A 139801-nucleotide genomic window follows, 5' to 3' on the forward strand; every position below is an offset into this window, starting at 1 on the left:
TTCCAAGTATGGCAACCATTATGCCTGCAGGGCAAAATTGCCCTGGGCGGTGAGCCACTATGCTCTCTCTCTTTTTTTCCTTGTGGGACCTCACTATGGTATCCTGTCTCTTTGTGTTGTGTGATTCGTTTTTACTAAGCTCATGTTTTCTTAGAGCCATGCCTGTGGAGATTCTCCGATGCCTGGGGTCGAAGGTGTTTTTCTCCAGGACTGTTTTTCATTTACTACGGGCTCTAGGCTTACAAGTTTATGCTGGGGGTGCAGGCTCCTGTTGGACTCCTCACCGTTGACCAGCCCTCCCATGCCTTGCGAGGTTTGTGAAAATGGAAGCTTTTGTAAATGCTGACGTCAGTGGGAGGCTTCTCTCTGGGCTCCTGCCTTCACAACTTTAGGCTTCCAAATTCACCTTTCGCTCTTTTCCAGTCAGACTGATGCATTTTAAAAGAGGGTTTTTGGGGTGCCTGGGTGGCTCAGTTGGTTAAGCGTCCGACTTCAGCTCAAGTTGTGGTCTTGTGGTTCTTGAGTTTGAGCCCCGCGTGGGGTTCTCTGCTGTCAGCACAGAGCCCACTTCAGATCCTCTGTCTCCCTCTATCTGCCCCTTGTGTGTGTGCTTTCTCTCTCCAAAAGGACTAAATATTAAAAAAAAATTTTTAAGAAGTATTTGTGTGTGTGTGTGTGTGTGTGTGTGTGTGTGTGTGTGTGTTCTGGCTTAAGGAAAATCCCCAAATCCATACAGCTTTTATTCCATCTTTAAAATTTCACAAATAAGTCTGAAAAATCATTTGGCATCTTGCTCTTTCTGTCGCGGGACAACTTAGATCTTATCCATCAGCCTGCTGAGCCGCTCCTTTTTCAGAAATGTAGCTACCCTCCCCAAATTTTCTGATATCCTTGTTTTTTAACTGTCGTGCCTTGCCGAATCAAAGCAGCTAGTTTGATACAAGTTCAATGTCATTTCCTGCAAGAGTTAACCCATCCTCCTGGGGTTGAGATACTGAATAAGCAACGCTTGGCCTCATCTGAACCCTGCGGATAAATTTTTCACCCACAAAACTTCGGATTTCGACAAGGGAACCATTCTCCTGAACAATGACATTGATGGGAAAGTGAGCATTCCCAGACCCCATTTTGTAACGGAAACCCAGCGTAATGCCCTTCGTCATGCTCCGTACGTGACGACAGATAGTGTGAACGGTAGCGGTTCTTTTCCATTTCCCCACCTTTTGTCAGCTCGGAGCCTCTTCATTTTCCTTCCGAAGAGACTGAGTTTTGCAGTGATGTGATTGAAGTCCCTTTGCAGGGGTCCTCTGGGGCCTCTCACAGTAACGGCACGTCCCTTCAGAGTGATGTCGATGTTTTCTGGAACGTCAACAGTCTGATTGCTGAGAATGGCCTTCATTCTCACAGTAGATGCAGCAAAAGAGTACAGAGAAGTGTTTAAGATTGTTTTGGCCGGGAGTTTTAGTTGTCTTTAGTGACAGGATCAGTCGGCAAATTCCTCTGGTATACTTTAGAACCTGAAGCCCACCACTTTTAAAAATTAAGAATAGTGAAGCAAGCTGATCAAATGCACGGATCTTTAACAGCAACACAAGCGCAGTCCAAATCGAATTAACACAGTTTCTACAGAAACACACTCCCAAGGGCCGGAGCTAGATGTGGGTTTGAGAATATCGGTGAAGTCCCAGAGGACAGGTGTTTAACAAAGGGAGCAGTGGAGCGTCCTTCGGTCAGGCACGTGTCGACACAGGCTCCAGATATACATCACCAGTGACAGTTCTCAGTGTTTGTCCCAGTTGTTTTATGAAAAGAAAGAAATGGACCCAAACACTGCCCGAGTGAGACCACACAACAGGTGCGTTATCCAGTGTGATCTGAAATTCTAGGAAAAGTGAATCCACTTGGTGAGTGTAATTCACGTTCGTCGTAAAAGTTCCGTGGAGACGAAGCCCCATTGGCAGGGCTGAGGCTCCATGATTTGGATCTATCCTCAAGTTTACAAAAAGCGGTCAAGAGCACTGACATCAGACTCCCGGGGTCAGAGTCCAAGGTCTCCCACTTAAAAGTTTGCTTCTTAACCTGTCTGTGTCTCCTTTTTGTTATTGTGCAATGAGAAGAAACTACTCCACAGATTTATTGTGAGGCCAAGGATAGTGCCTGGAACGTATAAACACTCAGCGGATGTTAACTTTAACAAGGTAAAAGATACAGAAACTTAAAGCGAAATTCCTACTTGTCAAAACCTGAGAATTTCTCCTAAAAGGTGATTTCATGCCCATGAGATAGCACTGCCTTTCTTTACCACCAGTGACTTCATTGTGCTCAGAGTAGTCAAGCAATAAGAAACAAGAGCAGATTCCAGTGGTCAGTCACTGTGTCTATGGGCCCAGCTTAAGTTCAACATGAGCATTTCCTCCATCCAATGCATCAGCAGTGTTTTACATTCAAGACGAAGAGTGTTTACAAGTCTTGTCACATCAGTAAGACGCGAGCCGCCTGAGGTCTGATGAGTTGGGTCCTTCAAAGCCTTTTAATTCCACGTGGTGGGAAAGCAGTTCAGTAAATCTTTCCGACACGTTTCCATGATGTCATCACCCAACAGCATCAACATAAACAGCGTCTCCACACCCTGCTTCATCTTCTTCCAAACTTCGAACGAAAGCCCAGGAAGAAAGAAAATTCACAATTTTGGTGACTTACTCCATGGTATCAGGCAATGAATGTGATTTGCAAAGTGCGTGGTCCGTAGTCGTAAAATGATGGATGCCGTTCAAACTCCTTTCAATGGGACTAAACTGCTGAGACCCTTCTGCCCCCATCTTTGCTTTTCTTTGCAGGAGCCAGACCAGCAGTGAACTCTGTTTTTGCGTGTTTCTAGCCACTCTCTCTCTCTCTCTCTTTTTAAGTTTATTTATTTTGAGAGAGAGAGAGGGAGAGAGGGAGAGAGAGAGGAGGGGCAGAGAGAATAAGGAGAGAGAGAATCCCAAGCGGGCTCCGTGCTCAGTGCAGAGCCCCACGGGGAACTCGATCTCATGACCATGAGATCATGACCTGAGTCAGAATCAAGAGTCGGACGCTTAACCGACTGAGCCACCCAGGCGCCCCTAGCCACACTCTCTTTTTAACAACCTCTTCTTGGGAGGTTGAGGTCTAGTTTGGCCAAAAGTCTCTGGTGGACTGCCTTTCTGGGCCACAGGGCTACGAGTCTGTCCCCTGGTCTCATGGAGAGAGAGGCAGCCTGTTAAGTGTGAATCTTGCTTTAAGTTTCTGCACGTTTTACTTGTTTCCTTTAAGTTAGCATTTGTTGGGCACTTACTCTGTGCCAGGAACTATTCTAGGTGCTTTCCATGTGATTCATTCAACTGGGATGGCAACAGACAGCCTAAGCCACATTTGGCTCTTCTCAGTGGGGTAGGAGCAAAGTGAGAGTGAGAGGCCCAGGTCACGATCGTCATCTGCCCGCAGACACGCCTTTGTCCTGAACTCCCTGACCCAGTCAATGGGCTCCACTGTCCATATAACATCTGAGGCAGGGACCTAGAAGCACCTCCCTGCCTTCCCACATCCCATCTGCCCCTGACCCCCTCTCCGGTCCCCTCTCACCGGCTTATCCCTATTGTGGCACTTTTCACAGCTATCTAGAACCATCTGTCTCCCTGTCCATCATCCCCTCTTAGGACAGAGACTGTCTTCTGTCTCTGAATGCTCAGTGCTATAGCAGACCCTCAAAGATGTTCGCTGCATGAAAGAATAATGTTCTGTCATTTCTACATAAGAATTTCTTGGGGCGCCTGGGTGGCGCAGTCGGTTAAGCGTCCGACTTCAGCCAGGTCACGATCTCGCGGTCCGTGAGTTCGAGCCCCGCGTCAGGCTCTGGGCTGATGGCTCAGAGCCTGGAGCCTGTTTCTGATTCTGTGTCTCCCTCTCTCTCTGCCCCTCCCCCGTTCATGCTCTGTCTCTCTCTGTCCCAAAAAAAACAAACAAAAAAAAACAACAACAACAAAAAAAAGAATTTCTTGAGTTAGTTCCTCTGCCCCCATCCCATTAACTGCCCCAGTTTAGGGTCCTGTTCCTTCCCACCAGAACTCTTAAAATAGCCTCATAAACGATGTTCCTTTTCTCCACTTTGGCTTACTCCCACCCACCCTCCTCATTGTCTCAAGGGTCATCTCTCCAAGGCACAACTTAGAGTGCAGTACTGCTCTGATCAGACGCCTCAGTGCTTCTCTTTGCTCTCGGATAAATTCAAGACCTCATCACACACGTCTGTTCTTCCTGAGCCCTCTGTTTAGCCATGCTACATGGTGGTGTATGTGTGCTGTGTGTATGTGTTTAGGTCCCAGTGCCTTTGCACGTGTGCCTTCTACCTAGGATAGATGCTACCCCCTTTTCTCTACCTGCCAATCTCCTGCCTCTCTTTGAGACCCAGCTCGTGAAGCCTTCTGGGACCCTATAGCCTCCAGCTTCATAGGATGAGACCTCTGGTTGAGCATTGGTTGATGATCTGTCATTGCTTACGTAGCTATGTCCTCACGTCTCCCTACCCGCTAGACCGAGTCCCTTAAAATCCTGAACGTGGTATCCCTAACTCCTTGGGAGGCTTTAAAAAATTCTGGAGGGCAACAGGAGCGGGAGTGTACATCTTCTGTGTACGGTGCAAAGTGTTTTCAGACCGAAGACCCTGGAGGAGCAGCCTGAGTCAACCCTGGGGCCAACGTGATGGCTAAAGATGGTCCAACCCCCAGAACACAGGCTTTTACTCCAACCTCCCTTCCTCAGCTCTTCATCCATGACCTCCTCCCTCCCTCTCTTCTTCTTTTCTTTCATTCATTTTCCTTCCCTGCCTTCTTCCAATTGCTACGTAGCCTCAGTCATATATTACCCAAAACAACATTATGGCAATGGTAATGGAAGTAAGTGATGACACGATAGTGCACCCCAATTCTGCTGCCACAACAAAGCCGGCTGTGTTCGTTTGTCTAGTTCCCTTTCCGTCTTTCTATGCGCCCATCATGTTGCAGGGTTGTAATCATGAGGCCGTTTTAATTTTGTAGTTTACTTTTTAACTTAATATCAGAGGCATTTTCCGTGCTCCTACATGGTCTTCGTAATTATCATTTCAATGGCTGCATGATATTCCATAGAATGGATGTGCCAAGTTTCACTTAACTGTTTCCTTTCTGCCAGACAATTCCGGGTTTTCCCTGTTGCAGAGAGGGCTGTAATACGCAGGTTCTTTTACTTCTCTTTCTTGTTCCTCCCTGTTCACTTGCTCCTCTCTTTGCTCTCTCTTGTGTCTCCTTCTGCCTCCTTGACCACAGCTCTCTTTCCCAGAACAGTAATTTGCCCCCAAGTGGATATAGAAATCATCTTAGTGGTGTGGTTTATATATACAATTGGAATACCACTTGGCAATGAGAAAGAATGAAATCTTGCCATTTGCAACAACGTGGATGGACCTGGGGGGTATTATGCTAAGTGAAATATGTCGGTCAGAGAAAGACAGATACGTGTTTTTACTCATATGTGGAATCTGAGAAACTTAACGGAGGACCATGGGGGAAGGGAAGGGGAAAACAACAGTCAAACAGAGAAGGAGGCAAACCATAAAAGACTCTTAATTACAGAGAACAAACTGAGGGTTGATGGGGGAGGCGGGGGGAGGGGAAAATGGGTGATGGACATCGAAGAGGGCGCCTGTTTGGATGAACACTGGGTGTTGTCTGTAAGCGATGAATCATGGGAATCTACTCCCAAAGCCAAGAGCGCACTGTATATACACTGTATGTCAGCTAAATCAACAATAAGTTATATTAAAAAAAAAAAGAAAAAAAGAAAAAAGAAATCATCTTAGTGGGACCCAGGATTTTGAAAAGAATTACAACAAATTGGTATGAAAATGCTCTTAAAGTCACTTTTGTTATTTGTGTATCCTGAAAACAGTGTAAATGATAAACTCTCTTGCCCACAAGGGGTGGGAACATAGGATCAGGCAGGACTATGACAGAAAGCTCAAGCCTATGACAGGGACACAATGTTTGTCATGGAAGAAAAAGAGAGACAACCTGAATGTCTATCAATAGGGAAATAGCTAAGTATACCATTATGTGTCCATACTCAGAATATTATGTAGGGTTTAAAGAGATTGTTGTGGATCTATATGTACCGACTCAGATAAAATCTTTTTTTAAAAGTGAATTTAGTTGCAGAATATTTGTAGTTATAATTTATGTAAAAATTAACAGCAAAACCCAAACCCACAGGATAGTACGCTAGATTTTCTGAGGATATATTATGTCAATATATGGCCAGGCTGATAACAGTGGTCCCCCTTTGTTTAGGAAAAGGGGTCCGGATGTGGGGGACCGGTCAAAGGGAATTTGAGCCTGAACTGCAATGGTTTCATTTTTGTTTTTAATCAAGGAAAATGTATTCACATATTGCTTGTATAACAAAAAATTAATTAAACGAATGTTGCCACTGTTGTGTCTTTCTGTTTACGTCGTGCATTGACCAGCCCAGATTCCGGCGCTGGCCATGAAGGAATAAAACGTAATAAGAGAATGTTACTAAATATCAAATGTCCTTTTGGGAAGAGTGGATTTTTTGCAACCCCCCCTCCCCCCCACGGATATGTAGGTTGTTTCAGACAGTACCGGTGGGCCTGGGGTGGGGGGAAAAAAGGCCTGCTCTTCTAGGAGACAAGGATGCCCCTGATCCAGACCCTTGCCTCTCAGCCAGTCCTCCCCACCCCCATCCTGGCAGGTGGAAGCTGGGGGTTTTGAAGTTTAGTCTCTTGCATTGAATCCTGGATGGAGGACAACAGATGGGGCCACACAGCCCTGCTGCTCAGACCGAGGGGAACAGGTGGAGGCTCTGGGGCCAGAGTGTGAATGCTGGCGATTCATGAGTGGTGCAGGCAGGCGGAGTGCCCAGCTCAGCGCCGGTGACAGCTGGGCAGCACGTGGGTGGGAGAGGGAGTCGGGGCATGGGGGGGTGGGCTGCAGTGGGTGGGTTCGGCCATAGAGAGGAGGCATGAGAGGGCAGAGGATAAAGGAGGGAAAGAGGGAGAATGCCTCCCACCCACCCAACCCCCCGGCCCACCCCCAGGATTAAGGCAGTAGGGAAGTCAGAGGTTCCAGGCTGACCCGAAAGGCTTAGGAGGCAGGAGGGTAGGTGGACATAGAGAGGAGAGTGTTCCTTTTCTGCCCCTTCACCCTCCTCCCCCATCCCCAGCTGTCCTCTACCTAGTCCTAAACCCGAGGCATTTGGGCCAATTCCAGTGGCTGTGCCAGGCCCTTGGCTGGGTCAGGGCCCGGGCAGGGGAGGGAAGCAGCTGCCGCCCCTCCCCTTGCAGATAAGGGTAGGAGTACAAGGAGGTGACAGGACGGGACAGTCCGCGCCTTTTTGCCCAGAACTACCTGGTGCCGCACCCCTCACCCTGTTTCTCTTTAGTTAAGTGCAAGAGTAAGAACTATGAAAACAGTGCTAATTATTAGTAGCGCTTACAGAACCCTCGTGATATACACAGCGCTATTGATTTTATAATTTATCACTGAATTCTTCCAACAGCCCTTCCTGAAAGTATAGCTTCCATTTTACAGGTGAGAAAACGGAGTCTTCTTGGTTAAGTAATGTGCTCAAAGCCGGACACTAAGTATCGTTTGACTGCACAGACCAAACCCGGAACCTTCCAGGTGGATGGAATTAACAAAACGCTGGGCTGAGAGCCAGCAGTCCTCCATTTCCCAAAGGAGCAAGAGGTGGATGGGCCTAAATTAGCCTTTTTCATTGGCAAAATTGAGAGCAGCTAGATGAGGTTAGGGTGGAAAGTAAAGGAAGCTAGAAAACTCTTTTCTCCGGAGATTTGTCCAAATAGGAACGATCCCATCGCTTTGGGCTGGTTTAGGAGACTTGGCCTGGAAAAAAAGGGAACCAAGCACTTTGGTTTGGGCGTCAGGAGACAGGCGCCTCTGCATGCCCTCCGAGGGGGCAGATTTGCTGGCATTCCTAGGCCCCCAGCCCTCTTAGTGCTACAGCTTTCCAGATGAAGAAGACGAAGCCTGGGGACGGTGGGGGGGGGGGGGGGCGGGGGCAGGGGGCGCTGTCCGTCTCCCACTGGTCTGGTGCACTCTGTTGGTGGAGCATCTAACCTGACACTTGGCGCAGTGCACCTGCGAGTCGCCCATTCCATGAGCCCAGATATGGCTCCTCCTCCCAGCCTCAGGAACCCAGCCCTGAGTGGGTTGGGGAAGGAGAGGGAGCTCCGGGGAGTGGGGGGCCGGCCCCAGCCAACTATTCACCCCACGCCCAGACTTCCGTCCGGCCAGCAGGGGGAGCCCGAGGCCCAGGCAACGGCCGTGACCGGGGAGGCTGCCACTGGTTCCGGATGCTCCCGCTTCGCCCACCCAGGCACCTCCCTGAGCCTCAGTTTCCTGGCCTGCGAAATGGGAAAATAATTACACTAAGTAATGCACAGCATTGCTGTGAGAGTTAAATGCATTCTAAACAATAAGGCGTTGCTAGACTTCCTTCTTGTTCTCTTGTACGATGCTATTCTGAACATTCAGTATTCAATAAATACTTCCTGAGCTCTATTAAGCACTAGAACCCTATTTTCGGCCCTGGATGAAGCCTGTCCAACTTGTGGGCCACGGAAAGCGGTTAAAATAGAAAAGCCTGGCAACTGGATGGTTCGTCTGTGCCTCCCACGCACCTGACCAGCCAGATAGAGTGGGTGGCTCTTTCGGTACAGGTCAACACTTCAGCAAACTCCTGTTTGTTCCTCTGGCCTGGAACTTGGGCCTTTGGGCTGGGCCTGCAGAGGCGACAGGGAGCCCAGGCCACAGCCCACCTGGCCACCCTGACTTCAGGAAAACGCACTTAGTGCAAAGACCTTTCACGCCCAGGGCTCTCTGGTGACAGGGCCTTGGGTTCAGGGTAGAGGGGTGAAGCGGATTTGAATGGAATAATCTCCAATTGGCATTTAGAGTTCTGCTTAAGATCAGCATACGACTGGAGCTGAGAGAAGGGGCTGAAGCCAGAATCCGTGGCCAAGCCTGAGATTGTCTGTTCTTTTCCCAAGAATGTGGACCAGTTTGGATTCCGCAGTGCGATGGGGTCAGTGCCTAGTCTCCTGGCTCCTGTCCCTGCTGGGTGGGGCTTCCGTCAGACAATCGCTGTGGAAGCCTGTGTGTGGTGGGGTCTGCGACAGACTCCCAGGGGTCCCAGCGGAGGAGAGGGGCCTTCCCACCCGTGAGTTTTTCGCCCCGCTCCTTCTTTCCCAGAAGCCTCGGCTTCCGTTTAAGCCCTCACCCCAGGACAGGGTCCCCAGAGCACCTAATGAGGAGTTCAGTGTGACGAGGTGACTATTCACATTGACTATGTTGCTTTTCAAATTCCAGATGTTTCGTTCCCTCGGGTGGGCGGCCGACTCTCTGAGGGGGGCTCATTGTGATGTGTTCCAAAGAACCCTGGACTGGGAATCGGAGGCCTGAGCTCATGTTTCAGTTCTAGGCTTTGGTGGCCCCAGGCCTCCCTCTGAGCCTCTGCGTTTTGACCCGTTAAAGGGGGTCATAATAGCTTCTGCACCGGGCAGGCTGCCAACACCTGGGGAAGACGTGACGAAGGCCCAGACACGTGGTTCTACCCCTTCCTCTGTCTGCGTCTACCCGAAACAAGTGAAAACGTATGTTCACGCAAAAACTCGTACACGAATTTCACAGCGGGATTATTTATAATAGTCTCAAAGTAGAAACGACCCATATGTCCGTCAACTGATGAATGGATAAACAAAATGTGGTGTAGACACGCGATGGAATATTATTCGGTCCTCAAAAAGAACGAAGTGCTGACACCTGCACAGTATAGATGGACTTTGAAAACATTATGCTAAGTGAAAGAAGCCAGTCACACAGGACCACGTAGGGTCCGGTTTCACTTACACGAGGGGGCCAGAACAGCAAGATCCACAGACACAGCAAGTATATTAGTAACTGCCTGGGTCTGTGTAGGAGTGGGTAGGGGTAGGGAAGTGACTGCTAATGGGTGCAAGGTTTTTTTGGAGGGCGATGAAAATGTTCTAAGATTAAATTATGGTGACGGTTGCACAATTCCGTAATTATACTGAAAAAAAAATCACTGAGCTGTACACTTCAAACGGGTGAACTTTATGGTATGTAAATTATATATCAACAGAGCTGTTAAGAAATTTTAACTGGGTGTCCTGAGTTTAATTTAGAAACTCTACTTCGGCCCTTTCTTTCCTCTTTCCCCCAATCTTCATGGCCTTGTTGTCCCTCTCAGAACATACAGAAGGTAGTGGGCATATTTCTCTTTCCTGCGGGGGCAAGGGCACTGTTTGACGCGTGGGAAGGAATAGGGAAGCATTAGGGAGTCCAGATGCCATCCTGCCCAACCTCTCACAGCAGCCACATGAACTCCCCTGCCTTGATTTCCCTTCCTGCCCGCTGTGGGGAGGGACAGTAGGGGATCCCTGCCCCTGCATCCCTGGGGGTGGTGTCTGGGGAGTCCAGGAAGACTGGACTGGGAAGGATGCATTGGCCAGGATGGGGTGGCCTGTGCGGGGAGCTCTAATGAGTCTGTTATGTGGCAGGGCCCACTTGGGGTCTTTCTTCTAAGTGCTGGTGGGGTGGCAGGTAGATTGCCCAGAGATACTTCTTTGGCTGCAGTCAAGGCCAGAGAAGCCAAGAAACCCACGGCTGGCGCCCTGTGGACTGGGGTCAGGGATGGAGCTGGGCCATGGGCTGCCAGACGAGGAGCTGCTGGTGCCTGGAGAAGGCTGATTCTTTAATTGGTGTGCTACACGGCAGGGCAAACTGCGGGCCATGTGTCTGGTGGGGGCGGGAGGGGGAGTGCAGGAGAGACAGGCTGGGGCAGAAGGCCTGCGGGTCTCCCCTCAAGACTCAGTGGGGGTGGGGCGAGAGGGGCTTGGAGCCGGCGGCGGAGAGCTCGTACTTCCAGCTCTGCGTGCACCCAGAGCTCTGTGCCCAGCCAGCTGTCATCAACCCCTTAGGATACTTGACAAGTGGGGTCTGTTCTCAGCTTCTCTTCCCTCTGATTCATCTTTCCTTGCCCCTGCTTCGCTGTCTCAGGCTGTGAGCATGCTCAGATTTCCCCACCTAAAACCAACCTCTTTTTGACCCTACTCTCCTGCAGCTAACAGTCCGTCGTTTCGTCTCTTCTCTGCCAAGTTCTTTCAAAGCCTTGTCTGCATCCACACCCCACCCCCGCTTTCCCTACCTGCTCCAGCATTCACCCCAGAGATGGTGCTCCCAACCCCACTCCTCCCCCTTCTTGTCACCAAATCCTACCACTTCCCCTCAGATCCTTCGCCACTGCTCTCCAGCCCTGAGCCGCTCAGCTCCCTTCTTCCTGAAATACCTGCTTGTTCCCTCCCCTGCCTGTTCTCCCTCCTGGTGCTGTAGGCACAGCCTACTTCTGTCCAGCTCCTCTCCTGCATCCTCCCTCTGAGTGATCTCAGCTCTCCCAGAGCTTTGGCCGCCACCTCAATTGAGATGACCCAGCTAGAGCTCTGACGGCCCCCTTGGCCATTTCCACAAGCCCGCTGGCCCTTGCTCCTGGATGTCCCCTTAGGTACATCCCACCCAGCCTGTCATCCTTCCCCCGGTCCCCGAAACCTGCCTCGCCTGCCTCACGTTCCACCTCAACAGCTGCCAACACTCTCCGGGAACCCAGGCTGGAAAGCTGAGTCGTTTCCTCTCCATTCTCCCCGGCTGCTCTGCGTGACTGGCCAAGGAGCCTGGGAGTCCCATGTGACATCTCTCTCGTCCATTTTCTCTGTTCCCCACTGCTTCTTCTTGTGTCTGGATTTTAATCTTCTTTGGCCGAGGCAGATCTTTCTGTTTTACCTCTCCTTCCTCCCATCCACGCTGCACAGGGTCACAGAATGGTCTTTCCAAAGCATCGTTCAGATCCTTCAGCCTCCTGCTCAAAAATGCTCAGAGGCCTCCCGTCACCAAGAGTAGACCATGATATATGTCTAGTGATTCACCACCTGAAAAGCACTTTCAAACAAATAGAACGGGTAATGTAATTATTCCTCTTTTACGGATAAAAGGTCGGAGGCTCAGAGACGGTGGTGAGTGGTTGGGGTTCGCCCAGCACTGCAAGGTGGAGCTGTGACTGGGGCCGAGGCCTCCTGGATTTAACTGGGTGCACCGCCCACCCAAGTCTTCTCAGCCTCCTCTGGGAGGCTGCCAGCAGCATGGCCCCCAGCTGTCACCCTGCTGCCCAGCCCGAGGCCGGTGCCCTAGCCAAACCCCTGGTCTTGCCCAGAAACACCTCCTCCTTGCTACCAGAACTTCTCCACAAACACAGAGCATCCTGTCCCTTCTCCAAGGCCCTTCCCAGCCCCGGGCCGGCCCAGTGAGCTCTCTGCCTTCTCTCTGGCACCTGGAACATACGCCCTGGAACTCTAGCTAATTCTAAGCAGGCATGACACTGGCCCTGCCTTCCAGGACCCACGTTCTGAGCTCTTGGAGGGCGCCTTACAAGAGTTCCCTCTTCCTAGTAGGGCCCTAATAAATACCAGCTGGGCAAGCAAATGAATGAGGCTTCTGGAGAATCTCTTCTCCAGGGACCTCTTCCAGACCAATGGGTTCAGTGATTCCAATCACCTCCGATCCCCACACACACCTCCATGAGTAAAACACGCCACATCTGGGTCAGTCTCCGCTCTGCCAGGTGGCTCTCTCTGTGTGGGTTAGCAGCCTACCTCCCACCCCTGTGACTTAGGGAGGCCGTGAAAGCCAAGACTGCTTTCACCAAGCTCTGGGTTTAAAGGGCTAGTGCTTGAGGGGGTTTCCCGAGGACAAGCAGGGCCAGGGCCCAGAGGAGGGCTCACTTCTGGAAGTCTCCTCCTGGCACCAGGCTCTTCCCCATCTCAAGGGTGGGTTTGACCAAGTTTACCACCTCTCTGGGTCTCAGTTTCCTTATCTATACAATAAACAGGTTGGGCCGAAGTTCAGATTTTCAAGCTTTTTAAAGCCACAGAGCTAATAAGATCTTACAGTCAAAGAAAAGCTCATAACAAGGAACCCACACAGGGGATAAGTCAGAGCAGAGTTGCTCTAGCTGAAGCAGGGGGTGGCTCTGTGGGCCTCCCAGACCCGACCCTCCATCCCAGCCTTGGACGTCCTGAGGCTCCCCTGCTGAGTCCTGAAGGGTCCTCAGCTCACAGTACCACCCCACCCACCCCCACTGGTAGGCTCCCAGTGTGGAGCCCAATGCGGGGCTTGATCTCAAGACCCTAAGATCAAGACCTGAGCTGAGATCAAGGGTCTGATGCTTAACCCACTGAACCACCCAGGTGCCCCAGGATAAAAGAAGGAAGGAAGGAAGGAGGGAAGGAAGGAAGGAAAGAAGGGAGGGGGGAGGGAAGGAAGGAAGGAAGGAAGGAAGGAAGGAAGGAAGGAGCAATGAGGCCAAGGAAGGGAAGTGCTATCCTCCTTCAGGAACAGTTCTGTGCTGTCTGGAGGGGCTTGGACTGGCTAGCCCTGACCTATCCCAGGCCTCCCCTGCCCTCAAGCACATGCACACGCAGGGGAATACTCAGCCCACGCCGAAGCTCCTTCCCCAACATCTCCCCCACAGGATCCTCTGACCTGGGAGAGGGGAGAAGGAGGCAGAGAGACCTAGATTCCAAATCTGAAGAGGGAGGGAACTGCTAGGAAATCACTGCAGGGGCTTGGAGGTGGGCTCCCGGGACAGGGGAAAGGCCAGGGGCTTTCCAACCATCCAGAAATCCTTCCCTTCCAACCTGCCTGCCCTCGCTCAGCCCTCCTCCCTGCTCTCCTTGGACACATACTGCCCAGAACAATGCTGAGAGACCACACGGGGACAGAAATAACCTCCTGCCTGCTGCAAGGGGCAAGAGGCAAATCTTAAAACCTTGTCCGCTCGCCCAGGCCTCTCTGGCCTCTCTGGGGGCCTAGCTGGCCTTGCTGCCCCCTCCCGGCTGGCAGCTTGAGGGAGGGGTGCTCAGGGATGGCTTCCCTCCTTGGCGAGGCCCCTCCCTGCCCAGTGTGGAGAACTCCAGGAAGGAGGGTATGCAAGGTTGCCCCTCAGGCGTGCTTCCACTTAAGCGCTTCCACTTAAGCGCTCCCTCTTCCCCCTACACCCCTGCCCCCAGCACGGAGGCTTCAGGTGTGAGGGGCCTGGAGAAACCCGGGATGGGGTCTTGGAAGGAGAGAAGTAGGAACAAGAGGCAAAGGGGAGAGGGGTTGAGGGCTAGGCCCTGGGGTTATTTAGACTCACCGTGACAGAGCCACCTGCCAGATAAAAGTTTTTCATTGTGTACCTGTAAGGGCCCCCAAATCTGGCACCTGTAGGGTGTAGCATGACTGGCTGCACAGAGAGGATTCCAGAATTTTGCACTCCCCTACTCTTTCCCCTGCCGACACTATGGCCTGGTGCTGCCTTCTTGCCTTGCTGAGAAAATTACCTGTGTTAGCCTCTCCGTAAGTCAGCTCGTTCAGCCCTCATGACTCTGCTGTGAGGTGATGTGTCTACACCCATTTTATGGATGAGGAGACCAAGACTCAGCTGTTCAAGGCAGGGGGAAGCATGGAGGGTCATGCGTCTGCAGAGCATGAGTGGACCCTGGTATGGGGAGGGTCATCTAGTCAGGGGGTCCTGTACATACCTCAAAAGCCAGAGCGTTTTGGGCTCGCTGTACATTCTGGATACCTTGTTCCACCTGTCCTGTCTACACCTTCCCACATTGTCTTCCTCCTACTATAGACCTGTGATGCCCCCCTTCCCCCACTACAAACCTCTCCTCCTCTCAGCCCTGGAATCTGCCCTAGACGGGGTAGCCAGGACTCAGAAGGTTTCTAGGTGGACAGGCCCAGCACCCATGGCCTCCATTTTGACCGTCTTTCCCACCTTGGAATGAACTTACCAGCTGTCGGAGCAGGACAGGATGAAAAATGTCAATTGTCTAAGTTGACTGATGGGTAAACTGACGCCAAGAGAGGAGAAGTGGCCTGCCCGGACCACCCACACAGTGTAAGGCCTGGAAACCAGCTTGCAGCTCTTCTGACTCTTAATCAAGTGCTCTCCTCACTGTACCCAATGGCTTTGCTGTCCGGGAGCACTGTGTTCACCACTGACACCCCCGCTGACGCCCCACTCCTCCCTGCCCAGGAGGCGCTGAGGAGATGGTTTTTCCAGAGCAGCTCCCTGGGATGGACCCTGACTGGGTCAGCTCTATTCTCAAATAGGCCCGGCTAATCCCCCAGGAGGCCTGGCCCTGGGAACAGGCAAAGGTTGAGGGAGGAAGGGAGGGAGGGAGGGAGGGAGGGAAGAAGGGAAAAGAGCTTGCGTTTATTTTACCCAGAACTGAGGAAAAAACAAATGATCTGCAGGTATTTTGCAAACGTGTCCACTACATGTCAAGCACCCACAGTAGGAGTTGGGGGTGGCTCAGGTGCCCTCCAGAGCTAAAGATGCCGGAAAGTTAGATAAGGTGACCCAATCACCCACCCCACTCCCTGCCTGGGTCTTCCCGGGTTTTTCTGTCAGCTGCATGAGTGAAAATCAGGGGCCTGAGTGAAAATCAAAAGAAAGCCTTGGTCCCCAAACAACCTGGGCCAAGGCAAGGGTTCAAGGCAGCGGGTGCACGCACAGGCTGGGGTGTTCATGGGCATGGGGAGTATGCGGAATGTCAGGCTGCCTGTTGGGAGGGTTGAGGAAGTCTGGGGTGGGTGTGTGGAGGGAAAGAGGGGAAAGGAGAGTGGGCACTTCTTAGTTTCTCTAGCTGGGCTCCAGGGCAGGACTGCAACTTTGCTGTCTGAGGCACAGATTCCTTGCTCCGCCCCCCCCCCCCCCCCCCAAAGCAGAAATGGAAGTGATCTTGCCCCAAGCTGGGTTTCTTCCTGCTCCCCCGAGGAAGGTTCAACCCCTTCCTCCCTCCCTCACCTTCAGGTCCCAGCCCACCCCCCCACTGTGCCTCTGCACAGACCCCCCCCCCTCCCCCCCCATAGAAGCTGTGTGCTCACCCTCCTCAGGGCAGAACCTTTCTCTGGATATCCTGGGATCCTACAGGGGGCAGTGCCCTCAGGGGCCAGATTCTCTGATTCTCTTTGCTTGCCGGCCTCTCTTTGCCCTCCCAGGCCCTTTTCCAATATCCGTGAACAAGGATTTTTCTCAGGTCAGGATGTCTGCGAGGCACATGTTCTGGCTGAGGGTCTGCCCCCCAGGTGGTCCTTGGTGGGGACCAGTGAGCCACCTCAACTGTAACTGCAGCAGGAGGCAGCCAAGGGAGGGATCAGGATGGGGCGAAGTGTGGAGGGCACTGTGTCAGGAGTCAGGGGCCTGGTTTCTTACTCTGGTCCTCTTAGGATTTTGCTGGGTGATCTTGTGGAAGTCCCCTCCTTCTTTATCTATCAGGGCATTTAATTTATCTATGAGGGGATTGGATAGGATACCTTATGGCTTAGGTACTTAGGTGCTGTGAAGAGGGAGAAGGAGGAAAGAAAAGGGGCACAGAAGGGGTGACACCGGCCAAGATAATCTTAGGAAAGTAGGTCACTCCTCTGAGCCCCAGTGCCCTCATTTGTAAAATGGACATTGCTAATAGACTAACAGGCCATTCTGAAAGAAAGAGGAGGAAGAAATATAATGACTCAGATAAGAGCCTGCAAAGTGATGTGCTCTGGAAGGATGTTAGTTCCTGAGACTATGCAGGGGCTGGCTTCATGGGAGAGCAGGGTTTCAGGATTGAAGGGTGGGACAGTGTGTAGAGCTTCCAGCTGACTGTGGGGGGAGGTGGGGGTGGGTGGGGGACATCCCGGAGCCCTGCAGGTGAGAGGTTGTGCGGTGTCGGGTGCAGGGGTGCCGCCGGAGGCCAGACCAGGGCTCCGGGCATCCCACATGGAGAAGGGAACCGGTGAACACACGGAGGCTGCACCTCTGTCCACTCCCGAGACTGGATTCACACACCAGACCCTGCGAAAATCTCACATTTTCCCAGCTTTTCTCACCCAGAATCACTTCCTTTGTTTAGAGGAGGGGGTGGGGGAGGAGACGGAGGGCGAGGAGGGAGGGGCCCGCGGGTGCCGCCGCCGCCCCCGCCCCCTCCCGGTGTGCGGAGCCCGGTTGTCACTCAGCTCCCGCGCCGGGGGCGACGGAGGCGGCGGCGCCCGAGTCGAGTCCCAGCCAGCTACCGTCCCCCTGGACCTCCCAGCTGGCCCCGGATCGCCCAGGCATCCCCGGAGCGAGCGGCTGCCGAAGGCGTCGAGCTGGGAGGGCGCAGAGACACGACCGTGCAGGTAGCTAGGAGCTCTGCCAGCTTTGGTGACCTTGGGTAAGTCTGTGCCTCGGTTCGCCGCTGTGGCTTCCCAATGGGGATGCAGGAGAGTGTTGAGAGGGGCGGCTAGACGTCCCTTGGGACTGGGGTGGGCGAGGGTCCGTGGCCCGGGAGGGTCCCTGGAGCGGAACCAGGGCACTGCTGGGAGGCGGGCGCCAGCAGCGGCTTGGGTGGGTGGCGCCGGGCACGTGTGTGCGCCAGCTGGGCAAAGGCGGGGCCCGCGCCCCGGTCTGCGGCTGGGCTCGGTCCCCCAGACCCACGCCTGCCAGCCCAGTCCCAGGTGCGACACCGGGGCGCTACCTCTTTAAAAGCGCCTGGGGCTGAGCCTCCGCCGCACCATGTGATTGCTGGAAAGGCCGGGCTGGGAGAGCTGCGGCGGGAGCCCCAGGACGATGAGCCGCCGCGCGGGTCCCGGAGCCCAGCCCTGCCCGGCGCGGCCCCGCGGCTCGGCGCGCCCCCAGGTGCCCGCAACTTTGGGCGCCGCCTCCGGGACCCCCTGGTGGCCAGCGGGCAGGATGGTGAGCTCCCTGCAGCCTGTTCTGTGGGCATGGGTGGGCAGAGCCAGGCAGAGGGACCCCTGTGGGGTGCGTGTGTGTGCGCCCCGGGAGCTGCCTCACACCTGATAAAGGAGCCAGTGGAGGAGTGAGCGCTGCTATTTTAAGTTGTCGAATGGACCCTCTGGGGAAGATAAGGGGAGGGGACAAAGATCAGGCAGAGAAAGGGCCAGGGTATCCCGCCAGCCTGGGCAGGCACTGGGTGTGCCAAGTGGGGCACAGCTCCAAAGGGCAGCGGGAGTTTCAGAGCTGCCCGGGCTCCCCCTGCACCTGCTGGCAGGCCTCCCCACCCCAGGCTTCCGTGACCACAGGTGCCTGCCTCGTGCCCCTTGGTGCCTGCCTGCTGATGTGCCTCGCCTGTGCCTGTCATGCCGCCCTCCATCTCGGCCTTCCAGGCCGCCTACATTGGCATCGAGGTGCTCATCGCCCTGGTCTCTGTGCCCGGGAACGTGCTGGTGATCTGGGCAGTGAAGGTGAACCAGGCGCTGCGGGATGCCACCTTCTGCTTCATCGTATCGCTGGCGGTGGCTGACGTGGCGGTGGGCGCTCTGGTCATCCCACTAGCCATCCTCATCAACATTGGCCCACGGACCTATTTCCACACCTGCCTCATGGTCGCCTGCCCTGTCCTCATCCTCACCCAGAGCTCCATCCTCGCCCTGCTGGCAATTGCCGTGGACCGCTACCTCCGCGTCAAGATCCCGCTCCGGTGAGTCCAGAGCAGCTGAAGGTACCCCCTGCGCCCCACGCTCGTGGCTCGAGGGCCATCTAGAGAGGATAAAAGGTAGAGCGTAAGGCCCCACAAAAGCCCGATATTCCGCGGGCCGTTGTGCCCCAGCCCTCACTCTGCCTTCCTGTCCTCTGCTCTACTGAGGGAGGCCGAGCTGCAGTGGAAGTCGTGAGAGCCTGGGCTGCTGGAGGAATGTGAACCTGGCAGTGCCCACGACCCCACAGCTGAAGCTGCGGCTGCTCTCCTGACGTGGCCAGGAATCCCAAGGCTGCCTGTGCAGCCTGGGGTGGGGGGTTTGGAGGGGCAGCCAAGACAGTCGCAGTGAGCTCAGGGTGGGAATAAACAGCTCCGCCCGTTCCGGGGAGGTGGAAGGGGCAGAACAGATTGCTGGAGTGGGGCGAGGATGGACTGAGGGGGACGTACCAGGGGCAGAGGAGTGCTGCTTCTCGAGCCAGACCCGGGCAGGCTTCCCGAAAGAACGCAATCTTCGGCTCTCCTGTTCTCTGGCATCTGTGGCCAGCTCCGCCCTCCAGGGCTGTCCTTTGAACCCAAGCAGTCTGATTACTTCTGCCCAGCTCCCACTCATGGGATCCCCGTTGCAGGCAGGAGGAGGGAGAAATTCAGGCACTTGCTTTTACTGTGCCTGTTCTGTCCCTAACCCACGTGTGTCTTTGCCAGTCACAGCGGAGGTGCTTATGCTGTGCCCAGGCAGCGCCGGGGTGGGTGGCCTGACAGTGGCAGCCCTCGTGCGGGTGTCCAGTCCACGACGGGGCCTGCCAGGCCATAATCTCGTCGCCAGGCAGTGCCTGGGCCACCCAGTGCCAGCGAATGCCTGGGCGCACTGCCAGGGCTGGCCCGGCTGGGATGCTCTTGTGAGGCGGGCTCGCCCCCTCTTTGAGTCTTGTCACCAATAGGTTCCCTTTCTACCAGGGAGCTCTGGCCATCTCTGGCACCTGCCATCCCCAGAGTCACTTCCATATCTGGGACATGGGGCCTCTGGCCTCACTTGGCAGCTTGCCCGGGGAAGGCCTCGGCGCCCACGCTTCTCCTGTTTGCCTTGCATTTGTGCACATTTACCTTTTCAAAGCTTTTCTTCATGCACCACCTTTTCCTATTCCCTCCGTGATCCCCTAAGGGAGGTGGAGTAGGAGCTGGGAAAGGAGAAACTTCAGAAAGACCCAGAGGGTCTCCCCAAGCTGGTGGGGAGCACAGCCTAGATTCCACCGCCCCCCTTCCTTCCTGATTCCCCCCCCCCCCCCACCATCCCAGACTCTGCGCCTTGCTTACGGCCCTCACACTTTCCCAGGGGAGGGGGGTGAAGATGGCTGCTCAGGGGACAGGGAGAGGCACAGGAGGTGGCCCTGGAGCCCCGCAGGCACAGCCGCAGAGGGGCCTTCATGCTGCCATTAGTCCCAGGTCGTGGCCGGGCTGTGCAGAGGAAGCTGGTCGCAGCCCATTAGAGTGGGCTGGGCCTCTGAGCGGGACCATTACAACAACGTATTGCCACATTAGAAAACTCACACAGATACGCAGATGTAGGAAGGCCTGCTCAAGAAATTCTGTCTGCTGAGCGGATGCCAAGGTGAACCAAAGGCCTGATCCTGCTGTGACAGAGGTCACAGGCCTGCTGAATGTGCCCTACTTGCCCTGTGGGGAGGGGGCTGGCTGTGCCGGCAGGGACTGCAGGCTCGTTCTTCCAGGAGGCAGCTGTGGTTGTTCCTTGCTCCAGCTTCCGGGAGCCAGGGGTCTTGAGGAGCCGCTGCCTTCCGAGGGCCGAGGCAGGCATGTGCACAGAGGCTAAGAATACAGGCTGGGTTCGAATCCTTGCTATGCATTCCTAGCCGTGTGACCTCGGGAAGGTCGCTTGTTAACCTCGTGAGGCTTCAATTTCCTCATCTATAAAAGGGGATATTAATAATAGTACCTTCTTCCAAAAATGATTGGAAGAATATAATAAACCCCTATATATAAAACACTTAGTGCTATGTAATGCACTCAGTATTATCTGCCAGCCATTCAGTGGTATGTTTATGTTTGTAGCTTTAGTATCATTATTCACGTATGGCTCAAAGTGGGTCTGAATGAGCAAAGCCCTCGCCCCCCACCCCACTGCGCCCTGGTGCTTTCAGACAGCAACACACACGCCCCCACACGCGTGCACATGCGCACGCGCACAAACCCCACGTTTCTAGGCAGATTTCAAAACACCGTTAAGTTATATTTGTACATGAACTTGTACTTTTCTTCCTCGGTGGATTGTCACTGTGTCGAGGGCAGTGATCTGAGCAGCAGCAATTGCATTTTGTCCATTTCTGCAAATTCTCCAGAATGCCTCGCCCAGTGTCTGGCACATGGAAGACACTCAGGAAATGTCGACTGAATTGGATGAGTTTTCAGAGCTCACAGGGTTGAGCCTCAGGCAGGCATTCCAGATGTCTAACCTCTAACCTTCTTGCGGGAGACTAGACCGCCCGTGCATTCTTTTTATTTATTTTTTATTTTTTTAATGTTTATTTAATTTTGAGAGAGAGACAGACAGACAGACAGACAGACAGAACACAAGTGGGGGAGGGGCAGAGAGAGAGAGGGAGACAGAATCCGAAGCGGGCTCCAGGCTCTGAGCTGTCAGCACAGAGCCCGAGGCAGGGCTCGAACTCATCATGACCTGAGCCTAAGTCAGACGCTTAACCAGCTGAGCCACCCAGGCACCCCATCTGCCCCCTGCATTCTGCTTCAGGGATCTGACCACGGCTGTCCCAGTAGCTCAGGCAGTTCCTTAAGAGCCGCAACCCCGCAGTAGCTTGGGAGGGCCCTGCCCCATGGAGAGGAGTCTCCTCCGTTAGAGAAAGGCTGCTGTGGTCTAGCTCCTAAAGCCAGGATCCTGGAGGCTGGGCTGACGTGATGGGCCACTCCAGGCCCTTGCCCATCACTGCCAGGTCCCCCTGCAGGAGGAACAGCATGATGCTCCCTGGGCAGTTACAGTCAGCAGGCTGCTGGGCCTGGGGGACTGTCTGTCAGCCAGAGGCCCCCATGCATTTGACTTGCTGCCCTGACAAGCCAGTCGGAGGTAGATGCCTTGGACGCTGGGGAGTAATACTGAGCAAGCGTTGGTGAGACATCTGTGGGGTAGCCAGGTGACAGAGTGAGCTTGGGCCCCTCCCCAAGCAAAGCATGGTTTGGTCAGTCAACCACAAATTTTATTTCATTCCATTTGGCAGAAAGCCAAGAAAGAAAAGAAGGTTCACATCCCATAGTGTGGTTGGTCCAGTGACAAAAAAAAAAAAAAAAAAAAAAAAAATTAAAAAGGAAGAAAGAAAAGAAAAAAAGATCTCAAATTGTTGATTCATCAATAACCTGTGGTTATTTACGTGTGTTTTGCATCCTATTTGCATAGCACCTCCACAGGCCTGGTAATCCACACCCCATTACCCCCTGAGCTCGTACTTCTAGGGAATCTGCAGTCTTTATCCACCACTCCCTCACCCTGAGTTTGCTTGGTGGCCCTCGGTGGCCTACTCCAGGGGGCTGGTTATGGGGAGGAGTGCCAACAGGGGGCTCCCCGGCCAAAGCCCTCTCTGTGGGGAGGAGACCTGAGCAAGGGTTACCTGTGGCCAGATAGGCTGGGGTGGGGTTGAAGGGGCGGTGGATGCTTGGGAGTCAGAAAAACTTGAGTCTGAACCTTGCTCTGTTACTTCCTAGCCCTGCATCCTTGGATGAATTATTCAAACTCTCTGAACTTCCCCTCCCCCCCCCCCCCCCCACGGACTAGATTTGAGGTCTCTGAGCTGCCTTTTAGCTCTAACTCTGTGGTTCTTCCTTATCACGACTCCTGAGAAGGTTGTGTTTTTTAGTTCCTAATGGGTAGGAGCTAGGCACAGTGCTATGTTTTTTTTTTTTTTTACATGCTTCATCTCATTTAATGCTCCTGGCTTCTCGCTAGGAGAGGGCATTGCTGTCCCCGCTCTGTTGACACTCCTGTAAACAGGTCTAAGGGGCAGGGAGGTTCAGTAAGTTGCCCTGACGAAAGTCTTGTCGCCAGCAGAGACAGGATTTGAATCTGGGCCTGTCTCACAGCCGTCTTTAAGCAGGGAGCCCCTGTGCCTCTTGAACCGGCCCCTGGAAACTATGGGGATTATGGAGGAGTTTCCTCAAGGCTGTCAGTGCGGTGATTTTGCTCCCCCGGTCTTTGCCAATGGCCCTCGTGCTGTGCCCGTGCTGGGCGCCTCCCTCTGAGTCCTCCTCACCTTCACTCCAGTGCCGCAGCTGAGCCCCAGGCAGCCCTGCCTCTGTCCACAGCTGGAGGCCTGCCCAACTGGGCTGCTGACCCGGGGAGGCACAGCGGGGAGTGTGGGAGGCCAGCATGCTGGGGCCGGGGAGGAATCTGGTAGATGAGGACATGTTTGCTGTTAGGCATAAAGTTAGCGGGCCTGGGTCTTTCCGGACACCCAGCGTGCCTCCTGTGCGCGTACCCCAGCAGGCGACCGTCTGTGTCCCCGGAGGCCCCGAACAGTTGTTCTCTATGGTGACACTGCTTTCACGGGGGGGTAGGCCATCTCCAGCTCCCCTGCGGGGTGGGGTGGTCAGAGGCTGAGAGTGGCTGGGGAGAGGAGAGCTGGCAAGCCCTGAAGCCTGACTTTCTCACACTTGCTGAAGGGGAAAGAGAGGCCCGGGACCCCTGTGTGTTCAAGGTCGGTCAGTCACGAGCTCTTTTCCTCCCCTCCGATCCTGACTCTCGCCCCCAGCGTCTGCTGTAAAAGGCTGGGGCAGGAGGAGCCCTTGGCAATCGCCGCTCCTGCAGGAACAGAACAGAGAACGCAGCCTCCCCAGGGTCAGTCAGCAGATCAGTGGTGGGCTGAGAGGGGGAAAGTGAAGAGAGACGTCCCTCTGAGATTAAAAAGGACATTTCTTTGTTTGACCGAGGGCCAGCCTTCAGGTGGCTTATGCTAAAGAGCGTGCTGAGTGAGGGGGGCATAGACTTCAGTTGAGAGAAATCTGGATTCGTTTCCAGGGCGAAAGAAACTTCTCCCAGCTGGCATCAGAACGGCTTCCAGGAGGCCTCTGAGTGCTTTAGGAGTAAGCTTCCCAGGTGTTCGTGCTGCTTAGAAGCAGGGGAATGGCCACGACGTCCTCCCGAGAAGCCCTCTACCAAGGGCCATGGGTGGAACCTTAGAGGCCATGTCCTGACATTTGATACTTATCTCCAAGCATGAGAGCCATCTCTGTTTCCTGTTCAAATGTTGAGACATATAGGAGGGAGTAAAGATGGTAAAGTCACCAGTAATTCTACCACCTACACGTAACTAGTGTTAACATTTTGCTGTTCCAGGGAATTTTTCCATGTGTGTCTATATATATCTGTACCTCTAAATATAGATAGATTATAAATATAACTTTCACACAGTTGAGAGCATGGATGGTTTTATGTCCCATCCCATTTTGTTTACTTAATGCATTATGAGCATTTCCCCATGTCAATAAAAATGATTCTGTGAGAATTTTATGAGGGTAAAAACCGGATTGTCTTTTCGTCCATCTTTTTAGGTCTCGGCTGAAACAGCCCCTCCTCCGGGTGGACTTTTCTGACCTCCTCTCCACCTGGACCAGGCCAATTTCCTCTGTTAGGTGCCTTGCGTCTACTTCTTGCCCATCGCTCGCGGTCCAGCTGGTTTTTCTGGGCTTGGTAAACACCGAAATGGCACGTGTCCCCGTGCCTGGCACGGAGGAGGCAGGCTGGAAGCACTTTCTGAATAAATGAGTTTCATATTTTATTTATTCATGCTTATATTTTGGGCCATTTGGATCCTAACTACAATGATACCCACAATTCACATTGTTGGCAGGGTCAGGGCCAAGCCTAGAACCCTAGGTGAGCACAGCTTCCAGCCGTCAGGGTTTTTTAATTTTTAATTTCTAAAATATTTCCCACCTCCCTTTACTCCACCTCTCCCCACTCCTCCTGCCCAATTTCATGGAAACTGCAGATCCCCAGACGTGCATCGGTTTTCCTCTGCCCATTTGCCTTTCTGGGCTCAGCAGGGCAGGACCGGCTGGGCTCCAGGCCTAGTCCTCGTTGCCTAGTCTCTATTCCCCGAGGCCTGGACATCCTGTTTCCTTGCCCCTTGGTGAGGACAGCTGTCCCCGAGTGGGAGAGGCTTGGAGTGTGGCACTTGCTAGTTGGCTCCACTTGGCAGGGTAGGCACAGAGCAGAGAGGAAGGAGGACAGATGGTTCCTTGGGCTGCGTGAATTACCCCGTCAGCCTCAGTCTCCTTAACTCAAGCCCAGAGGAGGCTGCCAACTGCTGCAGAACGAGAAAAGGCTGGTGGGTAGCCATGGGACGGGAGAGGAAGAGGAAGCAGGTGGGTGAGTGGACCTCGGTGTTCATGGCCCCTTGGAAATACTGGCGCGGGGGTGGGCAGGGAGGTGGAGACAAGGGCCTTCCCTGACCGCAAAGACAAGGAGATGAGGCACCTTTTCCTGCACTGCTCTTCACCCTGGGAGTTTTATCCCCAGCGGGATTAGGGGTATAATGTTAGGGACATGGTGACTTTCATAGATCTATTTCAATTTTTTTTAATGTTGTATTTTATTCTTGAGAGAGAGAGAGAGAGAGAGGGAGAGAGTGTGTGTGTGTGTGTGTGTGTGAGAGCAGAGAGACAGAGTGTGAGCGGGAGAGGGGCAGAGAGAGAGGGAGACACAGAATCTGAAGCAGGCTCCAGGCCCTGAACCGTCAGCACAGAGCCCAATGCGGGGCTTGAACGCACGGACCGTGAGATCATGACCTGAGTCGAAGTCGGACGCTTAATTGACTGAGCCTCCCAGGTGCCCCCCATAGACCTATTTCACAAACTGACTTGGAGCACCTGCCATGTCCCAGGCACTTTGCAGGGCTACCTGTAGATACAAAGATGGGTGGGCTGGGCTGGTCTCTACCTCCATCTGGGGGCTCTTAGCCGCTGTTGAACTTGTGGATTCCTACAGACCAAGGTGGCTGAGGACAAACTCCCAACCTGCCTATGGTGGAAGTGGGGGTGTCAGGAGACTGGCACTTGGCACCTTAAAGTGCTTGTGTGGGGCCGCTGGACCCTTCTCTACATTCAGTCTCTGCAGCCCAGGTCATGTGGCAGAGGCCCTTGAGGGATATCTTCCTGCCACCTGCCTCCAGAACTTCTCTGTCCTTTGAGAGAGTAGGGCAACTGGTTCCTTTTTCTTGTTCTCATGCAGAGCCCTGATCTACTCATTCGTTCATTCATTCATTCATTCATCCATTCAACAAATACTTATTGAGTGCCTCCTATGTGCCAGGTATTGTTATAGATATTCTGGATGCAGGATACGTTCATTAACAAAACAAAGATCCCCCTAGAGTCTGCATTCTAATGGGTTGGAGGACAGATGCTAAGTAATGAACACAGTGCCTAATATGCAGAGCGTTAGAAGGTAGAATGTGCCAATGGGGGAAGGAAAAGAGCAGTCTAAGTGGGATTGGGGATGCCAGGGTGGGGGTGGAGAGAGAGGGTTGCAGTTTTAAATGGGGCAAAACCTTAGGGGCGCCTGGGTGGCGCAGTCGGTTAAGCGTCCGACTTCAGCCAGGTCATGATCTCGCGGTGCGTGAGTTCGAGCCCCGCGTCAGGCTCTGGGCTGATGGCTCGGAGCCTGGAGCCTGTTTCCGATTCTGTGTTTCCCTCTCTCTCTGCCCCTCCCCCGTTCATGCTCTGTCTCTCTCTGTCCCAAAAATAAATAAAAAACGTTGAAAAAAAAAAATTAAAAAAAAAAAAATAATAAATGGGGCAAAACCTTAGAGGTGAGGGACTATGCTGTGCAGATATTGGGAGAACATTTCACACGGAGGAGATACTTGGAGCAAAGGTCCTAGGGAAGGAATGTACCTGACGTATTTGGGGACTGGCAAAGAGGTCTGTGCAGCAGGGGTGGAGTGATAAAGCTGGAGAGTGGTCAGAGATAGGGCTGGAAAGATGATAAGCTACTGGCTTAGAGGCTGCTGGAAGGACATGGGCTTTTATTCTGAGGGAAATGGGGAGCCACTGCAGGGTTTAGAGCAAAGAAGCAACATGGTTTGATTTAGGTTTTAAAGGTTCACTCTGCTGCTGTATTGAGACTGCACTGTAGGGGCGGGCAGGGGCCTAGTTAGGAGCTAATCGCATGAGAGCAGAGGTAGGTACCCTGAATCAGTGTGATGGAGAGATGACAGTGAGAAGTGGTTGATTCTGGATGTGCATGTTCAAAGTTTATTTTTTATTAAGGTAAAATGTTTATATAGGGAGGTGCATACGTCTTAAGCATACAGCTCAATACGTTTTTGCATGTTGATATACCTATGTGACCACCACTGTGATCAGTATTTGGAACATTTTCAGCACCCCAGAAGGTTCCCTTGTGTCCCTCCCATGCCCTCTGAAAGGTCACCACTATTCTGACCTTTATCCCCATGGACTGATTTTCCCTGTTCTTGAACTTTTATAAAGGGAAATCACATAGTGATTTGTGTCTGGCTTCTGAAGCTTAAAATTACGTCTGAGAGTCATCCCTATTATTGAGTGAAACAGTAGAATTTTTTTGTGGGTTGGCTGGTTTTTGTTTCTGTTTTTTTTTTCTCATTGCTAGAATTCCACTGTATGAATGTACGGTGACTTGTTAAAATTCTGGATGTATTTTGAAGAAAGGGCCAATGAATTTGCTTATGGATTGGGTGTGAACCCAATGAGAGAAACAAGATTCCAGCATGACCCAAGCTTTAGTCCGAAACCACTGGAAAGATGGAGTTGGCATTATCTAAGGCGGGAAAGGCTGTGGACGGTCCAGGTTTTGTGAGCAATAGAGTTCAGGTTTAGACACCTTGAGTCTGGACTGTTGAGCGGGTGGTTGGATGGATATGTAAGGATGGGGTTCAGGAGAAAGGTCTGGACTGGGGATATAAATGTGGGAGCCATTGGCACGTGGATGGTGTGTAAATCCCCAAGGGGCCGCCGTGAGGTCTCCAAGAGCGGACGAACAGATAAAGACGGGAACTGAGGACCAAGCACTGAGAGGCTGGGGAGAAGAGAAGGCTCAGACGTAGGAGGAAAACTCAGAGCCCCCAGCGCCCTGGGTGTGGTGTCCCAGAAGCGAAGCTTAGAAAGTATGTCAAGGAGAAGTGAGGGATTGGCTGTTTCAGATGCTGCCAGTGGATCGAGTGATGTGAGGACTGAGAATTACTGTTGGATTTAGCAAGAACAATGTCAGCGGAGGGGTGGGAGCAGAAAGCTTGACTGGAGAAAGCTCAAGAGAGAAGAGGAAGGAATTGAAGGCAGTTGGCGTAGATTTCTCTTTTGAAGAATTTTGTTACAAAAGGATCAAAGTAATGCGGCAGAAGCTTTCAGGCGAAGCGGGAACCAGGCATTTTGTTTTGTGTTGTTTTCTAAGATTGGAGGGGGACCTGGGCACACTCGTGTGCCCCTATCTCACGATCCAGGAGAGAGTGCAAAACCGGCGTTGGAGCCAAGGAGAGAATTTCTGGAGTGCAGGCTTCGTTTCGGCAGCCCGGGTGGGGACAGACACTGGTGGGCTGGCTTCGAGGCGCTTGGAGAGGGCCTATCAGGCAGGAAGGCAGGGCGTGTGGGCGCGGATGCTGCCAGGTGAAGTTCTCTTCTAGTGTTTCAGCTTTCTCGGTGAAGTGGGAAGCAAGGTCATCAGCTGAAAGGGAGGATGTGGGAGGAGGCAGCGGAGAGAGTAGCAAGCGGGAAATAATTCTCTGGAACTGGGGGAGGGAGTAGACTCGAGACTCTAGTCTAGACTAGACTCTCTATACTCGACTCTAGCGTAATTGGAGGCAGCATTCAGGGCCCACCCGAAGTTCATGGTGATGAATTTGAAGCGAGACTCTGGCGGCGTGGCCTTGTGCTTATCACAGGCCGCGTTCAGCAGCACTGGCTCAGGCATGGAGCGGAGGGAGAGTCCCTTCCCTCATTTAGAAGTGCCAGACTTTGGACCAGACGTTAGGTGTCTAATCGTGGTCAAGAAGTTGGCCCTGGTCCCTGGAGCTTAGGAACTGGTGTAGGGAGAGAGCTAGTCCACAGATAAACAAGCGGGTAGCTACAATGATAACTTCAGGGGAATTCAAGGAAGGAAGCCCTCTTTCTCCTCTCTGTGGCTGGCTCTGGCTTCTCCAAACCCTGAGTGTGTCCAAAGAGACCCACAGGTGTTCGAGGACTTAGGTGGGGGCCTTGTAGCCCTTGTGGTTCCTGGGCAAGGGTTTGGATTTTATTCTGAGTGCGCTATGAAGCCTCTGAGTGCTTTAAGCAGGGAATGACGTCATCTAAATTACATTTTTAAAAGGCCAGAATTAGCCAATGAAATATTAGGAAATCAAATCCGGTGATAGGTAAAAAGGATAATATATCATAACCAAATAGGATTTATTCCATGTGTGCGAGGGGGGTTTAACACCGAAAGAACTCAATCAGGGTTTAACACCGAAAGAAATCAATCAGAACTCATTGACGGAAAAAGGTCACCCTGCCTGCTGTGTGGAGGATGGGCCGGAGGGGGCAAGAGAAGACGATAGGAGGTCATGGCTCTGGGGGGGAGGGCGCGGGTGGGCAGGGAGTCCAGGAGGCAGTAGAGATGGAGAGAACTGGAAAGATTTAGGGTATGTGAGAGTCAGAACCCACTGGTAATGGATTAGGTGTGCAAAATGGGAGAAGGGGTCAAATATGAGTCCCAGATTTATGGTTGAAGCCATTGGGTAGATGGCGGTGCTGGGTCCGTAGAGAAGGAAGAAACCGGGGGTGGGGGTGGGGGTGGGGGCGGGGGCGAGATTCAGACCCTAGTAGATACTCAAGGGGAGGTGATATGATAACGGGTCCTCTGGTGGCCTTCTCTCTCACTCATTCCCCAGCTTCCTGTCCTTTCATGTGGCCCAGCAGGTGGGCCCCTTCTTGCCTCACACAGCCTCGTGGAAGGAGCCCCTTGAATACCCAGCAAGCTTCCTGGGTGCCTCCAGCTGCTCCCTCTTCTCACCTCACTTCTTGGGAGGCTATTGGCTTTCTTAGGCTGGAACCATAGCAATAAGGCTGTATGTCTTTGGGCCCCCTGAAGCTGCCAGAAGGAGACAGCAGACTTGGGGGTTCTTCCTTGCTGCCAGGCTCCATTCAGAATGAGACACAGTGGCTTCTGGGATCGCTAAGGCCCCCAAGTGTCTGTCTGTCCTCAGGCTCCCTTGGGTGCCACTGTCCCTGGAGTCTCTGTGTGCCTCCAGAGCCTCATGTCCCCCCCTCCCCACCCCCTGCATGGCTGGAACCCACCAGACCTAGCACCATGGATTGTGCTGGTCCCCTGCAGGGTGGTTGTACCTCCCCCTACCCCCCCACAACAGGCTCCTCTGATGGCCACTGTAGGGCACTGAGTGGTGCAGTTTCAGCTACGGCAGCAAAGAGCATGGTAGTCACTAAGCAGTTATCAAGAATCAGCTCTGACACTCCCCCCCCCCCCAACGATGGGCAGAGCGGGTGGGATGGGGGAGCCCCATCTGGGTCTTTCTTCCTGGCCTGCTCGGAGAAGCACGGTCTGTCCTTCCCCGAAGAAAGCGGCCACGGTGCAGCCTGATCTCGGAGGCCACTGGTTTCCGATTCTCCCCTCTCCACCCTGACTGAGGGCCCAGACTACCGCGTGGCAAGTGCTGGTTCTCAGTTCTTTTTTTTCTGTCCCGGCGGAACCAGGAGCTCTGATACGTACCCGCCCAGCTGGAACGGGATCTCACCAGGCAATGAACCTCTCGTGGGGGCACAAGAGGGGAAGGTCTGTTGGACAAAAGCCCCTCTACCCTACATATTTGTAATGATCCCCTTTTCGGAGAGGCTTCCTTCTTCCCCTGCTTTAACGGAGCTACATCAGTGGAACAAAGGGTAAAAGCAGTCTCCCCAGGCAGACGGTTCAGCACTTAGAGCTGTGCCATTTTGGAGTGCTTACTTAACCTTTCTGAGCTTCCATTTCCTCCTCTGCACAAGAGGCTGCTTAATACTTCCTTCTAAAGGTTGTTAGGAGGCCTAGTGATGAGATATGTTAAGAGACTGGCACACAGTAGGCACTCAGGAAGTGGGGGCTGTTACTATCGTCAAATAATCCTAACTCATTTTTCATTTACCGCTTGATGTCACGTGGCCCCTGGGGTCCCACCGGGCTCAGATCTGTGTCACATGGGTTGTGTGCCCTGTGAGGGCAGGGTGTAGATCTCTCCATCTGTCTTGCTCGTTGTATCCCAGTACCTAACACATGTCTGGCTGGCACCTAGTAGGTGGCCGAGTCAGTGTCTGTTGGGGGAAGGAATGCGAGAATGCTGTCACGGAGGAAGGAAGGCTTAGGGGGGCAGATGGAGTGGCCACCTGGGGAAGAAGTCGATTGGGTCTTTTGTATTCACTCACAGAGGTACTGGAGCATGAAGGGTTATTTCATTAAAACATTCCCAAGAGATCAGAGGGTGGGGGGCTGGGAGGCAGAGCGGTGAAAGGTCTCACCTGGGCTTACCAAGCAAGTTGGGGAGAGAATCCTGGTCTCTGGACCCCAGCTTGGCTCCCTCTGGTCTCCACGCTCCCGTTTCCATGAGGGGAGGGGATGTGAGCAGCCCCTCCCAAGCCCTCCTTGTCCTTCTGAGGGGCCGGCGTCTGAGAGAGCTGAAGCAAGGGCTCCCCTGGGGGCCGCTGGCTCTGTAAACGCTCCCTGGGGAGGAAAACATTCAGCGTGTTTGGGGACTCAGCAGACACACCTGCCAAGGTGGCTCTTCCCCTGCAGAGTAAACACAACCCTCCCCAACCCCCACATCATGGGCCTCCTGGGGCTGCCTTGATGACAGTGGCCCCGCGAGGGCTGGGGAGAGACACAGACACCATTCAGAGTGGCTGTGTCCGGCCCCAGGGACTGACAGTCTGGGAGTGAGCCAGGGAGCCAGCTAGGGGTGTGAAGGAAGGCCTGACGCCTCTGCCACCACCACCTGTAATCACGACAGGAGGCCACTGTGGCTTCAAGCTCTTAGTGGGGTATGTGTATTCATATATGCACACCAGGGTTTGTGTGTGCGCGTGTGTGCATGTGTGTGTGTGTGTGTGTGTAGGGGGTTGTAGCTTTTTATTTTTATCTTTACAAATAAAAAAAATAATAATATCCTGGGCTTCCAAACCTTTCATTCAACCCTGTTTGCTCCCCCCTGCCCCCCCACCCCCACCCCAGCTCACACTCTCTGAGGCCCAGACAAGAGTCCCAGCCAAGGCTCTTTCCTGTTTGTGCTCCCCAAGGCCCTCATGCCCCGCCCACCACCATGAATCCTCCCTGACAAAGGAACACAGTTTATGCGGTCAAGTCAACAAGCGTTTTCTGACGACACAGGTCCTGTCCTCAAGGGCACAGACCTATAGTCTGGTGGGTGAGACACGGTTTACCAGTGGCCACGCAGCAAGAAGCCTGAGTAGGCCTGGCCTGCACCCAGGCACACAGAGCCAAGGTCACTCCCCCAAGCCTGGGATGCTCAGCCCCACCCCTCCCTTTACCTGTGCTTAAAACTCACTTTCCCTGGCTCCGGGCCAGTTACTTCTTAACCTGTGCGTCCTTGGAGTCTTAACATCTAAGACCATATCTTAGACACACACCCATACACCCCGGAAAGCTGTTTTCTTTTCTCCTGTTGTCTAATTCCTCCTCATTCTTTAATACTCAGCTCAGATGAGACCTCCTCCAGGAAGCCCTCCTTGCCCTACCTTCATGTGCCCACAGTTCTTCTTCAAGGGCTTTAAACACAGCTCTTGCCAAACTGCACGGAGGTAATCTCCGTCACTTGCCTGCGAGCACTTTGCGGGGGTGGGGGTCCAGGTCTCTGCATCTCTGTCCCCATGGTGCCCAGCATGCTTTCTGCCCATTTTTTGTTCCCATGACTGGTCCAATGAATCAACGAATGAATGGTAACAGTAGCGAGTGATTCTTGAGCACCTAAAATGTGTGAGGCCCTACGCTGAATACTTTATACGGACTCCCTAATTTCCACATTTTCTGAGAAGCTGAGGCTCAGAGAGGCTGAACAACACACTGTCAGTCACATAGCTGCCAAATGTAACCAGAAGTGTTCAATGAACGGCTGAATGGATGAATGAAAAGATCCGTATTTGAGCCTTGACTCCAACGCCGAAGCTGGGTGATTCGGGATAAATCACTTCCCTCTTTGGGTCTCAGTTTTCACATCCATAAAATGGGCCGAATCCCCATCCCTACCACCAAGAGTTGCCTGCGAGACACCGTTCTTGCAATGGGAGGGGAGAATGGCTCCGTTGTTCAGGGGTATGTTGGCGCGGGGACGAATGGGGGGGAGGGAGGGTTACCCCACCCCACCCCACCCCACCCCACCCGCACCCCAAATCTGCTCTCTGGCCTGCAGTTCCAGGTGCTGCCCAAGGGCTGGCCTGACTGCCCGGCGCTGAGGTAGCAGAAGGAGCTGATGTCTCCTGCGGGGCTGGAGGTGCATGAGGGAAGCAGAGACCCAGGAGCCAGATGGAGAGCTGCCGCTAGGAGATGAGGAGGGTCAGGAAGTGGGTGCTGCCCGACGCTTGGCAGAGGAGCCAGGTCTGCCTTTGGAGCTGGTGTTGCAAGAGCAAGCCTCTCCCCTCTCGGGTGTCTACCACCTGCTGGAGCTGCCGACAGCTCCTGGCTCCTGCGAGATGGGCTGTGAGATGGGCCCCCGGGCGGTGGCTGGCTGCCGGCAGGCTGGAGGGTGTGCGCCACGAGAGACTCCCGGACCACACCAGGCGGGAGGCGCGCCTCGAGGTTGGCCGGGAAGGAACTAGCAGTGACTGGAGGTGCAGGCTGGCCCGGGCTTTAACTCCCCGGTGATGGGGCAGCCCCTGGCCCTCCAGGGGTCCGCAGAGATGTCTCCTCCCACTGCTGGAGTCAGTGAGGCTAGGAGGGGCCTAGAAAAGACCTGTCAGAACGTGGCCTGGGTCTGAGCTCCGCCTGCAGGCGAGGCTTGAAGGAAAAATGTTCAAGGAAGACACCTGTGAGGAGAATCAAGGACAGGGGGCCTTCTCCTGAACCGGGGTGGGGGGTGGGGAGAAGTGATTTCCCAGTCTGGCCAGTCCAGAGGGAGACCGGGGGCTGGGAACCAAGAGGCCGACGGGTCTGCCACTCGGACAAGCCACCCCACCTCGCCCCACCTTCACGGGTAGAAAGGACGCAGGCTTCTCGGGGGTGTTACCAGGATCCGCTGAGCGGTGTCCGTGCGGAGTCTGATGAAGGATAGGGGAGCCGAGGGGCACAGAGGCCCGAGTGCATCGAGAGTCAGGCTGGCCACACTGCCCTCCCAGCCTGGGCTCTGCTACTTACGTGTTCTGACCTTAGGCAAAGTCTCTGAGCCTCAGGTGCTACGTATGAAAATGGAAGTAATAATATTTGGCTCACGCGACTCTTGAGAGGGTGATACGTGAAAACCTAACGCCTCCCTCCAGGGTCATGGGGCTTGTTCTTCCCCTTCCTGCTGTTTGGTGGGAGGGGGGAGGATGGATGGATAATGGTGTGTGTGTGCGCGCGCGTGCGCGCGTCTTCCGTCTCTGGTGCGATTGGGGTGGACAGCTGACACTCCCATCCACCAGTGTGGCTTGAGGGGTTCCTTTACATGCATGCCAAGGCCTGCCGTCGTTGGGGAGCTCAGCCTTGGGGAAGTGGCAGGCCTGGGAGGTGCAGAAAGCCCTGTGCACAGGTAGGGGTGTGTTCCATCACTGCCCTGGAGAGAGTGTTTGGGCACCTCCCTTCCTGCTCCAGGCTCTTCCATGAGTGCAGGGATGAGGGGGTCCCGAGGAAGGAGAGGTGCGGGCTGGTGGGAAGGGAGTGCTCGCCCGGGGAGGATCTCCTCGGTGTCGGGAGCAGCACTGAGCACCTTCTTTGTCAGCATATTTGATTTTATGTAGTCCTGAAAGGCTGCGATCAGCATCATTTTACACATAGAGAAATAAGGAACCGGGGAGGTAGAGTCCCTTGAAAATTGTGACCCAGCTCCTAAGGAGCAACACTTGGATTGGAGCTTGGCGCCTGCCAGATACCAAAGTGGATGCCACTTGTGAAATACCCACTCCCCAGTGCCACTGTGCTCAGGGATTTCCAGACCGGGAACCGCAGCCCCTGTCCTCAGAGAGCTTCTGGGCAGTGGACACGGGACACAAGATTTTGCAGACAGTGAGACGGATCGGCACAGCCTGAGCTAAGATGGCTGAGACTTCTGGGGCAGAAATTGCCAGTGGGTGCAGGCCTGGCCTGCCGCCTGGTTTCCTTTAGGCCCTGCCTGCTTTCTCTCAGGCCCCGGGGCCCGCACGTGCTCGTTTGCCCGGCCGCAGGGAAGCTAAATCTGGAGGCGTTGTCAGCATCAGGGCAGCGGAAATGATCCCACGAGGTCCACAGAGGTGAGAGTGGTGGAGACGGGCTAGAGAGGCCTCCCAGCAGGCCCTGGGCTGGGTCCTGGCGGCAGGGGGGTGCTGTGAGGGGCTCAGGAGGACCTCTCTGCCACCCACAGGGAGAGTGCATCCTGCAAAGAGCACTGGGCCCAAGTCAGAGGAACCTGGATTCAGTTTCAACTCAGACACTAGCCAGCCAAGCTGTGGCCTTGGGCACGCACTGAACCTTCCTGGGTCTCAGTTTTCCAATCTGTAAAATGGCAACAGTCTGTTCTTTTTTAACCTGGCAAGCTGTTTGCAACAAGTAGGATCCCTGGCTGGGAAGCGCTTTGCGATGGTGCTGGGCTGTGTCATTATCATGTTGCCAAGGTGGCGAGTGTCTTTATCCTTTCTTCTCCCATGCTGGCTCTTTTCTGTCTGCACGGTGGGGGGGGAAGCTATCCATTAAGAGGAACAGGTCACACGGGTGGCTTTGCGATGAACCTGGCGGGGACTTGTGTTCCTGTTTCCTGTAGGATACAAGACAATGCCTTTCCTTTTTTTCTGGGCTCCTCAGTCAGCCTCTCCCCAAACAAGGGTGCGGGGGGGGGGGCTAGTCTTGTGCCAGATATTGTGCCGAGTGCCACTGGGTCCTGCCACCCACACATATTATAGTCTGAGAGGCTCAGACAAGAGACACCAAGGGATGAAAGGCTACGGTCCCTATCCTCCCTTCCCTCACAGCCTCACGGGAACACAGATGTGTGAAACACAAAACACCACCTTTGGAGGTGTTCCAAAGGTGTTCCAGTTCCGGTCAGCAGCGCTATGACCTTGGGCAAATCACTCCCGGGATGACTGAGAAAAGAGGGAAGGAGAGACTGTGTGCAAAACTCAATGCCAGACGGTGACAAGGGACACACCGGGAGCTGGGCCTGGCAGATCTCAGCTCCATTTTACAGATGCAGAAGCCAGGATTCTGTGAGGTGATACAATTTGCTGATGCGGCAAGTTTGAATCTGATTCAAAGGCAGGTCCTCTAATGCCTGTTAAGAGCCTGCTAGTGCTGGGTTAACCTGGAAATTCTTGCTCCCCGGCCAACCGATGTGGCTGTCAGGGATGTGAGTACCAGCCGAGGAGGTCTGAGGAAGGGGAGGGGTACGTGGTCGGGCCTCTGCAAGATTTAAATGTTGGGGGCCCGGGGCGCCTGGGTGGCTCAGTCGGTTAAGCGGCCGACTTCGGCTCAGGTCATGATCTCGCGGTCCGTGAGGTCCGTGTCGGGCTCTGTGCTGACAGCTCGGAGCCTGGAGCCTGTTTCAGATTCTGTGTCTCCCTCTCTCTGACCCTCCCCCGTTCATGCTCTGTCTCTCTCTGTCTCAAAAATAAATAAACGTTAAAAAAAATTTTTTAAAAATGTTGGGGGCCCCCGAAGGTGGACCTTCTAAGTAGCCCAGATCGTCAGCATTGGTATCAGGAAAGCCACTTCGGTGCCCCCAGCCCCACCTCCCTCACCCCTGTGGCGGCAGTGCGTGTCCTGCCTGATTCTTGCCTGGTTGAGTCCCCAAGGCCCATTACTGCCAGCCCTCTGCATCCTCTTTTTCCAGCTCTGAGCACGACGCTTTGAAGTTTTCGTGAATGGTAGATGGAAAAAAAAAAGGGCTTTGATTTAATAAGCTTCCTCCTCCCCCACACACATCGTAATGTGAGATTCCGCCATCCAGGGTCGTAGCAGATGTGAGTGATTTACAGGGCTTTGCAGAAGTGGGAGTGACTGAAAATGAGTTTATCGATCAGCCCTCAGAGAAGCTGCCTCGCCGGGCCCCTGCTCTGGGACGCTGCCAGCCGCTCTGGCTGCTCTGTGCAAAGGACAGGGGTGCAGGGCAGCTCCCTGCAGAGCAGAGAACAGGCTGGGCCCCACCTCCTCCCAGGGCTGGCAGTGAGGAGAAGGGCTGGCCTTGCAGCAGAAGGAAGTGTGGTTAGACTCTTGCTACAACTATCGAATTAAGCTGGCTAAATGTACTGGGCTGGGTGACAGAAGCAGGACCCAAGCATGAAATCCTGAGGATCCCATAGCAGGTGCCTGATCTGTGTGTGCTTGGTGCAGGGTCTTCTGTCTGCTGGGAGGGAGCAGGCTTCCTCTGACCCTCCCTCCGACTTTATCCACACTTCTTTTTTTTTTTTATTTTTTTCAATGTTTATTTATTTATTTTGAGAAAAAGAGAGAGGGAGAGAGAAAGAGAGAGAGAGAGGCGGAAACAGAATCCCAAGCAGGCTCTGTGCTGCCAGTGCAGAGACCAAAGCGGGGCTCAAACTCATGAACCGTGAGACCATGACCTGAGCCGCCCGGGCGCCCCTGACTTTATCCACATTAAAAGTGATTATTGACATGGTCGGATTAATATCTACTGTGTTTGTAATCGCTTTCTATTTCATTAGATTTGTTCCTTATTTCTTCCACCTGCCCCCTCTTTTTCAGCCTTCTCTGGTTTTAATTGAGCGTTTTATACGAATCCATTTTCCTTCCCCGAATATTGTTGGGTGCCTACCGTGTGCCAGGCATCGCGGCAGCTGCTAGGACACAACACTGAAGCAGACCTGGGTGCTGCTCTGGGGGTACTTGTGGTTTTATGCTCCAGAGGAGAACAAAGAGTTCAACTTATTGTCCCATGTGGGGAGGAGGGCGTCAGGCTCCAACTGTGACCCAGGAGAGCCAACATCCTACCTCCTGCCACGTGCTGTCCTGGAAAAGGGGATCTGTGCCCTCCCTGAGTCCACCCGGGGGAGTGTGGGTGCAGGTGTCCCCCCTTCCACTGCTTCTGGAGCCCCCCCCAGCTCATTTCTGTGGCTGGGGCAGAATAGAGGGGGGCCACCTGAGCCAATGCAGGGTGGGGGGCTGGCGGGGCTCAGGGCCAGCGGCTGTTGCCCCGTTCTCCCCCCGTGTGCTGCTGACAGGGAAGGACTGGAGTCTGGGCTGGGCCTGGCCGGGGACTTGGCCGTGTGGGGCTCGGTGAAAATGCACACGTGCAGTGAGATACACGGCAAACAAAGCATCAGGAGATGCCGACCAGCAACCGTGGGAAAGTGCTGGGGTTCTCACTGCTGTTATTTGGGCTCCAAACCCCACTGAGCTGGATGTCCGTGGGGAGAAAGGCCAGGACCTGGGGGGAACACACAGCTCCTTCCAGGTCCTAAGAGCAGTCCCGCTTTTGGATGGTGAGGCAGCAGAAGGGACTGGAGTTAGACCTGGGAAGGATTTCCTGATATAAAAGCAGAAGATCTGGAGTGGAGGCCTGATGGTGGGAGTGGACTCTGGAAAGATTTCCAAGGTGGAGAATTGCCCCTGCCCTCTCTGTCCTCCCACATCCTGCCATCTGTCACATCTTTTCTAGAGGAGAGGGCTGGAGGCTCTGAACGTTAGGAAGCCCCCTGGGAAGTTGCCTCCCCAGGACGAGCATCCCCGTCTCCTAGGCTGGGGAGGGTCTGGCAGAGGCATTGCCTGTGACTCCAGGCTCAGCCGCGGCGCAGAAGGCCTGTCTCCTGGGTCCCAGCTGGGCTACTGCCTTTGGGATGCTCTGGAGTCTGCATGGGATCTCCCTGGCGGGGGTTACGTTATGGTCCCTTGATGGACATAGGCTTTTAGGCAGATGCTGACTATCCCGTGGTTTCTAGGCCAGGAGATGCTCAGAAGGGAGGAAGGAGAAAGAACGCGGGCTCCTCCTGAGTCTGCCCTGCCGCTGTCTGCAGTCTCCACACCGGCCACTTCCCCCGAGAGAGCTTTACTGGGCCCAGCTAGGCAGTATGGCTCCTCCAGGGCCCTGTGTGGGGTTTCGTGCGGGGCTGAGCAAGCTCCCACCCTCCCCTGCCCCCTCCCCACCCCAGGCAGATCAGGGAACACAGACTAATTCTGTACCAAGGTTGAGTTAGGTGGGAGAGCTCCTGCAAAGAGAAACTGAAGCCATGTGGCCAGTCTTCCAAAATGAAGCAAGCAACTTTTTTTTTTTAACGTTTATTTATTTTTGAGACAGAGACAGAGCATGAACGGGGGAGGGGCAGAGAGAGAGGGAGACACAGAATCGGAAGCAGGCTCCAGGCTCCAAGCTGTCAGCACAGAGCCCGACGCGGGGCTCGAACTCACGGACCGCGAGATCGTGACCTGAGTCGAAGTCGGACGCTTAACCGACTGAGCCACCCAGGTGCCCCAGCAACTTTCTAATCTGTGTCCCTGCAACCTGCTTTGTATCTCTTTAGGAGCTGACTGTATTTTCCAGTGGAGTCAGGGGTGTCCCCTGGGTGGTGAAGTGATAAGGTGAGGTGACAACGCTAGGCCCCAGCTGCCACTATTGACCCAGGGCCTAGACAAGTTAGCGCACCAGCCCCACGGTCACAGTGAGCCAGCAAAGGGCGTCTTCTCAGGAAGGCCACTGTGCCGAGGACAGAGCTGAGGCTCCAGTCGTTACTTGCTCAAGGCCACGAGCTGTTAACCAGTGGAGCCGCAGCTTGAACTCGTTCAACTCAGTCAACAGAGCGAACTCTGACTCTGCAGCACACTTCCTTCATTCACTTACTCCTTCACTCACCCCCCACACACGCCTCTTTCTCTTTCTGGCCTTTGTCACTGCCCATCGTCCTGTCTGTGGGGCACATAGCTAGAACACGAAAGCTGAGGGGAGGAACTCCCTTCTGGGAGACTGTGTGTGCCTCACCCCCACGGCCCTCGGGCCCCTCCTCCCCGCACTGGGAGAGGAGTTTGGGTCTCAGGCCACCCCCCCACCCCTCCAGCCCCGCTTTCTGTTAGCGCCAAGCTCAGCTCTCTATATAGGATGATCGAACGCATTCCAGAAGAGGGGGCACACCGTGCAGAGCTTGGGAGACATCTGGCTCAGTCCCACATCATCTCGATTGAGGACACAGATGCCCCAAAGGGGAGGGGTCTCACCCAGACCAGCTCACTCCCAGCAGAGCCTGGACGGGAACCCCTCTCTCCTGACCCACACCACAAGGAAGGACCCCAAGGGAGGACTCTGTCTCTTTGGGGGTCCTGAGGTTGCTGCCACGCGGACAGGCAGCATGGGCCCCTCTGTGCCCTCGAGCCCAGGGAGGTGCTCACGTTCCCATGTCCCTCCTGCCCTGCCCCGCTGACGTGCCAGACACACTGGAAGATTCTTGGCTGCCTCTGGTCAGTGGCCACTGTCTGAAGAGGCCAGAGAGGCCTGTGGAAATGATCCCATCAGGTCCCTCTCCCCAGAGGCAGGTCTTTCCACTTCACTGGAAAAGGAATTTGGCCCTTCACCACCACGGTCGTCACAGTAAAGGCCTCGCTGCACCAACCACTCACAGGCCATTAAATCCATATGCAGACAGGGTGGGTTTTTCCGTCCCACCCACCAAATGAGTCAGAAAGTCACCCTCGGCAGGTGGGGCCATTTGGCCTTGGTCTTTTTGCCATCCTGGCCTTACCTGACAGCAGGAGAGAATTAAGTCTCAGAGCAGGAAATGGCCAGGAATGCCGAGGTCTGGGTCCGGTTTCCCCGAGCTGCCTGATCAGGTCAGACCCCCTCCTTCTCCAGGGCCACCCCGTCACTGGGATGTGGGGCCACACCTGGCCTTGGGAGTCAGAGAGCTCCTTCCCATGGTGGGTGGGGAGGAGGTGACTGCGTCTCAAAATCACCCAGGGCATCGTCTGTTCGGGGACATTCCAACTCACCCTGGGCTGGGGGAAAGGACTGAGGATGGCAGGCAGATGTACTTGGAAAATGTGCCTCCTCCGAATCAGAGAACCCTGCTCCCTACGCCCTACCCCCTGCAGCTGCCTTTGCAGCTCTGACAAATCCAGATCCCTCTCTGTAAGGATCAGGGAAGGCACACCCACAGAGAAGAGGTGCTTCGTGGGGTGGCACGCAGGCCTGGGGCAGGACTGGTGATGCCAGCTACACGTGCAGCCTGTGAGCCTGGGCTTCATGCCGGGAACCTCGGCCTCGTGTGTTTCGGCAGGGGCTGCTCTCTCGTCACCCTGGCCGCTCCCTTTGGGCAGGGGCTGTGCCTACCTGTCAGACAGAGAGTTCCTTTGGGGCAGGAGCTATGTTTTTTTCTGCTCGCTCCCAGATCCAAGGGAGAGGCTCTGAATCTCTAGCGGGGAGGGGTGGGGAGGCGGCTGGTTTCTGAATCACATACGCACACTTGATGGTCTGCCCACCAGGCTGTGGAGTGATCTGTCCTTAGCAAGTGACCAGGAGCTATTTCCAAGGCCCATTTACACTAATGACCTAATCAATTTATCCGCTCTTTTCTTTCAAGTTGCTCAGAGCATCCACTCCTTCTCTCTGTAGCCTTTGGGCTGGTCCTGGAGGTATCAGACAGATTTCCCTCTTGGGGACTGGTGACACTCGTATCAGACACGGTAGCTGATGCCACAGGGTCTGAAGTGAGCAAAATTCAAGGCAGGGTTACTAGGACCCAGGCATCCTGGCCCCTCCCAATGACCCCTGATCCAGACTCCCCTGGGCAATGTAACTGTTAAATATTTGGCCCCTGGAGTGTGCCCAGCACCTTTGATTGTATCTGGTTTCCTGTTCTCCTTTGGGAGGAAGAATTTCTCTGCAGGAAGTAGTTTAATAGTCTGAAAGCCTTACTTCCCTGGTCTTGGGATCCAAGTTTCCAGTTGCAAGTGGCCAAGATTCTTGATAAGAAGGGAGGCAGGAAGGAGGGGAGCAGAACAATGTAGCCTCGCTCCTTCTCAGACACCGAGGAAGAGGGAAGGAGAGGTGGAGGGTTCAGTACCCGACTCTCCAACCCGTAGGGCTGCAGATACACGCTGACAGCTCCCCGCTCCCCTCCCCAGCCCTCGGGCCCAGTGCTCTGGCCACGTGACTGGGAAACAGGGACAGCCAGACCTGAGGACCTTCCCTGGCCTCAACAGTTGACAGGACACTTCATCACCCCTGTCTTCCAACAAGGCCACATTCAGCCCTTTCCAAAACGGCCATGTGGCTTCTCTCCCTCTTTCTTTCTCTCTCTCTCTCTCTCTTTTGAGTCAACACATACTTGTGAAGAGTCTGGTCAGTTCTCTCATCCCCCTGGCAGGGAGTTCTCTGTGATGACTGTGTTCAGTTCTTCCTGTTCTGGCTTCACTTCTGAGCCACTGGGGTCTAACGGGGAACTCAGAGATCATTGAGGTGTTTACGGCTGAGGGCCTTGAATGCCAGGAATTGGTTCCGCAGGTGAGGAAACATCTGAGAGGCCAAACGGGATAGTGAGGTAACCCAGAGATTAGCAGCCACGGGAAGGTAGCCCTGGGCCGAGGGACAAAGGGAGGAGGTGGGTCCTGGGGCCCAGGGGCTGGTGGAAGCTGGGACCACGGTGGGCATGTCTGCTGGGAGGTAAGGCCAAGGAGCCGATGTAACGGCTGCATAAGACTCACAGAGAGGGGTAGAAAGATCCTGGCTTTCCTCTCCTCCCTCGGTGCTCCAGTGCTCACCCGCAGACCCCCACCGACTCAGGAGCTTGGGAAACGCAGCCTGCAGGGCTCAGCCCCTGGTGACACACAGCAGGGCAGAAGGAGGAGGGAGGCTGGGGACAGCCAGCTTCAGGCCCAGGTCTTGTGTGTGCAGTGACAAAGTGCCCTGAACACTTCCTCTGTTTGGCAAGTTCTCCATCCACCAAAGAGAGATCTTTCGGGTCTCCCCCCTTCTCTTTTCTCTGTCAGATTCTTCTTTCCTGCCCCCGTCTTGTGGTCTGTTCATCACCAGGTGACTTTCGGAGCTTTGGCCTGGTTTGAGGAGGGTTTTTGCTCACGTTCTCAGGGTCTACCGAAAAGTCAGTGCCTCATCATGCGCAGGAAGATCCTCCCTCGGAGGCTCTGGGCAGGGAGAGGCCTCCCCTCTGTGCACAGCTAGGGCCTCTGACTGGAAGTAATCTTATCTGTGAAAAGGAGCCTATTCGTGAGGCACGGGACCCATGAGGAGGGGCACGCCCATGGCTCCCACTAGGATTTCGCTTGAGATGGAGACATCTTCTCTGGGCTGCGGGCTGGAAGAATGGGGAAGTTAGTTCTGGCCACGGTTCGCAGGGGCAGCGCTGGGCTTTGGGCCGCCGTGGAAGTGCTGGGGGCTGGCTGGTGACCTGATGGCCCTTTCTCATACCTCTCGTAAGAGGCCCTCGTCAGAGCGGCCTTACGTCCCAGGACCTAAGCAGGAGACCCGTAGTTACCCAATTCATCAGTGGGCTCCCACAGCTCCCAGGGCAGCGGGGAATGAACCAGGGAATGATTTTTTCTCATCCAGGGCTCTATGATTACTTCCAGGGCTCTGGCTATGCCTTTCTTATCTGACCTTCGCCAACTGAGCAGCTACCATTTAATCTTTATTTCTGGTGCCCTGAGATGTACTCCTGTGATAGGTCCTCAACCAATCGTAGATGATTGAATAAATCATTTTTTTATTTCTCACTGAATAAATTTTATTTATCATGGGATAAATCATAAGTGATTGAATAAATGGCCGTGTGGATTCGCTTACCCGTTTCTACACGTATCTATTCATTTGTTCAGCAAATAGTGATTGAACGCTGTTCGAGGTACCGGGGTTGCGGTGGTGAGCCTGCAAAGTAGGGCCCTGTCCTGAGCGGAGCTCACATTCTGCTGGAGAGAAACAGATGATAAATGCATATATGTGTATGCATATGTGAAGACAGAATGAGAGAGAGAGAGACAGGAAGTGATAAGCTCTATCAGGAAAATTAGGGGCGCCTGGGTGGCCCTAATTTTCCTGATAGAGCTTATCACTTCCTGTGTCGGCTGAGTGTCTGACAGATTTTGGCTTGATTTTGGCCCGGGTCATCATCCCGGGGGGGTGGGATCGAACCCTGCATTGAGCGTGGAGCCTGCTTGAGATTCTGTCTCTCTCTCTCTCTCTCTCTCTCTCTCTCTCTGCCCCTCTCCCCTACTCTTGCACTCTCTCTCTCTCACTCTCTCTAAAAGAAAAAAGAAAAAAAAAAAAAGGAATTAAACAGGGCAAGAGGTACAGGGTGATGGGGGCTGTCTTGCAGGGCGGTCAGGGAAGCTTCTCTGAGGAAGTGACGTCTGTGCTGAGATCTGAATGAGGGGAGATGGACAGAAAGCATCTGCCCCCAGCTGGATAGAAGCGAGGGCCCAGTGATGCGGTGTGGACCTCGTGGGCAAGAGGACTGGGGTTCAGAGTAAGGGGAGGGGCCCCCGGAGGAGCCAGGGGTCGGGGAGACTTAGGAAACGGTATCTCCCTCTGCCCAGTGGCCAGGATCACAACATGAGCATCAGCTTGATGATTCTTCCTCTCACCTGGACGGCCAGATTCAGCAGCAGGTCCCATTGGCTCGGTTCCCAAGTGCGTCTTAAAGCCGTCCATTGTCCCCTGCCCCTGTGCCGACCAGAGAACACCACCTAATCTCTTGCCTGGATGGCTAAAATAGCCTCCCTGTGGTTTTCTTGCTTTCCCGGCCACAACTCATTCTCCACATGGCGGTCCGAGGGAGCTTTTAAAAACAGACGTTGGATGACATTACTCTTCTACGTGCCATGGCTTCCCTGCACTTAGAATACACCCCAGAACCTTTACTGTGGCCCTCCCGGCCCTAGGTGTGTCCCTGACCACAGCTGTGACCGACCCGCCCTGGTCCCTGCCCTCACTGGCCTCCCTTGCTGCTCTCTGTGCCTTGACCTCCGGCCTCAGCACCTGCACCTGCCTTACCTTGTTTTGTTTTGTTTATAATTTTCAAAACCAACTTACTATAGCAGCATGAAGCCCTCCACACTTAAGGCCTATTACTAGTGTGTTTTCAAATTTTTGTAGTTTTCAAGTGGACCGGCCGTGCCTTCTGCCGGAAGGCTCTGCCCACCCCCCGCTGCCACCGCCCCCATCGTTGCCTGGTTGGCTCTTGGTGATCGTTCGGTGCTCAGTTCAGCGTGTCCTCCTCAGAGGGTCCCCTCTGCCCAGCAGCTACTCACTCCCTCGGGGAGTCCTGTTGACTTCACTGTCTGAGCTGATCTGTTTATTTGTTTTTTACGTCCATTTCCTGTCCCCTTGCTTCGAGAAAGTTACTTTCATGAGAGCCCGTTCTCTTCAATATTTCAATGTTTCTGAACCCTAAAGGTGCCCAGTGAGAATCTGTTTAGTGAATCAAAGGGAGGCACCTGCCCGCTGGGTTGCCCCGACACCTGCCGCTAAACATCTAGGCGGCTCATGAACAGACCAGTCTGGGGGCTATGAAGAGGTCAGACCCGGAGGGAGGAGGGAGGCTCCCAGGCAGGTCTAATGGTATCTTCAGAACGGCTCAATCCAAGCAGCTTGTCTGGAGCAGGCAAGGCTCACCATGGCTCCCTTCCACTCTGGGGTTCCACCCTCCAACCCCCCTCAACGCCAACTTACGGGAGTGCCAGAGTTGGGTCCAGCCTGAGCTTTGGACTTGGAACGATCTGAATCTTAGAAGTTCTGTCTCTGCCTCTGTCTGGCTGAGGGACCTTGGACGGGTCTCATCATCGGAGTCTCGGTTCCTGTAGTTGAAAAAAATGGAAATAATAACCATAACAATACCTAACTCATAGGACTGTCTTTAGTCAGTGCCTGGCCCACGAAAAATATCAGTAAGTGTTAGCTCCTATCGGCATTGTTCTTGTCATCTTTACTGATCAATTAGCTGTTATTTTTTCGATGCCCCCCCTCCCTTAGCTTCCGGAACCTCCCCTTCCCGTGTGGCACCCCTGCCAGAGTGTGCAGGGGTGTGGCAACGGCATCCTCTGCCCTGCTCTCTTGAGCGTGGGATTTGTAGACCTTCCCCCTATGTCCGCCTCTGAACCACGCTTGCCCTGGCAGCATCTGTGGTAGGAGATTCTTCCTCATTCAGCCGGGCCGGCGCTCAGGGATGGGAACTCCCCTGCCCCTCTTTCCCGAAGCTCTTCCTCTCCCCATCGGAGCCTGCCACCCCTCTACTCCAGGTGCACGGTCTTTCCATGTTTTCACTGTCATCAGGAAGGTGCTGGCTCATAAGCGAATTCATACCCTGAGTTAGTGCTGTCTTGCCTTTTAAAAATCATACCCATAGAGGCCAATTCTTAACCCAAAGGGATCTATGTCACCAATGGTGGGATTTTCAGCACTGTGAGGGAGATACTTGAGGTGATGGGGCTGGTGCCTTCAATGACGTCCGGAAGGTGCTGCCTGCCCTGTGTTTTGATGTCTCCAAAGTTTGCTCCCCTGCCGCCCCCCCCCCCCCCCCATGTCTATCTGAGACTGCACGCTCCTGAGGACAGCCGTCTGTCTGGCTAGTTCCCAACACAGCCGCGGGGGTGGTGTGGCCTCAGGCCCCAACTTGGGAGGGATAGCCCCAAGCATGGGAGAACATTCAACTTGCCCCACCCCATGTGCTCCCCAGGACTTGCAGCCTCTGTTTCTCTTTCCCACGTGTGGGGAGAGGTGAGTTTCTCCCTGGTCCTGGGACACAACCCTTCCTGTGAGAGCCCGCCCCACCTCAGCTAAGGTCCTGGGTCCAGCCCTTTCCCACCATGGAGAAAATAGCAAGAAAAACAGATGAGAACTGATACCCTAAGCTGCAGGTCTGCTGGGACCTGGCCCTGGAGGAGCCCCAGGAAAGCTTTAACCCCGGGGCTCCAGTCAGGAAGGGTGAGGGGAGGAGGGGTGTGGGCGCCTCTCTAGTGAGAAGTTGCCTCCTCCCTCTCTCGCACCTGGGTTACTGTCCGTACCCACCTCCTCTCTCAGTGGGTCATCATTGCCCGGGTGTGGGTCCTGGGTGCCCCCCGCTCCCACCCCCCCCCCCGTCCCCCCAGTCCCCAGGCTAGATGACAACATGAGGTCACCTTGTCCATCCCCGCATCTCTGGGCAGACCCTCTTTGGACAGGATCCAGATGTTCCCATTTTAAAGCTCGTAGGAAAGGGGCATTGCCACTCTGCCAGTCAGCCTGTATCTAAGTGACCTGTAGGGAGCCTGGTGCCCCGAAGGAGAACTGGTCTCAGAGTCACGAGACCCTGATAAGTTATCGGCCGTTTCGGGGCCTGGAGTTCCTAATCTGTGAAATGGTAATCCCATTACGTGCTGCATTCCCAGGGTGGTTGTGGGGATCACCTGAGACGTGAATGTACAGGGCTCTGTAAACGATAAATGGATATAAATCGGATGTGCGATGGGCCGCGGTGGTGGGGTCAGGAGGGGGGTGCCTGGCCCCCAGCCTTCCACAGCCGCAGCCCCATTTGGTCCTGCTGAGGCCCACCCTGGAAACCCGCTTCCCCCAACCTCGCGGCAGCCATGGCAATGTCAGCCTTCCTTCCTGGCAGAACGGTCTGTGCTCCTTTGGTCTTGCCCCCTAGACTCATCCAGAGCTTCTTCCACCATGGGATGTGTGGGGAGCACTTCCAGATCATCAGTAACGAGCCCGGAGCCAGATATCTGAGAGCCGTTAGGCTGTGTTTTGCTGAACATCTAGAGACACTGGAGGTTTTCCAAGTGGGAGCGTTTCTAGGGGCTTCGAGGGGTAGGAGCTCAGGCACAGGAGCATTGGTGGGGTGTTCACAGACTACTTCCCTTATGTTATTTTTTCTGTCCTTACCCTCTGAAGTGGGGTCCACTGTCTCATTTTACAGAGAAAGGGTTGATCTAGTAGGTTGCAAATTCCAGTCTCTGACTTTCAGTGTGTGCACCAGGCTGGCCATCCTGCTGGTGGTCCAAGAGGTGGGAATGGGCTTCAGTTGCAGCAAGATAGCAAGGATTATGTGTAAGAAAACTTAAGGAGGCACAAGCAAACTGGGTGCCTTCAAGGCGTCTTGGTGCTCCGGGGACACGAGGACCCTATGATCAGAGTAGGGGAGGGGGCACCACACTGAAGGTGTCAGAGTCAGCCAGCGTCCCCATTTCTCCCATTGGAATGATAAGGAGATTGGAAATGAGGTTCCCCAAATCCCGTCTAGTTCTTGCTCTCTAGATGGGGTGAGGGGATCTGGTTTCTCCCTCCCCTCAAATCGTTCCCCTTCCCATCCCTATAAACCTTCACAGAGCAGGGGGCTTTGGTGCTTGGAGAGGTGTCCAGGGTGAGAGGGACCTTAAGTATCATCGCCGTGAAGAAGAAAGCCACGGATTCTGCAGGCACAGGACAGAAGCAAATGGAGTCCTAGGGAGGCCTCCCCTTCCACCCCTGTGGGTCTCAGGAGCTGTTTACATGCTCAAGAGGGCACTCCATCCATCTCAGAGGCTGCATTGGAAAATAACAACTGGGCAAGTTGCTGCGCTGAGCCAGCTCCTCGGCATAGGGCCGGGCGGGCCCCAGCCCCTGGCACTCACTCCAGGGCGGTGTGTGGGCAGAAGACATGCTGGTTACTGGCTGGATTGGTTTAAAGGGAAGTGGGGAGCTCCCAGGACGCTGAAACTCTCTGCCCTCGGTGGGGGCGCCGTCACCGCCCATGGGCAGCCTCGTCCATTTTCCGTGTCATCCAGATGTTCTCATTTTCTCTGTGTGTCATGACACAGAAAAGGCTGGAAAGCTCTATGCCCTGACATAATCTGTTCATTTCCTTCAGAGGACACACGGCAACCTGTAATTGTCTTGTGTATTTATTTCCATGTTGTCTGTTTCTTTGCCCAAAATGTGAGCTGTGGAGAGGCCAGGGTCCTTTACCTAATACCAAGCACAGAGACTGGCGCTTGGCACAGAAAACACCCCATCTGTGCAGCAAGTGCACCCATGCATGCATGCATTCATGTGCCTTGTTTGCAGCGAATGCTCAGTGACCATCAGTTATCTTTCCCGAGAATAATTCTCCATCAGCTTGGGGGACAGAGATGGTGCTTGAACTCAAGCCCTCAGGAGATACGCATGGACAGTGATTGGAAGGGGAAAGGGGAGGTAAGCATGGAAGGGGAGATGGGGGCACCGGTAGGGAGGTAAGGGGCAGGGCCAACAGGAGGGAGGTGTGGAAGGCTTTTTTCGACAGTTGAGTCAGCTGGCCCAAGGGGAAGAGTGGTTCTTCAACCCTCTGGCTGTTTTTGGTCAGTGTAGATGTGTGTGAGGAAGTACAGGAAAGTGCCACCACCTTCCATGTGGCCTTGGGCGGATCACGTGATTGCCTGGAATCTCAGTTTCCTCATCTGTCAGATAGGCACTCATTCGTCCGGTGCTTTCCTACCCCGCGAGGGCTGTCGTGAAACAGTGACGAGAGGTGACCGACGGGGACGTGCCGAGCACACGTGATTGATTTTTACTTTGGTGATTTTATTAAAACTCTTCCGGGAGGTCCTTTGTTGTTTTCTGTCCTGATTTTTAATCTTGATTTTTCGTTTGTTATGATTTTTATGCTAACCAGGCTTCCCACCCTCTGCAGGTGAGATGCACCAGTGCATTGTAAGCTCTGGCCCAAATCTTGGATCCTGGAGACTCGGACCTCTGGCCAAAGACCGGCACCTCCCCACTCACTGGGTCCTGGCTGGGGCGGGAGCCTCCTTTCGGGGCCCCGTAGGGGCTGATGGAGCCTGGTGGGAGTGGGGGGGACTCACACTCTGCCCTCCCCTTCCCCAGGTACAAGACGGTGGTGACTCCCCGGAGGGCGGCGGTGGCCATCGCCGGCTGCTGGATCCTCTCCTTCGTGGTGGGCCTGACACCCCTGTTCGGCTGGAACAAGCTGGGGGAGGTGGAGCGGGCCTGGGCGGCCAACGGCAGCGAGGGCGAGCCCGTGATTGAGTGCGAGTTTGAGAAGGTCATCAGCATGGAGTACATGGTCTACTTCAACTTCTTCGTCTGGGTGCTGCCCCCCCTGCTGCTCATGGTCCTTATCTACCTGGAGGTCTTCTACCTGATCCGCAAACAGCTCAACAAGAAGGTGTCGGCCTCCTCTGGCGACCCACAGAAGTACTATGGGAAGGAGCTGAAGATCGCCAAGTCGCTGGCCCTCATCCTCTTCCTCTTCGCCCTCAGCTGGCTGCCCCTGCACATCCTTAACTGCATCACCCTCTTCTGCCCTTCCTGCCAGAAGCCCAGCATCCTCATCTACGTCGCCATCTTCCTCACGCATGGCAACTCAGCCATGAACCCCATCGTCTACGCCTTCCGCATCCAGAAGTTCCGGGTCACCTTCCTTAAGATTTGGAATGACCATTTCCGCTGTCGGCCCGCACCCCCTGTTGATGAGGACCCCCCGGAAGAGGGGCCCCACGACTAGACTCCACCTACTGCGTCTGCCTGCCCCCATCAGGGGCATCTCAGCCCAGTCCCACCTCCCCACCGGTCCCACTCCCTGAGCCTTTCTGGCGGGGCTGTGGGGTGTGGATGCCCTGCACCTTGGGTTCTGGAGGAGGTTTGGCGGGGGGGGGGGGGCCGTTCATGGGGAAGGAGCCAGGTGACCTGAGGGGAGGAGGAAAGTGGCTTGAAACTCCCCACCTGTGTGACCATCCCACAGGCAGCCCGGTGCTTCAGGCTGGACTGACCTGGGGAGACTGAGGCTGCAAAGGGGCCACGTGGGCTGGAGGGCAAGCTTGGGCTCCCATGGCAGTTAGGGGAGCCTGCTTATCTCTGGTGGTGGTCATGCAACCCTGGGACCAAGCCTAAGGAAAGGAGAGGATCCCCTCCAACATGGATGGAGAGAAAGAAACTGGGCTTCATGGCCCTGCTTTCTCTCCTGTTCTGTAGGAGAAGGTGGCAGAGCCACGGAGGGGCGGGAATCAAGGAGCCTCCGTCCCAGCCTCCCGGGACCCTGAGCTCCCAGCTTTGCTGGGCGTCAGGGTACCTGCCCTCCTTGCCCTGGGGAGCCCAGGTTTATATCTGGGAGAAGCAGAAACGGCGGATCCAGAAATCATCCCCAACCTTTGCTTTATTCTCCACCAACCCCCGGAGGTAGAGGCTCCCGGGGTAGAGGAGCCTGGGTATAGAGTTGATGTGCAGGCCTCATGCAGCCACCAGGTGGCAGCACTGAGCCATTGTTCTTGCCCTGAGTGTCCCAAGGTGGAGCCTCGAATGTACCCGTCATCTGGGCCAACCAGCTCCACTAGCCCCTGGTGATGGCCTGGACTCCCCTAAGTGACATCCGTCTCTGCTCTTTCTGGGCCAGATGGAGAGGAGAGCCCCAGACGTGCCAACATGAGGGCGCATTCTGCCTGCCTGGGGAGGAGGGGACCAAGGGAAAGTGCTGAGGTTGGGCACTCCTGGGATGCCATGGACCAGGCTGGAACAGGCCAGGGGAGACCACAGTCCTGAGAGTAAGGGAGGGGAGGTCTTGCTGGCACTTAGATACCCTCGGTATCCCTGGCATCTAGCACAGTTTTCAGGGGCTTGGGGCTCTGTTGCACAGTCTAGGCTTTAGAGCATCTGGGGAAGGGTCCACCCTCTGCCAAACTCGGGCGCCCCGTGTATGGAGGGAGGGGGGCAGGGTTCTGAGCGTGGACAGCAACTCCAGGCCTTGAGTCTAGGCCCTTCCCTTTCTCAGAGGTAGGATGTTCCCTGGCTCCCAAGGAGGGCCACCTGACTAATAAAAGACTGTGAACCTTGATGGAGAGCACACCCCTGGCTACCCACCCCACCGCCCAACCATCTGAGGGCAATAGACAACCTCAGCACAGAGGAGCAATGGGGGGGGGGGGGGAGGTGGGGATGGGGAGGAAGCAGGGAGAGGGGAGATACGGAGGCGTTCAGAGCAAGGAGGGTTCCAGAGAAGAGGGTGTCTGTTCGTGTGGTTAGGCTGTAGGCATAGCAAACCCTGACTGTGAAAGCAAGATCCTAAAAAAAGCTGTCTGGAACTCCCCACCCTCCCATGACATCCTGAGTCCCCTCCCACTGGAACCTTCCTCAGGATGTCATTCGTGGAGACCCCCTCACGGTGACACATCAACCCCCCCTCACTGGGACACAGCGCCTCCCCCATCACAACGATGCTCGTGGTCACAGAGGCCCCCGCACTTTAACACCACACGCCTTTATTTGAGTGCTTCTCGCCCAGACTGCAGCTCTCTGCAGGGGCACTCCAATCTCTGCACTTTCCAGGCCCCCTCGCATGCCCGGGGAGACTGGCCTGGGGCCCGCCAGGCCTACTTCTGGCTCCTGGGCTCCAGCCTCTCGGGGAGGAGGCTAGGCAGGTACCAGGGAGCAAAGCCATCCGCTGTCACAGAAATGGGGGTCTGGGGCATCCGTGGAGCTTGATGCTGAGCCTGGTGGCCCCAACCCCCCCAGGTCTGCAGCACCTGGCAGAGGACACGTGTCATGAGCCCTGCTGTTAGGCAGGGCTGGGCTCCACCTGCCCTCTGAAGAGGAGAGACAGGGCACAGGGACATAGGCCCTCTCTTTCCTTCCCAGGCCTCCTGCCCCAGGGGCCCCATGTCCAGCTCTGAGCTCTGTCTCTGCGGCTCTGGGAAACTTCCCTGCCTGTCCAGAGCCTCAGAACCCCCTGGGGAGGGAAGGTGAGGCATAGGTCATCGCCCCCACATTGCTGCCAAGGAAGTGCCCTGGTCTAAGGGCACGCAGAGCCAAGGCTAGACCCCTGTCTCGGGTGCACATTGCCTGACGCTGCAGATTTGTACCCAGAGCTGACCACCACCTTCCCCTCTCACCCCCACCCCCTGCCTGACCCCAGAGACAGCGGGTCCAGACATTTACCATTCTCATCACAGCCTCCTGTTGCTCTTCAGTGCGTGGCTGAGGCCGGAAGAGATGCTGCAGTTAGAGTGGGGGAGGGGGACAGCTGCAGGGGCCCCGAGTTGGGGGCAGCGGGACAAGAGGGGCTCAGGGCTACACCCCTTCACCCCAGTCAATGGATCAGTCTGAGTGGCAGACTCTATTACCTCCTTTCCCTACACCGGGCCAACCTCCCACTTGGAAAATCCTTCTGACAGCCAGACCTCTCCATCTTTACCACCCTCTGTCTTGCCTTGATTTCCAGCACCCAGCCTCATCTAGCCCAGCAGGAGAGGTGGTGGCTTCTCCTCTTCTCCTGTCCTTGGGGGGACCCTCCTCATAACCTTACCTTTGACCTCCAGCCGGCAGGCCACAGATGCCTCCCCTAGCACACTGATGGCCTTGCAGGTGTAGAGCCCGGAGATCAAAGGGGCTGGGCTTCCGGATCTCCAGGGTGCAGACACCTTGCTCAGAGAGGGTGTGGTATTTGGGGTCACCCTGGATGTCCATTTTGGTTTTCATCCAGATTATCTTGGGCTAGGGGAGCATCGAGAGCAGAGGAGGGCTGGGATGGGCGTTGAAGGAGCTGCCTGCGTAGATTCAAGCCACTGCCCCGCCCGCCCCCACCCCCACCAGGACATAGCAGGGCTTCACCTTGGGCAGTGCTCGGACCCTGCAGAAGAGCTGAGTGCTGTAGCCCGGGGTGGAGGTGTGGTCAGCCAGGGGCAGGGTAAACGAAGGGGCTTCTGAGAAGTCTTGCTCGACAAACCCTTTAGGCTTGGCAACGATATCTGGGTTCGGGAGAGAAAGGGGGGCAAATTCGAGGTTATAGGAGTAGACCTCTTAGAACTAACCCCATCCATTTTCCTAAAATAATCACGATAGCTTACACTTAGGTGGCTCATTTAATCTGCATCGTGTCCCTCTGCAAGCGTGAGTGTGTTATCCCCATTTGACAGATGGGAAACTGAGGCCTTCATGGATGCGTGTGTTGCCTGATATCACTTGGTAAGTCTGGGGTTTAAAGGGTAGAAAATTACACGAGGACCATGGCTCTCTGATCAGAGAGCTGCTGGTCTGGAGAAGGATCTTAGCATCACAAGGGCAGGCGACAAGCCATTTCATGGCTGCCATGGGATGAAGGAGCTCTGTGGCAGGATCCCAGGCTCCTGTGATCTTGGAAGCCAGGGGTGGCCAACGTGTGGGAACGTAGAGACCGAATGTCTCAAAGTGGCAGAGGAAAGCTGGGACCGTGGCTGGGCGGGTCAGCGAGGGGACCGAGAGGGGAATGAGCAGGAAGACTGGATAGAGGAGAAGCTCTTGGCTGAGGCTGGGGACCTACAACCCAGAGATACCATATTTCATTTCTGTTGGTCTTGGGAGACCTGACTGGCTTTCCTTTTTTAAACAAAAATTTCTTCCTAATTCTGTGTAGCTCGGGCCGGAGTTGAAAAGAGTGTGCCTTCCCAAGCCCACACAGACTCTGCATGGGGGTGGGGGGAGCTGGAGGTCACAGGGCGACAGGGAGAAAGGGCTTGGCATCTCACATTTGACTCAAGCAGGCCGGGTGCCTGTGTGGAGACAGTAAATACCCCCCTCTTTCTTATCCGTCTCTGTGGTGTTGTATCAGGGTTGCGAGGCTTGTGTTTTAGCAAACTCACTGGACAATACCCGCCCACGCGCACTGCCCTTCAGAGCAGTTCTCTTGGGACACTGCACATTAGCCCCAGTGACTGCTACGATGCCGGCAGCCACCAGCAACGGCAGAATAAGTGCACAGCCTCCCCAGGGGCGCATCTCGTCTGTTCCGATGTGTTTGTTAAAATCAATCAACTGCATGCATTTCTTTACAGCCGCTCGTGGGAATGCGTGAGTGTGTGCGGAGCTGTGGCAGGGGTGAGGAGAGGGAAGCCAACGTCCCGGCTCGCGGCCCCCACCAGAAGCCCGCAGGGAGGGACGCTGACACGCCAGGAAAGGCCGAGCCCGGCAGTCAGTCCTGGCTTGGTGTCTGCTCCCAGGCCCAGACCCACCTGCCTTCCGGATCCGGGCTGTCTCCTTGGTGACGGCGGCCAAGGTGCTGAGTCCACACAGGTTCTCCGAGAAGACCCGAAAGGAGTAGGCGTTTCCCACGATGAGGTCAGAGACGGTGCAGGTGGTCGGGTGGTAGCGCTCCAGCACCGTGAACCATTGCTGCGGGAACCCCAGCCCTGTCGTCCTCCCCTCTGACCCCTGCCCTTGCCCACCTGGCTCACCCTGCGGTCCCTTCCTCCGAGGGGCTCATTCCATGCCCTTTCCCTGGGGGCTGAACCATCCAGCTTTGGGAGAAGGGGTCCCTGGGTCACTCAGATGATCTCTCTGGGGTCCTCAGAGAATTCTGGATTTTTACCACTCCAGGGGTGGCCTGAGGACCTGCAAACTCACAGTCACCTCGGAACTCCTTGGAAGTGCAGGATCTCAGTCCCCACCCCAGAGCCACTGAGTTAAAAATCTGCATTTTAGCGAGATTCCCAGGTGATTCATAGGCGTAATTACATTTCCAGAAGCACTGCTCTAGACCTTGCAGGGCCTCAGAGAGTCACACACACACACACACACACACACACACACTCCTTGCAGTCTTCAGGAGGAAACTGAGGCCCAAGGAGGACAGGGATCTTGCTAAAAGCCACATGAGGAGTCAGGTTAGCGGCAGTTAGACTAGGACTTGGTCCCTGGACTCTTGGAGGGCTGGGCCTTCCTGGCCACCTTGGCCACTTCCCCCACCCCACTCGGCTCCAACAGGCCTCACCCCTGTCATTTTGTCTGCCTTCTGCACCACGTAGCCCAGGAGCTCTGTGTTGCCTGGGTCCTGGGGCGGTGTCCACTCAAGGGCAACGTCGTAGCCCCAGACGTCCAGGAGCCGGACGCTGCTGGGGGGCCCAGGTTTCTCTACGGGACCAGAGTGTGAAGAGGGAGTGAGGGGAGAAGGCTGGGCTTGCCACAACCCCCCCGCCCCCCAACTCCAGCCAGGATCTGGCTCCTGTCACAGTCTCTGGTCTGATCCCTTCAGCTGTCAGCTCTGGGGTAGGAGGTGGGGTATCTGGACCCCCAGCAAGTCAACCCTGCCTCCCCTGACCCCGTACCAACCACCAGGATGTCGATGGCTGCCCTGGCCTCCGAATCTTCGAGATGCACAGTGAGCTCGTAGCGGCCTGAGTCAGAGCTCTGGGCCGAGGACGGAGTCCTGGTCCCCAGTGCACACGTGCACTCGCTGGCTGTCCAGGGCGTGGCCACTGTGGGTCAAAGAGGCCTGAGGCTTGGGACTCCCCCGGAAGGGAGGAGCTTTCGGGGCGGGTGCAGGAGGCTCCAGCACCCCCATACCCACTCAAGTCCAGGGATCTCTGGAGCCGTGCCCAGGGGAAACGGCTTCATCAGCCCTTCCCAGGAACGGCACCAGAAGTTGGAGACACACGTGCTGCTCACAGCCTCGTTCTCCAGGTGTCCAGCCAGCCCTGGGACCACCCGCCCTGTCCACAGGCTGGAGAGTCGCAAGAGTGCCGTGTACGACAGAGGGAGGGTGAAGCTATCGTGGTGGGTCTTAGGCCAACCTTCATGGGGATCCTGACATCCCCTGGGCTTCTCTGACACATCTCAGGTGGGGGCCCTGATTTCCATCCAGGTCGTTATCCTGGGCAGGAGCCACACCTACCTGGAAGGGGATTTGCAGACTGACGGTCTCTCCCACCTGGCGGATGCAGGTCTGACGACGACGGCAGGGGACGCGGATCTTGGGGGCCTCTGCGTCAAAGCGAGAGTTTAGGCTTAGCCCAGCAATAGGGTTGCTGGTTGGAGGCTACTGTGGCGGGGGTAGGAGACAGCTGGTGAGGGTCACTGGCTGGGCAGGAGGGCTCCGAGGGGTGTTCTGGGGCTGCCTCCTTGGTGGGCAAGGCAAAGCTCACTGCTGGAGATCCATGGGCCCATATTCCCTAAGGTGCTTGGGGAATTGAGAACCAGGAGGTTCCAGGAGGGCAGGGCCTCCATGGTGTGAAACAGTAGGCATCCCGGGCACTCCCTTGGTGCCCTGACCTTGTCAGGCTGGGATTTGCCCTGCAGCCCAGGCATTCCTGGGCTCCAGATGGGTCCTGGCGGGCTCCTTGGCTCCCCCTAGTGGGGAATCAGGTGTGGCACCTGTTGGCCTTCATTCCCAGGAAAGGCGTCAATGCCATCTTCCTCCGAATCCAGCACCTTCCTTCCATTCCACACCAGCCATGGGCCTCCAGAGAAGCCCCTCTGAAATTGATTTGCTCACTTCTCTGTCTCGAGGCCACATGGGAGGATTAGGAGCTTTCCCTTCTTAAATGAGGCCGGAGCAGACATACCCCCTTCTTTCTCCGTCACCCCTCTCACTGCCTTTCAGTCTCACAATTGGGAAATCCTTCCTGAAATCTTATTTCAGTCCCATGCCAGGGCAGGGAGCCACCTTCCTGACCGTCACCTAATCAGGTGCAACCGCTAAAGCCACTGGGCATTCCAAGGGAGCCTGCAGCGGCCCCTGCCGTTGTACCCCCTGGGCGGGGCAGCAGTGGTGGTGGCCGGGGCCCCTCAGCAGGAAACAGGTGGCAGCAGTTGGTGGGTGGCACACAGGCTGGAAGGGGAGGAGATGGTGGGAAGGAACACTGTGTCTCCGTGGATTAGCTGTGCAGGCACTTGGCTCTGGGAGCCTAAGGAGCAGAATGCTCCAGGGGCAGCTGCAGGGGGCCAGGAATGCTTGGCAGCTCCAGGTGGCTAAGAAGGGACAGCTGAGCAGCTGAGGATTCTGGACAAGGGCCCCACCCTGCCCTGCCCAGGAGGAGGGCCTGGCTGGTCCCTCTTTGTTCACAGCCTCCCCTCCCTCTTCTCTCCAGGAAATCCCCTCCTCGCCTGCCAGAGGAATGTTAATGGAGTCGTGGGTGCTGAGTGTGGCTGGCTCCTTCAGTGCCGTCCGTGCCTTGGAGCAGAGGGCCCAGGACCCTGCACCCTCTCCGAGTCTGAGCTCCATGGGGCAGGTCCAGGACCCTCCCAGCCAGGAGGGCTTCCTGGCACCTCCAGGCTAGAGTCAACGTGTCCATACTGTGGCTGCTAGGGCAGGGCCTTGTCTCACACTCAGAGGATGGGAAGGTCCCAGAGAAGACTCCCTGATGCTTGGCCGCACGTGAACGGTCTTGTGTGGGAGTCAGGCTCTGGGATTGCCGCTATTGGGCTGGGTGACCTCGAGGGAGTCCCTGGGCTCCTTGGGACCTGCTTGGCTTAGATGGACCAGCCGTGACAGTCTAGGATTCTGATCTCACTAGCCCCGTGGCCCCACATCTCTTGGGCCTTGAAGTCGAGAAGTATTTCCTTGAATCCAAACTTGACCCCTCCTGTGGCTATGAAGCTCACTCCTTTTTGGAGGGCTTGTCCAGAACTGTGGGGGAACACTGTCCCCCTGTGGGTGTGGGGGAACAAGAAGGAAGGCCACCTGCTGGCCTGTGTCTCTCTTCACCCTGGGCCCTGGGCTGTCCCCAGAGACCTCGGATCAGACCAAATGACTCACTGCCATTAACAGACTGAAACCTGAGCAGCTCTGGGAGGGGAGCAAGGGTAGGCTTGAGGCTAATGCACCCTGCAAATAGAAATCTTAGCAAGGGGACAGCAGCTGGCCTCCTAGGTCCCCAGTACACCGCTGCCCTCTGGGGATGGAGAAAACTTCCCAGGCCTTCTGCAGGCTCTTGTCTTCCTCCCACTTCCTCCCACTTCAGGACACGGTGGGATAAGAGGCAAGCGAAGACTTCTCTCGGTTACAAAACCTTTGGGAAGATCTGGAACCCAGGCCATAGGACAAGAACAGAAAATGGGCAGAAAGTGAGCTTGCGTGGCCGCTGGAGGGGCTCAGATTAGATAGGAGGAAGAACAGGATGGCTCCTAGCATTGGGACCCTGAGGCAGGTGACTTGGGGAACTTGAGCTTTCAGTTCGGGGGGGTCAGGGAGCCCTTCCCCCCCAACGCTTGGGGGCTGGGCCACTCGGGGAAATAGCGTCTTTGACCTCCAGAGGCTTGCTGCTGAGGAACCTGGAACTTTCTTAAGGCAAGCTGGTGATAGCACGTGGCTTGTGCTCGTGAGGGTGGGATGGGGGGGGGGGAGAGGACGGTCCTGTTTCCTTGGCCTGATGGCCTCAGTTTTCCTACCCATTGGATGAGGTGCCTGGGAAGGGCTCGGGGAGCAGGAGACGAAAGGGTGGGCCTTACCGATCATCTTCTGGATGTGGACAGGCTGCTCTAGCACAGCTGGTGGGCCGGCCCCCGCAGAGCTCACTGCAGCCACATGCAGGAAGAATTGGTCTCCCGGAGCCAGGTTCCGCACAGTCGGTCGGCAAGGGTCACCATCATGGGCCGGGCATTCATGGGCACCCCCTCAGAGGCTGTGGAAAATGGGGAGCAGGCAAGGCCCCTGCTTCATGGCCATGGTCATCCTTCTCAGAGGGGCTTTCCTTTTCCCTGGTGATCTGGGGAAGCTGACCTCCCTCTCTGAGCCTCATTTCTTCCTTGCTCCCCTTCCCTGACTTGTCAAATGGCATCAAACACCCCTGGTGTTCGAGCCCTGGAATGGTGGCCAGAAAAGCCCAGAGAGGGTTGGACACACTTGCCACGTCATGCAGCAATGTAGGGGCAAAGGCAGAAGCCAGGCTGAACTTGGCCACCGTGGAGGTGAACGGCACAGAGGCAGCAGGAATTGGGCCATTGCCCTGGTCCCCGTTTCTCCTCACGGTCTCCTGCTCTCAACTGTCCCCTACTCCCAGCTTCTCTGGTCCCCACCTCCTGCTCGCCCTCCCCCAGCAGGGTCCTCTGCGACTCAGCATCTCCTTCCCTTCTCAGCAGAGCAGCAACCAAGGGACCCCTACCCTTCTATCTGATACTTGCTCAGAGGCTCTCTGGAGCTGGACGACAGGGGGTCTCCCGAGGTCATTTGGACAACCCCCCTGCCTCAGAGGTACATGGAGTGAGCACGAAGTGGTAGGTGAGTGGGTTAAGGGGACCACTTGCACTTCATCCTTCTGTATCTAGCCCCCCCCCCCCACCCCAGACTGGCCCAGCTGCAGGGTCTGGGGGCTTGTCCCTCCTACCCCCCAGCCCACCACCCCTGGGTGTACGCAGGGCTTAGCCCAGAGCTCACCTCCCTCTCGGCAGAGCTCTAGCACATAGCCCTGGAGCCCCAGCCGCCCTAGCCTCTCTGGGGGCTCCCAGCTCACGGTCACTGAGCTGTCGTTCACATTCTCCCCGGCCAGCAGCAGCGGGGCACCGGGGATGTCTGGGAGAGAAGTAGGGAGAGATGAAGAGGCCTGTGGCGGAGAGCTCTCCCCGCTCCCCTCCATTCCCTGCCATTCCCTCCCCGCTTCCCTCCTCCACCTGCCCCCTCTCTTGTCACCTTCATTTGGAGGTGCAGGTTTAGTGGCTGCGGGGGTGTGGGGGCCGGTGCCTGAGGGGCAGGCGCCTATGGTGCGGGAGCCTGCTCTTCCCCAGCAGGCTCCGATGCTGCCATTTTTCCAGAAGGCTCTGCGCTGGGTGCCTTGGCAGACTCAGAGGCGGTTTCCTCCGGACCACAGGCGGGGGCCTCCGAGGTGGCTTTTTCTGTCATTGCTGCGCCGGCTGAGGGGTCAGGCTGGAGTGTGCAGGGGTCAGCAGGGGTAGGTCTAGACCTCCAGGATGCCTGGGACACCTAGGCCCAGGCTTATATAGTCAGGGGCTGCCCCACCCCCGGCCAATGATGATTCCCAGCTGTGGGGTCAGGTCAGGTGGGAGGACTGGTGGGGTGGGGAGACGCCTAGGCCAGGAATAGCTCTGGGGGAGGAACTGCAGGGTCCCTTGAGGCGCGCACTACCTCGTCCATCGCTCTGATCGGACCTCGGCGGCCAGGGTGCTGGTGCCCGGATGGCAGGAGGGCACAGATGGGTGAGATGGGACGTTGCCTCTGGAGGTTGTGCCAGGGGTCAGGGCAGTGGGAACAAGAGCTCCCATCTGGAGAAGGAACCCAGATCGGGCATTGTGTTTGGCCTCTGTGGAGCCACTTGTACCCAGGGCTTCTCAACCTGGGTGCTGGGACCCAGACAGCCTGAAACAGCCCTCCCTGGGGAGCCCTGCCAGCTTTGCCCTGGTATTCCACACTCCCCTTGGCCTCACGTTCCCTGGGCCTTCTCACTTGTGCTGTGTGAGGCTGAGGGTTCTAGAGAGGGAAGGAACTGAGATGCCCAAGGTGGGGCTAGTTGGAGGAAAGTCTTCCAGAAATGGGACCCTGGGAAGGGGGTCGAAGGCTTCTGGCCACTGCTTCTGCTGGAGAGGCTGGAGAGGACACCGTCTCCGCGATCTCTGCTCGGGGCCTCAGTTTCCCCATGTAGTACAGAGAGCCCTGTGACAGTCCCCTAGCCCTTGGGAACGAGACAAAGTCACGAGGCAGAGCTGGAAGAGACCCTGGAGGAGGACAGCACTCTGAAACTTCTAGACTCTTGGCAGCAGGGCATGGGCACGGGCATTTGCAGTGGGGGCGATGAGGCAGCTGCAACCAAACGTCTAGTCATTGATTCGTCCAACCAATAAAACATTAAGACTGGTAAACATTTATTTAATAAGCCTGAAAATACCACGTGCCTGGGAGAAGGGAAGCAACAGGAACCGTCATGGCTCGTGGGAGCGGAGATCGAAGAAATCCCTTCGGAAAAAGCGAGACAGTATCTAGTAAAAGTAGACAATGGGCTTATCTGTGACCTGTAGTGACACCCCTGTAGTGACACCTTCACGCACGTACCCCCAGAGACACGCACGAAAACATTCACAGCAATCTTATTTGTAATAGCCTGCGCCTGGTGAAAACGGCTGTCCCTCAATAGCGGAATGCATCGCTATGACATCATCACACAGCATCACGGGGCTCAGGGGTGCGCCTGTAATCAATCCAAAATACGGAAGGAAATGAACAAACTTCAGCTGCGTGGACGATCTCACAGACATAATGGGGAACGAAAGGAGGAAGGCTCGCGGAACGGGGAGATCCCGTCCGCGTTCAGTTCAAAGGCAGGAAACGCCAGGCTCTCTTTCTCGAGGGGCTTCCGTAGGTGGTGAGGCCGCAGAGGAAAACAGGGGCAGTCAGAACAGGGGCTGCCTCGAGGCAGAGGGCCGGGGAGGTATGTGATGGTGGAGTTTCAGGAGCACTACTGAGGTCTCACTTCCTGTCCTGGGTGGTGGGTACGCAGGTTTTCACTAGTTACTAATTCTTTACATTAAACAAATACATTTTATGCACCCTTTAAAAATATTTTGTTTAATGTTCATTTATTTTTGAGAGAGAGAGAGAGAGGCAGAATGTGAGCAGGGGAGGGGCAGAGAGAGAGGGAAGCACAGAATCCGAAGCAGGCTCCAGGCTCTGAGCTGCCAGCACAGAGCCCGATGCAGGGCTTGAACTCAGAGACTGTGAGATCATGACCTGAGCTGAAGTCAGACGCTTAACTGACTGAGCTACCCAGGCACCCCTTATGCACTCTTTAGCATGTACGATATATCCCATAATTTAAAAATAAATACACGTGTCATTTATTTAGGGCCCTCAGCCATATGCGTGCTCTTCCCCTAGCCGGGGCTGGCCACACAGGAGTGGGGCCGCCTTTCACGGCTGGCTGTCTTCTTTGGGGAGTGGCAGCGGAGGGTCTGGAGAGCCTCGGGGTCCAGCCCTGCCTGGGTGCCTGTGACCTCTACCAGGTGACTCAGTGTCCTGCCAGGCAGGGGGCGGGCCCTGGAGACCCGATCCCCATCCCTGGCCTCTGACTCTGCAGCTATAAGTGAATGTGACTAACTCTGCAGGCCCCTGAGTCAGCCCTTCGGAGCCTGTCCCGGACTGGGGGAACGGTGGCTCTAGGAAGGAGGAGGGGGGTTGGCTGCCCTGGAAGGTTTTCAAAGACCCTTGTGTGAGGGGGTGGGCAAGGGGCAAGGATTGAGGGTGCCTGGCCCCCCTCTCCAGCGGTGAAATGCCAGGTAACCCCCTCCCCCCATTAACTCCGGCCAAGTTCTCATTTTCTTTGCCTTTAGCAGGGCTGTGACCTTGGGATCAGTTGCATTGGCCCAGCTCCAGCTCGTTCAGATTTGAAGGTGGCCAGTAGGTACTTCCTTCCCTATACCTCTAACCCGTGTCACAAACCACTAGGCCAAGTCACAAATAGTTCCCTCCAAACAGGAGGGAATCCACACATAATTCTCTTTGACTTTGGAGTGTACATCTGGACTCTTGGGTAGAAGGCATGCCTGGGGCCCTGGGAGTGCTGATGAGGGCATTTCTACCTCATAAAGGCTGGAAGACTGGCTTGTCTTCTGAGGCCATCACATCTCATCTATATTCCTATCCCATCTGCCTGCCACCTGCTGTCCCTGGTCAGCCTGAGCAGAGGAACCTTGGTCTCTGCTTGGGTTGAGGGCCGAGTGTGTCCTAAGAGGGGAAGACAATATTTGAACGGCCATCAGCCCTCTTGGGTTAAGTCCACAGCAGATAGATCTGCAGAGGCTGGCCTTCTTTGGGGACCCTCTGAAGCCCAGTGGAGGCCAGGGTAGCCTCACCTCCTACAAGCTCAGGGCCCCCAAGCCTGAAAGAAACGAATCCAGCCAGAAGAGATAGGGGAGGGGAGCCCAGGGAGGGTCCCACCGGGCCACAAAGAGAGACTGAAGCTGTACCAACACACCATTAAACTCTGGTGATTTATTGAGCAGCCGCTGTGCAATTAGGAAAGGGAAGTAGGAGGGGAGACATAACATTCCTGGGTGCAGGTTTCAAGTTGGGCTTCGCTGAGGGTGTAATTACTGTGGCCGCTCCTTTGAGAGTGACGTTTGGCTCCTCGGTGGTAGAGTTGGCCAAAATGGGGTCCTTTGGCAAGGAGGCTTGGGGGTAAGGGAGTTGAAGAAGTCCCCGTGTGTGGGGCTGGGGTCATTGAGCATTTTCATAAAGCAGCAGGTGTGTGCTGTCCCCGTGGCTTACGCTGTGCTGGCGCCCAGGCCTTACCTGCCCGTGGCCCTGCCTCTACCTGCTTGTCCACTAGAGCTGAGCTCAGATGGCTTCACTGTGGCTCTCTGCGTGGGGTCCAAGGGAGGGAGACTGAGGCTTAGTCGGGGACTCAGAAGGGTGGGCGATCCGGCTCCCGGCCGGCTGGAGCCAAGGGGAGGGGCAGCCCTGCCCCACCGTGTGCAGGACAAGGGCTAAGCCGCAGCGAGCGCATCCTTGATGGCAGTGGTGAGAGGGAAGGGCAGACCCCGGCCACAGAAGGACCCCCGGAAGTCATCCAGATCCACAGCCCACACCATGGCACCAGCCAGCTGCCTGCTCCTCAGGTACTGAACCTGGAAAGGAAGACCAGAGTGGGCAGAGCTGGGTTCCCTGGGCTAGGGTGTGTATGAAGGGAACGTGCCGCCTAGGCCCCTCCCCAGGGAAGAAAACAGCAGGGGCCTCAGACCTGACCGTCCCCCCCCCCCCACCTCAATAGCCCAGCTCCACCCTCAGTGCAGGTGACCTGACTCTGGCCGCTTGGAGAAGGGGTTCCCTCTCCCTCTTCATCCCGGGGCACGGCCTTGAGGACCTACCTTGTTTTTGACGCTCTCCTGGTCATCGTACCCCACCCACTGGTTGCCCTTGGTGGCATAGGGGACCTTCTGGACAGAGAGTCTATGGACCGCGGCTCCCTTGAGGAAGTCACAGATCTGAGCAGAAAACGGGGCAGGGGTGGCATGGGGAGCTGTGTGAGACTTCGCAGGTCACCGAGGAGATGCCATTCTCCAAATCTCTTTCAGCCTCTTGCTTCATCCTGCTGACTACATCTGTCCCCAGCACTGCCCGCCCCCCAGCTCAGATTGCAGTCTTCATGCAAATTTATGTAAAGCAGATGCAAATGCCCTATGGTTCTGTGGGTGCTGTAGCCTGAGGGCATTAAAGGGACTCTGGTTTGCTTCTGGTATTTTTTTAAATATACTTTATTGTCAAATTGGCGACCACACAGTGAGTACAGTGTGCTCTCGGTTTGGGGGGTAGATTCCCGTGATTCAGCGCTTACATGCAACACCCAGTGCTCGTCCCAACAACTGCCCTCCTCGATGCCCATCACCCACTTTCCCCTCTGCCCCCCCCTCCGATCCACCCTCAGTTTGTTCTCTGTATTTGAGTCTCTTATGGTTTGCCTCCCTCCCTCTCTGTTTGTAACTACTTTTTTTCCCCCTTCCTTTCCCCCATGGGATGCAAACTGGTGGAGCCGCTCTGGAAAACAGTGTGGAGGTTCCTCAAAAAATTAAAAATAGATCTACCCTATGACCCAGCAATAGCCCTGCTAAGAATTTACCCTAGGGATACAGGAGTGCTGATGCATAGGGGCACATGTACCCCAATGTTTATAGCAGCACTTTCAACACTAGTCAAATGATGGAAAGAGCCTGAATGTCCATCCACTGACGAATGGATAAAGAAGATGTGGTTTATAGATACGATGGGATACTGCTTGGCGATGAGAAAGAATGAAATCCGGCCACTTGCAGCAACGTGGATGGAACCGGAGGGTGTTATGCTGGGTGAAGTAAGTCAGTCAGAGAAAGACAGGTGTCGTATGTTTTCATTCAGATGTGGAACTTGCTTCTGGTATATCTTAAACGGGGATGTGGGAAATGATGGGTTGACACTAAGGACTGGCTCGAGGCGGGTGAGGTGAGAAGCTCACCTTCCCCAGGGCCTCTGGGAGTGTGGAGATCTTACCTTCTCCCTCGTGCATACCTCATAGTAGGCCAGGATCCCTTCCTCCTTGGTGAACTGGCCTGGTAATCCGGGCCCGGAGATTGGGGCTCCCACACCCGTCTTGGAGGAGGCCAGAGTGAAACTCCTCCCGAAGGCGGGGATGCCCATCACCAGCTTATTGGCTGGGGCCCCCAGCCTCAACATGTAGCCCACGGCGTACTCCTGGCAGGGGGGAGGAGGGGAGGGCATGAGCAGTTAGGGGAACTGGTAGTGCAGGACAGGTAAGATCATACAATTGTTGGTGCCGCCCTGACGGGCCGAGCTCCAGGTCTGCCTTGCATCTGGGATTCCCTTCCTTCCGGGAACTGATAATACCAGTCTAAAATGCATTTTGTAGGGACGCCTGGGTGGCTCGGTCTGCTGGGCACCTGACTCTTGGTTTCGGTTCAGTTCGTGATCTCACGGTTCCCGGGAGGGAGCCCCCGGTCAGCACTGCGCTGACGTCTCGGAGCCTGCTTGGGACTCTCTCTCCCTCTCTCTGCCTCTCCCCTGCTCATTCTCTCTCTCTCTCTCTCTCTCTCTCTCACACACACACACACACACACACACACACACAATACATAAACATTGAAAAATGCATTCTGTAGTTTCATTCTCAAAAAAATTGTCTTAGGTATAGGAAGGGATTATTACTATTTGGCAGCCAATCAGATGATCGGCTCAGGTCACACAGCAAGCGAAAGGCTGTTCTAGATTAGACTCCTGCCTCCTCCGTTCCGGAGCCGTGGAGAACTCACAGACTTCGCGCCTTAGTTTCCTCATCTGCAGAGTGGGCCCCATAACGCCTCCCTTGCAGGAATTCCTGAGGTGCACAGGCTTGGTGTGTGAGCCCTGGCAGGTGACAGGTGTCTGTGGTCCCTTCCTGGCTGGCCACCCTCCTTCCAGGCACTCACGACATTGTTGAATCTGTCAGCACTTTTATCCTCCGGGCCTCGGAATAGGGGGCTATGATGTCCTGTGGTCTGACGCCAGGCTCCGTGAAAGTCATAGCTCATAACGCTGATGAAGTCCAGGTGTCTGGGGAAGAGAGGTCAGAGGGCGAGGCAGGAAATTAGAAAGGCATCCATCAGCCCAGCGCGTCGTGAACAAGGGGAGGCAGGAGACAGGCCATTAACCCAAAGCCCCGTAGGGAACCTGTGATCCACTGTCCAGGCCGCGTGACCACTTCCCCTGGGCCGCGCCCCCGGGGGGTGGGCTCAGAGCCCCACAAGTGCATTTAAGGCAAGAATGGAACTCTTCTGTTATGCCCCCGGCACACATTTGGGAACTGGCTCTATCCTGCCTCCTGCCCTCCACGTCTGCCACGTTTATCTTAGTGAGAGCAGATTAAAAGCGGCATCGAGGGGCGCCTGGGTGGCTCAGTCGGTTAAAGCCTCCGACTTCAGCTCAGGCCATGATCTCGCGGTCCGTGAGTTCGAGCCCCGCGTCGGGCTCTGGGCTGATGGCTCAGAGCCTGGAGCCTGCTTCCGATTCTGTGTCTCCCTCTCTCTCTGCCCCTCCCCCGTTCACGCTCTGTCTCTCTCTGTCTCAAAAATAAATAAAACGTTAAAAAAAAAATTTTTTTTAAAGCGGCATCGACAGACAGCCTGGTGGGGACAGAGCTGGACCAAAGGACGCACTGGGGTGGGGAGGGAGGGTTACACGCACGTGGGTGAGAGGGACCACAGGTAGGTTGTGTGAATATGAGCCTCAGGTGTTCGGGGCAAATGGTTGAGAACCGCCTAGTTCCTACCTCCTAAACAATCAATGTAAACACTGCATCTACACCTCCCCAAATTCTACAGATTCTAAAAAGTCACAGTAAAGAACCTTCGTTCTTTATCCCCAGGTTTCTTAAGCTCCATGTCTTTGTTCCACTGCGACATCAGCCCCGCTGGGCAGTGAGCTGCTCATTCTCACATGCATCAGGGGGCAGGGGGAGGAGGAGGGATGCACAGAGCGGGGTCGCCCGTGTGTGTGCAAGCACACGGAGGCGGTGCAGAAAGGCACAGTTTTCTTGCCGCAGTCCGGCATCTCCAGTGACCAGCACTCTGTGGAGAAAAGCCTGGTGTGGAGGAAACGTCCCTCGGTGGCTGGCCGGTTGGCATATCATTTCCTACTTCCTTTTCCACAAATACCTTCATAGAAACTCTCCCAACTGGTTAGCACAATCCCCCCAGGGACTACTATGCCCCCATTTGACAGATGGGAAGACCGAGGCGCAGAGAGGGGAAGTGACTTGCTCAAGAGCACACATCAAATGTGTGGAGGAACGGGGACTAGAAATCCAGTCTTCTGACTTTATGAGGAGCGCTGGGGCGGCGCGGGGGACTCACGGGGATATCTGGGCGATGTCATAGCCGTTGTCGATGGCAACCTTCCCTGCAGACACGGCTGCGCTGAGCAGGAGCTGTCCTGCTCCCCTCTGGGCTTCCCTTGCAAACTCAGCCTTCATTTCCTGGTTGGGAGAGATGCAGGGGAGTGAAAGGGGCCCCGGCTGTGTGAGAGGGAGCCTGGTGAGAGAGACAGAGGTCCCTGAGCATGTCATTGGCTTTCCCCATCTGCTGGGCTCCCCAACCTGACAGGGCTTCAGTGGAAATGATAAAGCCACCAATTCACCTTGGGCTCCCCCATCCTTCTCCTAAAAAAACCTGTTTGGACCAATCACATCCCCACACCCCACACACACCCATCGACACTCAGTCGCTCCCTGTCCTAGAGGGACCATGAGGACAGACGGTGATCCTAGTTGGCCCACAGGTCAGGTTGGAAGAAATTTGCTTTGCGGTCTGTTTTGTTCAAGCCAGTACGTGAGATGACAAGATTGAAGTGGTCTTTAAATGTACATTTAGTGGTCTTTAAAATTAAAATTATATCGGTACTGTGGACAATTTATTTAAAAAATTTTTTTTGGTTAATGTTTATTCACTTTTTGAGAGACAGAGACAGAGTGTGAGCAGGGCACGGGGCAGAGAGAGAGAGGGAGACACAGAATCGGAAGCAGGCTCCGGGCTCCGAGCTGTCAGCACAGAGCCCGATGTGGGGCTTGAACCCATGAACTGTGAGATCATGACCCGAGCCGAAGTCGGACGCTTAACCGACTGAGACACCCAGGTGCCCCTTGTGGACAATTTATTTAGGTGATCACTCTGTCCCTGGGGTAGTGGAGATGCTTGGGCTGCTGTCAGATGTGGCCAAGTGTCCCCAGTGAGGGGCATGCTGGGTAATGGGCATCTGGGACCAAACAGTAGATGATGATGCCGCCCCACTAAGTGGGTGCCTGGCCTCCTGCCTCGGAGGACCCCAGCCCACCTCCCATCGTGTTAATAAGACGTCTTCCTTGCTGTGTAAGATCTTGGAGCACAGGCCAGTTCGTCTTTCCCATCCCAGGACCCCGTGGCCAGGAGGTGTCAGGCCCTCTCTGCCTGACCTCAGGAGGCCAGCAGCTAAAGACCACTCGCGCCCCTCTGCCGCCCCCTGGTGCCGGCTCAGGTCCCCAACGTCCCCACCCCTCTCCCCGACCCCACCAGTACCTTGACCAGGGTGGTGAAGTAGGGCTTGTCTCTCCGCCCAGGGTGGAGCCAGGCCAGGTCCAGCCCATCAAAGCCATGGGTTCGCAGAAATGGCGGCACCGACTTGATGAAAGTCCGACGACTCTGGGTCGTGGAGGCTATTTTGGAAAATCTAGGACCCAAATCACCCCAGTAGAGGGCTCAGTACCGACGTGCTGGGAGCCTTGGCCGTCGGGAGGGATTCTGAAGCATGTGCAGCCACGGGCCTGGGCCCCACAAGCTCTAGAAGGGCATGGCTGGGATGGGATCCCGCTCCAGGCAACTCAGAGACAGCTTCTGTAGTGTCATTTTCGAAAAAATTGTCATACGAGCCAAGCCACTTTGGAAAGGTCATAACCCGCACCTCAGTTTCCTCCTCCGTGAAGTGGGGATCCTGACCTTCTTTCACAGCGCTGCCGCGGGCATTTCCTGTGACTGTGGCTGGATGGGTTGCCCGACATGTAGCGATCACTCTTTACGTGGCAGCCAGTAGGGCCACGTCTCCCCTCCTTTTTAAGCCCTGCTCCAACCCTCCCCTCCCCAGGGAGTCCTCCCAGGCTGTCAGCACTCCGTGTGACCCTCTGCAGGGCCCTCTCCCTCTCTGGGCTCTGGTTTCTTGGCTATACATGGGGTGGGCGCCTGACAATCATTTAGGCCTAACCGGTCTGGAGCCCCCGTGACCCCGTAGAGTGGGTGGGGAGACCTACGCCTCCTCACCCCCATTCCATCAGCCTTTGGGGGATGGGTCTTACCTTTGAGAACCAAAGCTCCATCCGCCCACAGACAGAAGGGTCTTCAGGTTGGGGTTCCTGTGGGGAGCAGGGAGACGGGGGAGCCGGCGTGGAGTGAGGCTGTCACGACACTGGCTGGCCCCTGTTTGGGAGGCTGTCACAGGCTTCTAGCTTAGGTGGGATGCCTTTCCGACCCTGAGAATCAGGATTCTAAGAGGCATAGACCTTGCGGCAGTCACTCTGAGGTACACTGCCCATTTTTGTTCCCCTGAGTGGGGAAGCCGGGATATGGCAAAATAGAGTCATGAGTATTTTCCGTGCTTCCTGGAGAAGCACCCCCAGTGGGGGAGAGGGCTCCCCTCAGCCCGCCTTCCAGAGCCTGCCTCTGTCGTCGCCAGATATGGCCCAACACGTGCCCTCATCGCCTGCTCCCACGGAAGCCCAGGCCCTCCCACTCCCCACCCCGGGCCCCGGGGGCCCTCATCCATCCTCCTGAGCAGAGGCACCCTGCCCTGGGACCAGCCAGCCCCGCCCTACATCTCCCTCCTTTCCTGGCAGCCTGTGGCCCGACCTGTCCTTGAGCGTGTTCAGCGTGTCGTAGAGCGTGACATCATTCCACTCCCAGGTGTCGATCTCATCGTTGCTGATGTTGGCAAAGCTGTAGATGACGTGGGTGCAGAGGAAGGGGTCGATGGCATCTGGGAAGCAGCTCCCATCACCCTCCCGGTACTGGGACCAGCTGGTGTAGTAGCAGACCAGTTTGTACGCAGAACCTGAAGACGGAGCCCGGGGTGGCGCCCGAGCCAGGACTGAGCCAGGGGGCCTCTGGCTGAGCCCGGCGCCGAGCACCGATGGGGCACTGGGCGCTGGGGCCGAGATGTGAGCAAACTTAGAATTCTAAATGCAAGGGGCTGGTTCGGTTCCCTCTGCCTCTGATGAAAATGAGGCTGATTCTGAAAATGCTTTGAACAGATTAAATGCCGTGGATGAATATCCTGTAGACTTAGGACACGGCGCTGCGTGCACTGAGGGTAGGGGCTGGTGAATAAAGGTAAAATGGGGCTTGGTGCAAGTAAAGAAGGCTTCCTGGAGGCAGTGGCTTTGAAGGAGAGGAGGGACCCAGCCCAAGACGGCCGGTTCAGAAGACCCTGGCCCTCAGGGTGGAGCCTCGCAGATCCTGCAGCGTCGTTGATCGGGGCCGCTCTGGCCCGTTTCTTCTCTGCCTTCCTGTGGGAGTGTCCCTAACTTGTCACCCACCCAGAATGGAGGTCCCCAGGCCCCCTCAGCCTGTCCCCCAAACTGGGGCACAATCGCAATGGGCCAGGAAGTTCTTCTCCTCGTTCTAAGTCCTCCTGCTGCAGAGTAGGCCTTTTCTGCCCTCTTGGTTATGGAGGAAGAACCGTGGGCGCCACTCCCCCGTGCTGCTTACCGGGCCCATGGGTGGTGCTCACCAGGCCGTGAGTCCAGGCCTTCATCGGACCCGAGCCTTTGAAGGGTTTTTATTTTGAAAATTTTCCAATACACAGAAAAATACAGAAGAAGAGTGTAATAAACATCCATATGCTTATCACCTTGGTTTAACAAATGCTAATATTCCCGAGCCATTTGAATCACAGAAGACACTGGGAAAGGCTCCCCTCTGCCAAGACTTCATCCACATCACCCTCATCAGACCCCTGTCTCCCGTGACTTGAAAGAGGGGTTACTTACAGCTCTGGAGCAGCACCAGGACCGCAAAGCCTGAAGGGAAATCCAGAGTCAGACCCCCTGTGAGTACATCCTGCCCTTCCTTTCTGCTCACCTCCCCCCCCCCCCCAGGCAATCTAGGGGTTAACACCATTTGCCCTGGTGCCGCCTCCTCCTCTTCTTCCTCCTCCTCCTCCTCCTTCCCTCCCCCCCCCCCCCCCCCCCAGCAGGTAGGAGGCCAGCCTCTCTGTGCAGTGGCTCTGTGGGCTATCTCTGCCTCTCAGCCTGAAAACGCACAAGCAGAACAGCCTTGACCAGCCCAGAGACCTGTCTGAGCCGCCCTCAGAACCATCCTGGCTGCAGCAGAGAGGGGCACGGTGTGGCCAATTCCGGTGCCCTCAGCTCCTGATGTCCAGCTGCTTAGATAGGGCGTCTTCCCCACACCTCGCACTTCCTTTTTATATCTGTCCCACTCCACTCCCACGAGCTCCAAAACGTCTCATTTATGGGAACTGACCCGTGTGGAGGAAGAGGAACTACTGTGGCTGGGACTCGCAGGGGAGGAGCTCTGTGGGCTGCCAGAGGAAGATTGAGAAACCTTGGAGAGTTTTGAAAACTCGGGCCAGGTCTTCAGGAGGCATGTGCCACCCACTGGGGTGATGGTCTGGTGACTCCTGGGTCAGTGACCCAGCCTTATTCCCAGAGACCTGCCTCCCTTGCCTTCTGCCCACCGCACCCCACCCCACCCCCACCTTTCTGCCTGCAGTCTCCCAGCTTTCCTAGCAGCCTCTGCCCCTTTGCATCGCCAGCCCTCCGTCCAGGGCCCTGGCCGGGTGGAAACTGGGCACAGTGAGTTCTGTAACCCGCAGCGCCCCAAACAAGGCTGTAATTTCTTTTCTCCCCAGGTCAGCAGTATCCTGCCTGACCTGCTCCCCACGCAGGCTTTCTGTCTCCAAGCCTGTTTCCCACAGCCTGGCCTGTGAGTCAGGTGAGGCTCAGACAGCCTTTTAGCGATTGATGGGCTAATTTTTTTTTTAACTTTTATTTTAGAAGAGAGAGAGAGAGAACTCCCAAGCCGGGGAGGGGGCAGAAGGAGAGGCAGAGGAGAATCGCAGCAGGGAGCCCAACAACATGCTGATTATTTTCTAATGGAAAGCTGCAGAGGAGTGGGAAATTCCCTGGACTGCTCTCAGGCCTGCTGCTGTTTTGCTTTCCTTTTTGAAATTCCAGTTATAGGATTTGTTGCCAACCTGGGGCTGCAGTGAATTGCCACAGAGTTAATTCCCACAGTTCTGGATTTCCCCCCAGGAGCAGATCATTCCAGAAGATCGATAACCTCCATGATCTCTCTCAGTGATGCTCCTGAAACCCACACCTAATGATGTCACGCCCCACCACCCCCCCCCCCCAAGTCCTCCTGTGACTCCTTATTACTCTCAGGGTAAGAACAAAAAACTTCCTTTAAAAATGTTTTTTAATGTTTATTTATTTTCAGAAAGAGAGCACAAGCAGGGGCAGAGAGACAAAGACACAGAATCCAAAGCAGACTCCAGACTCTGAGCTGTCAGCACAGAGCCTGACACGGGGCTTGAACTCACGAACCGTGAGATCATGACCTGAGCCGAAGTCCGATGCTTAACTGACTGAATCACCCAGGCGCCCCCGGAACAAAACTTCCTAAGGAGGCTCTCCTATTCCTTTGTGGGGATACTTTTTTTGGCCAAAGATCCAGGGCAAGCCCATTCTTTGCAGGCTGTAAATTAATTAATAGGCAGTGAGTGAAATGTCCCACATTCCAAGAGCCAGAGCAGCTCAGAGGGCTTCTTAACAAAGCCCTATTATTTTTACCACAAAATTAGGTAATAATCTGACGTTAGCCACCCTGGTTTCACAGCCTTCTCTTGGTGAGTGAGGTCTCTCCTTCTTTCCTCCCTTCCTCTCCTCTGTAAAACTGGGACAAGTCCCCTTTATTGTATGAGGAGTGGACAAAAAGGAGTTTGTCCAGGGTCACTCTGTGCATACTAAAAGGGTCACTGCTTTTCCTTTTAAGGCGACTGCCTCCTTTTGGACCCTGGATGGCAGACAGTGGTAACGCCAGTCAGTGATAGCTTTTCCTCCTTCATTTGGGCACTGAGAAGCGAACTTCTTCTAAACTTTAGCAGAACTGTTACAAAGTAGCATGCAAGAAAAAGTTTCATTACAGCGGGCAGGAGGTTAAGAAGACCCTTCCCATTTTCACTCTTCCTTTGTTAAAAGTTATCTCATAGGCTCAGATTTGCCTAAGCCTTGTTGTCCTCTGTCCCTCTCCAGACCAGTTTATTAATTCTACACGTTCTGCATGAAAGCGGCAGTGTCACAACAAATGGCAAAGATACTCCTGGGCCTGCCTCATCAGTGTGGCTAAGTGTTCCCTAGCTCAGCGCCTCCCAGCCTCCTCTCACCTCCTGCCCCCTGCATCCCCACCTCCACCCGTCTTTCATATCCTTATATTTGCTCTACTGTCTCCCACCACAGGGCTTTTGCACATGCCATCCACTAGCCTATCAATAACTGAAGGACCTGAGGTTTTATGCTGCTTGCCAGCTAATGAGATAGACAGCCACAGTTTCATGGATTCTGGCAGAAGACATGAGAATCCTAGGTCAGAAGCAAAGGACTTATTATTCATTGCGGGGCAAGAAGCATGGATTTCATATTTGTGTCCTTTCCTGTGATGAGAAAACAGCTATTTTGAATTGCAGCCTCAGCATTTTATAGTATGACAACTCTGCTCACCCTCAGAATCTGAACATTTAGATAAGGACCCGAACTTGGGATTCCTGCTACAAGTTCCTGCTTTTCTTTTCTTTTCCTTAAAAAAAATTTTTTTTAATGTTTATTTATTTTTCACAGAGAGAGAGAGAGAGAGAGAGACAGAGCATGAGTGGGGGAGGGGCAGAGAGAGAGGGAGACACAGAATCGGAAGCAGGCTCCAGGCTCTGAGCTGTCAGCCCAGAGCCCGACACGAGGCTCGAACTCACAGACCGTGAGATCATGACCTGAGCTGAAGTCAGTCGCTCAACTGACTGAGCCACCCAGGTGCCCCTTTGCTTTTCTTGATACACCTTTTAAAATAATCACTTAGAGCTGAGCTGGTGAAAAGTTACTGACCTCTGCCCCAAGCAGCTTATAAGTAATTGGTGCTTTTTCTTTGTCTCTTGCCCGCTGGTGACCTGGGACAGAGGACCGTCCTTCTCTCTAATTACCATTTATCCTCTTTTCTGAGATTTGTAAGTGAGAAATCTTGTGGCTTTACTACTCTTGTGTGACTGCACTGAAACTGTGGAGGTTTCCCAGAAAAACAAAAACAGTACTACCCTACCAGAAATATAGCACTGCCAGGAATTTACCCAAGGGATACAGGGGTGCTGATGCATAGGGGCACATGTACCCCAATGTTTATAGTGGCGCTTTCAACAATAGCCAAATTATGGAAAGAGCCCAAATGTCCATCAACTGACGAATGGATAAAGAAGATGTGGTTTATAGACACAGTGGAATACTCCTTGGCAATGAGAAAGAATGAAATCTGGCCATTTGCAGCAACGTGGATGGAACTGGAAGGTATTACGCTAAGTGAAATAAGTCAGTCAGAGAAGGACAGATACCCTATGTTTTCACTCATATGTGGACCTTGAGAAACTTAACAGAAGACCATGGGGAAAGGGAAGGGAAAAAATAGTTACAAACAGAGAATGAGGGAGGCAAACCATAAGAAACTCTTAAATACAGAGAACAAACAGGGTTGATAGGGGTTTGGGGGGGGGAGGACAAAGTGGGTGATGGGCACGGAGGAGGGCACCTGCTGGGATGGGCACTGGGGTGTTGTATGGAACCACAGGAATCTGCCCTAAAAACCAAGAGTGCACTTTACACGCTGTATGTTAGCCATTTTGACAATAAGTTCTATTTAAAAAAAAATAAAAAATAAATATTTACTGAGTTAAAAAAAAAAAGGGGGGGCCCCAGGGCATTCACTTCCCCAAAGTGGGAGCTTTGATGCTGAGAGAGGTACCTAATGACCGCGTGTGGATGGCTTGTGCCTCTCCATCCAGCATGTCATAATCTGCATATCCTTTTCATTTTTTATTTTATTTTTTAAAATTAATTTGTTTTTGTGTGTGTGAGAGAGAGAGAGAGAGAGAGAGAGCCTGCGCATGCACACGTGTGAGCTGGGGAGGGGCAGAGACAGAGGGAGAGAACCCCAAGCAGGCTCTACACCCAGTGCAGAGCCCGACGTGGGGCTGATCTGAAGCCATGAGATCATGACCTGAGAGGACATCAAGAGTCGGACGCTTAACTGATTGAGACACCCAGGTGCCCCAATCTGCATACTCTTAATATAACACACCAGCTGTGGGGCCCCCAACACACTTCCCTTGGCCCCAGATTCCAGGGGTGATGTTGGAACAGCCCAGGTGGATCCTGTGTGTGCAATATCTTGAGTCACGGCGGAGGAACCGAGCTTGAGGGACCCAAATATTTTACAGTGAGCGGTAAGCCTGACTCTCCTTGGACCTTGGGGGAGACAGTATCTTTATTATACTGGACAGTACACAAAGCTGCCTTTTGCTCCAGGGGAAAACACTGTTTCTGTCTTCCAAGGCTGTTTGCTATACAAACATAATCAAAAAGGTAGCCTGGAACAAAGACGGCCTGTTCCTCTGTTCAGAGGCTGTGCAAAGGTGCCGTGGGGACTTGTCTCCCCACACTGCCCTTCTGTGGCCAGTTTATTCCTACTCGTCCTTCACACTGAGGCTCAGCAAGCACCTTCAGAAAAGGCAGATGCCCCGGGGAGGGATACCGCCCGAATGGAGCTGTCAGAGTACTTTGTATCCCTTTTCCTAGTACCTGACTGGGTTGCAAGTTTACATCTTGCGTGTGGATGTGGATGCCTTATTAAGGTCTGCCTCCCTCACTAGGCAACAGGTACAGTAGAGGCAAGGACTGGGCCAGTTATTTTTAAATTTTATGTTTTTCAAGTTCAAGTTCAATGAACATACAGTGTTATGTTGACAACTCTATACATTACTTAGTGCTCATCACAGTAAATGTATTCTTCATCCTCCTTACCTGTTTCGCTCATCCCCCTGGCCCACTTCTCTCCGGTAACCATCAGTTTGTTCTCTATATTTAAGAGTCTGTTCTTTGTTTCTCTCTTTTTTTCTTTGTTTGTTTGTTTGTTTTGTAAATTCCACCTATGAGCGAAGTTGTATGGTGTTTGTCTTTCTCTGACTTATTTCATTTAGCATTATACCCTCTAGATAGATCCATGTTGTTGCAAATGGCAAGATTTCTTTCTTCTTTATGGCTGAGTAATATTCCATTGTATATGTAAGTATAAACTTTATCCATTCATCTTTGAATGGACACTTGGGTTGCTTCCATATCTTGACTATTGTAAATAGTGCCGCAGTAAACATAGGGGTACATGTATCTTTTCAAATGAGTGATTTTGTTTTCTTTCAGTAAATACACATTCCTAGGAATTATTAGGTCATATGGCAATTCTGTTTTGAATTTTTGAGGAACCTCCATACTGTTCTCCACCGTGGCTGTACCGGTTTGCATTCCTGCCAACGGTGCGGTCCTTTTTCTCTACATCCTCGCCAACACTTGCTGTTTCTTGTGTTTTTGACTTTAACTCATTCTGAGAGGGGTGAGGTGACATCTCACTGTGGTTCTGATTTGCATTTCCGTGATGATGAGTGATGTTGAACATCTTTTCATGTCTGTGTTCGCCTTCTGGTGGCTGTCTTCTTTGGAGAAATGTCTGTTTATGTCTTCTGCCCATTATTAATTGGGTTACTTGGGTGTTTTTTGTTTTTTTTTTGGTGTTGAATTGTAGAAGTTCTCTATATATTTGAGTACTAGCCAAGATTGGGTCCATTTTATTCACCGTTGTATCTGTCCCCAGTGCTTGGGGACACATAGTAGATGCTTAGTAAATTTTTTTTTAAACGTTTATTTATTTTTGAGACAGAGAGAGACAGAGCATGAATGGGGGAGGGGCAGAGAGAGAGAGACACAGAATCGGAAGCAGGCTCCAGGCTCTGAGCCACCAGCCCAGAGCCCGACGCGGGGCTCGAACTCAAGGACTGTGAGATCGTGACCTGAGCTGAAGTCGGACGCTTAACCAACTGAGCCACCCAAGCACCCCAGTAGATGCTTAGTAAAGAACTCACCGAATGACTGGATAAATGAATGAATGAGTGATCTCAAGATGGTACATAACTCCAAACTCTTCTATTTTGAGTTTGGAACCTGCTGTTTGTGAAATTTCATCTCACGCAATCATTCTTGTCACTCTGAATAAGACTCTATGCTACACTGGTTATCCATTTACTCATTCAACCAAGGCTTATTGAGCACTTTTGTTGCACCATAGGAGGTGTCAGAGACAGAAAGATGAGTAAAAACAAAGTCAGTCCCCATCCTCTTGAAGTATACAGTCTGGCCAAGAAGACGGACATGAAACAGAGAGTCACATAAATAAGTAATTTATTACAATTGGGAGAAGTTTACCAAAACAGTTCTGAAGGTCGGGAGACTTTATACTGGGGCGGCGGTGGTGGTCTGGGTGTCAGGGAAAGCTTCCGTAGGAAGTGATGTGTAAACTGAGGTAGGAGGGAAGGCTAGGTGCCGGCCTGCCTAAAGAGCATGTGAGGCAGAAGAAGCAGAAAGAGCCGGTGTAGGAAGAGGCCGCCATGTTCCAGGAACTAGAAGAAGAACTCAAGAGCGTTTGAGGCAGGGAAGGGAGTGAGGGAGGCACAGGCGAGGCTGGGTCAGGATCCTGAATGTGGACAGAACTACCTCTCTGAGGACAAGTTCCTGGACCCTTACGGTGGCCTCTTGTGTGTAGCCGTTTTGAGGATCCTTTCCTTTTGCGTAGGGTGTCAGAGCAAACAGATGCGGTGTGAACTTCCCACCAAACATTTGAGGGGAAGGGTGTTTTTTTTGGCAGATGAATTTTTCCTCCAGATAGGAACTTCGGCCAGGTGGGAGTTCAAATTCGTTTCCAAAACCTCAGCTCCAGCTCTGTGTTGCTGTTGGCACATAGCACACGCCACCAGAGACTCAGAAACATTTAGACAAGAAAACAATTACTTGGGGAAATGGAAAAGGAGTCAGACTTCAGAAAGAGAGACTGGCCTGTCAAATACAAAGCGCAAGTATTTAAAGGGAAAAACAGATGACCAAGGCTACCATATTCATGGTGGAAATCAGCTGCTTCTTACACGTTCATCATGTTTACAACCTTTCTTCACTTAGCCTCATCAAAATCAGGGATAAAATTGTTTTGGTCAGAGCATCCATACTTTTGAGAACGAGTCAAAGCTAATTATTTTGGAGGCCTGAACCAGTCAGGATAAGTTGTTTTTGGTTTACCTTCCCATGAACAATGTCCACACCCCACCAACTGCACCCCCAGTGGTAGGTACTCAGTCATGAATGGAGCAGGGTCGGTCTTTGCTTCTACAGTTTTTCTTTCCTCGTGGGCAAGTTCTTGCTGTTGAGAAAATTTAAATTCGATTAACTCAATGTCTTCAAATTAATATTTTTATTTACTTAAAAAAATTTTTTTTAACGTTTATTTTATTTTTGAGACAGAGAGAGACAGAGCATGAACGGGAGGGGCAGAGAGAGAGGGAGACACAGAATCGGAAGCAGGCTCCAGGCTCTGAGCCATCAGCCCAGAGCCTGACGCGGGGCTCGAACTCACGGACCGTGAGATCGTGACCCGAGCTGAAGTCGGAGGCTTAGCCGACTGAGCCACCCAGGCGCCCCTTCAAATTAATGTTTTATTTTACTTGATGAAAATTTACTTCCATAGGTATACCAAGCAGCATTGATTAATGCATAAACGCTTTCTTTTTGAATGGCTAACAAAACTTGAGCTGTGTGATACTGATGCTTTATGGTGAACTTCTGTTTGGAGGCTTTGTAAAGCTCCTCGGGTTATAAGTGACTCTTATGTGTCAGAAGGATCTTTACTATCTTTATTAGCATGATTTTCTCTAAAATTCCTGTATGTGTTAATATTTCTGGACTGCCAGGAAGTGAATATTTTTACTACCTGTAAGGCTGGAATTTCTTGAGTCATAAGGGCTGTCCCAGAGAAGTTTTCCTGGGAGGACTTTATAGGTGTCATTCCCCCATGTAAATCGTAGTCTTTGTTCCTTATGGGTTTGTCACACCTAATTAAGTGGGATTTTTGGCATGGTCAATATCCAAGAAAAAGGACAGATTCTTATTGAACCTATGTAAATAACCTACATGGTCGTAAGTATCAATTCCCTCTAGAATTCCCTGATGTCGGTTAATGTAAGTATTAACCATAATGAAGCCAATTCATTTAGTCCTAGGTAACTAATATTTGTTTTTGCTGCTCTTGGGTTAGGTAGACTACATCTGCAAAGTTTTATGCTTTTAAATTGTTTGCATATGCGACCACTCAGCTCTGCTGTTGTAGTGATAACCCAATGAGCAGTTCTTTGTTGACATTTTTCTATTATTTCTTCCAGAAGACTCGTTCCCAATCTTGAGCTTGTAGCAGCGGCCTTTATTAGATGCAGGGAAAAAGGAAATATCATCTGTAATTATAAGATTAATTATCATCTGTACAAATGAGATTAAATGGTTCTAGTTAATCAACAAGAATGGAGGAACTTGGGAGTCTTTTATTAAGGTATAATATGCAATCAGTTTGTGAGACCGAGGGCATTAGCAAATCCCTAGCGCCTTTATTTTATGCCATAAAGTAAGAATGTTACCAATTGACGAGGATAATTAAACCTAGGGACAAAATTTAAAGTCAATGAATGTGTTGACAATTATCGTGTCAGTCTCTGTACACGAGTATCAGAATGTTCCTTTTCAAAGTGAAATGTGAACCTGATCGTTTTCACTAGAATCATGGAAATGTTTAAACCAATGCATTTTACTTATAAATACTTAGTAAAACTGAATGTTTCTTTTTGATGAGCAGGAATAAATAGGACGACTCTGACAATTGTGTCGGGCTAATCAACCATGTGGAGAATGGCAAACAGAACTCATTACTTTTCATATATCCCATTTCATAAAGTGAAAAAATAAGTCCATGCGTTAACGATGGCCGTCTCGAAAACCTATCAATGGTTTGGTGTGAAAGATGTCTTCACAGTTTTACTCTTCTGCATGAGGGGCCCGAATTTGGGCAAGGTCAAATTTGAAAGAGTTACGAATTTAAGTACGAGATATGAACTTAATTATTGGACGGCAGAAACTAGTTATAAGCGATGTTTTAACAATATATTTTTAATTTTTTTTAAGTTGCTTTATTCCAACAGAGAGACAGAGAGAGTGAGCGGGGGGAGGGGCAGAGAGAGAAAGAGAGAGAGAACCCCAGGCAGGCTCTGTGCTCTCAGCACAGAGCATGACGTGGGGCTCGAACTCACGAACTGTGAGATCATGACCTGAGCCCAAACCAAGAGTCAGAGGCAGCCACTCAGGTGCCCCAGCAATATTTAAAAAAAAAACAACACACAGAAATAGGTAGTAATTATTTAGGAAAATTAATGTTTTCCAAAAGAAGGACTTTATGTTAAAATGTAAAAAAAATATGCCAAAAGAACAAAGAATTAACAGAATCTGTTTATAAAAAGGGACTTGCATTATTTGGGAGTAGGTTATATTAGTTAGAAAAACGGGCAGCAGATCTCAATGCTGGGTGTGTTCTTTGCATAGATCATTAATGTAACAATTTATAGTAAAGAATACAATACTCATGAATAATTTAATTAACATCAAGCCAACCCATTTAAACAATTAACACGTCATTTCTCCTTTCAAACTCATTATTTATAGCTATTTTATACATAAGAAAATGGATTTTACTTTCCCCTTGGACCATCCAAGCTTGTTGCATAACCTCAAATTTGTCTCTTACTATTTTCTTTTATGTTTTGCACACAGACATTTTTGGTTTATGATAAAAGTTTTTTTTTCTCCTGATTAAAAAATATATCTGTTATCTTGCATGTACATATTATTATAACTGATCTTTTTTTTTAATCTTTCTTTTAAAACTCTGTATGTACATTAACATAACCCAAAGGCATTTATACAAGCTTTCAACCTGTTACTGCTGGTTATGCTATGCTGTATTAAATAACAGCAGGGGTATTTTAAAATGATGCTATTCGAGTATCCAAAAATTGCTTATTATTAACTCAAATTAATATTAGTTTAAGGTCTTATGGTTAACTAAGGCTCTGGAAGTTATAATCTGACACATTAACACTGTGTGTCCTTTTAGCATTCTACAGAATAATCTTTTTCTATAAAGATACTACCCTTTATTATTAACTTACCTGAACTCTGTATTTTGCAATTTTGTAATCTTAGATAAATTGATGTTAGTTTATGACCAGGAAAAATGGTAGAGAAAAGTTAGGCAATTCAAAATAATTGCACTTTCTACAGGCAAATAAACCCACATTGTACAGACTAGAATATTGCATTCACATTGGTTTTATGATGGTGGTAGAATCAGGGAGAAGACATAGAGCTGTTTACAAACCCAAATTATTAAACCAGTTTAATTTTTCCAAAGAATCGTCTTGATTATAATATTATACAAATTATTCTGCTTACACAATTATAGATGAGATATTAAAACTTTTAAGATTTTTTTTTAAATTTTTTTTAACGTTTATTTATTTTTGAGACAGAGAGAGAGACAGAGCAGGAACGGGGGAGGGTCAGAGAGAGGGAGACACAGAATCTGAAACAGGCTCCAGGCTCTGAGCTGTCAGCACAGAGCCCGACGCGGGGCTCGAACTTACGGACTGTGAGATCATGACCGGAGCCGAAGTTGGCCGCTCAACCGACTGAGCCACCCAGGCGCCCCTAAGATGTTTTAACAGTCATGCTTTTGCTTATTTTATACCCTAGTAACCAAGATCACTAATTAAGCCATGTTTCCCCCCCCCCTTTTTATAATTATATAGTTTAGCAACAAATTATAAATTTTAGTTTTAGCAAGAAAACTTAAATAGTTTTAGCAAGAAAAAAATTCACAAAAAGTCAACAGATTTAAAGCATGAAAGTAGAAAAATATTTTAGAAATCTTTGGATTCTTCACATTTATGTGAGTGCTTGATAGGGTAATATTTCTTTTAGGAAAAAGAAGTTTGCAATAGGTGCTTAGTCCATTAGATTTGAAAAGATCTTAACCATAATCTGACCTATTAACTTCCTCCAGGAGTGAATAAACTGTATCAGTTCGCTTGCTCAAAATGTTTTCCTTTATGTAAAATAGATCATTTTACCAACTCCTGTACAAGTTGGAGGAGCTAAGAGAATCTAAGATAGAAACAGGCACTACCAGCGTCTTTTAAGAAACTTGATCAGTTAAGTCCTATAATCAAGCAACCATCAGGTCATTCGAAGGACGTGTTCTTGAAAGTCCGAGTAATTTGGGGATTTCCTTTTGAATTTAGCAGCACACGTTTTCTCTCTTATAATGCCCATATCCCTCACAATAATAACCTCCTTTTAACCTCATATATAAGTTTCCAAAGAGAGGTTAATTTTGAATCATTCATTACTTAGGGACATTCAAGAGAGCTTTTTGTTTCCTTTCATCTTTGGTATAGGGTGTTCACCTTTGTCACTATCAACAGCTATTGGGACCATAATGAGTACACGATACAAACCAGAACTTTGGGAGGCATCTGGGTGGCTCCATTGGTTGAGCATCTGACTTCAGCTCAGATCGTGATCTCACGGTTCGTGAGCTCGATCGGGCCCTACATCAGGCTCTCTGCTGTAGTGCAGAGCCTGCTTCGGATCCGCTGTCCCCCTCTCTCTCTCTGACTCTCCCCTCCTCACGTTCTCGCTCTCAAAAATAAACATTAAAAAAAAAAAAAAAAGCCAGAACTCCGGGATAAGGAAGAGCTTCTGAAATTAGAACAGAACTTCCACCGGTACCAACACGAAACATGCGAACACAGAACCCGATCAAGAGTTACAGAAATGCACACACAACCCTTTTTCAACCTCTGTATTCTCAAATGCCGGAAACCATCAGAATCCTCAATCACATTCCTCCCAGAATCCTCAAACACATTCCCCTTACCAAAGCAAAAGCGTACCAGGGGAATCCGATTCCAGAACGTCCGTGGGTTGCCCCGGGACAGAAACCGCTCCGTGGCCAGGCTGATTGCACGGTGGTCGGCACTGCTCCTGCCACCAGTGTGGGCACAGCCGGCTGTAGCTCCCTCAGAACCAGAAACGAACTTGGCCGAGAACCCGATGCAGCTCTGTCAGCTCAAAGGAGAGTCCCCAGAGGAGCCAGGGGAGGGTGAGGGCTCCACGGCCCTGGGTCTGGACGAGGTGTGCGTGACCTTGACGCCATCGGTGGGAATCCTAGGAGTAAGCTGTCAGGGGAGAACCAGAGACCAGTGCTTTTAGGAAAGGGAAGAAAACAATCACTTGTGAAAAGTGTGAGGGGGCTGCTTTTCTGACAGCCAGCAGGTCAAATACAAAACACGAGTATTTAAAGGGAAAAATCAAAAATGACCAAGATGACCGTGTTTACAGCGGTCTATTCGTGGTGGAAAATAGCAGCTTTCTCACATGGCTGTCATATTCAGAACATGCCCTCAGATTTCGGCACAGCAAAACTCAGGGATCAAGTGTTGTTTTTGTTAGAGAGTCCACATCTCTGGGAGGTATTCAAGGCTTATTGTTTGGGGAAACAGAGCCAGTTACGACAGCCCTGTCGGTTTTTTTCCTTTTTTTTTTTTTCTTCCCTTGACTGTGGCATATGAAGTGCTTAGTCACTGGAAACAGGGAAGGGGGGGGGGGGACTTGGCTGGCTCAGTCGGTGGTGCCACTCTTGAGGTAGTGGGTTCGAGCCCCGTGTTGGGAGTAGACATTACTTTAAAAAATAAGATCTTAAAAACAAACAGACAAACAAACAAACAAGGCACAGCTTCACCTTTTGTTCCTGCAGTGTTCACATACGTTTGGTACATTAACTAAAGTCAGAGGATCATGAAAACTGGTCTCTCTAGAGAAGCCACATGAAGATAATGGACACGTGATCGTACCAGTCCCTTCAGCTGACCTGTCATCAGTTTCTTGGTAAGTAGACAGGGTGGGGAATGATCCGGACACCATTTCTGCCTGGATGGGTGGGACAGCCATGTGGGGGGCCTTCTCTGTAAGGGAGCCAGGGACCCCTGCGGGTCTGCGTCCTCTGGGCAGCAGACTAGGAGGAGAAAGCTGGGTGAGGCACCACTCAAGAACTCGGGGCCGGGATTCCTCGCCCATCCCGGAGCCCCTAGATCAGAGACATGTGTGTTTATTTTTTTTTTTATAAAACCTCTGCCCTTGCCCGTCTTGTTAAAGAAGGGATGACCACTCTGGCTCATCCGGGCAGCTCCCTGCCGGTGGTCAGGCTTACTCACGCCCACCTCTCTTACCTCCACGGACCCCTCAAATGAGTGACTTCCTCTCCCTCCCCAGCGCTCTGCTCTCAACTCTCCACTTCACTTTTCCCTCCTGCTTCCAGACTCACCTCCTCCTGGAACCTTCCTCTTTCACCAAGCTCACTTCTAAGGGTTCTTTCCTCTGGCTCTGGCTTTACAACCATTGCATTGTGGGGATTTGGGAACACCTGCCTGTGTGGAGATGTGCTTGGTTCCTGTGTGTTCCAGCTTTCCTTCTAAACTGAGCACTCTCTTTTCCATCTGCCGCACATGGATCTCCCCGAGGATAGGATCTCTTTCCTCCTTTCCTCTTCGGATCTGGTGCCTCCTGGGAGCAGAGTCTGTGTCTCTTTCCACTGAACTTCTCCACCGCCATATTTGTGCAGGGGTCCGCCTCTCCACAGATCTCGTCAGCCCAAGGACAAAGGTCTCTGGTAAATGTCTTTGGATGATGATGATGGTGATTTCAAGCCACCGTGTCGAGGAATGTTTTGAAAACAGACAGTGTTTTTAGTGACCCTTTACTGGGCCTCCCTTCCTGTCCGGCTAACAATCATACACTCCCATCCACTAGGACAGTCTTCCCCTTCTCTCCATTCAAAGTACAAGTTAATGTGGGGCGCTTGGGTGGCTCAGTCGGCTGAGCATCCGACTTTGGCTCAGGTCATGAGCTCACGGTTCATGAGTTCAGACCCCACATCAGACTTTGCGCTGACATCGTGGAGCCTGCTTTGAATGCTGTGTCTCCCTCTCTCTCTGCTCCTGCCCCGCTTGCACTCTCTCTCTCCCTCAAAAATAAAAAAACATTAAAAAAAAAAAAAGTACAAGTTAATGGAATGCACACACACACACACACACACACACACACACCCTCTCACTTCCAGAAGCTCTAAACCTCAGCTACTAGTGTGTGGCTCTGACCTGTCTAAACAGCCCTTGTCACCATAAGTGATGGTCCCCTCTCTGGGGTTGTTTCTAATGCCAGGAGAAAAGCAACGCTGGTAAGGTACCAAGCCAGGGCCCCAGTGAGCTGAACCCTGCACTACACTGTGGCAGGTGCAGAAAGAAACCTCTCATTCCCATTCAGCTCTGCCACCTGCTGACCTTGGGAACATTATTCCAACCCTGCGAGCCTCAGTATCTCCCCAGGATTGTCGTAAGTGTTAAAGGAGACGTTGTATGTAAGGCTTTGGCACACTAAGCAGAGGTACAGCAAGTGTTAGTTCCCTTCCTCCTCCACCCCCAACCTCAACTTCTGGCTCTTCCGTGGGCTTTCCATCTTCTGCACTTGAGACGCTCCCGTGGCCCCTCCATTATGCACTGAACTTGAGGAACACTTGGGCAGAGGTACATGGATCTCTTTCACCATAGCCAGGAGATGATTCAGAGAACAGTGAGAACGTCCTTTAAGGGCCTTCAATACTAAAAGAAGCAGCTGGAGGTTTCTGCAGACCCTCTGTCTTAGGAATTTTAAGCCCGGGCCCTTTGGCTTGAGATGACATAAGGTCCCTTCTGGAGCCTGGGAAATGCATGAGGTTTGGAAGAGAACAGCTTTACATGGTAAGAAGATTGTGGTCAACAGAATAATGGCTCCCCAAAGACACCCCTGTCCCACTCCCCCAGCACCTGGGAACGTATCACCTTACGTGGCAAAGGGGGCTTGGAGGATGTGTCTAAGTTAAGGAGAGCTGAGAGAGGGGAGATTATTTTGGATTACCCACGGGGCCCAAGGTAATCACAAGAGTCCTTCAGACACAGAAGAGGGATGTGGTGATGGAAGGCAAGGAATGCAGGAAGCTTCTAGAAGGTGAAAAAAAGGAAAGAAAATGGATTCTGCCCTGGGGCCAGAAGGAACGAGCCGGGCTGACTCCTTGACTTTAGCCTCGTAAGCTTATTTTGGATTTCTGACTGTCAGATAACAGATACGTGTTGTGTTCGGCCACGAAGGTTTGTGGGATTTGTTTCAGCAGCCCCAGGAAAAGAGTACAGAGGTGGTTTTCTCTGTCGAACAAGAAAGCCAAGAGTAGGTGACTTTGTTTCCAGGTCTCCCAGCTGCCCGCCCCAGGGCCCGGCCTGCGGTTTTGTTTCAACAGACGTGGCCCGAAGCACAAAGTGCCCTTTTTCCTGCTAAGGCGGCCCCTCCGGGAGGTGATGTGAACATGGTGTGCACCTGGTGCCCCTGACACGTTGAAAGGAAGTGCCAGCTTCCTTAATAAGAACAAACTCCAGGCAGGACCACGTGGGTTAGCCCCGGGAATAGAATTGCCACGTGGGCAGGGGCAACTGGGCTGCATGATCCCTCCTCTGTCCCCAGGAATCACCTGCATGCACCTTCCCCTTGAAAGGTTGTCACAAGGGGGCCTTGGAGACACTGGTCATCCCTTCACACTCTGGCCTAGGAGGTGGCACACTGTCTGTCTGCAGAACTGAACCTGAACCAGGTGTTCAGACAGCCTTCAGGGGAGGCTCCAGGGTACCAAGGGGACGTGCACACTGAGTGACCGGTGCCATCTTCTCTCCTTGTTCCACGTGGAGAGGCCATCTTTCATCCCCTGTTTGGGGATGCACCGTGGCTCACAAGCTGGGGCCCAGGAGAACCAGGCCTGAGAGACGAACCCTTTCTGGTCTGCCTAAGGCCAGTCTTCTGAGCTCTGGTTTCCAATAAATACTTGTCCTTTCCCTGGTGGCTGCAACTGATCACTTTTCCTCATCAGGAAGCCTGTGCTCCCCACCTATGGACATGACCTGGCTCCCCAGTCAGGCTGCAGGAGAACTGAGAGAAAGCACCCGTCACTCAACAGCATGTTAATTATCTACCTACACTTTCGGTTAAAACACTAAATTGCTCACCGGGCCCCAAGAGTCTTTTGGTTGAAAATTTCATGCCATTTATCCATCCTGAGAGAGAAGGGGGGGCTTTCTATGAGTGCCAAATGCTCAGCACATTATATGCCAGTCATCCCCTGCCAAATCCTGGGAGGAAGGTACTAGTCTATTCCTACTTTACAGCTGAGCAAACTGAGTCTCGGAGAGGATACTTTCCCCAATGTCACACAGACTTTAATGTGGTGGGTCAAGGGCTTGAACTTGGAACCTATGGCCTTTCACCTCTTGAGTGTGCGGGTCGTTTAAGAAAGGCCACCTTGGTTGTGGGGAGAGCAGGTGGAGAGGGGGTAGAGGGACCATATTGTAAGAAAACTCATGATACATAGTCAGACAATGGAACGGAACAGTTGAAACGGGGACTGCCCTAGATAACCGGTAAGATCTTGCCAAGAAAGGAAGTCAGGAGCTAACTATAGAGCATGGCCATGACTGTCAGAACTCGGCTGGTCTCCGGACTCCGTCACTTCTCCCTGTTGGTGATTTTCCATTCTCCCACTGTTCCCCTGCAGGACTAGCTTTTAAACCCTGAAACCGAAAGAGACAGCCAGGAAGCTAGCAGCCAAGGAGTCTTTGTCCAGTTCTGCAGCTAATTTTGGAGGAGAAAGAAACCCTACAATATGGTGTTTGTGTGGGTAGTTTCGAGAAATGTAAAAATAAAGGGAGCGGGCACTGAATCCTGGGTAGCCGAGAAGGAGGAAGACAGGAGCTTGCAGGAGATGGCCTGGGATGGAGACTCTACCTACCTTTTCTTTCTGGAATAGTTACTGAGCCCCCATGAGGTGCCAGGTCCAGGGCTAAGCTGGGTGGGGTGTGGAGTGGGGTTTAGTTTGGATGGTCGGAGAGTCGTCTCGGGGGAGGTGGCCTTAAGCTGGAATCTGAGGGATGAGAGGGGAGTTGGCCATGTCCAGAAGCAGGGAGAATGATCTAGATAGAGAACACCATATGCAAGGTCCCAGGGGTGAGAGAAAAAAAAAAAGAGAGAGAAAATGGTGATGAGAGAGAAGGGTCTGGTCAGGGACCCTTGTAAACCATGAAGGGGTTTGGCCCTCAGTGTTGTCAGATGCCATTGAATGTTTAAGCAGGGGGTACACCACAGGATTTGTGTTTTGAAAAGTCACTCTTGCTGTCTGCCGAGACCAGCTTTGGAGGGGGACCGGAATGGAAGAAGTGAGAGCGTGAACAGCCATCAGAGAGGTCCAGGCAAGACGCGTGGCCACCTGGACTAGGCTGGTGGGGGGGGGGACATGGGGAGAAGAGGGCCGACTCTAGACATTTACTGGAGGGGAAAATCAACCTTACTGAGGAGGTGAATGTAAGAGCTGAGGGAAAAGGAAGAAGCAGGAATCACCTTGGGGTTCCACCTCAGCACATGGAGAGGTGCTGGGTAATTTTCTAAAGTGAGGCACCCTTGAGGTGCAGACAGGTTTTATAATAAGGGATTCTATTTCGGGCAAAGATGAGCTGTTTACACCTCATCGGAGTGGAGAGAGCAAGTAGGCCGGTGGATGTACGCTTCTGGAGCTCAGAGGGGAGGTCTGGGCTGGAGATACGCAAGTGTGGGAACCATTAGCATAACCATGCTATTTAAAGCCCTGGAAATGGAAGAGATGATCTAAGGAGAGAAGGGCAGAAAGCCCTGGGCAAGCCCTGAGGCATTCAGATGGGTAGAGGTCCCGCAGAGGTGGAATAGACCCAGAAGATGTAGGGGGCAACCACCCCATTCACCCAGTTAGCAAACCCACAGGTGGTGGCCTGGGGCATGTGCAGCAGAGGCTGGGGACGCCAAGGCATTAGGACAAGGCCCTTGCCCTCAAGGGGCTCACAGTTTATGCAGGAGCAGCCTTAAGAGCCAATATTTACATTACAGTGTGGTATAGTATTTATAGAGATGGGCCCAGAAGAAGGCACTGGAAGATCCGTCTGTAGTCTCAGGTGCCAGAAACAGGTATGGCTGAGTCTATGGAAGGGGCCGTGGACCTCAGGAAGATGGAGAGAAACGATGCAGGGACTGAGAATTCTTTGGGATCCGGCGTCCTTCCTTGAGACTCCCTAAATCCCCTGGACCCACCGGCCTCTTCCTTCCAGAGCCCCCACAGGCCATGAGCGACGCTAGGGAGCCCTGCTCCTTCCTCATTTCCACCCCACCTCCAGCCCTCTAGGTCCCCTCCTCTGTCCTGACCGGCTCGCTCCCTTAGGAGGAGAACTGTGTTCTGAAACAGGATTAGCTGGACAGCAGAATGGCTGTAGCCTGGAGCCTTGCCCCCCATTATAGCGGGATATCGTCCCCAAAACTGCTACAATGAAGCAGCAGGAAATGAATCCTGCTGTTGAGAAATCATGCATGTTGACCAGCTTGTATTTCACACTGCTTGAGGAAAAGAGAAATCTGTCTCACTGAGCTTTTCAGAGAGAAACGAGGTCAGTAACCACCCCCCGCCCCCCGTCACTGCAGGCCAGAGCCCTCCACCAACAAACCCCCACTCCTGGCAGCTGCTGAATGCCACGGACTGGGCGCCTCTTGGGCACTTGGCTGCCTGGCTCACGGTGCCCGCGTGGCTCACTCTCCTGTGGTTATGTTGAGTCCACAAACCTGCATAGCCTGGCTCCAACCTCTCCCTCCATCCTTACCACGCGCTACCTCCTTCCTGTGCCCCGTACCCGGTCCAGTCTGGACAAGCCCTGGGGATCCTGGCTCTCAACACTTGCCTGGTTAACACTCTGCCTTGGAGACTGAGGAGGCTCTGAACCTGCCTTCAGGCTCAGTCTCTGTGTTGGTGCCTCTATTTGTTAAACCTCTCACTGCTCCGTCGTTCAGAGAGGATTTCTTCTTCCTTTGAACATGTTTAGTGTGTTCCCTTTTCATTGTTTATGGCTCATTTAATCTTTAATTATAATGCTTTGTGGGCATGCTTTATCTCCCCTCATGGACTCTGTAAACTACAGAAGATCAAGCCTCGTGTCTGGGGTCAAGTCTCATTTATCTCCATCCACAGCTTCAGCAAAGAGCTTGGACATGCTTGTGGAGTGGATGAGGTCTGGTTAAAGTTGCAGAGGGGATGTGTGCTGATGTGGGAAATACAGTCTAGGGCTTGATGTAATTGGCTCCCTGGGAAAACGCACCTCTGCTAAGAGAATCTATGAAGGGATAGAGAGTAGTTTGTCCATCCATCCACCCATCCATCCACCCATCCATCCGTTCAACAAATACTTATTAAACATCTATGCCAGAAGTAATGTTAGATACTGGAGATCTAGTCCTAAGTCTGGATCAGTTCTTGCTCAGGCAGAGATTCTGTCCTAGCCCAGGGACATAGATAATAAACAAAGAAAACATCACGTAGTGGTAAGCATCACTGATAAAAATAAGTCAGAGTGATGTGCTCGTGTGACTGTCAAGTGGTTGGGGAGGGGGTCTCTGAAGAAGCGACGCTAAGGAGAGACCTGAAGTGGGGTTGAGGTGGCAGGGGGAGGTGTGGGCATGAGCTGTCCCAGAGAGGGGAACAGATGGGACAAAGCTTTGAGGTCGGGGAAGGTGGGGACCGAGATGGGATGAGTTTAATGGGTACAAGGAACAGAAGGAAAGCAAGAGTGGCCGGATCCTGGGGAACAGGAGGTGATGGACACAAGTGACCCACAGTTCAGTAGGGAGATGGTGGTGACACAGTCATATGTGCGGACAGAGTGCATACATACAGCATGAGGTTCTGGCCAAGGTATGGATTTGGTCCTCACTCTAATTATTACCGATGTGTGAACTTGGGCAACTTTTCTGAGTCTTAGCTTCTTCCTTTGTAAAATATCTAATTTGTGGAATTTTTGTGAAGCAGATGGTATAATGGAAGTAAGCACCCACGCTGTTGACTACAAATGGTAACCTGAAATCCAGGTAGTAACCTAAACACCAGGCATTGCAGGATGAGGGACGACCGGGAGCCCAGAGCTAAGCAGGGACAAGTTAGCCCTTGTCCCGCGGAGGCTTCCTGGCTCTGTCCTCCTTCTCTTCCTCTCCACCACCCGACCCCTCTCCTTCCATCTTTTTCTTACCTGATTACATTTCTTTTTATTCTCACCACAGTTTCTTACTCTCAACTTTCCTTCACATTATTTCAAATCCCGTCAGCTCGACTGCCCCAAATTTAGAATCAAGACGTATTTTTAAATACCGATTGTTGAGTATGGTTTTGTCTTCCTTTAAAAATCAGGTGTGTTGGTATGGAGGTTCCTCAAAAAATTAAAAATAGAACTACCTTATGGCCCAGAAATTGCACTGCTAGGTATTTATCCACGGGATACAGGTGTGCTGTTTCAAAGGGACACATGCACCCCCATGTTTATAGCAACACTATCCACAATAGCCAAAGTATGGAAAGAGCCCAAATGTCCATCGATGGATGAACGGATAAAGAAGATGTGGTATATATATATATACAATGGAGTATTACTCGGCAATCAAAAAGAATGAAATCTTGCCATTTGCAGCTATGTGGCTGGAACTAGAGGGTATTATGCTAAGCGAAATTAGTCAGAGAAAGACAAATATCATATGACTTCATTCATAAGAGAACTTTAAGATACCAAACAGATGAACATAAGGGAAGGGAAGCAAAAATGATATAAAAACAGGGAGGGGGACAAAACACAAGAGACTCTTAAATATGGAGAACAAACAGAGGGTTACTGGAGGGGGTGTGGGAGGGGGGATGGGCCCAATGGGTCAGGGGCATTAAGGAGTCTACTCCTGAAATCATTATTGCACTATACACTAACTTGGATGTAAATTAAAAAAAAAAAAAAAGTCAGGTGTGTTGAATGCTGTTACGTCCCTGTTAATGGAAAACTAGCAGCAGCCTCTGCACCTAAATTAAGTAATTTTCTGTGATCCTATGGCCCTCGGATGATTATTTTTTTCCACTGAGATCACTGTCTCTTAATAGAAAATGGCTCCTACCACTGGATTAAAGGATTAGAAAGAGATTGTCTCAAGGCATTCGGGGACTGGTGCGCCAGGAGAAGGTCTCTCCACTGGCTGAAAAGTGGAGATCTGGACGCCCTCCACAGGCCAGTAACCCCTGAGTCACTCCAGGGATGCTCTGGAACATAGCCTGGACATCATGTTCGGCCGCTGGCTGGCTTCAGATCTGTGGCTTCCCTGCAGATGTGGAACAGGGCAGATGGGAGGGCAAGGGCAGCCTGGCTGGAGTCTGCAGGGGAGATGTGCAAAGACAGGATCTGGCATAAAGGGTAATGTGAGATGTCCTTTTCCCATTCTTGTGGCTGCCTGTAAACAAAGGTCAGGAAAGGACAGGTTTCGTGAGTGTGAGTGTGTGTGTGTGTGTGTGTGTGTGTGTGCGTCAGGTGGAAGAGGGAGCCACAGAGAGAGACCCCCACATGCTGTTCAAGGCTTGTACTGAAAGGGGCCTTGTGGTTGGGAGAATAAGGTGAGGGGCCAATACGTAAGCCAAATGGAGGCTCTAGCTCTCCCTTGTTTTTCTACTTTCTGGGAAGGGACAATCCAGTAGCTGGTGGTGGCTCGCTGTGGCTGGTAGGTCATCTAGTCCAACTGCCCACTGTTCGGTGGGACACTGAGGACCCAAGCTAAGTGACTTGCCCAAGTCCTCTCTCACACAGGCAGAGATAAAGGCCTAGTGTACTTTCCTCCATACCAAGTCATCTTTGAGTGGTGATGGCAGTAGGAACATGGTAGAGGGACAGTCTCTCTGTACTCTGACTTTAGGGATCCCAGATGTCTAGCTTCAAGTCCTGCCCTGGCTCATGTTCCAGAGTCTGAGCCCCTTATGCTCAAGGTCTGCCTTTCAGTGGGGCAGGGCTGAGGGGAGCCCTGGGTTGTGCACTGGAAGGCGGCCCAAGACTTATCCATGGACACAGAGAAGCCACGTGGGACAAACAGAGAGTTAACTTTAAAAATGAATAAGGTAGAGATTTTCATCCTCACAGAGGCCGAAATAAGGTCACATGAACTATCACTACAGCTCAAGAATCTCAAATTACACTTGATCTTGCCCAAAAGGCCGAGAAGTGATCAAGGATCTCAAATTAGATGCCAGGAAGGTGCTTAGGGAAAACAAGACCCCCCAGCCCGTGCGGCTGGTCTGATTTGGAGGGGTCTGGCTCCTTGGTGCCTTAGAGGCTCTGCTCCAGAAGATCAAGGGCAAGTTGTAGTGATGGCAGAAGTTATAGGCACTGGGTCCTCCTGCCATTTTCCTTTGATGCCTCCCATTCTCAGGTGGCCCCTTCAGTGTCCCTTCTTGGAATGAAGGGCCCAAGGGGGTGGGAGGACTGGGAGGGTGTCCTTAGCTAAGCCTGGCCTCCTGGCTGCCTGGTCTCATCAGTTTATCACTGGCCTGGGCAACAGCTGGAATGGCAAGGGCACACTGAGGAGGGAGCGGGTGGTGCCGGGGCCAGATCTCACATGCCATATGGTAGGGGCCGAGGGGCTGGGGCCTGGCAGGAATGTCTGTTCCCTTCTCCCCACTCCCATGCTAAATAGAATGGCAACGCCCAAAAGGAATTCAACAGTGGGCCTTTGGAAGCCATCTTTCTCTCCCTGCGACAAGTTTTTAAACACATTTTTTTTTTTTTTTTTTTTGCCCAAATCGCTGAATTAATGAAGAAGAATCTGGCTGTTTTCTCTTTGCACCAAGCTCTGAACACGACAGCAGACAGTGGGATGAGCATAAGGAGTGCTCCACGGTGGTAATTCTGCACTGGACCAGGGCCTGGCCTTGGAGCAGGTGCGTGACCTGGCAAGGGGGTGCCCGGGCGGCCTCTAGCTGCTCCCCGTCAAGGGCCACTTGGGAGGGACAGATGGAAGGGAGAGACAACCAGCAACCTCCCTGACTTTATCTCAGATTAGGGCTTTTTAACCAGGGGACTGCAGGCCCCTCGACCCTTAGTGAGTTCAGCTCTCGGCCTGCTCAAGACAAAATCAGAAATGCGACGGTTCTGCGACCACTATAAGACATTGAATCAGCACTTACAAACGAGCCTCAAGAAAGCATGGAGCTGAGATGGCTTTCCTGGTGACAGCTACCATTCAAGGAACAGAGAAGTCCTGGGACACGACTCATCCAGAGAGTGGAAAGAGGGAAGCTCCCCAACTCGTTTAATGAGGCCAGCAAAACATTGATACCCTAAGTCGGTTTATTATTAACCTGGCCAGTAGCGGTGATGGCAAGGGCATCCTAGCGTGTGAGAAAGAAAACACGCAGGCCCATCTTGTTATTAATATATAAACACAAAAATGTGAAACACAGTATTGGCCAGATCCGGCGATGCACGGGAAAGATAACCCATCAGGGCCATGTTGGATTACTCCTAGGAATGCAAGATGAATGTAACAGGGGGAAAACTGATGAATGTAATTTGCTTTATGAACAGAATAAAAGCAAAAATCTATTGAAAATAAAAGCCTCCTGAAAAAATTCACAGCCTTTCTTATGGAAACTCTCAGGAAACCAAGAGTAGAAGCAAACTCCCTTAGTCTCATAGAAGACGTTTGTGAAAAACCTACGATAAATCGCATACTTAACGGTGAGATGTTGCAAACATCCCCTTTCAGGCCAGGAACAAGGTTAGATGCCCATTATCACTGCTTTTATTCACCACTGTATTGGAGGCCTCAGCTAGCACAGTCAACTAGAAAAATAAACAAAGGCATAAGGCTTGGAATGGAAGAAACAAAACTTACTTGTGTAGATAATACGATTGTCTATATAGAACACTCTGCAGAATGATCATTAAAGTTAGTAAGAGGGTTTGAAAAGTTTCCTGGACATAGCATCAGTTTCCAAATGTCAGTGATGTTATTATAGGTTAGCAACAATTAGCCAGAAAATGTAATTTAATTTAATTTTTAAAGTTTATTTATTTTGAGAGAGACAGAGACATTACAAGTGGGGGAGGGGCAGAGAGCGAATCCTAAGCAGGCTCTGCACTGTCAGCATAGAGCCTGAGGTGGGGCTGGAACCGATGAATCGTGAGATTTCTTTCTTTCTTTTTTTTTTAAGTTTACTTATTTATTTTGGGGGGGGGGGCACAAGGGGGACAGGGAGAGGCGGAGAGAGAGAATCCCAAGCAGGCTCTGTGCTGTCAGTGTAGAGCCTGATGTGGGATTTGATCCCACGAATCAGAGGATCATGACCTGAGCTGAAATCAAGATTCAGATTCAGATACTTAACCGACGACTAAGCCTCCCAGATGCCCTGTTTTTTTGTTTTTGTTTTTTTTTAATTTAAGTAATCTCTGCAACCAGCGTGGGGCTTGAACTTACAACCCTATGATCAAGAGTCACATGCTTTTCTGTCTGAGCCAGCCAGACGCCCCTAGAAGAAGACTTCTTAAACAAAATGCAGGAAGCACAAACCATAAGGGATAGGACTGGCAAAGGTAACTACATTAAACAATACTCAAAAAACGAAAAGCCACACCTCAAACTGGGGAAAGATATGGTCAAACCTACATCAAAGATCTGTGTTCAGAATATGTAAAGAACTGTTACATTTCAATAAGAAAGAGACAACACAATAGAAACATGGGCAAGCGACACAACAGATTATTCACAAAAGAACAAACACAAATAGCTTGTAGACGTAAGAAGATGCTGAAATGTAAGTAATTAAGGCAATGTGAGTTTAAACTCGAGTGAGATGCCATTTTTACACCTCACAGATCAGCATAAAGTAGGGCGTAGGAATGGTGAGGAAGGGGTTCACTAGGTGCAATGGTAGGGAGTAGTTGTATGTCCACTTTGGGAAAACCTCTGCCCACACCTAGGAAAGTTGAACTCGCATGTGTCCCAAATTGTACACATGGGTACCAATAGACAGGCTCAAAAGTGTTTGTAGCAATGTGGTCCACGTTAGCCCCAAACTGGAAACAACACCCGTGTGTCCTGATAGCAGAAAGAAGAGATTGTGGCATGGCATGTGGTAGAAAATTATGCAGCAGTGAATAGGGTGAGCTCTGGCTAAGTGAAGATAAGAAGTGAGCCAGAGAAAGCACCACACAGTACGTTTCTATTTCTATAAGGTTCAAAATAGTCTAGAATAAACAACTTCTAGTCTAGGAATAGACGCACAGTTGATAAAGCTATAAGAAGACGAGGGAATGAATAATCGAAATCGAGATAGAAGGGTGTAGGATTAGGGAGAAGCGCATCAGTAGTTTTGAAGGTACTGGTAATGTTCTGTTTCCTTACCTGGGTGACAGACTCATGGGAGATACTGAGCATACATATTTGAAACACTCTTTGGTCTATATGCTAGATTTCAAAATTAAACCACAATAAAAACAATAGAGTTTCACTGCTCACGTAGGGTGTGGTACATTTGGAAGTGGATACCTGTGGAGGTGTACCAGGAGAGCTTGGTCCCAGTTGGGAGAAGGGATGGGGCTTAACTGTTTGCCTGGGTTCCGGCAGGTGTGTTAGACATGGTGGTGAACGCTATGAACGTCCTCAGAGAGAAGGTCGGAGGGACCTGTCCTTCGTGGGGCTAAGAGTGGTCATCGCTGTTAGGGAGAGCGGCCAGACATTCGTGGGTTAAGCCACCAAGACATGAGTGACACAAAAATCCTTTTCAAACGCTATTACTCAAAGCTGATCCCCCCAACAACTCAAGCAGCATTTGCACCTGACTCGAAAGGCCGGCTCTGTACAGGGGTGCGTCCCCTAGTCTATAAGCGGATTGTGTGGGGCTGGTGGGGCGGTCTGATAGGTCAAGGGAGAAAGTTTAGTTTAAAAGTAGTATTTGCTTTGGGGCTGGGGCTCAAACCTCAAACATCACAGGGGTGATGACAGACTATGGGAGGTTTCTCATGAGAAGCCAGCATGGCTGAGCAAGGTGGTCTGGGGACCCGGCCACCAAACTGGGGTGGGATGAAAGGAAATGAGACCAAGAGATGAGGCTGGGGCCTAATGCAGGGCTTTGACTCTATGCTGATGATGGAGACTTGACTCTCTGTTCGCCAGAAGCTGTTGGCAGCTCTTAAGTAAGGGAAGTGTTAGGATTTGATCCAAAATTTAGAAACGTTGAGCTGGGGGCTAGATGGAGGTTGGCCTGGACAAGGGAGGGGCAGGAGGCAGGGTGACAAGTGGCACTGGCCTGAGCCGACACAGGGACCCTGGGTTTGGAGAAGATCAGAGAGAAGCCCTGCTTAAAACTGTCCTCAACATGAAGGTAGCACCAATGTCACAGTGACGATGTAGGGGGACTTGGGCTGTTTGGGGACCCATAAATTCTGCTACAAGGAGACTCTCTGCTAGATTCTTGACTTAACCAGCCCGCAGAAGGTAAAGAAAGGACAGAGATGGGAAGAGGGAGGGAAGAGTGAGTTCTGATCATGATGACGAGGCTTAACTCCACCCAACAGATGAGGTGATGAGGTTCTGTTTCTTGGCCTCAAGTCACACCGCTAGCAGGTGACAGAGCCAGAAGCCAGCTCTGCACCCCCCAAAAGGAAACCGCCACCCTGGATGCCATTCTGAGCAGTTAGGAGGCTCTTGTCAGGCCTGGATGTGGCGCGTCCCCTTCGAGTTGAGACCTCAAAGGAAGGGCATGTGTGGTGAGCAGACCTGTGCTCGGGGCCGAAGAAGAACAGATTTGTAAAGGCCCAAGGACAGGCGGGGCGTAGAAGCGGGGAGGTCATTTTTATGGGGATCTGGTACTGGCTGTACTAGGGTGAAGGGCCAGGTCACCTCCTCTCTCCTACATGTCCCCATCTCCTGCTGCCTGCTTGAGTCCCACCCCAAAACCCAGCTTGGGTGAGTGCATGGCAAGATGGACCATTAGGTTACGTGCAGATTTTCTTCCAATGGAACGACCAGGCTTCACCCCAAAGCTGCAGGGACCATTTGCATTGCTCGGTTATCCGGGATACTGTGTGTGCAACGTGGCCCATTTAGGACTCAGTTCTGGACTCGGAACTGGGTTAGTTAGCCTTCTGTTTAAATACCTGTAAAATGAGGATAATAATTGTCCCTCCTTTGTCTGGCATATAGGAGCAGTAGGTGATAGAAGGCCTAAAACAGGATTTATCTCAAAGGGAGCCCTGAATACCTACCTGGGGTTTGGATTCTTATTTTAATGCTGGGTGGCCATTGCGGAGCCCTAAGGCAAGGAAAAGCTCTTTTCTGCTGCCATCTAGTGTGAATCTTGGGAATAACACCCGAGTGGAGGCCAGCAGGAAACGCTCTCCAGCGAGGTCACCAGTGCCTTGAGAGCTGCCCACTGGAATGTGGGCACCCCGAAGGGCCTGCCTTCCAGCCTGGCTCAGACCTATGCATGCCTCAGGCCACCCTTGCCTCTTGGCTTCCCCACCTTCCCAGTTTTGAACTGACAGTGTGCTTAGAGAGGTTCTGTAAGTCACCACACCCGGGGACCGTGGGGAGCAAACCATAGATTTATTTTGCAAGTAAAAGGTCCAGAAGGACCATAGGAAAAGGAACTCAAGGCTGAGAGCAGAAAGCTTGGATACAGAAAAGCCACAGGGAGGTCTCTAGGATTGGAGCCCCCAGGGAGAGCTGCAGAGGCAGACTGTGGAGTGACCCCAGCGCCTGGCCCGGTGGCTGGGGCTGCAGGGGCCCTGGGCACTCAACTCCAAGAGCAGCATTTGCAGGAGGAGCTGAACACCAGGCTCGCTGGGCAGCTTTGCTGGAAGAGCCGCCCCCCTGCACAGCTATAGTAGCTGGACTGGTCCCCAGGGTTGGGGTAGAGCCCGTCAGCTTTGCCCCGGCAGAAGGTGTCTTGTTCGAGGCTGGGGACACGCTCAGGTTCAGAAGGCTGGTCTGGTGCGGGGACTTCAGGTCCTGGCGGGCCTAAAGGAAGACCTGGGGAGACAGCGAACATTCAGCCAAGCCTCCCCCAAGAGATCCCAAACCTACAGGCCAAGCACACGGGCAACCACCACAGGCAGGCCGTGGCTCGATACCTCACCACTCCCCCCACCCAAAGGCAGAGCACAGCCAGGTGCCCCACAGCCACACTTAGGCTGCAGCGCAGCTCAACAGAAAACACGGGGGTGCCAGTGGCCATCTATCATCTGCAAAGACCAGCCACACACTGGCGAGGGCCTCCGGGGGTCTTGCGCTGCAGGTGAGCGCAGGCTTTCTCGTTGAAAAGAGAGGAGCAAAGCTGCAGCTCCCTGGCTGAGGGCCGCCAGAGGCAAGCCCTGGACAGGCGTTGCTGCCGTCAGAAAGGGGAAGAAGGGCCTGAAAAGAGAATGGCTTCCAAAGTTTCCTTGGCCCCTGGGGGTGCATGAAATTTGGGAAATCACAGGATTGGAATAAGCGTATTTCCCCAGAAGGAGCCAGGACCTGTAGTTCAGGGAGGGGGTGTTCCTACGCTACCCGCGAATTCCGCCTCTGGTCCCTGGCCCCTTACTCACTCAGCTCCAGCTGCAGTGCCTTGATGAGGGGATATGGGCCCTGGTTACAGAAGAAGCCAGCGAAGTCGTCCATGTCCAGCGCCCACACCATGGCGCCACCCAGTCCCTTCTGCTTCAGGTAGCTGGCCTGTGCATAAGGAGCAAGGCGCAGGTGGAGGGACCCGGGGGAACCCGGCCCGGCCTGTCCCAGAACCCGCTTCCTCATCTAGATAGGGCTCTTTTTCCAGCACCCCCAGGTCGTGAGTGGTCAAGGCTTCTGGACACAGCCCGGGGCGGGAAGCCTAAGCGACTGAGTCCTGATCCCTCTGGAATCCGCCCGTCTCAACAGGAGCATGGCCTGGGTGAGGGTGAGGGAGGGGGTTTGGGGAGTGGATGGGCACGTGAACTTCCCTAGGTCGCAAGCTTTGACAACTCCGTCTTTTCTGTGCTGGGCTGCTGTATTTGGGGGCACGGCCTGCGGGTTGTGATGAGTCCAGTTCCCCTAGGGATGACAAAGCTTCCCCAGAGATCTGAACAATTTCCTGTCTTTAAGTCTTTGTCCTCCCCGAGGGCCTTCTTTCCTCCACCAGATCCCTGAGGTTTCCCCAGTGAATGGCTGTGTGTTCCCGCAAGTGGGTTTCCCCGTCCCCTAAGCCTAACACGCCATGCGGGGAGTTGGAGAGTAGGGCTGGTCTGGAGCCCTTGCTGGCCCCAGTCTCCCATTCTGGCTACTTCCCCTCCAGCGGTGAGGGCCGACAGCTTGTTTTCGGAGTCCAGCCTGGCCTCTCCTCCCCACATGTCTTTGCTTCTCAGTTTCCTCGCCCTTCTGTTTTCAGACCTTCTCGAAGACCCTTCCACCGTGATCCCTTCTCCCATCTCCCCGCCGCCAGGATCACACTCCCTTCGCAATTCTCCCAGAGCGCTTTGTCTACACCTCTAGAGGGACCGGCCACTGTCTGCCCTGCATCACAGCTGACGTGAGATGTCCGGATAGACAAACCAGAGCAGGTGCCTCTGCAGGAGTTCGTGATCTCATGGGGGAGAGAGGCATGGAAACACACAAATACACTTGTTTTGAGCCGCTGATACTGGGCAGGAGTGGGGAGTCATATAAGTAAATCAAAAGGTCTGTAATCTGAGCATGCACAAATGTTGTCATTGAGCTGAATAAAATGATATATCTCACTGTATGTATTTCTCCTCTTCATATATCTGTAGAATTTGTATTTTATTAAATGCAAACATATATATATATGTAATAAAATACAAATTCTTTCAAGAGTGGTACTTAACGTAGGGCAATTTTTTGTGATCATGCCTTTTCTTAATCAATAGTTGGTAAAAATACAAAATGCTATCACACGAAGACTTGTGAAATATTTCAGAGGAGATTCCTCTTTGGAGAGGGTCTGGATGCCATCATTCAAAGTTATTGACCTGGACCCATCCAGGACCACCCCCCTCCCAGCAGGGCTGGGCCTCACCTTGGTTTTGAAGCTCTCCACATCATCAAAGCCCACCCACTGGTTGCCCTTGAAGGCATAGGGCACCTTCTGGTCCATGATTCTGGGCTTAGTGGCCCCCTTCCAGGAGCAGACCTGTTAGGAGCAGAGGGCAGAGCTGGGGCAGAGGCAGGGGGCACCACAGACATCTGTGCCTCTTTGCCCAGAGGAGACTAGAGATTGGAAAATTCCTATCTGAGGAAGTCTGGAGAACGTAGGAGGTTCTAGATTGAGTGACCTAGAACCCTGGATTCAATGAGGCACTGGGGTTTAAGGATAATCCAAGATGGCATAAAGGGGTTGGGCTTCACTTGGCCAGAATTTGCTGCTCTTGGCATCCTCACTCAGAAACTATGGGAGTAGGAGCACCCCCCACCCCAGCCCATACTCAGGGCCCCGTGGGGTTTTCCCACCTCATAGTAAGCCAGCAGCCCTCCCTCTTTGGTGAAGGGGCCAGGGGTTCCAGGCCCCGTGGCTGGGGCCCCCACTCCAGTGTTTGATGGGGAGGCCATGGTGAAGGATCGTCCATAGGCAGGCATGCCAAGGATCAGTTTGTTGGCAGGGGTCCCCTTCTGCACCCAGAGTTGCACGGCAAAGTCCTGGTGATGGAGAAGGAGGGGCAGGGTTAATTTACTTTGCCTTCGGCCTGGTTCTGGTCATCTAAGGCTGCGGGCTTCCGATGGGCTTTAGTGTTCCAAGACCGTCCTGTCTTCTTTAGGTCTTGTCTTAGACCCTCGACCCCAGACAACCATTGGAGTCAGACAACCATTCACGGGGCAAATATTTATTGATGGCCCATTGTGGCCAGGCTCTATGCTTGGGATACCTCAGTGAGCAAAGCGCCCGAGATCCCTTCCTTACTCAACAACTTAACCTTGCTGAGCCTCGGGCTTCCTGTGTGTAAAATGGAAATGGCAAGAACTAATGGATAGAAATGGCAAGAACTAAAAGATGTAATGCATGTGGAAGGCCCAGCATAGTGCAGTAAAGGAAAGCTGAGATCATGCTCATCATACGCATTATTGTTGTTCTAGGTCTCACCCAGAGTACAAGAGCAGGGAATGGGGTCCGTTTTATTTATCTCTGTATCCCTCGTGCCTCGAACAATGCCTGACACTTAGATGCTCAAATAGAAAGAACAAATGACTACACGGCTGCCTCATTTGCCTCTGAACGGGACCGACCCCATCGTGTATTACTTCACGTAACACCCCCAGCCTGTGACATGAGGAGGTACCCAGCACACGTATGTGAAATAAATGAATAATGAAGATTCTCCCCTTAAGCCAGGATTACAGGCTCACTTCCCCCAGGAAGCCACTCTGTTCAAGTACAAGTCCTCCTGTTACTCTGCACCCTCTTAGCACTTAAGTCAGGAACACTTTTCACTACGTGTATTCGTATTTATTTCTTTTTGTTGGTCTACATGATTTATCTCTGATCAGATGGGAGCTTATTCAAAGGCAGAGGTCAAGGCCCCCTGCTCAGCTCTATGGCACCTTGTGTAAGTTCAGAAAAGTCCCCCTCTGGCCGGAGGCAGTCCCGGGCACACAGTATAGAGAGTAGAAGGTCTCCTTGTAAGAAGAGAAAGGCCTCCCTCCCCCTGCGTGGATCCAGAGCATACAGCTGGGGGAACAGGGTGCTGGTGGGATTTCGGGGCCCTCACCTGTCAGCTGAATGTCTTTGGGTGTCGAGCTGCCGAGCTGGGCTGGCTTCCCCCAGGACCCATACAGTTTTCCTGATGGGGGTGGAGGGGTCTGGGCTCTGTGTGAATTATGGATTCCTGACTCAAGCACTCAGAGATGGCTCCCTTATTTGTGAAAGAGCCACAGAAGCTTAGATTGTTCTACCCTAGCCGATGCACCAAGACGTGGGCTCCCCCAAATTAAAAAGCACTTTAATTTAGGGCTGTTTTGGTTTGTTTTAAAAGAAGAAATAATATGGTTGTTCTTAACTTTCAAAGTGTCGAGTGGGCTTATAAAAACCCTCCAGGTTGCTTGGCGAGGGCAAGTTGGGCAGGAAACCACCACTCACCCCAGTCTGAAACCCAACCTGCCCTTTCCACGTGCTGGGGTAGGGGGTGGAGGCGGCTCGTCACTGAAGGTGAATCAGTGACAAGGAGTGAATGGTCACCCATTGTTTTGAAGGAAATGGGGTAGAGGAGGTGAAGGAAGCAAGAGGTCATTTTTGCTGGACATTCAAGCTCAAAGACGGCTTCCCAAGTAGCCACTGCATTATTTGATGTCATTCAGTTGGTTTGCTGTGTGGAACATCAGCCAGGAGGCTACAGAGAAGTAAGGCTTCCCCTCAGCACTGGCACAGGACAGGAAATAAACAAGCAAAGAAAGGAAAAGTCCGGGCTCCTCTGTGCCCTGCTTGGTTATCCTGCCTTTCTTTTCCACTAGGGCCTCGAGGCTCAAAAGAGGCCACCTGACAGGACCTGCGGATGGGGGGGTCCCGCCTCACCTCTGCAGCCACTCACCACGTTGAGTTCAGCCGCTGCCCCGCTCTCTCCCTGCCTCTTGTAGAGGGGGCTGTTATGTCCTGTGGTCTTCTCATAAGAGCCATGGAAGTCGTAGGCCATAAGGCTGATGAAATCCAGGCTCCTGCAGGAGACAAGGAGAGAGGGGTGACAGGCTAGTGAGCAGTCCCTCCCTGCTCCCGCCTGTCCTCAGTGTGTGGCCTGGGAAGGGCCCTCGAGGTAAGAGGCAGCGGTGCAGGCTCCCGCCTGGTCCTGGGAGAGGGGATTAGACAGCACTCCCTAGCTCCCCCCTCGTACTCTTACCGTTTGGGAGGGAAATCTAGCTCAGTGTTGTTAAAACTTTCGTGTGCATGTGAATCACCCGGGAAAGCCATTAAAGCGCGGGCTCTAATTTTAGGAGGCCTGGGGTAGGGCCGGAGATTCCGCATTTCTAACGCTCAACACCTTGGGGTGCAGAGAGCCAGACGACTTGTCCTCTTGGTTTCACTCTTGCGCTCCCAGGGTGCTTGATGTTAAGACCGAGTTCCCAAGGAAAAGGGCAAGGATTCCAAAAGAGAGACTCCAGGACACTGGAGTAAGCAGACAGCGTGAGCAAATCCTTCCTGGATCTGCTGGTGGAGGGGTAGGGCTTTCCCCAGACGGTACCTTGCAGGTGACCATCTGCTCTAGTCCTGAGGCGACTCAGCCCGACCTCGGTCTCTCCCACCTCAGAGAACACACGTTCCACGCCATCAGCCTGAGACTCACTGAGCAATTTTGTCCACCTCGTATCCAGCCTCTATGTTCTTTCTCCCGGCCGGGACGGCTGCGCTCAGAAGGAGGCGTTCCTTCCCTGACGTCTGGGCTTCCCGCTGGAAGGCAGCGGCCAGGTCCTGCAGAGGTGGCTCACAGTGAATACAAAGGCAGGGGCCAGGCTGGCCCCTGTGGGCCCCAAGCAGATGTTCACTCTCAGGAGTCTGAAAACTGACCGCAGGGCTCGTCTGGGCTCTGCACATACCCGAAGCAACAGACCTTGGGGACAGAACAGCACCGGCCTGTCCGGTGAGGCCACCAATCTGGGTTCCCCCGCCCCAGGCCAACTGGGTGACCGCCAACCATACCTGCACCAGGGCTGTGAAGCGCTGCTTGTCCGAAGGAGGGCTCCCCCGGCTCCCTGGGTACTCCCAGTCAAGGTCAAGGCCATCAAAATCATATTTGCGCAGAAACTTAACGGCTGAGTTGACGAAGGTCTGACGGTTGTTGGCTGTAGCCACCATATCTGTGAATCTGCGAGGTGACGAAGGGCAGTATGGGCCTGTCTTGCTGACAGGAGGCCACTCTCTCCCTCACAGGCAGACGAGAAACTACGCAGGATATTTGTGCTTGGCTGTTCAGGCCAGGAGGATGCTGGGAGGGCTGCTTCAGATGCTGCTGGGATATTTGCTGTTGACTTACCAGCCAGGCCTAAGGAAAGGGACCATCTAGAAGGGTGTCCGGCCCCCAGGGCACAGTGACTTGCCAGGAGCTCTGCCTCCCCAAACTCCCTCCACACGCCTACTGCCTTGTCCCTGCTCAGGGAATTGTGGTCCCCTGAATCAGAGCCGGCTGTCACCCGAGGGTAGAGGTTTAGAAAGGAGGGAACAGTTTCTAATATGAGCACAAAGGGAAGTAGAAGGAGCTGAGTAACCTGGAAACCTGCTGCTTTCGTTCTCTGGTGGGTCAATGTGGTCATTTTCTTCAAACTCACACTTGTAAAATGCTTTGTGCCATCACTAGTCTGGAGCCCCTTAAAATCCCAAGCTGCCCCAGGAACCCCCTCCCCACATCTCCTGATTCCCAAGATCCCTATAAGTGTCTCGAGGTATTTATAGAGGGATCCTACTTTAATTGGTTTTCTATTCATTTACTGATTTAATTAATAGCAGCGCTTAAGTGGGGTCCATGTGCCTGGGAACCCCAGGCTAAGAATCCCCTCATTCCAATAAAAGATTGGGGAAGGTGGGTCATAAATTGTATCAGGTTTTCAAAAGGGCTCATGATCCAAAAAGTGTTAGAAAGAGTAGCTTAGAACTTTGGGAACCATATATTGTGGACTTTCTAGGAAAAGTCTAGTTTCATATGTCCCATTCCATCATCTGCCGAATTCCTCAAAAACGTCCTAGTCCTCAAAAATGCCCACAGTTTGGCATCCGAGCTCATTCTCACAGACTGCCTTTGACACCCAGGAGTGGAACAAAAATTCTCAAACAAGATATCCTGTCTCAGAGCTCAGGAAATATCGTCACTGTATGTTGTCTGAGGTTAGTTGGGACTCTCCCTGTACCCATTTCATGGAGGAAGACACTGAGGCCTGGAAAGAGGCCAGGATCTCTCCTGTGCTCCCGGCAAGACCGGATGTGTAACAGTCAGAGCTAAGCCCCCTCCCCAACCCTCCCGATGAGGCACCACGAGCCCAGGAGGAAGGTCAGCCCCCAGAGTCCAGGCCGCCCTCCTGATCCCCCACCCTGACTATATTCCACCTGGCCTGATTCCCAGAACCCACTGGCCGGGTTCTCTCTTGCCAGTGAGTCAGGTCACCACCCAGTGGCTCTGCCATACAGGTGCCGTGGCCAACTCACTTCTGAGTGCCAAAGTTCCAGCCCCCGATGGAAAGCAGTGTCTTCAGCTTGGGATTCCTGGGAAAGATAAGACAAATGCCAGAATTTGCAGGTTTTAATGCCCAGCCAGTTCCCCAGGCTCACCTCACTGACTGGGAAAGCAAGGGCTTGTGGGTGCCCTGATGGGCACTGATGGGGTGGGGGGGAAGGTGTAAGTCCCTATGCATAGATCCTGGGTGAGGGGAGCTCTAGATTGGGAAAGAAACAGCATGCTCTTGTCTTCAGGGGCCTCCTATCTGGCTGGGGAGACATACACATGAAGAACTCAGGAAGAGAGATCAGGGCGTATCCGCAGAGAGGCTTTGTCAAGAGGGTGATAACACGGGAGCTGAAAAAACGCATAGATTGTAGGAGGAAGAAGGGCATACATTCCCAGCAGAGAAAACAGTTTCCCAAGCCAGATCCCACCTAGACCTAAATGGAAGGGCCCTTAAGGAGTCCCTATCTACCCCTACTCCTCCCGTATAAGCACAGGCAAGCCCAGAGAGGTGATGTGACTTGCCCAAAGCCACACAGCAGGTCTGTAGCAGGATTGCAGTGCTGGGGAAGGTTTTTGGCTCTGGAAAGAGGTTCCTGCCTCCACCAACCCCCATCCCCGTCCAGTGCAACTCACATCTTCTTCAGGCCGTTGAACTCCTGGTAGAAAACCTCATCATCCCACTCTATGGAGCTGAGCTGGTGATTGGTCATGCCCGCAAAGGCATAGATGAGGTGGGTGCACAGATTGGGGTTCACATCCTTGGGCAAGAAGCGAGCAGCTCCCTGTCTGTACTGGGCCCAGTTGGTGAAGTAGCAGACCAGCTTTGCAGCAGAGCCTGGCCATTAGGGACCAAGAAAAGAAATGGTGGTCAGAAGGGTCTGCTGAGGACTGACCCCCTCTACCTAATGCCAGAGGGTGTTAAACATGACACTTGATCGGCTGACAGCGGAGAGGCAGGACTTTCAACATGTTGCTTGGAATACTTCAGAATGTTCATTAAAATGCAAATACAGGGGCGCCTGGCTGGCTCAGTCGGTTAAGCGTCCGACTTCAGCTCAGGTCGTGATCTCGCAGTTTGTGAGTTCGAGCCCCGCATCGGGCTCTCTGCTGACAGCTCAGAGCCTGGAGCCTGCTTCAGATTCTGTGTCTCCCTCTCTCTTTGCTCCTCTCCTGCTCATGCTCTGTCTCTCTCTGTCTCACAAATAAATAAAAACATTCAAAAAAAATTTTTTTAAATTAAATGCAAATACTTAAGAGGTCCCAGTTATAAGCCTGAGTTTGTGGTTTAGTCTTGCTTTAAATATTTTACATTTTCTTGTTATCTCTTTTTTTTTTTTAATTTTTTTTAAATGTTTATTTATTTTTGAGACAGAGAGAGACAGAGCATGAACGGGGGAGGGTCAGAGAGAGAGGGAGACACAGAATCTGAAACAGGCTCCAGGCTCTGAGCTGTCAGCACAGAGCCTGACGCGGGGCTCAAACTCACGGACCGTGAGATCATGACCTGAGCCGAAGTCGGACGCCCAACCGACTGAGCCACCCAGGCGCCCCTCTTGTTATCTCTTATAGAGAATCTATGTTTATGAATATTGCTGATAAGGTCCTAATAAAGAGCTTGTTTTAGCTAGGAAAAGGCAGCTTGTTTCTGGAGTCCTCAGAAAGTTTGGGGACTTTCGTTGGGTGGGTGGGTGGGTGGGGATGTCTGTTCCCAGGGGGTTGATCTAGCGGCAAGGGCCTCCACTGAGGTCGGTGCTATGTTAGGTTGACAAGATAACCAGAAAGCAAGAATGCTGGTTTTTACTCCTGTATCTGCCAGAAATGTACTTTGGGCCAATTGCCCCTTCAGCCCTGGCCCAGGGTCCCCATCTGAAAATGATTGTGTGGTTTCTGAGGGCTCTTCTAGAACTTGTCATCTGTGAGGGTATGGTTTGCACAAGCCAACATTTTATGCCAAGGACTTGGCAGAATGGGGAGTTTGTACTGGAGCACATCTATGGCCAGTGTCTAGACTCTAGGACTTCTTTTTGTCCCAACAGGGTCTCTCCACAGTCCCCCCCAGCCTCCATTTGGCCACTGAGAGATCAGGGGAGGGGAAGAAGGTGCAAAATGGCCACAGGAGGCTGTGTGGGAACCCAGCACATGAAGGACTATCTGGGACCCCCTGGGCAGATCGGTGGCTCCCGAAGGGGAAGCTGGAGTTCTTGGGTCATCACTGGCTCTAGCCAGAGGCCACTTAGGAGTAGAACTTGCCAGAACTTGCCACTGGGGGCTGAGAGTACAGCCTGTAGTGATACAGGAGGAGGGTTGGTGAACTCCCCAAAGCAAAGGGTTAACCTAGGGAACACATCGTAGGACCATCTAGGAAGAAGCCTGGAGTCTCTTCTTACATCATATCCTGTCGTATCATATCAAATATCCTGCGGTGCCCGGGTGCCTCATTCGGTTGGGCCACTGACTTGATTTTGGCTCAGGTCATGATCTCATGGTTCGTGAGGTCGAGCCTCACATTTGGCTCTGTGCTGACAACAGAGAGCCTACTTGGGATTCTCTCTCTCCCTCTTTCTCTGCCCCTCCCCTGCTTGTGCTCTCTCTCTCTCTCTCAAATAAATTAAAAAAATAAAACGTTAAAAAAAACGTTATGCATGGATTTTTGTACTATAGGGGCAATGAAGTACGGTGGTTAAGAACAGGGTCTCTGGAATTTTCATGCCTGGCTTGAAATCCCAACTCTGCTGCTCTGTAGCCAGGCAATTCAGCTTCCTCCTCCATACCATGACAACGACCATCATTCCTACCTCAAAGGACTGTTGTCCTTCCCCCAGGGAAGGCGCCGAGGGAATCCACGGCTACCCTCAAGAAAGGCACCCCTTATGGGGGCACCTGGGTGGCTTAGTCGGTTAGGAGTCCAGCTTTTGATTTCGGCTCCGTTCACGATCTCACGGTTCGTGGGTTTGAGCCCCGCGTCAGGCTCTGTGCCGACAGAAAGGAGCCCTCGTGGGATTCTCCGTCTCCCTCTCTCTCTGCCTCTCTCTCTCTCTCTTTCAAAAATAAAATCAACATTTAAACGACAAAGGAAAGGCACCACTTACCCCATTGGATCATCAGTAGAACTATCAAACCTGTAACAGCACAGGAGAGAAGGCAGAGGTTACGAAGTTATTTGCATTTTTCTGGGCCTTGTATGCCTATTGAAACACAGTGGGTAGAGGTGGTCAGAGGGGGGTAGACCCAGGATGGCTTCCCGCAAATCAACCTTCCTCTGTCCAAAAGGGGCCCAGGAGGGCACTGTGTCCATCCCTTCACCCCCAGGCCAGACGGCAGGGGCCCCTCCCTGGCCTAGACTAGTCCTAGAGCTGATGGAAGTTTCCGTGAGTTGAGGTTGTCCCTCCCTAGAGCGCCAGTGGAGGACGGTGTGTATTGAGAAAGATCTAGGAAAACCACTAACTTGTGAGGTTTTCAGAGAGAAAGTTCCCCTTTTCGAGCAGGCAGGAAACCTGGGGCTGTCCTGGGGCTGGAAAGAGCCAATTTGGAAGGGTTAGGCCAGAGATCCCATCTCTCAGGGAGGCCTCTGTGCCTCTGCTTACAGCCAGTATTTACCACATTCTGTGGCTTTCCCGCCACGCCTCACAGGAGGTTAGCTGAGTTCCCAACATGCTTGGAGACCTAGGCTCGGCAGGACTCCTTTAAAAAGATTTATTTCACCTTTCTGATGACCTTGAATTTTCCCATTCACCTAATAAAGCCTTGCAAGGGCTTGCAAGGGCAAGAGAACTTGCAAGGGCACCCAAGGTCGTGGCCCCCAGGCTGCCCGCTTTCTTGCAAGACAACCAGCATGGGGCTGGGGAAGCTGCTGGCAGGGGGCATCTCTTGCATGAGGACCAAAAGCAGAAGCCTAAGAACGTGGGAAAGACAAAACCACCCACCGCAGTGGTGTTCACCGACTCTGGGCTTCCAGGACCCAGAGGGGGCGAGGGGGCACAGGAAAAGTCCATTTCAGCCTGTTGAGAAAAGCCTTTCCTTGTAACACAAAGGCTCTTGAATTGAAAGAGCCAAAGGGGGCCCACAGGAATAGAGGCAGAGGAAGGAATAGGATGGCTCTCTGAGGTTCTCCTGATGCTTCGGTACCCTCCCAAACAGCACCACGAGGCAGAAGCCACCTCCCTGCCTTACAGCCCCCAGGGCCCCGCCCACTGTCCCTGACGGCCTACTCACCTGCCCGGGCCATGGACCATGCCATGGCGCTGGCTCGGCACCAGTCTCCAGCCTGTGCAACCGACTCTCTAGACCCTGCTCTCCTTTTATCAGGCTGCCCCGTTCCATCCTAGCCCGGAGTGGTGAAATCAGGGGGTGGCAGAGGCGGGCGAGAGGGGTTGAGGTGGGGCGCGCAGGGCTAGGTCACACAGCGTGGGTTGGGCAAACCTGACACAATGGCCTTTAGCAATTCTTGGTTTTCTGGAACAATGGCGGTGGGTAAACCGGGCCCTTAACATGACCAAATCGGGAGGCAAAGAGAGGGAAGCAGGAAGTGTTTCTAAGCCTCCTGCTGGACAAGGAGGGTTCTGATTTCCTTGGAGTCAGTTGGTGAAGACCTATGAGTGATCTATAATTTACTGGGCTCTGGAGGAAGAGGGATGACTCACAAGTCAGGGGAACTGGACTCCAGACCAGCCTGCTCGCTTGTTTCTTCACCGCCCCCTCTGGAATCCACGTGCCCTCTCTGTAAGACGATGGGGTTGCAAATGTAATATATATTTCATAAAAGTCAAATTTCATCACTATCCACATGACGCATATGGACACAATGGATGTATTTTATATCCATCGATTGAGAAAAGTACATAACGGCAAATAGCAAGGATGAGCTTAGTAGTAGTTTTAAATGCCTTTGGTTTTTTGCCTTTTTTTTTTTTTTTTTAACTAAGTTCCACACCCAGCCTGGGGCTTGAACACATGACCTGGAGATCAAGAGTCATACGCTCCACCAACTGAGTCAGACGGGTGCCCCTTAAATGCCCTGTTTCTTACAAGTCATAGGGAGCTGTATTAGTTTCCTACGGCTGTTGTAACATATTCCCACAAACTGGGGGGGCTTAAAATGACAGAAACTCATTCTCTCTCAGTTCTGGAGGCCAGAAGTCTGAAATCAAGGTGTTGGCAAGGCCATCTGTCCTCTGAAGTTTCTAAGGAGGAATCTTTCCTTGTGCCTTCCAGCCTCCGAAGGCTCCTGGTATTCTTTGGCTTGTGGTGACATTAAGTCAATCTCTGTCTCATGGTCTTTCCCCTGTGTCTCAGTGTTTTCTGTTGCCTCTTAATAAGACAATTTTTACTGGATTTAGGGCCCACCTTAATCCAGGATGATCTCATCTTGAGATTCTTACCTCAGTTACATCTGCAAAGACCCTTATGCCAAATAAGGTCACATTCTGAGATTCTGGGTGGAGATATCTTGTGGGGGGGCGGGGTGGGGAGGAGTACCATACAACCCACTCTGGGACCTAACCATGTTCACGTTACTTATTCTGTCTGCAGACAAAGTCTGGTGTGTGCATGAACTCCAGGGTCCCAGGCAAAACTTGGCAGCTTTTAGATGATCTGATCTTTGGTCCTTGACCATGGATCTTTGGTCCATCGAGTGGCCTGGATGGCTGAGTGCGAACATTCTGGGGCAACAGGCTCTGAGGTCAGTTTGCCTGGATTTGAATCCCAGCTCTGCCATTTACTATCTGTGCAACGTCGAGCAAGTTCCTTAACTTCTCTGAGTTCCAGTTTCTTCATCTGTAAAATGAAATGCCCAGAGAATTGTTGTAAAGGTGCTACATGTTGGTAGTTATTATTCCTGGTTCTGCCCAGTCTCTGTGTGTGTCAGAGATCTGAGGGTGGGACCCCCATGCCCAGTGCCCCCGGGCCCTGTGTCCTTGCTTTCTCTGTAGCAGCTCTGGCCCCTTGTTTTGGTCATTTCTGTTCCCTTCATATGGGGGTCCTGCAAAGGAGTCTGCTCAGGGTCACCTGAGATCTACAGAGGTGCCTCAGCTCCGGGGATGTGAACGAGAAGGGGAGGGGGAATGTGGGAGTAAAGATTGCTTCACCAGAGAGGCCGGTTGCCTCCTTCACTTGCCTGCCACCCCCATACACGTACACATGTCAGCTTTGAGATTTTCTGACTCAGCTTCCTGTCCCCAAGAGGACCCTGCACTGCAGAGGCCCAGGGTTCTGAGTTGCTCCAAATACTGACCTGTCCCAACTCATCTGGGGTCTCTAGGACACCCAATAGCCCAACATTAACATCACTACCTTGATTAATGCAGCTGATTCTCCTCTCCTTCCCCCTCCCCTTCCTCCTCCTCCTCCTCCTCCTCCTCCTCCTTCTCTTTCTTTTTCTTTTCTTCTCCTCCTTCTCCTTTTGATTATTATTATATTGTTTTCTTTTAATTTTTGTCCCAGACCATTTCTCCAAAGGAAAATAAGTAGAAACCTAACATATGAAATAAGATCCTCTAATTTGCTCTGCTAAAAAATCTTGTGATGGTCAGGAGATCTGACTTGTCTTTTCGATGCTAAAATCAACACCTCGTCAACATCAGCTCCCATGGGCACCCCTGTGGGGGAGAGATTTCAGTCGGGTACCCTGGCAAGCGCACATATATGCCCTATTTCCTAAAAACCAACCATAAACACCATAAACTTTGAAATGCTAAAGGTGTTGCCATTAAAATAAGTAATAAAAAAAAAAAAGCATGAAGGGTACCACCATGCTGCTCGGCATTGTCTTAAAAATTTTGGCTATTATACTAAGAAAAGGGGAAAAATACATGTGTGTGTGTGTGTGTGTGTGTGTGTGTGTGTGTGTATGATTATGATATAACTGCCAATAGTTGTAGATATGTTTGGATATCTACAAAAGCCTTCAGTTTTCTAGACTCTAAAAAAAAAAAAAATAGACCAGGAATAAAATAGAATTTGCTGGATTTAAGGTGAATATACAAAAATTAATAGCTTTTCTGTACGTTAGCAGAAACCAATTAGAAATAGAAGCAGGGGCAAATGAATCCACAGGAGTGTCAAAAGCTATAAAATACTTAGGACTAAATTGAATCACAATAAATTAGATAGTAAAATCTACAAAACCTAGTGCAGGACATAAACAAGATCCGAACATGTTCCCGCATACGGAAGCAATATCATAAAGCATGTCAGTTCTCCTCGAGTTCAAACAAAAAGATAGCAATGACCAGGGGCATACTATTCAAAACTTACTATAAACTCGTTGAGATCAAAGCATGGAACAGGCATCAGGACAGACAAACAGAGGTAGATTTGAGCATACATGGAAAACACGTTCAACAAAAGCAATGTTTCAACTGAGTAGGAAAAGGATGTTTCATCAATGTCAATGACTTAATTGTCTACCGAAATGGGAAAAAAATCAAGGTTGTACCACTTGCACCGTATATAGTAGCAAAGACAAGGGGCAGGATGAAGGGGTGCCCTGGGAGTAAAGGGGGGGTGGCCAGAACCCAGCCCGAGTAGGGGAGAAGACGGGGGAGGTGGTGCTCGAGGAGAGCTTTGAGAACTAGTAGTTTTGCAGACAGAGGGAGAACGGCAGGATGGTTCTGGCCAGATATTCACTCACGGATTTGTCTCAGACAAAACCTCCCATCAGACTGCAGGGACAGCGAGATGGTTAAAAACCCTGCATGTATCCCATCAGTTGAGAACCACTGATTGAGGACAGCAGGGTGGGGTGATCTCTGCTAAGGGGGTCTGGGTGGGAGGGCACTGGACATGCCGGCAGGAGAGGAGAGGAGAGGAGAGGGGTGCGTTGCTTTACTATCTTGGACTTCTACAATTATGTCTCAGGCCAGGTAGGGCACATTCGAGTCTGACCTGATAGGCAGATCAAAACTGCAAAATATCAAGGAATACAAAGCTGCTGCCTGGAGGTGGGGGCCTGGGGAGGAGAAGGCAGGCCCATGTCCTGTGAAGCTAGGGTTGAACCTTTCGCGGGCACCGACCCAGAACACCCGCGCCCCAATTTCTAACTCAAGTACAAAAGTCTCAGCCCCCCAGTGCAGGTGGCCCATGTCTAGAGCTGAAAGGTCCTGGTATCTTCTAATTGATAGCACACCAGCCCTTTGCTCCTTGACCCCCTCCCTCCTGGGGCAGCCTTCCCAGCCCCTCAAATCTTACAGGGATCCATCTGAGTCAGGCTTTGCCTCCTCCCCAGCCATGCTGGTCCACACCATCTCCTGTGATCTGGGAACAATTCCTTCCATCCAGAACAGGAAAGCACTCCCTGCTTGGGTGTGCTCAAGACAGAGCTGGGTGTGCCTCAGTGGATCTCCCAACCAATGACCTGAGGGGCTTTATACCCTTCGTTCCATGCCCATTGGTTTCTCCCACTCTCTCCCAGTGCCCCCCACCCAAAAACACAAATTCAAGTAAGACTGGTGCGACTGATATACAATGAAACTTCAAGATAAAGCCCCATCCCAGCCCACCCCAGAGCAGACTCCTATACAGACATTTTAGAGCCTCCTCCGGTTCACATCCATCCCGGTTGTCCGAGTTGGGGTTAGTGACAACCTCGCCAAGTCTCAGTTTCCTCATCTGCAGAATGGAGATAACACTACCTATCTTACTTGCGATGTGGATCGAGTAGATAGTGTGTGAAAGGGCTTAAAAGTGACAGAGCACCAACCAGGTCTTATGAGGAGACCATGATCACAGTGGCTGGTGTGACGCCCCTCTTCCCTTGCTGCACACAGGCACCACATCCCTGGAGCTGCCTGGGCCTCTCCCCACACGCCTCTCCATGCCTCCCAGGGCTGAGCCTGTGCTGAGCCTTCAGATGCGTCCGTTAACTGCTCCTTCCCACATTCCAGCCAGTTCTTCCCCATCACGGTAAAAGGCATCACCGTCCACCCTGTTCCTGCAGTCACATGACGCTTTCCCCCACCCTCACGTGACCAGATGCTACAAGAAGTCCTCCCTCCTCTTCCACCTCCTCCGCCACCAGCAACCACCATTAGCTCTCGCCCCATCCACTGAGGGAGCCTCATAACTGCCCTTCCTTCGTCCTTCTCTTGCCCCCTGCTCGTCATTCTCCCCACAGCAGCCCGGCCGGTCTTTGAGAAACTTAGATCAGATCCTCCTGCTAAGACCCCTCTGAACTCAGAATAAGAGAAGGGACCGTGTCTGTTTGCCTGCTACTATGCACCGACAGCCCCAGGGGCTGGTACATACAACAGGAGGCCTCAGTTAATATCTGTTGAGTGAGCTGATTGTTGGACGTTATTCCTCAGTATCCTTCAATACTCAATCAATGTCAAGTGCTCAGGAAGTAGCTGCTTGATGTGAGACATGCAAACCTCCCCTAAATATACAAATATACTTGTATGATCTAAATAGACAAATCAAATCTCCTTAATATATTAGCAGAAGCCATTCTCTCCCAAGAGTAGGTGGGGAAGGAGAAGCCAGAGAATTTGCAAACCTGACCAAAGCCGGATACAAGAGGAGGCAGAGCCGAGTTGGAGACTCCTGGGCTCTTCCCTTTCCTATCCAGGCACCTTCGGATGAGCCTGAGTCTCAGGCGACAGTAGAGCTCATGATGGCTGGCTGATGTTCCTTCAGTCATGCTGACACTCAGGTCTGGGAGTCAGGGCATCCTTTGGGGACAAAATGCACACAGAGTCCACTCTGGCCATGAAGATTGTGGCCTTGTCCGTCCAAGCGTCAGCTTGTTTCCAGATCCTGGTGGACCATAACCCAAGGGGAAGTTGCTTCTCTTACCAGTAACAGGTTTGAGCCTGAGGCGGTGGGCAGGCCATGGGTACCAGAACTGAGAGGGAAGGATGCGGTCCGGGCAGAATGGGTCAGGATGGGAAACACAGCGTACTCAGCCCCCAAGGCTCTCCCCCCACCTGTCGGGTTCAGACGCCTGACATTCCACACAGACTCCTTTCCTCCTCTTTCCTTTTCTCTTTCTTTTTCTCTCTCCCTCTCTTCTTCCATCCCTTATATATTTCTACACATAATTATTGATGTACAACAATGTCCATTACGCTCCTTGCAACATTCAAGAATGTAACATAAACCTAAAACAGGCTTAGGTGTTCCCTCTTGAGCCTGGAATTTTATATCCCATTAAAAAGGAATAAAGTGGGGCGGGGGGGGGGGGGATCCTGGGTGGCTCAGTCGGTTGGGCATCCAACTCCTGATTTCAGTTCAGGTCATGATCTCACAGTTTGTGAGTTCAAGCCCCGCATCAGGCTCTTTGCTGATGGTGCAGAGTTCTCTTGCCCTCTCTCTCTCTCTCAAAATAAATAAATAAACATTAAAAAAAAAAAGAATACAGGGAATGGTTGTCTTGCTCAGTTGGTGGTATATGTGACTCTTGACTCTTGAGCCCTATGCTGGGTGTAGTGATTACTTAAAAATAAAATCTTCCACAAAAGAAATAAAGGGCGGGGAGGGGGGGTCACCTGGGTGGCTCAGTCAGTTAAGCATTTGACTCTTGATTTTGGCTCAGGTCATGATCTCATGTTCGTGAATTTGAGCCCCAAATCACACTTCGGGCTGACATTGCAGAGCCCGCTTGAGATTCTCTCTCTCTCACCCTCTCTCTGCCCCTCCCCTGCTCTCCGTCTCTCTCAAAATAAATAAACTTTAAAAAAAAAATAAAGAAAGAAAGAAAGAAAGAAAGAAAGAAAGAAAGGCCTTCCTTAATACCTTGTTAAAGGGGAAAAGCAAGGTGTACCCATAGCACCTGACAGATTGAACTAAGGTATTTATCTCCACTCTTCTGAAGCTCCCCCAAAATAGCAGTTAAAGGAATAAAATGACATAAGACGGAGCAAATGGGAGAGGGGACCAAAATAGATGAGAGAGGTCAACAAACGTTCGACCATGCGTTCAAATGTTCACCTTTGATGATGAACACAGAGTGAACAAGTGGACCTAACTCAGCAGACCTGGAGAAGCTGAGACCTCAGACTGCAGGTGACGAGCCCACAGGAAGCAGGGGACTCATGCCAAGGCACCCTGGAAAGCCGCAGGAGTTGGCAGAATGTCATGAAGTGGGGCGAGGCTGACAATTATAGTTCTGGGTGAACTGTTACACCCCCAGATCCACTTTTTCCAGTGGCCTTGCCTGTCCAAATGGGTTCTGCCCAGCGTCTCGGGAGCCAGCCAGAAAATGCAGGGAAGGACCAGAGCGACTGTAGACTTGGGAGCACCTTGCTCAGCACAGAGGGGAGTGAGGATGGGGGTGTGGACGCCAGACTGAAGACAGAGAGGGATGACCGGAGAATTACGTGACAGTCTGCATGTGGGGTGTTCAGACCCCAGCCCTTCGCTCCACTACAGCCCCAAGCCGGGCATTGAAAAGTTATTCTCAGGGAAAACTGCCAAGGGAAAGTGACTGAAGCTCTGACCACCAACACTCCAACGCCGTGTGGGGGCCCCCAGAGGAATACCCGTGTCCTGGTCCCATCACCCCAAGATGGGGCCTCAGATGAGAAACCTCCCAAGCCCCAGAGCTTCCGATGGTGATGATTCACGATCGCATGCGCAAGAAAAGCCAGGATCACCAGATGCTTGATGAAAGAGTCCCCACGTGAAGGATGGACCAAAACAAACAGAAAAAAAAAGGAACTTCAAGAAACCAGAGCAGGTGTCAGACAGGGCTTCGGATTTTCTTCTTTTTTTTTTTTTTTAATTTTTTTTTTTAACATTTATTTATTTTTGAGACAGAGAGAGACAGAGCATGAACGGGGGAAGGTCAGAGAGAGGGAGACACAGAATCGGAAACAGGCTCCAGGCTCTGAGCCATCAGCCCAGAGCCTGACACGGGGCTCGAACTCACGGACCGCGAGATGGTGACCTGAGCCGAAGTCGGACGCTTAATCGACTGAGCCACCCAGGCGCCCCAGGGCTTTGGATTTTCAACCTCGGGCAATTACGTTCTGACTATTCACAATGAGCAAACATCGCTTTCATTATTTACAAAAAAAAAAAAAAATGGTTGATGAGCCTGTTGGCTGTATACCTTCTAGCTCGCAACTACTGTGCCAGGCGTTGGGCACCGAGATCCACTCACAGCCGCTGTCTCTGTGGAGCTAATAGCCTGCAGGGTTAGCACTGCTCTGGGCTGAGGTCATTCCTCAACGCAAATCCCTCGGGGAGGCGCAGCCTTCTGAGTAACTCACGCTTCGGCCCCTTGGAGGGAGCACTTTTGGTCCCAACCACAGGCTTTGAAGCTTTTCTTATCTTCCCCCAAACTTGAAGCTGAGACTCCTTATCACTCAAGGTTTTAAACGCGTGCAGCGGTGGTGGCCTTTAGCTCGGGACCTTGGACCGGGACTCCCCCTGAGATGGGTTCCACTCAGCCTCTAGGGAGCCAGGCAGACAGGATCGGCCAAAACACACACACACACACACACACACACACACACACACACACACACACACAAAATCCTGCTCCTTGTGGGAACATCTCAGCCCTAGAAGGGTTCCCTCAGCTCCCACTCAGAGGTTGTGCACAGGCTTCTATTTCAGGCACTTCCATCCACACTCCCCGCCTGCGGAGTGACTCCGAGGACGTGCTTCCTCTCCTGTGGGCCCCCCAAGGCCATCATGGGGTGCTTTGTCACATGCCCTGGGCTGGGCCCGGGCAGGGCCCGGCGGGACACGTCATACATCGTGCCCTCGTACACTCGTGTATGATTCTCACTCTCAATTCTGGGCCTTTGAGTTTTTCCTTTTTTAAAAAAAAAAACTAGCGTGCCCAAGCTTTGTGTATTTCACTCATCTTTTGAAGGAAAACACTCTCATATGTTTACTCATTGATTCTACAAGTTTAATAAGCTGGGAGGAACCCTTAAATAGTGATTGTGATGAATTGCTGGAGGCTGAGGGCGGGCTAGCTTGAGAATGAAAAGCCGCTGGGGGTCCAGTCTGAGGAGTGGTGTCAGGCGTTATAGATCTTCCCTCCGGAAGCCCCACTTCCTCCTCACGTTACAGTTTAGAGAAAGATCTCTTCAGGGGCGCCCGGGTGGTTCAGTCGGTTAAGTGTCCGAGTCTTGACTTCGGCTCAGGTCACGATCTCACAGTTCGTGGGATCGAGCCCCAAGTCGACTTTGGGATTCTCTCTCTCTCTCTCTCTCTCTCTTCCTCTCTCTCCGCCCCACCCCCACTTGCATGACCTCGCGGTTTGTGAGATCAAGCCCTGCATCGGGCTCTGCGCTGACAGTGGGGAGCCTGTTCGGGATTCCCTCTCTCCCTCCCTCCCTGCCCCTCCCCCTGCTTCTGCGCTCTCTCTCTCTCTCAAAATAAATAAACTTTAAAAAAAGTGTTAAAGAAATTCTTCAGAGAGAAGGGACATGACACAGGTCACAAACTCAGATCTGTAAAACAAAGAGCACCAGAGAAGGAATAAATAAAGATACAATAAAATCTTTCCTGTTTCCTATTCTTAATGGATCTGATAGATAAGTCTTCAAAGTAATAATAGCAACAACGTGTTGGGGGATTATAGCATATGGATAAGTGAAATGAATGACAGCAATGTTATGAGGGACAGAGGGAGGAATCGGGAATATTCTGTTGTAAGGTTAGCTGCACACTCGTGAAATGGTATAGAAGCTGGAGTAGGGGGCGCCTGGGTGGCTCAGTCGGTTAAGCGTCCGACTTCAGCTCAGGTCACGATCTCACGGTCCGTGAGTTCGAGCCCCACGTCGGGCTCTGGGCCGATGGCTCAGAGCCTGGAGCCTGCTTCCGATTCTGTGTCTCCCTCTCTCTCTGCCCCTCCCCCGTTCATGCTCTGTCTCTGTCTCAAAAATAAATAAATGTTAAAAAAAATTAAAAAAAAAAAAAGAAGCTGGAGTAATGTTAGTTGTAAACGTATATTGCAAATACTAGGACAACCACTAAGAACGGTTTAAAAGAAGTACACGGTATGCCGATATGCTGAAAGAAAAGAGGAAGTGCAATCTTGTGAAATGTTGAATTAAAACTAGAGAAGGCAGGAGCACCTGAGTGGCTCAGGAGGTTGAGCGCCTGCGTTCCACTCAGGTCATGATCTCGTGGTTTGTGAGTTTGAGCCCTGTTGACAGTGCAGGTCCTGCCTGGGATTCTCTCTCTCCCTCTGTCTCTGCCCTCCCCCCATTCTCTTTCTCTCAAAATAAATAAATAAACTTTAAAAAAATAATAAATATAAAGACACAGATTAAAAGTAAAAGGACGGAGGGGCACCCAGGTGGCTCAGTTGTCTGAGCGTCCAACTCTTGATTTCGGCTCAGGCCGTGATCCCCGGATCATGTGATCGAGCCCCATGTTAACTCCACACCAAGCATGGAGACTGCTTCAGATTCTTTCTCTCCCAGGCTTCCATTCTGAATGCTTCGTTCCTTTCTCTGATCTTGTTAGTTTCCACTCGGAGTATCCTCTTTCTTGAAGAGAAGGTCCTTCATGATGAGAGATTTTGAGATGCTTCTGTCTCCTCTGCGTAGTTGGTAAGTTTTGGGTGGTGAAGACATGGCTGACAGGTGTCAAACCTTTTTCTAGGACTTTGCCAGGGAAATCAAAGACTCCCTGTAGGGAATTTGTGCCATCTCAAAGCTACATGCTCAGATTCAGCAAAAGAGAGAGGAGCAGCGTCAAAGAAGGGCAAGCAGGTGTGCTGACGCCGAGGACAGCCCAACGTACAGAAAGGAAGCAGGAGAGTGAGCCGCATAGCCTTAGTGGAATTTTCCAGTGCTGCACTTGGGGTGGCGGGGCATTCTGGTTGAGTCTCCTCTTGTTTTATCAGGTGTTCATTTCTGTACTCCACTCCGTAACAGCCCAAATTGTCGGCGATCCATCACTACTTGGAAATGTTTCTTCCTTCCGTCCATTTTCAGTGCTCTTTGCATGCTTCCTCTGTCTGTTATTAGCAAAGTTGTCAACGCCATTTGTTTTCAAGACATAGCTGATCTAGCATCTGAGGTATCAGGGAGGAAGCCCCACCCATTCCCTAGTCTCAGCCAAATAATTACTGACATGCTCTTCAACCTTTTGCGGCAGGCTCTTTTTCTCATCCAGGGGATGTTTGTGAGTCTCCTTCTCAACCACCTTGTTGGTCACCTCGTTAGTCTTCTGCGTATGTCCCTCCTCTACTCACTGTACTGCTTTGAATATCATTGGTTCAATAGAGGAATTGAAAGGCACCAGCAGTTGTCAAGCACAGAAAGGAACTGGCCTCACCACTTTGGATTTGGGTTGCCCTTGGCTTTCCTCACAGCAACGTCGTCCTGGTATATTCTCAGTGGATGCCTCTTCCCCATCCTTGTTCCTCTGTCCATTATGGGCAGCAATGAAGCAAAGACCCCTGGCACGGCATGCCTTTTCCAGTTGTGCCTCTTCTCCTTGGTGGTTTTCTTAAGCAACAGACTTTTCCACAAGACGGTCTACCTATAGTCTGCCCTGAGTAGCTCGATCTCTGCAGAGAAATTCCCTTCACCGCCATCGCTCTCCTGCCAAACTGAAGGCTGCTGCCGGCCACTGAGTCACCTGCCATCCAAAGGGGATGGGTGGGATCGGAAGGAGGGTGTAGGATCTCTTTTCCTTGTCCCTTCCTCCACCTGGGAAGGCAGGACCCACTCTGCCAAGGGCCCGCTGCATATTCCCTTCTCTCTGAGGAATTGGGATCTTTGTCACTGGTGCACATAAGGCAGAATCTTCCCGACCCCAGGATGTGGATTTTTGACACCGGTGATTCTGAATGGACCACAGGGTTTTCTGCAGCTCTTTTCTAGCACTTGTCGGCCCCCGTGCCTGGAGCGATTTGAATACTTTTTTCTTTTTTCTCCCTGTGCTATTTATCCTTGCAAGTCCCCTTCCTGCCTTCCACCATCCTTGGATGAATGGATTTTGTAATTTTAGCTGTTGTATTGTGTGGATCTGTTATTTTTTGTTGTTTTTCTGCGAGGCACATATATTGGATGTGGGAGGTGAAGGAATATCTCATTTGCTCCTGGTCACTCCCTTTATAGCCATCACTGTCTTGTTTCTTGTAAGTCAGGTTAGATTTTAGTCTCTCTTGCTCCACTGCAAAACGCAAACTCGAAGAGATGGGACAGGAGGAAAGACCTCACAGCCAGGTCTGCGGGTTTTGAGGAGTGATTTTCCTTCTTCCCCTTGATGGGGAAAAAAAGCCTTTTTTCACCAGTACATTTAAAGTTATCCAGCTGTAGGGAGGTACCAGTTTTGGGCAAGTGCCACTGCAACACCAAATGCTCAGAGAACCTGAACTTTTAACTCGAGATCTGAAGAGTACTGTTGGCTACTGCTGGGTCTGTCTGGCATTTCAAAGAAATATTCGTTGCTGCAAATAGGACCTGAAGGGGTAAACTTATTTTTTTAATGTTTATTTGAGAGAGAGAGAGAGAGAAGAGAGAGAGAGAGAGAATGAGCAGGGGAGGGTGAGAGAGAGAGGGAGCCACAGAATCTGAAGCAAGCTCCAGGCTCTGAGCTGTCAGCACAGAGGCCAACACAGGGCTTGAACCCAGGAACCATGAGATTATGACCTGAGCTGAAGTTGGATACTTAACCGACTTAGCCACCCAGGAGCCCCTGAAGGGGTAAACTTATTAAACCCATTAAGGCTGTGGGGAAAAAAAAAAGAGTCTCTCTCTCTCTCTCTCTCTCTCTCTCTCTCTCTCTCAAAATAAATACATAAACTTTAAAAAAGAAAAAGTAAAAGGATGGAGAAAGATATCCTATGCCGATACTAATCAAAATGAATCTGAAGCAGATGTTAACTTCAGACAAAGCAGACTTCAGGACAAGAAAACAAGAACAAGAAAAATGATCAGAGATAAAGAGGGACATTACATAAACATAAAAGTGTTAATTCTCCAAGAATACATGGTAATTCTTAATGTGTGTATACAATAGGACATCAAAATATTGAGGAAAAAGCTGAGAACTTCAAGGAGAAACAGACAAATCTATTATATTTGGAGACTTCAACACCCATCCAAGAACTAACAGATCCAGTGGGTATAAGTTCAGTTAGAATATAATTGAACTGAGCAACACTATTAATCAGCTGGATCTAATTGACGTTTATAGAACACTTCACCCAACAAGAGCATAATCCACATTCCCCACAAGCTTACATGGAACAGTCACCAAGATGGAACACATTCTGGGCCATAAAACATATCTTAACCTATTTAAAAGAATAATAGTCATGCAAAGTATGCTGTTAGGTCACAATGGACTTAAACTAGAAATCAGTAGCAGAAAGATGGCTGGAAAATCATAAGATATATGAAGGTTAAACAACACACTTCTAAGTAATACAAGGGTCAAAAAAGTCTCAAGAGAAATGAAAAAATACTTCAAGCCAGATGAAAGTGAAAATACAACACCAAGATTTGTGTGATGCTTTGTTCTGGATATTTCCTTTGGATCTCTCATTCAGTTTACTAATTCTCTCTTTAACTGCATCTAGTCTGCTGTAAAATTCTTTTTGAGTTCTTATGTTCAGTTTAAATTCTTTTTTCAGTTTTATAATTTATATTTGGATCTTTTTCAAGTCAGTTATGTCACATTATTTAGTTTCCAGTTCTCTGCAAATATTCATCTATTTTCTATCTCCTTGAACATAGTAAGCACAGTTATTTTAAAGTATGTGTCCGATAACTCCAACATCCCTTTTGGGTCTGTGTCTATTTCTTAGTTGTTTCTACTGGTTTTCATTCATGTAGTTTTGCCTTCTCCTTTGCCCAGTTAAATTTTATACCTATTTATCTTATTTACTTTTCCTTTGTGTTGAAGTATAATGTATGTACACTACAATGTATACATCTTACATGTACAGTTAAATGAATTATTATAATGTGCACACCTGTATAACCTATATTTCTATTATGGTGGAGAACAACTTTATCACTCCAGAAAGTTCTCTTGTGCCTTTCCCAGTCAATCTGTAACCCCTCACACCAAAACCACTGATTTTATTCTATGGTCATAGATTTAGTTTTGTCTGTGTTAGAATGTCATATAAATAGAATCACAAAGTATATACCCTTTAGCATCTGGCATATTTCAGTCAGCATAACGTTTTGAGACTCATCCATAGTATTGTGTTTATCAATATTTGTTTCCTTCAATTGCTGAGAAGTATTTCATTGTATAATTATACTACAGTTTGTGTATACATTCCTCCTGTTAATTGACTTTGGGTTGTTTCTATTTTGGGGTTGTTATGAATGTAAATCTTCTATGAATATTCATGTATAAGTCTCTTTGTGGACATATGTTTTTATTTTCTTTGGTGCGTTCATCAGTTCGGGCTGCTATAACAAAATACCGTAGACTGGCTGGCTAAGACAATTAGCATTTACTTCTCACAATTCTGGAGCCTGGAAGTCCAAGCTCAGGATGCCAGCATGGTTGGGTTTTTGGTGACAGCACTTTTCCTGGTTTACATCTGACCATCTTCTCATGGTACCCTAACATGGAAGAGAGACTGATGTCTCTCTTGTCTCCTTTTATAAAGATACTAATCCTATTCATGAGGGCTCCACTCTCCTTCCCAAAGGCTTCATTAATTACTCCCCAAAGTCTCCATCATATTGGAGGTGAGGTTTTCATGAATTGGGGGGGGAGAGAAGACACACACATTCAGTCCGTAACATCTGGATAAATATATAGGTGTGGAATTACAGGATCATTGAGTAGATGTGTTTTTAACTTTATAAGAACCTCCAAGCAGCTTTGCAAAGTAGTTGTACCATTTGACACATCCAAAAGCAATGTGTGAGAGTTCCAGTTATGCCAAATACTTGCCAACATGTGTTGTTGCTGGTTTCAGAAATTTTAAATATTCTGGTGGGCGTGTAGTGACAGCTCACTGTGGTTTTCATTTTTTCCTGCTGACTAATGATGTTGAGCACTCTTTCCTGTGTTTACTGTCCATTTGTATGTCTTCTTATGTAAAGTGTCTGAGTCTGTCATCCATATTTTTCTTGAGTTGTTTGGTTTTGTTACTGTGTTATGCAAGTTTTTTAAATATATTCTGGACAGAAGTGCATGTTCAGATACATGTATTGTGACTGTTTTCTACCAATCTTTGGTTTTGTCTATTTCTTTTCTCAGTTGAGTCTTTTGATGAACAGCAGTCTTTAATTTTGAGTAAATCATATTCTAAGACTTCATAAAAGAAGTATTTCTTTTATGGTTAGCTTTTTTTTTTTTTAATTCTGTGTAGGACATCACTTGACCATATGTGTGTGGGTCTATTTCAGAACTCTGTTCTGCTCCACTGGATGACTTCTTTTGACCTGTCTTCAAATTCATATGCTCCCATACCTATTTTTTTTTTAATTTTTTTAAACGTTTATTTATTTTTGAGACAGAGAGAGACAGAGCATGAACGGGGGAGGGTCAGAGAGAGGGAGACACAGAATCCGAAACAGGCTCCAGGCTCTGAGCTGTCAGCACAGAGCCCGACGCGGGGCTCGAACCCACAGACCGCGAGATCATGACCTGAGCCGAAGTCGGCCGCTCAACCGACTGAGCCACCCAGGCACCCCGCTCCCATACCTATTGATGTCTCCTTTGCTAGATGAAAATTTTAACTTTGCTACTTCCAGTTTTTGTCAAAGTGAATTGTATTCTAAAATCCCAGTTCATAATGATGAAATCTTTATTATACAGTATATAATTGTAAGAATTATCTTTATCTCATTTTTTTCTGGACTTTTGCATCATGTGAATCACAATTATTTAGTTTGTGTAGTTTTATTTGGTTCTACTGATTTAATTGTTCTTTGCCTTTTGTTTTAGAACTTCATTTTTTGAGTTCTTCATTTTGATTCACTTCTTAGCTGGCAGGGATATTTCCTAATGTAGTATTTTTTAAAAAGATTTTATGGAAGAGCCCTCCCACTACGCCCTCGCCCCCAAAGGAACCCACTAACATCTGTAGCAATTAACAATTTATTGCCTTTCAGCTCTAAATCCACCCTTCATATAAGCCTGGAACAGTTCTCCCTTGCCTGTTGGTACATGTTAAACTTTGTCGGTAGAGAGCGCTAGAGGAACAAGGTAGTGGGGAGAGGAAATTTCTGTTCAGGGTTCCAGGACCCCGGGGGGGAACCCTGGGGACGTTCATACCCAGCTAGTTTCGGCATCACTCCTTGCTGGCATCTTCGTGGCTAGTTCTGTGGGTGCCCCACCTGTTTTCCAAGATTCTGCTGTACCTTCACAAGGGTGATTCCCAAAGGAGAGGTGACTGGGCCAGTTTCCGGTAAAGTGCAGCACTCAGTGCTCTCCCAGGAGCAGCTTCCCAAAGGTTTCTGAGTGAGCCCTAGATGGCTTTGCCATGAGTTCATCAGCATCCCCCAAAAGCAACTTCCTGGGGAAATTACTTGGGCACCCAACAGAAGGCTTCCAGCCAACAGCCCCAACCTGCCATTCTCTGCTCATCAATCTTGGCTCTCTGAGTATGGACCAGCTTTGTCCAGAAACAACCCAGACAATTTCTCTGCCACCCAGGGAGCTGTAACCATGCTTCCTCCAACAAGAGCTGAACCCCAGCCTTGGGTGCTCCCTCCCCTTCCAAGTGTGTTTCTTCTTTGTGTGTTCTCTGTCAGTCCTAGGAGATTCTTTAATCTTCCCTTCTATTCCCACCGTGTAGTTAATTCCCTACACAAAATAGTTGATATTTCTTCTATCAAACCTTCCCTGTTCAAATTACTGTATGATTCCTTTCTCCTAGAGCAGAGGCTAGGGAAAACTGTGGGTCATTTTTTGCCTTCTCTACTCTGAATAGAAAGAACCAATGGAATCCTAATGCTATTAACATCTCTGAATATTGCACTGGTTTCTAGAATCTTCACAGAGCAGGAATCCTGCAGAATTATGGCTTGCTGGAAAGGTGCTATGTAGGGCGAGGTCATTGTACACGCCATAACAAGGCAGTCAGACCAGTTGGAGAAAGTGCTGCCAGTGTTCCATAAAAACTGTCCTTCCTGACTTCTGCTCCTAGGTCACTGAGCCTATTGTTCTCTTATAATCTGTTGGTTGGAATCATAGTCCTGTTTCCCTCTTTGAGGTCCTTCACACCTGCCCTTAGCTATCCTCCCTGCTATTGCCCTGCCCAGGCCCTGATCACCTAGCCTAGGCTGATGGCTTCCTCTGGGGATGTGATGTCCCATCACCCCATTCGTTCCTGAGTGCCCAGCTTAAGCTTCACCTCCTGGGAAGCTTCCCCACCAGCTTCACCCATTGTTTCTCCCTGTTCTTTCCTCTCCAATGATCTGTGCTGGTCTTAAAGATATTTTCCTAAATCTGCTTTGCCATGTAACTGATCATCCCTACCAACCTGAGCTGCCTTGATGAAACCTAGTTCAGATTAGCCCAGGAAATGCACTTATTTGTGTGGAAATGGCGCCCTCTGTTGGTAAATGTATGTAATGACTGAAATTTTTTCATCCGCTGCTGATCTTCATTGACTGCCCAAAGCAGAGAGAACCAGTGATAGCCAGGAAAAATTCAGCCGCCCCTCTCCACTCATCCCATTGCCTTAGCAGGTGAAATTCAATCCACTGACCAACCCACCAGATTTCTATCCCTTACTATGACACTAGAAGGTTTCTGATGCTCTGGTCTCCTGGGTAACAATGTCTAACATTTTTTTGAACACTTGCTGTACATCAGGTATGGGACTAACTTCTTTATCTATATTATATCATTGTATCTTCAGAGCAATTTTATGAGGTAAACACTTGGGTCAGGTTCCCTAAAAGCAGATTTCAGCACATGTGGTCTACTGAAGAAGAACTTTCAGGAGAAAGAAAAAGAAGCAGGATAGGGCAGGGGATGGAGCTAAGTGAGGCTGTGGTCTCAGCTGTGGACCAGCATCAGCCTGATCCTGCAGGGGAGCTCCAGAGCAGGGATTGTACCAGAGATAATCCTACCTTAAGGTAAGGGGGTTGGCCTTTCCTGCCCCTGAGTCAGCCAGTCACTGACTGCAGGCCCCCAGGCAAGGCAGCTTCCATTCAGCCAAGGGAACTCACTGGAAAGGAAGACCTGTGAACTGTTAGCACCAGTCTTCACACAACTGCGGGTCAACTAGCCCAGGAAAGAGGATCTGGCTGGGCACAAAGTGTCAGCAACAGTGTTTTTATTTCTACTATGCAAATGTGGAATCGGTAATCTTTCACATCGGTAAGTGCTTTGCAGAATTTAGCGTGTTTTCATCAATTCAATTTCATCTCATTCAATGTTGCAGTAACCTTGAGAGGTAGTGATTATAATGCCCCTTATAGGAACCAGGGAAGTGACAAGGTAGGAGAGTTCCTCCAGATCACCCAGCCAGATAACTGTCTTCTCTGTTTGTGAATAGCATCTTCTCAGATATAGAGCCAGCCGTTGTGGCTCCTACTTCAGATTCTCCTCGGTGATGTGAAGGTTCTAGTGGTCTACAGTACGATTGTAAAGCCCTTTTAACTCAGACTAAGTTCTAATGAAGCTGCCAACCACCCCTTCTGAGATTGGGTAAAAGAAAACATACTTCCTTCCCCAAACGGGGCCATGCCTTGCCTACGTGAGATTGTTCTGGGCTCACAAAACTCCTACAACACTCCTCAATGGAAAGAGCATTGCTCACCTGTTTTAGCAGGCTTCCTTGGCAAAGTTTCCTTAGAGGCGTCCCAAGTGGCCACAGTCTGTCAGAGGAGACTGGGGTGGGGTTGGGGGGCTACCTGAATGCAGCTTTCACCTACCCCAAGAGGTTGGCCGTGTAGCAAGTCCAATGGCAGAAAGATGGAGTTTCCTGGATCTCAGGGGGAATATTGCCTCCACGACCCTCTCAGGGGCCTAGACTTTGGCCTCAAGGTGCCTCTGGATCCATCAAAGACCCCTGGGCTGCCTTGAATAAATGAGCGTGAAAAGTTGCATTAGATAAGCTTCCCCCTCCACCTCCTCCCATGCCATCATGGTTCCAAGGAATGCTTCACACCCAAGACCTTATAGCAATACAGCTGGAATACACATGGGTGCCCCAGAAACATCATATTGTGGTAGAAGAATGTGGGTTTAAGATCTCATTGACTCAGGTCCAAACTCCTACTCCATCACTTACTAGGTATCTCAGTCAGGGTGAGGTACAAATGAAGGTAACAGAAAACCTGCACCAACGTGGCCTTAACAAGGTGGTTTATGTTTCTCCCGCGTAAAAGCCTAGAGGTAGTCTTCTTCCAGATCACTGTTCTGCTGTTCTTATTGGGTGGCCCTTGTCCTCACGGTTCAAGGTGGCACCTAGCTGCCAAACAGCAAAATAGAAGTAGGAACCAAGAGGAAGGGGCAGAGGGCACAAAACAAACCGCTTTAAGGAAGGTTCCTAGAAACTGCCACAAGACTTTTACTTCTCACTGGTCAGAACTCAGTCACATGACCATGCCTAGCCACACAGGAGGCTGGGAAATGTAGTCTCCTTTCTGGGCAGCTCTAACTGCCTAGACAAGTAGTAGACAATTATTGGGGAACTACTAATAGCTTCTACCACGGAAGGTGTGTGACCTTGGACAAGTCTCACGACCTCTCTGGGCACGGAGATAATGCTACCTTACCTTATACAAGCTGTTGTTAGTAACTGAAACCTCACGTGCAAACCATCCAGCCCAGAGCCCGGAGCATGCTGCGCACAACCTCCCTTTTTTCTCCTCTCTGATTCCAGGGTTCTGGAATGTGCGGTTTCCGTAATTCCTCTCAAATGTGGCCAGGGCTCCTGTAACCAGTTTCTGAGTGTTATCCCCAACCTGACTCCCAGGGTCAGCCCAAAAATTTCCCAGGGCTTCTGCGGTTGGGCCTCAGAGTACTAGAATAAGCCAATAGTGACTTGCCTCATCCCCACGCCTACCCCCCCGGAATCTGTGAAAAGAGATTCTCCCCACCCACCTTTCTTAATCAGCTAGCAATTTTGTGCAAGAGAACACCGGTCGGTCGCAGCTCCTTCACTGGAGCCTCAGATTCATGTCCTGGTGCTGGTGGCTGAAGCCCAGGAGAGTCAGGATTATTCAAGGAAAGATCTCAGAGGTGCAAAAGCCTGTACAAAGTCTGGGGCAGCTCCCCTGACGAGGTCTCTCTGTGCACAAGAAGGGACCCGCTCCTCACACACATCAGACTCTTCTATCAAAAGACTCCCAAAGGCTGAGAGCGTGACCCTTAACTAGATGCTCCCCCGACCCCCAAGTTTAGAGCATAACCCAAAGCAAGTGACCATAAGTAAAAGCATTTCTTCCAGCCTCCTCTCGCTTCTTTGAAATGCACTCGAGGTGTACATTTTGCTGGGTTCCTTCAGAATATATTTCCCTAAATTTTTTCCGGTTAAATTAACTCTCTGGCAAGATATACCATGTTTTTCCTTCAGATTCATCTGGCCTTGGCCCAGTGTACATATTTCTTGGAGTCGCTGCATTATCCCCTTCCCTTCCTGCACAGCCTCATGCCATACAACCATGGCATCTTGGTCTTTGAACAACATGGGTTTTGCATTGCACCCGTCCGCCTCTATACAGATTTCTTTTGACAAATACACTCTAGAGCTGTAAATGTAGCTTCTCTTCCTTATGACTTGCGTAATAATATTTTCTTTTTTCTAGCTTTCTTGTAAGAATCTGGTATGTAACACATATAGGATACAGAATAATGGCTAGTCGAGTGTTTATGTTTTCGGTAAGACTTTTGGCCAACAGTAGGCTCTTAGTAATTAAGTTTTGGGGAGTCAAACGTTACCCTCGAATTTTTGACTGTGTGGAGGGTTGGCGCCTAATCGTCCCGCCTATGCTGTCCAGTCAACTGTGTTATCCTCGCTGCCAGATTTGCAAACTGAGATTCTGAGAGGTTATGCAGATTGCCCAAGGTAACACAGAGAGTAACAGGTTGAACTGGGATTCAGATCCCAGTCTATCTGGTTCCAAATCCTGGTCCTGTAATTATGCTACAGTAAACAGGGGTAACCCACGGCCCATACTGGAACTTGTTGCTAAGGGATCTTGGCCACACAGCAGAATGGGTAAGTAGGGTGTGCCGTGAAGGAAGTCTTCTCGCAGGTGAGGAGATCGAGCTTGGGGGACTGTGGGGTCATCGACCCCAGTGGTTACCACCAAATCAACCAAGCAAGAAGTCCGGAGGCTGGAGAGGTGCTGTGACTAATAACATGGGATCAGCTTGGGGCTCACCCATACACTCTTCATATCACCCTGGCCTCAAGGGCAGAGAGCCAGGACCAGGTAGAAGTGAGAAAGCCCTGGATCCCTAGGCAGGAACTCTGAAAAGGAAAAGCTTCTTTGGGAGCTGCAGTCAGTCATGAGGAATTTATTTCAGCCTGAAATCCGGGGGTATCCAGGAGAAGGGACACCAAGGTGGTCCTGGCCCAAGAAAAGCAGAAAGAACGTGGACGTTGTCTTCATCCTGTAGGTTCTCTAGAAGGCAGAAGAGGGGCCCCACGCTAGAAGGACTAGTAAGTGGCCCTTGTAATCCCGGAGAGGCTGGGTGTCGAGGAGAGGATGACACAGGAGACTCCTGACATGGAGGGAACGATCCAGGCCTGGCTCCCCGCCAGAGACACCATCCTGGCCTCAGCCTCAGGAGTCCCCCAACCTTCACCTTTGGGGCCATTTCACCTTCGCGTGTAAATTCAGTGTGGCTCCCTGCCTGAGGATGCGATCTCTTGGTAGGTCCATCTGGCCTGCTTTTCCCATGATTGAGAGCTCCCCCCTTAGGAGGGCCATGGCAGGCTCCTTCTCCTGGACCCCTGGTTCCTACCACAGGACCCTCTACCTTCTAGGCACTGATTCCACAGTGATGGGTGCCCGCCTTGTCCCACTGCCCCTGTCTGACCACGTACCTGTTGAACATCAGTAATTCCTTTGGCCTAGATGCTCACGAGTGGGCCTAGGATGTAGAAATGGCTCCTCAGCCTCCTTCAAAGAAGCTTTCCGTGTCACACAGCCACCTCGGGCGTGTTCACACCACTGAGTACGAGGAGCTGCTGTTCAGGCAGGTCACGTGGAGCCCGATGGTGTCAGCGGTGTGGCGTTGGCCACTGTGCAGCCAGGGAGAACATGGCAAGGGGGAGGCCTTGGCCAATGGAGACGAGGAGACACTGCAGACTCACCAGCAGGGGGAGCCGGGCCTCCGTGTTGGTCTACGCCGCCGGCTGGGAGCTGGGCACGTCTCCGCAGGTGTTGCTCCTGGAAGGCGTGTCAGGCCGGGAAAACGCACCCGGTCCCAGGGGCCTAAAATAGCTGACGGTGTTTATTTAAAGCCAGTCACCCTATCTCACCGGCTGACTCCCCTGGGTGTGTGCGTAGATAGAAGTACTTGAGCGCACAGAGCGTGCGACAAGCCGAATGCGGGGGCAGTGGCTCCGTGTGGCCCTGGGTTTGTCCTGAGTGGAGGGAAGGGGCCTCTCCCGTCAGCCCATGTCCCGGGTTCCAAGCAGTGGCCAGACAGCCTGTTTCCTGGGCTTGGAGAGGGAGTCCCCGATGCTGGGCAAGGGTCTGGAACACCTTGCCTCTGTGTTCAGTCCAGAAAGGAGTCACTCTGTAGGTCCTACGATGGGAAGGACCCGCTCAGGTGTCCTCTAGAGAAAGCCCCTGGAGGCAGCCCGGCGGGTGACCCCTGTGGTGCACACACACACACACACACACACACCCCTTCGCTCCGGCTCCCCAGTCAGTGTAAATGGGCCCAGGATGGAAGAAGTCTCCCTTCCTTCTCTTGCCAGAGGAAAGGGACTAAAGGTTGCAAAAGAGCTCTCAGGTTCTTGGACAAGAAGGCAAAACAAAACAAAACAAAACAAAACAAAACAATACAAAACACAAAACGAAAAGCTCAGCGAGATCACGGTCTTGCCCCGAGGCCAGAAATTGCTCAAGTCAAATCAGCCAGCCTGGGCTCTGTCAGCAGTGAGCCCTGGGAATGGACCCGGCCTGCGTGGGCCTGATGGGGACAGGTTCAGAAGCATGGCCTGGGCCCCAGGGCTCTGGCCTGAGGGGGAAATGCTGTCCGCTCCACAGGAAATGCAGGAGAGAACAGCTTGCAGGATGCAATTCTCCCAAAGACGAGTCAGACTGTTTCGAGAAAGGCCTGAGGCCCCACGGGGGCAGAGAAGGCGAACTCGGCCTGCCAAGTAGACAAAGTGTTCAGGGCCTTTCCACCGCCCAGTCAGCGGCCGGCTCTCTTCTTGCTTTCCCGACTCCTCAGAGTGCCCCCTTTTAAACACTTCCTGAAAGGCCGCTGTGTGACCATCCTTCCCAAGTTGGGGACACAAAGGGCTGGCGCTGGACAATCACCACAGAGTGACAGGCCCTGAGGAAGCCCCTTGATGGGAAAGGTACCAGGGAGGGCCAGCTACAAGGACACCTGAAGGAAGCAGAGAAGTTGTCGAGGCCGGTGACAGGAACGAGGCCCAACTGCGATTCCTGTTCTGGAGGGACTTAGGACCAGTGGGTCAGGCAGGCACAGCTGGTGGCGCTGGCGACCAGGCACACGTACCTTTATTCTGTGAGGTAGATCAGAAAGTGGAGCTCAGATAAGTTAACTAACTTACCTCAGGACACACAGCAAGGAGCTCTGACTGCACGTCCCAAGCCTTGACTGGTTCTTTCGATAGCTTCTGCCCCTGCCACCGCCCCAACCGCCCGAGGCAGAACCTGGGTGGGAACAACAGGGCCTGACTTAGCTTGACAGGCCTAGAACTCGTTTTCCTTTGATTTTTCAGGTACCAGGGTCGGTTAACTTCTGGGGGGCCTGGCTTACAGCACCAAACACACAGGAGGTGGAGGGGCCAATCATATGCCCTCCCTGGAGAGGTCATTACCCAAGAATGCAGGCTTCCGAGGCTGGGACTTGGATGATGCTACTGGGCGTGACCTCGGCCACGTGACTTCTCCTTGTGGGACCCGGCTTCCCGACCTCTCAGTTGGGGCCCCAACTCAGTTGAGGCTGTGCAGAGGATTAGACTTGAGCTGTGTTAGGTGACTGACGCCTTGCCCGGCGTGCAGACGGGACTCCGTAAATGGTAACTGTTTTGTTATCATAGTGATGTGGATTTTAGAAGTGTCAAATTCAGGGGCCTCATTCATGTAACTATGGCGCAGCGAGGGTGTAGGATGACGAGACCTCATAAATGGATGGCTGTTATAGCCCAGGGGCGGCAAAGACCAACTTCACAAAGAGGCCGAGGCGGGAGGCTTCCCACAGACGCTGGAAACAGGTCCTCGCGCGCCTCTGCCCTCCTGGGTCCTCCCTCAAATCCCGCTGGTCCCCCTTTCCAGCTCGAGTGCACAGAGCTTTTCCAAGGGTCCACTCTGGGCACTCCGGGTATGGGAGCTGGGCAACGCAGAGTGGTCTGCTCCCCGACACTCCCCGGAGTGCTTCTTGCCTGGAGAGTGCTCCTTCCCGGAAGATCTGAGGGCCCCTGAGGAGTCTGGAGATTTGGGGTAGCTGGGTAGGAAAGAGGCTGTGGGTAGCTTGGTTGAGCACGAAAAGAAAAAGGTCTTTTCTTGTCCTCTGATGGCCCCCTCCCGACGGTGATCCCTACCCCACATTCTGTACACAAACCCCTGAGGGAGACAGGCAGTCCCCAAACAGGTCTTCCTGGGGAGCCCCGATTCAGACACACCCTCTAAGAAAGCACACTCAGGCCGGGTCTCCATCCTGCTGCGGTTAGGAGCCCGGGGGGGGGGGGGGGGGGGCGTGGAAGCATGCATCAGCCTGGAGCACACGGGCCAGTCATGTGCAGCTTACAAAATCCCCGCAATGCTACCACCTTAATCCCTGCTCACAGCAGGCCTGCGGGGGGGAAGCAGAGCAGGTGCTTGGTTTGGGGTTTTGTTTGTTTGTTCGTTTGTGTTGGGCATTTCAGAAACTTTTATTAGTAGTCCCTAAACCTCAAGAATCAGGGGGTTTTTTGAAAAGTGCTCCATGCGTAATGATTCAGCTCTTGAGCATTTCGTTAAAATCCTGCCACGTTCTAGATCGTGTTCAACCATCTCAATTTGCTAAGGCTGGGAGTTTTACTGCCTCCTTCATGTTCTCAGGTGCGGGGAAGGGGAGGTCATACCGTGGTATAGACCCTGCAACCTGAAGATTTGCCCCACACCAGCCTCGACACAGAGGCCACCACCGTCGTTCAACCCGAAGTCAGTGCGGATGTAGGAATTGGGATTCAAGCTTAGAGTCAAAGTGGATGATCTTATGCAGATATCGTAGCCTCACACGCTTGAACAAATATCTCTCACCGTGCTGCGGCGGGCCTCCCGCGATGCTGGTGATGCAGACAGGCAGCGAAGACATGTGGCGAAAGGCACAGGATCTAGAGCCAGACTGCCTGGCCCAAATCCTGGGGAAGACAGTGCCATGGGCCCGTTACCCAACCTCTTTGTGTCTCAGCTGCATCATCTGTAAAATGGGAGAGCAGATTTTTTTTTTTTTTTGATTAAAAATGTTTTATGGGGACGCCAGGGTGGCTCACTCGGTTGAGTGTTGGACTTCGGCTCAGGTCATGGTCTCGTGGTTTGTGAGTTGGAGCCCCGCAACAGGCTCACCGCTGTCAGCGCGGAGCTCACTTCTGATCCTCTGTCCCCCTCTCTCTCCGCCCCTCCCCTGCTTGTGCTCTCTCTCAAAAATAAATAAGAATAAATTTTATTGAGGTGCAATTGACATACAACGTATTAGTTTCAGGTGTACAACGTAATGATTTTGATATTTGTCTATATCCCAAAATGATCACCACGATAAGAGTAGTTAACATCGTCACCGTATGTAGTTGCAATAAAATTATTGTTCTTAGAACGAAGGCTCTTAAATCCACTCTCCTAGCGGCTTTCAAATATACAATGCAGTAGCATTAACGGCAGCCCCGTACTGTACATCACATCCCCATAACTTATCTCTTTTATAACTGGAAGTACCTTTTGGCTCCCTTCACCCATTTTGCCCACTCCCCCCGGCCCCCGTCCTCCCCTCTGGCGACCACCAGTCTGTTCTCTGTATTTACAGGCTTGGTGTTTTGTTGTTGTTCCACGTATAAGGGAGATCACACGGTAGCAGGTGTTTTATTCCCATTTTCCAGATGAGGAGACTGAGGCCCAAGAGGGAAAGGACGATATCTCTCACCCTGAAGTCATGTGAAGAGCAGGACTCTGCTGTCTCCCAAGGTCCCTGCAGCTCCTGATGAATTGGGTGGCTCAGGAGGGCGGCCTGGCTGACACTGGGCTCCACTTGGCTGCCTGGTGAGACATGCCAGGTCCTGGTGCTCCAGAGGAGAGGCGGGTGCCCAGTGCCCTCCCCGATCCGGGCCCCGACCTCTGGGACAGGGCTCAGCCTCACAAAGAACTGCCAAGAACGTGGGCTCCCCCTCAGCCTGGAGCAGAAGGGGTTAGTAAGCCCTTGGGGGGCGGGAGGCTTCACTCTGCGAATCCCTGTGAGTCTGGGTTTTCTCTGTTTTGCTGTCCTCCTGCTTTTTGCTTTTTTTTTCCCCCCAGAGTTGACAAGAGAGGGAGAAACTGATGTAAATTTCTGAGCTGGGGATGTGGAAGGGGAACTAGGCTGGACTCCGTGGCACCTCAGCATCGATTCTGCCCTATTTTATTTTATTTTTTATTTTTCTAAACGTTTATTTATTTTGGGACAGAGAGAGACAGAGCATGAACGGGGGAGGGGCAGAGAGAGAGGGAGACACAGAATCGGAAACAGGCTCCAGGCTCCGAGCCATCAGCCCAGAGCCCGACCTGGGGCTCGAACTCACGGACCGCGAGATCGTGACCTGGTTGAAGTCGGACGCTTAACCGACTGCGCCACCCAGGCGCCCCGATTCTGCCCTATCTTAGCAGGTCTGCTCTAGCTGGGGCTTTGAAGATCGCCATGGTTAAAACCCACGTTGGTTGCCCCATCTCTCTGTCTCTAGCTGTCCGTCTGTCTGTCTCTGTCCCTGTTTCCTGTGCCTTTTTTGTCTTTCTCTCCATATATACACATATGTGGGTATACATGTATATATTTATATACATATACTTGTATATACCGTATCTACATATTCACATGTGTATCTCTAGATATGCATATACATATACATATATATTATCTTTCTCTGCCTCTGTTTCCTCTCTCCTCATTAATCTAACATAAAGGTCATAGAGCTTCCCATGGATGGGACGAGGGTCATTGTATCCACTCACTACCTCTGACCAGGGTGGTCCCTGAACCACTGGAGGAAGGGGGGTGGTTAGGTTTTCAAACCCACTTCTCCTTTTCACCCTTGTCACGGGGGAGTCACACAGTCTCCATATCTCCCCCTTTGGCCAAACTCACATCCTTTACTCGGTAGTTCAGACACTGGCCTTGGAGTCCTAGGGGGAACATGGTAAGATAGGTCAGATCCTGGCCCTGCCCTCTGGGTGATGAAAGGTGGTGCTTGATGGGACTGAGCCTTGCCAGGGGAGGGGAGGAAGCAGCAGAGGCAGTTCAGGGAGTGTGGCAAGACGCTGCCATGGCCCTGCGTGAGACTCGAGCCAAGCACCGTGTCGGAGTCTATTTATAGGCACCACACGCAGAGATACACATGCACGGGAGAGTACTGTTTGTTTCCTGGAAACACGTACTGGTTCTCATGGTCTTACCAGATATGGCGAGCAGCGTCATCCCGAAGCAGGGAAAACCACGTCCTCCTGCCCCGGGCATCCACCGCCACCCCCCTCCCCCCCAACCATCTTTGGAAAACAGATCTGACCGAATCTCTGCCCCTGGGAACCCTGTGGTGATTTCCCCTGGTTCTCAGGAGGAGCTCTTTCTTGGGCAGGCCTGAGGCCCGGCAAAGTGCCACGGCTCCACTCCAGCCTCCCGGGCCTCTCTACACTCTTCCCAAACCAAAGCACCTTTCGTGCCCTTCTCTGGGTGTGCCAGACCACTTTCTACCTCTGTGCCTCGACACACACAGGGCCCTCAGCCAGGAATGCTTTTCCATCCCCGATTCTTCTGGTCCCCTCTTCTCCCCCTACTCCAGCCCCGGCCCCACACCTTCCCCTCTGAGGTGTCTTACCCCCCGTATGGCAGCCCGGTCCTCTGAGGGCTTAGGACTCTGCACACGCATCTCTTATAACTCTAGTTATTTCCACGCCTATCTGTCTCCTCCTCCAAACCATGCATTCTCCAAGGTCAAGCACTGTCTCTTACTCATCTTTGCATCCCCGACATCGAGTCCGCTGCCCGACGCAGGGTAGAGGTGCAGCAGAGAGTTGCAGGGGGACGAGTGGATAAGACGGTCACAGCGGAGCTGCTAAGGGCTCAGGGTTTGCTTTCGGGGGAAGATGGGGCTTAAAGACCAGCAACAGCACTTGAGGGTTTTCAAGGTACTGAGCCTCTCTGTCAGTTTCCTGATCTGTAAAGTGCATATAACAATCAAACCTCACTTCAACGATCATTGCAAAATCTGAATGATTGGCACACGAAGGATTTCACGTGGCACCCGGTATGTGCGAAGGTAGGATTTTTCTTACAACCCTCGTTTTGTCTGTCAGCAAATCCGGTAGGCCCTTCCCTTAAAATATCCAGCCACTTCTTATCTTCTGATTGCTAACAGCCCATCCCAAGCTAGCATCATCTCTCACGGACGTGATGGCCTCCTCCTTGGTCTTGCTTCCACTCTTGTCCCACATCATCTGTTTTCAACACGGCTGCCAGAGGAGATCCCTTAAATATGTAAGTCACATCTGGTCACTCCTCTGCCAAAATTCTCCTTTGGTCTTCCTGCCTCACTGGGAGTGAAAACCCAAGTCCTTGATAGGGCCTGTGGGGCCCTCTGTGATTAGTCAATGCGATCTCTGATTCCATCTCCTTGCCTTCCCTCTTTTGCCGCTAGCTCTGGTCACACTGGCCAACGTGCTGTAACTCAACCCTGCCACACACAGCTCGGCCCCAGTGCCTTTGAACTTGTCATTTCGTCGACCT

At 52.1% G+C, this 139801-nt stretch overlaps 4 protein-coding genes and 2 pseudogenes across 7 annotated transcripts; 2 read left to right on the forward strand and 4 right to left on the reverse strand.

Annotated features, from left to right (window-relative positions):
- Positions 1 to 731: 731 nt before the first annotated feature.
- LOC132686395 (large ribosomal subunit protein uL6 pseudogene) lies at positions 732 to 1476 on the reverse strand (annotated as a pseudogene).
- Positions 1477 to 17086: 15610 nt separating this feature from the next.
- Positions 17087 to 51544, forward strand: ADORA1 (adenosine A1 receptor). 2 transcript variants are annotated; one of them, XM_060644155.3, is made up of 3 exons: positions 17087 to 17350; positions 18219 to 18616; positions 49582 to 51544. In XM_060644155.3, the coding sequence occupies exons 2-3, from the start codon at positions 18276 to 18278 to the stop codon at positions 50219 to 50221; spliced, it is 981 nt and encodes a 326-aa protein (XP_060500138.1). In that variant the 5' UTR covers positions 17087 to 17350; positions 18219 to 18275; the 3' UTR covers positions 50222 to 51544. The 2 variants fall into 2 exon arrangements, with proteins under 2 accessions (XP_060500138.1, XP_060500137.1); XM_060644154.3 differs by lacking the exon at positions 17087 to 17350 and adding an exon at positions 17467 to 17871.
- Positions 51545 to 52939: 1395 nt separating this feature from the next.
- Positions 52940 to 60321, reverse strand: MYBPH (myosin binding protein H). Its single transcript, XM_060644157.3, is given in 13 exon segments — positions 52940 to 53084; positions 53086 to 53199; positions 53317 to 53453; positions 54693 to 54852; positions 55451 to 55590; positions 55785 to 55876; positions 55878 to 55983; positions 56347 to 56439; positions 58906 to 59029; positions 59032 to 59078; positions 59831 to 59965; positions 60083 to 60113; positions 60116 to 60321. Coding segments are annotated over 13 exon segments (1500 nt in total). The 5' UTR covers positions 60293 to 60321; the 3' UTR covers position 52940.
- A 3050-nt stretch (positions 60322 to 63371) lies between these two features.
- On the reverse strand, positions 63372 to 71889 carry CHI3L1 (chitinase 3 like 1). 2 transcript variants are annotated; one of them, XM_078440745.2, is made up of 10 exons: positions 71736 to 71889; positions 71433 to 71462; positions 70294 to 70495; positions 69744 to 69800; positions 68974 to 69124; positions 67777 to 67898; positions 66355 to 66478; positions 65441 to 65623; positions 64267 to 64383; positions 63372 to 64026 (listed from the first exon to the last, which is right to left on the reverse strand). In XM_078440745.2, exons 1-10 carry the CDS (start codon positions 71758 to 71760, stop codon positions 63886 to 63888), a joined length of 1152 nt encoding a protein of 383 aa, XP_078296871.1. In that variant the 5' UTR covers positions 71761 to 71889; the 3' UTR covers positions 63372 to 63885. The 2 variants fall into 2 exon arrangements, with proteins under 2 accessions (XP_078296871.1, XP_078296870.1); XM_078440744.2 differs by having other exon boundaries at positions 71706 to 71888.
- A 27324-nt stretch (positions 71890 to 99213) lies between these two features.
- Positions 99214 to 115605, reverse strand: CHIT1 (chitinase 1). 2 transcript variants are annotated; one of them, XM_078440743.2, is made up of 12 exons: positions 115426 to 115605; positions 111436 to 111508; positions 109885 to 109914; positions 107429 to 107630; positions 106777 to 106833; positions 105280 to 105445; positions 104927 to 105051; positions 104180 to 104303; positions 102111 to 102296; positions 101680 to 101793; positions 100217 to 100343; positions 99214 to 99659 (listed from the first exon to the last, which is right to left on the reverse strand). In XM_078440743.2, exons 3-12 carry the CDS (start codon positions 109895 to 109897, stop codon positions 99424 to 99426), a joined length of 1350 nt encoding a protein of 449 aa, XP_078296869.1. In that variant the 5' UTR covers positions 109898 to 109914; positions 111436 to 111508; positions 115426 to 115605; the 3' UTR covers positions 99214 to 99423. The 2 variants fall into 2 exon arrangements, with proteins under 2 accessions (XP_078296869.1, XP_060500134.2); XM_060644151.3 differs by lacking the exons at positions 111436 to 111508; positions 115426 to 115605 and adding an exon at positions 111008 to 111134.
- Positions 115606 to 121298: 5693 nt separating this feature from the next.
- On the forward strand, positions 121299 to 122652 carry LOC132686400 (etoposide-induced protein 2.4 homolog pseudogene; annotated as a pseudogene).
- Positions 122653 to 139801: the final 17149 nt, after the last annotated feature.

Source organism: Panthera onca, chromosome F1 (assembly GCF_046562875.1).
Source record: "Panthera onca isolate mPanOnc1 chromosome F1, mPanOnc1 haplotype 2, whole genome shotgun sequence".
NCBI lineage: Eukaryota > Metazoa > Chordata > Mammalia > Carnivora > Felidae > Panthera > Panthera onca.

Excerpts from the sequence above, each read along its gene's own strand:
- CHI3L1 (XM_078440744.2), bottom strand. The coding sequence starts at position 71,760 with ATGGTTCTGAGGGCGGCTCAGACAGGTCTCTGGGCTGGTCAAGGCTGT. Across the intron at positions 70,496-71,432 it reads CCTGGTGCTGCTCCAGAGCT|GTTCTGCGTACAAACTGGTC; the intron begins GTAAGTAACCCC and ends CTCCGTCTTCAG. Across the intron at positions 67,899-68,973 it reads ACTTCACCACCCTGGTCAAG|GAAATGAAGGCTGAGTTTGC; the intron begins GTACTGGTGGGG and ends TCTCCCAACCAG.
- ADORA1 (XM_060644155.3), top strand. The coding sequence starts at position 18,276 with ATGCCGCCCTCCATCTCGGCCTTCCAGGCCGCCTACATTGGCATCGAG. Across the intron at positions 18,617-49,581 it reads CGCGTCAAGATCCCGCTCCG|GTACAAGACGGTGGTGACTC; the intron begins GTGAGTCCAGAG and ends CCCCTTCCCCAG.
- CHIT1 (XM_060644151.3), bottom strand. The coding sequence starts at position 111,032 with ATGGCATGGTCCATGGCCCGGGCAG. Across the intron at positions 107,631-109,884 it reads TCTACTGATGATCCAATGGG|GCTCTGCTGCAAAGCTGGTC; the intron begins GTAAGTGGTGCC and ends CCTAATGGCCAG. Across the intron at positions 105,052-105,279 it reads GCTTCACAGCCCTGGTGCAG|GACCTGGCCGCTGCCTTCCA; the intron begins GTATGGTTGGCG and ends CCACCTCTGCAG.